The sequence below is a fragment of the Notamacropus eugenii genome, chromosome 4, assembly GCF_028372415.1.
Source record: "Notamacropus eugenii isolate mMacEug1 chromosome 4, mMacEug1.pri_v2, whole genome shotgun sequence".
Classification (NCBI taxonomy): domain Eukaryota; kingdom Metazoa; phylum Chordata; class Mammalia; order Diprotodontia; family Macropodidae; genus Notamacropus; species Notamacropus eugenii.
In genome coordinates this window covers 277,244,542-277,388,720 of record NC_092875.1, presented here as the reverse complement: position 1 = coordinate 277,388,720, position 144,179 = coordinate 277,244,542, and the positions used below count along the sequence as shown (strand labels likewise).

Genomic DNA, 144,179 nt, shown 5'->3' with positions numbered 1-144,179 from the left:
TAGTATCCCAAGTTTTCCACATTCCCTCCAATAGTTATCATTTTCTTTTTCTGTTATATCAACCAACCTAGTAGGTGTGAAGTAATATCTCAGAGTTCTTTCAATTTGCCTTTCTCTAATCAGTATTGATTTAGAGCATTTTTGTATGACTATAGATAACCTTCTTCTGAAAACTCTTGTTCATATCTTTTGACCATTTATTAATTGAGGATTGACTTTTATTCTTATAAATTTCACTCAGTTCTCTATATATTTGAGAAAGGAGACCTTTATCAGAAGCAGTTGGTGTAAAACAATTTTTCCCCAGCTTTCTGTTTTCCTTCTATTCTTAATTGCATTGGTATTGTTTATGCAAAAACATTACCATTGTACATCTCAAAATGCTTATTTATCTCTGTTTGGTCATAAATTCTTCCCTTATCCATAGATCTGACAGGTAAACTATTCCATACTTCCCTAATTTGCCCATGGTATTTCCCTTTATGTCTAAATTATGTACCTGTTTTGTCCTTCAGAAAGTATATGGTGTGGAGATACTAGTCTATACCTAATTTCTGCCATACCATTTTCCAGTTTCTCAGAAGTTTTTGTCAAATAGTGAATTCTGATGTCCCATCAGGTCCATCATTCTATTTCTTAGCCAATACCAAATTGTTTTGATGATTACTGCTTAATAATACAGTTTGAGATCTGATGTGGCTAGGCCACAATTCCTTCACATTTTTTTCCATGAAATCCCTTGAATTCTTGGTCTTTTGTTCTTCCAGATTAATTGTGTGGGTTTTTTTTTTAAGCTCAGTCAAATAATTTCTTAGTAGTTTGACTGGTATGGCACTGAATAGGTAAATTTATTTAGGTAAAATTGTCATTTTTATTATTTTGACTCAGCCTAGTCATGAACAATTGGTATTTCTTTAGTTGTTTAGACCTGACTTTTGTGTGAAAAATGTTTTATAATTCTATTCATATAGTTTGGGGGTTTGTCATGGCAGGTAGACTCCCAAGTATTTTATATTATCTACTGTTATTTTAAGTGGAATTTCTCTTTCTAGCCCTTGCTGTTGGAATATGTTGGCAATAAATAGAAATGCTGATGATTTTTGTGGGTTTATTTTATATGCTGAAACTTTGTTAAAGTTTTTAATGCTTTACCTTAGTTTTTTAGTTGATTTAATTGATTCTAACAAATTTACCATCATATTCATCTATGAAGGTAATATTTTTGTTTCCTCATTGTCTTTTCTAATTCCTTCAATTTTCTTTTCTTCTCTTAATTATTATAGCTAGCATTTCTATATTGAGTAATAGTGGTGATAATGGGCATCTCTGCTTCACCTCTGATCTTACACCCATTATAGATAATTCTTACAGATGGTTTTGGGTGGGTACTACTTAACATTTTAAAGGAAAGCTCCATTTATTGCTATGCTCTGTAGTGTTTTTATTAGGAATGAGTGCTGTATTTTATCAAAAGCTTTTTCTGCATCTGTTGATACAATCATATGATTTGTTCGTTTTGTTATTAGTACGTTCAGTTATGCTGACAGTTTTCTTAATATTGAATTCCTGGTATCAATCCTACCTGCTTATAGTGTAAGGTACTTGTGATGTATTGCTTTACTCTCCTTGTGCTAGTATTTTATTTAACATTTTTCCATCAATATTCATTAGGGAAATTAGTCTATGGTTTCCTTTCTCCATTTTGTCTGTTCATGGTTTAACTATCAGCACCATATTTGCATTGTAAAAGGAATTTGGCAGGATTTCTTTGCCTGTTTTTCCAAGTACTTTATATAATATCTGAATTAATTATTCTTTAAATGTTTATTAGAATTCACTTGTGAATTCATATGACTCTGGAGATTTTTTCCTTAGGGAGTTCACTGATAGCTTGTTCAATTTCTTTTTCTAAGTTGGGGTTATTTAAGTATTCCATTTCTTTTGGTAATCTGGGCAATTTATATTTTTGTAAATACTCATCTATTTCACTTAGAATAACAGATTATTGGTATATAATTGTGCAAAATAGTTTCTAATAATTGCTTTAATTTCCTCTTCATTGATAGTAAATTTGCCCTTTTGATTTTTGATATTGGTAATTTGGTTTTCTTTCATTTTTTTAATCACATGAACCAATGATTAATCTATTACATTGTCTTTTTTTCTTCATAAAACAAGCTTCTAGTTTTATTTATTAGTCAATGGTTTTCCTGCTTTCAGGTTTGTTATTCCTTTGATTTTCAGAATTTCTAATTTGGTGTTTAATTGAGGATTTAAAATTTGTTCTCTTTCTGTTTTTTTAGTTGTATGCCCAATTCATTGATCTGCTCTTTCTCTATTGTAAGTGTTTAGAGATATAACTTTTCTTTTAAGTATTGCTTTGGCTGCCTCCCATTAATTTTATTACATTGTCTCATTGTTGTCATTCTCTTTAATGAAATTATTGTTTCTAATTCATTTTTTGACCCACTTATTCTTTAGAATTAGATGATTTAGTTTCCAATTTTAATTTTTAATCTGTTTCCATAGCCCTTTATTGAATGTAATTTTTATTGCATTATGATCTGAAAAGGATGCATTTAAATTTCCTGCTTTTCTGCATTTGATTGAGAGGTTTTTATACTATGTACTCCTGAGGAAAAGGTATTATCCTTTCTTTTCCCATTCAATTTTCTCTAGAGGTCTTTCATATCTAACTTTTCTAAAATTACATTAATCTCCTTAACTTTTTTCTTGTTCTTGTTTTTTGTTAGATTTATCTAGCTCTAAGAGGGGGAAAATGAGGTCCCCTACACTATAATAAAGTTTTACTGTCTATTTCCATCTTTAACTCATTTAACTTTAAAAATTTGGATGCTAGACCAAATTGCATACATGTTTAGCATTTATATTACTTCACTATCTATGGTACCTTTTAGCAAGATGTAGTTTCCTTCTTGTCTCTTTTAATTGGATCTAATTTTTGGTTTTGCTCTGTTTGACATCATGATTGCTCCTTCTACTTTTTTTACTTCAGCTGAAGCAGAATAGATTCTGCTCCAGCCCCTTATTTTTACTCTGTGTGTGTATTGGTATATCTCTGATTCAGATGTGTTTCTTCTAAACAATATATTGTAGGATTCTGGTTTCTAATCCTCTCTACTATTTGTTTTCATTTTATGGGTGAGCTTGTCCCATTCCCATCCAGTTATGATTACTAACTTCATATTTCCCGCCATCCTATTTTCCCCTATTTATCCTTCTTTTTCTCTGTTTTTTTACCCTGTCTCTCCTCATTAGGATTTTGCTTCTGACTACCACCTCCCCCAAGCTACCTTCCCTTCTATTAGCACCTCCCCTTACCTAATCGCCTTCCCCTCCTGCTTCCATAAAGGATAAGATAAATTTTTTTACTAAGTGTGTTTGTTATTCTGTCTGAGCCAATTTGATGAGAGTAAGGTTCAAACACTGTTTTCTTCATCTCTTTTTGGTGTGTGTGTTTGCCTGTGTGCTTTCTTTATCAAGCCTTTTGTTTGTTTTTGTTAACTTTTCCAGGCCATTTCATGACTTTTAACTTTACATTAGAGTTGGGCTTTGCTCCTGAAGAGGAGAGGGCACTCTCCCAAGTTTCTTGTACCAGGGGCAGAAATATGGGCCTTGCTGTTAACCTTTGCCATTGGTGCAGAGCCTTACTCTTAGACTGTTCTGGGGGTGGGGAGCCTCACTGATGGCCTGTTCTTTGGATTGGGACCTTGCTGCTGACTTTCTGGGACACAGCCTGCCACACACTTACCAAGATGTCACCTATGCTAGACAGTGCTCCCCCTTTACTCCAGTGAGATAGGCATTTCCTGCTGACATTTTAAGTTGTCCTGGGCTGGAAAATTGCTTTGCCACTTCCTTTTGCTGGTCCTGCTACTCCAGAAATCATTTTAAGGCACTATTTTTTATTGTTATTGGAGATCAGTTTGAGACAGTTCAGGTTAATTCTTGCCTTATTTACTATCTTGCCTCCACACTCCTCTTCATGCTTTATGTTTTTGCCTTTCTGTGAGCATTCATCCAGCGAGCTGGCTATGATAGCATAAGGAGATACTAATTCTTTCAAATGTTTTGTAAAAACTATAATGACGGAACACTGACTGGTTAAATCACCCTAAGGGAGCAGATGCAAAATTCATAAATGTTCATGATAGGATAGGTTTTCCTAACAATCAATTTAGGTATTTAGACATGACAAAAAGTTGAGGGTGACCAGAAACCACACTATCACTTTTAACACTGAAGTATGGGAAATAATTCACCCTGTCATTTCAAAATAAATAACTTTTACAATCCAAGTCCTTGATAAATAATAAAAAGTGATATTCCAGTTCTTATGATGTATCAGATGTATCAGTATTTTCATCTCAAGCAGAATCGATAGGTTGAGTATTCACAACTCCAAAACACATTGAGAAAAGTCACAAAGTCAGTCAATGCTTAGCTTAACTGAATATTCCCATATTTGGAATTTTGGGGGGTTTTATGCCAATATTTGGACAGAGGACTGCATTTTTTTCACTTTCCTTCTCCACTTCCATTTCACATATTACTGGAACTATAAATCTTGTTTCAGTCCTGAATTTAGTAGCAAGTAAAAGCCATCAGGGACAATTTAATTATATTGTTAGTTGTTCGTTTCTCCATTTCTATTTGCAGAAATCACATACCCTTTTAAGCAGAAAACAAATTTTAACAGTAACGATACTGAGGTAAAAGTCAAGGAGTTTTCTTAAAGGACCATAATTAATATAAATCCTCATTTTCTTCTAAAGTATTCCTTAGAAACAAGTGAATTTTCTTTGCAATGCAAATAATTAGATTAGTTAAGTTAATATACCTTATTTTTTCCAATTCATAGTGAAGTGAAAATATACCACAGATAGACTAATCATTCTGACTGGGTTCAAAACTTGGATACATTTCAATGATCCACATCAAGTATTTCTAGCATATATAAACTGGTCCACAAAGCTTACCTGGTTGCTTAAGAGAATTCTTTTATAGCTGTTATATTGAAAGCCTTTGTTGTATTTTTACATTTTAAGTTGCATGTGTTACATATTGCTATATACCTCCCTAATCATGCAGTATATTGGTGCAATGGACAGAGTCTTGGGCCTGGAGTCAAGAAGACTCATCTTCCTGAGTTCAAATCTGGCCTCAGCCACTTACTAGCTGTGTGACTTTGGGTAAGTCATTTAACCCTGTTTGCTTTAGTTTCCTCATCTGTAAAATGAACTGGAGAAGGAAATGGCAAGCCATTCTGGTATCTTAGCCAAGAAAACCCCCAGTAGGGTAATGAAGAGTTAGACATGACTGAACAACAACAAATCACTCCCAATACTGCTTGATTATTTTTGACTTATTCTGTAGAATTTTGTCATTCCTACCTGAAATTTCAAGACATTTTACTCAAAACTTATTCTTTCTTTCCTTTAGAGTTATTTCCTACCTTTAGAAGTAGAAAAGTCCCATTTCAATCACGTTTGAAATAACTCATTTTAGACAAGTGTGTGTTGCTTTGCTTACAAAACATATGAGTGGAATATGCAATTACCCCAAGTCAGTTTCCTGCCACAGAAACATTTCAGCATTATAGCATTACAGAAATAGAATGACATGCATAATGAAAGATTTCAAGATTCACCCAAGGCAATTATTCTTTCACCTTAATGTTCTCAGCAGTAGCAGAGTATCCATTAAAAGGTAATATGAATTATGGTTGCCTAGCAACTGGAAGGTACTTGTAACAACACCAAAGAATGAAATGGCTGGTTGATAAAATGAATTTTCTCTGAGCATTAGCCTGTTGAAACTACCTTTTCTTGTGGAACATAAAGTGCATTTATTTGTCTCATGAATTTTTTATTAGAAAATTATTTGAGTTCTAGGGGCTTGAATTGTTTTCCTACAGGAGATATTTGATTTTAATGTGTTGTACTAAAATAAGTAATAAATGATAATTTCTTCAAAGTAAAATCACCAAACAATCCTATGTGGATAGGGAAGTTATATTCAATAAGTTGTATTACTAAGCTACTGGTTTCTAATTAAGTGTAGCATTAGATAAAGCTGAATCTCAGATGCTGGACCTAAAAATTTAAGGATAGAATAATGGACTCTTCCTAAACATGTGAAAAATAGAAACATTCAGTTGTAAGTGAAAAGCAAGCAAAAAGTAAGTGAAAAGTAAGAATTTTTTTCCTCCTATACAAATAGCATTGAAAAATTAGTTTCATTGGTTGTCAGAGTCCCAATACATTAATCTCTACCAATCATATTCTCCCTCTTCCCCTCCCCCTCTTCAATATTGGCTTATAACCAAGTTGAGGAAATATGCATATTTCACTGTCATGTCTAAACATTTAGCTGCAGCTGTTAGATTATAGTCTGTATATTAATGATTTTCAGGTTTCTTTGCCCTAAGAACTAGATTCAAATGACATGAATAAATGCTGTGATCTGCTACTAAATGTTCATACATTATTTTAAATTGTTATGTTTTATGAAGATTTTTGAAATTTAAAATAAATCAGATCTACTCTTTAGGCAGACAAAAAGAATAAACAAAAAATAATTTAAGAAAACCCTGTGTAAAATATGCCACAAGCAAAAAAAAAGCTATTAAAAGGGAAATTCACATACTTGGTTTTCCTTTTGATATTAGCTTGCTTCATGTTCTTATTCCATCAGAGAATTTTAAGTAAATTACTCTCCTGCATTGGCAAATGGATCAACTCCTAAAATACTAAATATACCATATTTATTATACTTTATGCAATGTATTATCTTAAGTATTTATAATCTCAGGTTTTGGTAGTAGTTATACCACTTAAATGGCAGGGATTATATATTAATAGCTATTTTGTGTAAGAGATTGCTTTTGATCACTTGCTACATGATTTATTTTTATGATAAAATAATATGCTATTGCATGAGTAGGTCTCATGGCCCACTACCCATTTTGTTAGGTGAGCTGTGGAGGTTTCTTTGTCTATAAATAACTATTCAATTCAAGGTAAGAAAAGAGCTGTTAGCCAGTGGGGAGAAAATAAATGAGAGGAGCTTCCTGGAATAATTGTTTTTGTCCCTTTCTTTACAGCAAAGTAGACTAATATATGAACAGATATCTAATTGAACTGTATCTATATAGGGGCAGGAAGTTCTTGAGCCTTCAGGTCAAACTTCTATTCCCCCCCTCCAAGAATAGCCATTTATTTGTGGCCAGAATTACCCAAATAACAGCCTCAGGACCCTATTTTACTTGACCGTGCTTTGGTTCTCTAGTAATGCTTCTACACATTAATGTGCAAGATATTTATGTTTTTTGCCCAGTCCCAACATATTTGACTAACTTTCTTGTAATTTTATCAAGGTGGTCAAATTGAGAAACATAACTTATGATGTCTAAGGTTCAAGCTGCTATGGGCTTTACCTAAGACACTTCCCAAACCCTTAGCACTTAACCGAAAGAGATAGGATTTCTGCCCCTTGAAAAGCTGGTTCCAAAGTGGAAATTCTAGCCCCGCATTGACAATTGAGGACATACTGCCATATCACTTCATGCTGTCTTTGCAAAAGTGTGAACCTCAACAAGGTTTTGCTCTCCCAAGTACAGAAGCAGTAGCTTCAACACATCAAATTGATTGGTAGGAAGTAAAGGAAGTATAAAGTAAAAGAATTAAAACTAAGGTTCTAACTCCCAAAAGGAAGCAGATACAGGAAATGATTAATCTACCTAGTTTTAAACCACAATTGATTATGGTCACCACCATTTTTATGAGTCTAAACTTACCTCTCTTGTCTCAAGGTCACTTCTTCCTAGGCATGGTGTGATAGAACAAGGGCTATATGTAGAGTCCATAGGACTTGGGTTCAAATCCAGAGACTGTCGCTTACTATCAGATAATTAATCAACAAGTAGTTATTAAGTATCTATCGTGTGCCAAGTATTATGCTGGATACTAAAGATACATTAAATAAAATAGTTTAAGATTGTAGACAAGTCACTTCACCTTTCAATGCTCCAGTTCCTTCACTGGCAAAATGAGGGGTTTGGAGAAGATGACTTCTAAAGTCCTTTCAGGTTCTGAGTCTATGATGCTTGTATCCTGCTCCAAATCTATCATGCCTTCATGTTTTGGGGGTTTTTGGGGGGGGGGGTTGGGGAACGGGTGCCTTGGCACTGATCACAAATGCCTCACCATCAGAGAGAGCTTCAATTTGCTTTCCAGGGAAGAGAGGATTTCTGACATTTTCACACAACCCTAATGCATTAGCAATAACATTACCATAGTTAATTATAATTTAATAGGACTAAAATGTATAGTCTTTCTTCCTAAGTAAAGATGAAAGAAAACAACCACTTAGAAGTGAGATCCATCTTCTTTAAAGATATATATTAATAATCAAACTTTAAAATGGTGAAATGTTGCTAATCTTTTATAAAGGTGCAAATTGAAATTCAAGACAAAGTGTGAATGATCTGTTTAACAATGAGTTTAATGCAGCAGAATCCCAGTTGAATATAAAACTATTATATTCATAATAATTCTGTGTAGTTGTTGGGGGACTCATATAAAAGTCTTTCTGATATTTGCTTAAAACTCTTAAACCACATAGAAATAGAAGTTATAGGTAGTATGTATTTGCTATGTTATTTTTGTCTAAAAGTTTTTTAGTGCCAAAGGTTAAGCCCAAGAATGTTATAATTTTTTGACTCATTATTCCTAGACATTTTCATTTAGGACTCAGCCATTAACTTCTCTTACCATCTTGACAGAGTTGAATTAAGTTCAAAGAGAATGTTTTATTTTAACTGATCATCTTTAATGAAAGAATGTATCTTCCATTTTCCAGGACCAAAAGCTAGCCAGGTTGACAAACTTCCAAGTTACTTGTTTGTAGGTGTGAGAAAAGACAAGTCATTTCTAGAAGTTAGTTTTCCACAAAATGTTGCAGTTTCAAGATTGTGTAAGATAGCAAGCACTACTGACCAATCAGCTCTCAGGGGAAGAAGCCAGCCTAGCCAAAAAGTTTTTCATAAAGGGGGCCCAAATTGAAACTAGACTAAACCTGCTAGGGTCAGTGACCTGCGGGGGGAAGGGGGGGTGGAGAGGAAAACTTTTCTTTATTGTGCATACTTAATAAACCTCATGCATATAAGCAGACACACCCTGCATAAAATTAGAACCTTATTATGTGAACATGGATCCAGTGACGAGGGAGGGGTACAGGCCTACACGTGCTTAGGGAAAAACATACAGTGGGTGTGTCCACAAGATTGTGACCCAAAAGAGAATGGACAATTCCGTCCTCTGATGGGAGGATTTTGTTCTGAACTAATGTATAATTAGTTCAGTATCATATATAATGCTTTTCTTGCTTCGGTATTCAGTGCTTCCTCATCCTGAAGAAGAGCGGGGCCTACTTCTGGTCAGAAATGTAAGCTCATATCCTTTGGACTCTAATAAACTCACCTTAATGTTTAAATCGTTGTGTCCAGTGTGTTTCTAACATAGGTATGTGTGTGCAGTGAGAGTTTGGGGGGGCTCAGAGAGAGAGCAAGAAGAATAATTCTCTGTAGGGAATATTTAGCCTAAGAGGGCAAATAGCTCTCAATAGTCATGAAAAATTGTATTCACAGTACAAACACAATTGTTACAAACTCACAGATGTAAGTTGTGTTTTTTAAAAAAGAGCTATTTAAAATCCCAGCTCTCTATCCATCTATGAAAAAGTAGAAGACGAACATTTTACAGTCTTGGAACGACTGTTGCCTCATGAATATTCCATCACTGACAGTTGCCAAATAAGCAACAACAAAAGGTCAAAAAAGAAACAAAACATATTACTGAGCTCGGGGTGATTTTTGTTAGGTAAATTTCATAAAATGATGAGTCATCGTACCTACAGCTCACATGCACTTAGAATGTATAGCTCATACACACTTGTTTGGGTCATAGAGTCACTCCCCAACCCAGGTATTCTTTTCTTCATATTCTTTCAGTAGTGACTTTGAGGCTCTGCTTGCAAATTCAGAATCCTGTTGTCCAGATATGAAAGGCTATCCGAGTTAAATATTGGACCAAAAATATTTGTACCAGAAAAATCAAAGTTGAATGACCAAAAAGCAAAAAACAACAGAATTTGTACTATAAATTGTTTGATAATAGTAACGGTGGGAGTAACGGTGTCTCTTTAGACAAAGCGGTATAATTTCATGTTTTTTTCCTTCCTCTTATGAATGTGAAAAGCTCATTAAACTTTGCAACCCAGAGATAAAAGCCTGTGCCGTTTCAGAATTAGTAGTGATAATGATTATTTTAGGTCATTAGTCTGTAATAGTTAAAATTCAGATTTACTGAGGCACAAAATTCTGAGCAAGATCAGTTTACTGGTAAAGTGTGAATTTACTAATAAATAGGATCTCAGCTTCCTCAGCAAAGCGAAGACTCCGAATGATAGGAGCAATTCTCTTTTATAGATTTGGAGAGTACAGAAATTAGTAAGGCTTATCATCATAGATGAGAGAAAATATGATTGAATGGAAATTAGAGAATGATAGCTAGCAACAACTTCTTCCTTCCCTCCTGTGACTAAGAAATGTTCCCTATTTGAATCCAGCTGCATCTCTAAGAACAGAGATAGCAAACCAGACTTCTTTGGATAATAAACAAGACAACCTTGAAGGATAGCTTTGTGGTGTAATGATACTAAACCAGACTCCCTAGTATCCACCTACTTCCTTCAGAGGTAACAGATTTACTTGAAACAAGAATAGAACAGTGATTAACAAGAGAACTGTATTTCTAAACTTAACTCATTACGTGTAAGCTGAATTTTGAACTAAGTTCAGCAACAAAAACAAAACAAAACAAAACATGACTTAGGTAGTTATAGGACTCTAAATAGAGTCAGTTAAAAAAGACACAGAATCAGATTATTTCAGTTCTAAGAGAGATAGAAATCCAGAAATGTAGTATAGAATCATAGAGAAACCTCAGAAACAGCCTAATAAATGGTACAAATTAATGAAAACAATTTCTCCTGAATTCTATTCCCACATTTCCACCTCTTGACTTGACATTATTTCCCAAATATTCCAAATGCGTGTCAGTTAAATTCAACATATTCAAAGTGAACTCATACAGTTATTCTTTACTTCTCTTCCTCCCATAAGCTTCTTTTGCTTGACCTTACTGTTTCTGCTAATCACACTGCCATTTTTACAACCATCTGAGCTTGAAACTGTACCACCATCTTTGACTTTCTTGTTCCTCATTTATCTGATCAGTTGACAAGAAATACTTCTTTTCCATTCCCAGTGCTCCTACCTCTTACCTAGGCTACTATCTCTAAATGAGCTCTTCATTTTTGTTCTGGAACCTGCACACTACCAGAAACATCATCCTAAAACCCAGTAGATCATGTCACTTCCCTAAAAAATCCTGGCAATATCCATTCAGAGAAGATTTCACACCTAATGAAGTCCAGCTGGTGATCTCTACAGGTATCTTAAAACTCACTTGTCCAAAATTGGAAGAGAAGGATGAAGGAGGGGAAGGAGAAGAGGAGGAAGATTTTCACTTTTGCAAAGCATCTCACTATATTCTCTGGCATCTGCAGATTTTATTTCCCTAGATTTCTTACTAGTTTTATTTTAACATTTTTACAACTCAATATTTTCACACCACATATTCAGTTAATGTCCAATCATCCAAGTGTGAGTTAAGTGACATTACGTAAATCAGATCTCTTGAGTGATGAGTTTTGAATTTGTTGAATTGTTTCTGTAGCGTTAAACTAAGAGGGTACTTTAGTCATACTGTGGTTTCCAATTTTATGTAGGTTGCATATTTTTCTTATAACTCAGAGTTGAGGTGTGATAGTACAGATTTAGCAATGCTTATTCAAGTGAAATCAAGACTTTTGGCTTTGAAGTGTTGATCTGACAATGCTTATGGGTACCAAAATTTCCTTCTTGAAAGTCTCAGTTCTGGGAACTCGTAATACTTACAGTTTTCTCTTCTGTGAAGGAAAATGCTATATTTCCCTAACACTTCTGAGAGATCCATTTATTCTCAACAGAGATTTTTATAATATAATTGACTTGGCTCCTTAATTCTTCGCATTTGTTTGTTTGAAGAACATGTTTTCACAATCCTCTGTCAGCTGTCTAAGCACTAATAACTGATTATTACAACTGCCAATCATCTGTCTTTTATCTAATCTTTTGACAGTGCCTTTGTACCATGTGCAACCTATCATTGGTCTTACCTTCTCCATTTACAGGCAAGAGGAAATTCACTTCAGGCATATTTACATGTACATGTGTGCATGACTGTCTGTCACCAAGTGGTGCCTCCAGCTAACCCCAATTTTACCTCCCAACAGTCATTCTGCTGCTGTAATTTAAAATAGATAAGGGCAGGCTTATGAAGTGGAATTAATGAAATAGTTTCAATTAATAGTTTTTTAAACTAATCCTCATGTTAGTCTTTTCCATTTTGTCCTTTCTTATTAACTGATGTTTTGCTTTTGACATGACTTGTAAGGTTCTCAGCAATATAAATATATTTGTCAGGTCTGGTTCCCAGAATTCTTTCTGATAGAGTGTCTACAGTCTTTAGAGTTGTGAAGATTCTACCATATTCGAGAAATTCTAACATTGGAATCCTCATGTGAAGCCAAGTCATATCCTTCTGATCCTCTGTATGGATGGGCACAGGGAGTGTGTAGGATTAATTTTTTTATAGTAATTAGGGAGAAAATGTGACTGCTGTGAATGTACAACAGAACCTTAATATATTACCATCCTTAAAGCCTATGTCATGGATTGGAGATGAGATTCTATTATAATGTACATAGAATCAGTTCCTCTCATAAGTTCTCATATCCATTTGTTTGGATATTGGATATTTCCCAAGTCCTGATGATTCTAGTACAGATTCTAATGAGAGCTAATAAGATATTAACACTTTAGGATTTGCAAAGGGCTTTACAAATATTATCTCATAATATATTCTCTTGTTATCCTCATTTCTCGGTTGAGGAAACAGAGGCAGACAGAAGTTAACTGACTTGACTTGCCCAGGATCATATAGCTAGTAAGCGTCTGAGGAAAAATTACATTCAGGTCTTCTTGAGTCTAGTCAGAGCACTTCCTGACATCCAGTGCTCTATCTCTTGCACCACCTTACTATCTTTGATTTAGGCTCAGAATTTCTGGGCTTGAATTCTAGCTCTGATACCACCTATGTGATCTTAGGTAAGTTACTTTATCTCTTTGAGCCCCTGGCCTCATCAGTAAAATGAAGATATTAGGCGAGAGGATTTAGGTCCCTTCCTCCTCTAATTCAGTGATCCTATGATTCTTAGAATTTTTACGGTCCAAGGAGGATATCCAGACAGATATCAGGACATAGTGTCATAGACACAAAACATAACAATTATTTGTGAATCTGTATTGGAAAATACAGAATGTCATAGATCAGCCTTTCATATCAGCTAACATTCATATACGAAAATACAAGAAAAAATATCCCTTCATATGTTACCATAGAGAAACATTTTAATATTGAAGTAATTGCAAATAGACACCTTAAAACATGACAAGGTAAATTGGGTCTTAGGAATGTTAGAGGATCATCCCTTTAGATCTGGAAGGGACCTTAGAGGTAGCTGCAGATGGTAGAAATTTTAATCAATGAATCTCAGAGATGCAAGAGCCTTGAAGACTCACTCCCTACAGACACTAATTGCTCAAAGAATTGGACCCAAAATTTCCAGGAAAGATAGCAACCCTATTTTTAAGCACTTCAAAAGAAAATCAAATATTTATCCTCATGAACCATTCCAAGGTTGGGGTCTTCAGTCATGTATGTAATCAGAAGTCTGTTCTTTAAGCTGAACTTTTTCTAGCATATCACGATTTCAGGCTATAACCTCCTTGTTCCCCAGAAATCAAGTAACGTTTTAAAAACCCATCAAACTGCTTCAGCTGCTCTGTAGGAATATAAAATTATTACAGTGTGTTCTGAAGTCAACATGTTCAATTTAGAATTACTTTATTATAGATAGGATAGTGTTATGTACAGTATTATATTTAGAATACAGTGTAAAATACTTCAAAGGATATTTACTGTGTATATTATTATCTATTCAGACAGTCTTGAGGGAGGCAACAGGAACTGGAAGCCATCATATATTAAAGCTGTATTAAAATTAAATTATCAGGGGCCACAGTGGAGCATCAAAGGATAAGGAAGGGGTGAAAAACATTTAAAAAAAAAAGATGGGGGTGAAGCCAAGATGGCAGAGTGAGAGCAACTACTCACCTAAGCTCTTAGACAAACTCCATTGGATACATCTAATAAGAGAATCTGACCAAATTTTGGAAGTGCAGAATCCAATAAGAGACAGGCTGTGGCAGTTTCATAGCCCAGGACAGACTGGAAGATGGACGGGAAGAATCTGTTCCAGAGGGTGGAGGAGCATACAGTGCACAGCACAGTGCATCCCAGCCAAGGCAGGGCCAAGCAGTAAAGCCCCAGGGCGGTCTGAGGAAACAGTAGCATGATGGAATAGCAGCTTAGGGTGAGAGTCCAGTGGAGCTGAGCAAGTGAGAGCCACGGAAGGAGGCCCAGGTATCTGCAGCAGCTGTGCCAGAGACTTTCAGCCCATAGATTACATGTCTGTAAGTCACCTACTCAAAATTCTGGGAGCCAAAATGGCAGAGTGATTGGTAAATTCTCTTTCCTCCTCCCCTTGTTGACCTTGAAAGAACCATAAAATATTTCCCCAGAAAAATCCTGGATTAGTATGATCAGCAGAAGGGGCAAACAGTCTCGTAGCATCTGAAGCTAGGAAAATCACCAAAGAATATTCCTCTTGCTGTGACAGAGGAACAAGGTGTGCCTCAGTGCTCCAGGGGAAACAGGAAGACAATAGGGCAGCCAGGATCACTAAGTGCTGAGCTTGCCTTTGCTCTAGCTCAGCTGAGGAGATCTCCTGTGACCAGATCACCCCTCCCCCACACTTAACAAGCTAGTTTCAGAGTTAATCCGGGAAATACAAACAGAATTTACCTGCCTTTGCTTTCTCAGCACCACATAACATCAGCCAGCTCAGCACCAGGTTCTTCAGCATCTAGCTGAAAGAATCAGAGGCCACAACACGCAAAGCCTCACCATCATGAGCAAGAAGAAAAGGAGGAAGGAAAAGACCATAGACTCTTTCTATGGGGACAAGGACCAAAACATGAATACCAAAGAGGTCAGTATTGGGACTGTACTCCCATCTGAAACTTCAGAAGGGACTATGAACTGCTTGCATGCATAAAGAGCCCTCATGGAAGAGATGAAGAAAGAAATAGAAGAAAAAATGGCCAATGATTTTATTTTATTTTTTTGAATGTGATTCTGTCCTATTCATTTATTTATTTATTTTTTAAGGTACTATGATCACTACCATAAAACTTAGATTTTTCCCCTCTACTTACCCGCTACCACCCCCTCCCTCCCCAAGACGACATACAATTCTATATAGGATGTACACATACATTCCTTTTGAATACATTTTCACTACAGTCATGCTGTGTAGAAGAACTAAAATAAATAGGAGAAATCATATAACAAACCAAAACATAATACACACACACACACATGCACACACACAAATTATCTGCTACATTCTGCGATTGAATTCCATCGTTCTTTCTCTGAATGTGGAAGGCATTTTGCCGTAGAAGATCATTGGGAATTTTTTTTTTATATCCTTACATTGCTATGAAGATCCAAGTCTACCAGAAAAGACTCTTGCATACTGTGGTCTTTGCTGTGCACAAAGTTATCCTGGTTCTGCTCCTTTTGCTCAGAAATGATTTCAAAAGTAGGAAAAAAGAATTCACTTTAAAAAGGAAAATTGAACAAATGGAAAAGGAAGCACAAAACCTAACTGGGAAAATTGGACAAATGGGAAAGGAAGCACAAAAACTCACAGAAGAACATAATTCCTTAAAAGGAATAATTGGACAGATGGAAAAGGAGATGCAAAGTTAACTGAAGAAAACAATTTGATGAAAATTAGAATTGGACAAGAAGAAGCTAATGACTCTATGAGACACCAAGAATCAGTCAAACAAAATCTAAAGAATGAAAAGATAGAAAAAAATGTAAAATATCTAATTGGAAAAACAAATGACCTGGAAAATAGAACCAGGACAGAAAGCCATGATGAAAAAAAAAGACTCTGGAAAATATCTTCCAAGAAATCATTAAGGAAAACTGCCCAGAAGTGCTAGATCCAGAGGGCAAAATTGTCGTTGAAAAAATCCACTATTCACCTCCTGAAAGGGATCTCAAACTAAAAACACCAAGAAATATTATTGCCAAATTTCAAGACTATCAAGTGAAGGAGAAAATACTACAGGCAACTAGAAAGAAACCATTCAAATATTGAGGAGCTACAGTTAGATCACAAAGGATCTTGCAGCTTCTACATTAAAAGATCAAAGGAATTGGAATATGATATTTCACAAGGCAAAGGAGCTGGGACTACAACCAAGGATCAATTACCCAGCAAAGTTCAGCATAACATTTCAGGCAAGGAGATGGACATTCAATGAAATAAGGGATTTCCAGACCTTCCTGATAAAAAGGCTAGAACTCAATAGAAAAGTTGATCTTCAAATGCAGGTCTCAAAAGAGGCATAAAAAGGTAAACAGGGGAAAAGAAAACTTGTTACTCAATTTGGGCAAACTGTTTACCTCCCTATAAGGGAAGATGATACTCGTTAATCTTGAGAATTGTATATCTATTATGAAATATAAAAGGGATATACAGAGATAGAGGGAACAGGTATAAAGTAAATTATGTGATGATAAAAATGTGATTTAAGCATGCGAAGGGACTGTGACAGGAGATATGAAAAGGAGGAAGTAGAAAATGGTAAATTATATCACAGGAAGAAGTACAAAATTATATTACAGTAGAGGGAAAGAAGGGAGGGAGATGAGCATTGTTTGAAAAGTCATTTGAAAAATCATTTGATTCAGTTCAAGGAGGGAACAACAAAATTAAGTATATAAATCTAACTAGCTCTATAGGCAGTAGGAGGGGAAGGGGAAAAGAAAGAGGAGGGGAGGCTAAAAAGGAGGGAAGAAGTAGTAAGGGTAAAGGGCAGTAAAAAGGAGGGGGGCTGAAAGAAGGAAGGGAAGACTGTGGGAGGTGGTGGTCAAAATTTAAAACTATTGTGGAGGGGAAGGAAGAAGGGAGAACTAGAAGCGCAATCAGTGGAAGAGAGGATGGTTGGAAAGACACAGAGAGTAATCATAACTGTGAATGTGAATGGGATGAATTCTCCCATAAAACAAAGATGAATAGCAGAATGGATTAAAAGTCATAATCCAACAGTATGATGTTTACAAGAAACACATTTGAAATGGGGGGATACACACAGGGTAAAGTTAAAAGGTTGGAGCAGAATATATTGTGCTTCATCTAATGTAAGAAAAGCAGGGATAGCAATCCTAATCTCAGACAAAGCAAAAGCTGAAATAGATCTAATCAAAAGAGATAAGGAAGGACACTGTATCCTTATAAAAAGCAACATAGAAAATGAAGCAATATCATTACTAAACAAATATGTTCCAAGTGGTATAGTATCCAGATTCTTAGAGGAGTTTTGCACAATCAAATTCAATGTAACCAAGATTAGGAGGAAGCAGAAAACTGGGAAAGAATTTTTGCAACTAGTATCTGTGATAAAGACCTCATTTCTGAAATATATGGAGAAATGAGTCAAATGTACAAGAATATAAGTCATTCCCCAATTGATAAATGGTCAAAGGATAAGAACAGACAGTTTTCAGAGAAAGAAATTAAAGACATCTCTAGTCATATGAAAAAATGCTCTAAATCACTATTGATTAGAGAGATGCAAATCAAAACATCTCTGAGATACCACATCACACCTATCAGATTGGCTAACATGACAGAATAGGGAGATGATAAATGTTAGAGAAGATGTGGGAGAGTTGGAACACTAATTCATTGTTGGTGGAGCTGTGAGCTGATCCAACCATTCTGGAGAGCAAATTGGAACTGTGCCCAAAGGGCTAGAAAATGTGCATATCCTTTGACCCAGCAATACCACTTCTAGGACTGTATCCCCAAGAGATCATAAAAATGGGAAAGGGTCCCATATGTACAAAAATATTTATAGCAGCACTCTTTGTGTTGGCCAAAAACTAGAAATTAAGGGAATACTCATCAATTGGGGAATGGCTGAATAAATTATGGTATATGAATGTAATGGAATACTATTGTGCTATAGGAAATGATGAACAGGAAGACTTCAGAGAGGCCTCAAAAGACTTACATGATCTGATGCTGAGCTAAAGGAGCAGAACCAGGAGAACTTTGCACACCACAACAGCCACAGTGTGTGAGGACTTTTTCTGGTAGACTTAGAACTTCATCGCAATGCAAGGACTTAAAAAATTCCCAATGGTCTTTTAAGGTAAAATGCCTTCCACATCCAAAGAAAGAACTATGGAATTCAATCACAGATTGTAACAGATCATTTTCTTTTTTATTATGTTTTGTTTTGTTATATGACTTCTCCCATTCATTTTAATTCTCTATCCAACCTGACTATGGTGAAAATGTATTTAATAGGAATATATGTGTAGAACCTATATAAAATTGTATGCTGTCTCAAGGAGGGAGGGAGGAGATTGGGGGGAAGGAGGGAAAGTAAAAATGTAGGTTGTATGGTAGTGATTGTGGAACACTGACAAGAAATAAATTTTAAAAAAATAAGAGAGAGAGGTGTGTTGAAAATAGGTTAGGAGTTTTGAAATATTCCCAAAAAGCTATAAAGCTGCATACCCTGTGATTCAACAACATCACTACTAGGTCTGTACCCCAGAGAAGTTTTTAAAAAAGGGGAAAAGACCTACTTGTACAAGGTTATTTATAGCAGCTCCTTTTGTGGTGGCTAAGAATTGGAAATTGAAGGGATGCCCATCAATTAGGGATTAGCTGAACAAGCTATGGCATACCAAGAAATGGTGAGCAGGAAGATTTTAGGGAAAACCTGGAAAGTCTTACATGAACTAATGAAGAGTGAAGTGAGCAGAACATTATACACAATAAATGCAATATTGTACAATGAACAAGTGTGAATGACTTAGTTATTCTCAGCAGTACAGTGATCCCAGACAAACACAAGAGATTCATGAAAAATGCTATCTGCCTCCAGAGGAAGATCTGATGGAGTCTGAATACAGAGTAAACCTTCCTTCCTTCCTTCTGTTAATATTTAATATAAATTTTGGACTTTAATAAGGGCCAGAGCTTGAATTAAGAAGAATCTGGACCTAATAGTCCCTTTTGTTCCCTGAAGTAAACTTGGAGAATGTCTTTTGCTATGTCAACAAAGCAGATAGGGCTGACTTAGCATTCCTTATGAGACCTTCAACCCAAGACACTTTCTTGAATAATGGGATGTTTTCCATATCTTTATATTTTTTGGACATATACTATGTTATGGCATGTTAATAGTAAAGAAAACACAGACATCTTGGGTTGTAATTTTAATTGAGACTTTGTCAAATTCTGTTATCTTATTGTATTTACAATCTATGCAATTAAGAAATTCCTTTCTCATGGTCTAGTTAATCACTCATGGAGACCATAAATCTAAAGGACACAGACCACTTTGGATTTTCCTAGAACAGATTTAAGCCTGATTATTCCTGTATGGAGCAGCCATATCTAATCATGGTTCCGTGGATCTTCGTATAGTTAACTTTAAATGGAATAAGAACAAAAATGTATGCATTTAGCCTGTTGCCTGTTCTTTAACCAAACTTTCAGGTTAACCCTTCCTTCCTTCCTTCCTTTAGTTTTCTTCCACAAAATGACTCATATGGAAATGTGTTTCACATGATTGCACATGTGTAACCTATATTAGATTGCTTACAGTCTCAGGGAATAGAGGGAGGGAGGAAGGGAGTTTAGAACTCAAAGTAAAAAAATTAAAAAGTTAAATTTTTTTTTTACATATAACTGTAGAAAAAGTTGAAATATTCAAAAAGAAAAAGAAAAAAAAAATGCTAGGGCCCTTAACTACTCTTGGTACTATTTGTTTTGCCATCTCAATTTGGGGAAATGGAACCAAGGAGATTATTCTTAGTCTCCTGAAATTGTTTGACCGTCTTTTGCAAAGCATTTCAACCAATTTATAAATCATTTTGTAGAGACTAAGGATTTGTTATTGCTGTAACAAATTCCACCTGGGATCCACTTTGAAAAAAAGTGTCAAATCCTATTGGAATGGCGATCAGTTAACTTTCGTTATTTAATTAGCTCTTTGGACTTATGAATATCCTTTTTAGTCTTAATCCTAGTGGTCTTCTGGGAGGAAGGAACTGAATCAATCTATATGTAAAGTAAAAGTATTTGGTATTCTTTTTCCAGATTGTTTATCAATGCCAGAGTCTGTGGTTAGCTTCTGAAGCTGCAAATTTTTTTTTTAATTTCACTTCATTCAGAGCTATTTAAAATGCTCTGTGAATGCATCTTCAAAGGATATTGTAATTCCTTTTTGTTACTAAATTTTGATGTTTTCTTTTTTTCCTGTTTGAAACCACAGCTGGCCCTTGGTGGCCTGATTAAAATAGTAATTACCATGTGAAGGTGTTGGGGTGGGGGAGTTGGTTGTTTTTTTCCTAATGTTCAGGGATGTCAGACATTTGACCTATGAGGCTTTTAAAACCCATCTTTTTGCTTCTTTCTACCTATTAAACACAACCTTTGCCCTCTTGCTGTAAAAGATAAATGAAGACTCACACAATCTTTGTTTAAGAGAAGATCTATTGTTTATATTAATATAGAGTAAGTGGAAAGATACCAGTTATTTATCATGCCAATCAAATGTCTTCCGACAGGTTTAATTTTGTGGCCTAGTTATCATAATTACAATTTCTAAATAATCATTGACATTTAATAAGGAACAAAACAAAACATACAATTAGACATTTTTCAAAGCAGTCTTTCCAGTCTACACTCTTTAAAATGAGATAAATAAATTCCAAAATTTAATGATGTAAAAATAGCTTATTAATTTTCTAAGACGTATTTTTTCTACAGACAAGTGAGAGATTGTTCTGCTACAAACTGTTCTTTTTGACCTAAATATAACATTTTGATGGGGCCCAGAGGCTAATATTGAACCAAAATAACTTATTTTAGTGTTAAATTTTGGAAGACTGATGCTCAGTTGTGTGCCTGCATGTGTATGTTAAAAGTGGGCAAAGTTTTCAGATAAAGAAGATTTATTTTAAAAGTTATATGAATTGGGATTGGAGAATCATGCAATGTTATATAGCAGGAATGAACCAACTACTTTCTCTTCAAGTTAAAAGTAGATTCCTAAAATACAAGATGGTTAAATGACGTGTCCAGTATCACACAGTTAGTTGATGACATAGAATGTGGAATAAACATATTAAGGTATTGGACAGACAGGATTTTGAGAAGATAGAAAATGTCTGGGAAAGAATATCTAGGAAAGAATAACTAGGACATATAAATTACAGGAATGACTACAGTGAAAAGGAGAAAGAAATAGGCACCTAGTTTATGATTCTGATTCTAGAGCAGTTATATTTGGAATGTTTGATGAAGACATATCCTTAGACAAAACCCACAGCCCATCCTCATAAAAGGGATATTGAAGGGTATTTTAAAGCCTGCTCATACTAGCTTTTGAGAGAGAGTTGTTAAGGTTCAGTATGGGCATTTATACCTTGGAAACACAAATACTGCAAATCTTTTTTTACTGTTTTGTTGATTGTCTGAACTTAAGAAAGTGATACAGAAAATGTTAATAGAAAGTTCACAAATCTTAAATAGTTGTGTTCTTAATTTTTCTTACATTTATAAAACCCCAAAACACCCGTTTCTCTTCCTTGCCAACTTGAACATACCTTCAAATTAGAAGATAGACAGTATTCTATTCATTATTTTTACAATTTGTGTAATATCTGTTGCTTTATTAGCTTTGCTAAGTATTTTCTCTAGCCAAACACTAACCACATTAACCTCTTTTCACACTTCTTTTCAGTGGCTTAATAGAGCTTTCTCATTTTTATACATAAACCTTCACCATGCCCTTCATATTCATGACCACTGTGAGCCTCCCCATATCTCTATGCTGTTTAGCTCCCAACATTCAAGTCCTATAATTTCTTTTGTTTACCAAATTTTACCATCATGTAATGACTATTATTAAGAAGCAGTCATGTGAATCTTAGGATGTTGGACAAAATATTATTAAAATCCCTGTTTATCTCTTTTAATTAAATCTCTTTTAGTCTTAACTTTCTGTAAGATTGTTTGCTACTCCTGCTTTTTTTTCACCTCATCTGAAGTATACTAAATTCTACTCCAGCCCTTCATTTTAACTCTGTGTGTATCTCTCTATCTCTCATTTTTAAATGTGTTTCTTGTAAAGAATATATTGTCAGATTCTGATTTTTAAACCATTCTGCTATTTGTTTCCATTTTATGAGTGAGTTCATCCCATTTACATTCAAAATTATAATTACTAGTTGTATATTTCCCTCCATCCCATTTTTCCTATTATTCTTGTGTTACCCTTTTTACTCTATCCCTCCTCACAAGTCTAATCCCTAAACTTTATCCTTTTTAAGAATCCCTCCCCTTAACCTCAAATCTCTTAAATTCCCCACTTTTCTAAGAATCCCTCCTTTATTCTGTCTTCCCACCTTCCTATTTCTTGATCTATACACCCTTCTAAAAGTCTCTTATCATGTCTCCTTACCCTCCTATTTCTTTATAAATTTAGAAGACTTTCATACCCCTCTAGATGTATTTGTTATTCCCTCTTTAACACAGTTCCAGTGAGAATAAGGCTCCAGGACTACCAGCCCTCCATCCTCACCTGTATCACTGTAATAATTCTCTCATTCACTCCTCATTTATATGAGATAATTGCTCCATTTTACTTCTCTCTACCCAATTTGAATTTTTAGAATCATTTTATCCTACTCAACTTCAAGCCTTCTATCTGTATGTGTTCTTTCAAATTACCAAAATAATGATAACATTCTTAAGAGTACAGATAATATTTTTCCATATAAAATATAAACAGACCTTATTGAGTCCCTTATAATTGGTCTTTAGTGTTTACCTTATGTTTCTCTTTCATCTTATATGAAAGTCAATTTATTAAATGTCCATTTTTTCCATTCAGAATTACACCCAGCTCCTTTAGTCTTAGAAATACAATATTCCTTATCCTTTGGTCTTTTAATGTAAAAGCTGCTAGATCTTGTGCTGACTGTAGCTCCAGAGTATTTAATATTTTTTCTTGTTGCTTCTAGTATTTTCACCTTAACCTGGGATGGTTAAAACTTGGTTATAATCTTCCTTAGAGTTTTTGTCTTGGGATCTCTTTTGGGTGGTAATTGGGGGATTTTTTTAATTTATATTTTATTCTTGTTCCAGAACTTCAGGATAATCTTCCTTAATAATTTCTTATAATATCATTGCTAGACTTTTTTAAAAAAATCATAACTTTCAGTATTTCCAACAATTTTTATATTGTCTCTCCTTGATCTGTTCTGTTGACCAACTTGTTTTTCTAATGAGATATTTCATATTTTCTTCTATCTTTTCATTCTCTTCATTTTGTTTTATTATTTATTGGTTTCTTACAATGGCATTAACTTCCCTTTGCCCAGTTAGACCTTTACAGAGTTACTTTCTTCCTTAAGTTTTTGGATCTCTTTTTCCAATTCGTTGACTTTCTTTTCATATTTTCTTGCTTTTTGGATTGCTCTTTTTTTCTTCTGATTTTTCTTCACCTTATTTCATTTTTAAAGTCTTTTTAAATCCCTTTTCTGGCTTGTGACCATTTGACATTTTTGTTTGAATTAGGATTAGCTGTTTTAAACTTGACTGTCATCTTCTGAGTATGAACCCAGATCTTTTCTATCCCCATTGTAACTAGTTCTTTCTCCTTTGCTTACTTATTATTATTATTATAACTATTTTGTGACTTATAACTGTAGTCAGGTTTCAGTCTTGAATTGTGGGGGATGGTGCTTTAGGTTTCAGACTTTTCTTACTGTTGCTTTCTGAGCTCTCTCTGAGGTCGCACTTTTGGACACTCCTCTCTACACTGAGTCACAGCTAGGGCCCCAAGTCACGCTGTTAACACAGTGGCTCTTGCACCCTGTGATCCTTCCTACAGCCACAGACTTCATCTGCCCTGGAACCAAAAACAGAGACTCTGCTCTCCTGCAAGTGTCTACAGCCAGTTGATTCCCTAACCCTCTGATACTACACTCACTCACTCACTCCTCCTTGCCCACTGCCACAACCTAGAACCAAGTTAGGTCAGCACAACTGAGCCTGGCTTCCCATGACAGCACAGCGTTTTTCAGTCCTCCCCTACTCAGCCATCAGACCCCACACTGTCTATGAGGTGAAAGTTCCATAAACTGAGTCTGCTACCCCTGCTGCCACTGACCAAGCTGCCACCAGGGCTCTTTGTTGATTTAGTATAGTCTTCCTGGAGGTGCTTGTATTTCAGTGAGGCCAGACCTCTACCACTGGAGGCTGGATCTTTCCTAAGCTCTTCTCAATCTTCCAGTAGTGTAATTCATGAAAAAGAAAACATGCAGATTGTCATTTCTTGTTGATATATTTTCCTACTCAGAGAGCATAGTTTGCTTCTCTCACACCAATTATTAATATAGAGCTTACCAACCCGTTTTTTATGAATCCCAAATGCTTATATGTACAAATCCTACTAAAGCTAAGAATACAGAAGACATCATTTATTAATTGTTTTCAGGCCATAAGCTCTGGATCCATTTAGTTAAGATAGAAAAAAATGAAATAGCCCTAGTCCTGTGGCTGAGCCACAAAACAATAGCAAATATGTGACAATAGCTCATGCTTGTGTTATTCTAGTGTAAAGGCACAGACGTTAAAAATTGTTACTTTTCCACACCCCTACATATAAAGAAGGTATACTTGCCTCTTAGTTGTTTTACCACTATAAGATGAAAACACTCTTCCAGAGCCATCCAGCATATGCCAGATGGTGTACCCAAGTTTTTGGCCTGGAAAAGCCCTTGAGATCAATGCAACTTATAGGAAATGGATAACAGAAAATATTAGGGATGAAAAAGAAAAGTAGCTTATGTGTTTCTCCATAAATGAGAAATTTGTAAAAAGAGAGGTTCAAAAATGAGAAATTTATAAAAAGGGAGGTTCAAACTCAAAGTCCTTCATAATTCTCTATTACCTTGCCAATCTACCTTTAACTTACACTGTTCTTTTTCATTTCTTCTATGATCCTGCCAAGCTAGACTACTTAGTATGTCCTGTATGTATCCCAGCAGTAGCTACATGCTCATGAGTTATATCTTTATCTTTCCCTTGAAAATGCCTTTTTTCCCTTTTTTCAATCTGATACTCATGCTTGGAATGACCTGCCTATCCTAGCCACCCTTCCTTGTCCCATAGCTACCACCTGTATGGCCAGCTCCCTGTCTTCTGATTATGAAAATTCTGTCCTGTCAAAATTCAGATCAGTTACAACTCCCTACTTCCTTGATCTTCCTGCCAAATAATTACATTTTACCCACCACCCCCACCCCAAAAATCTCATGGAGCAATTTAATCCATCCACCAAGATCTCTTTTACATTATGTTTATTTACAGTTATTTGTGTTGCATGGTAGTAGATTAAAAACTCCATGAAGGGCAGAGCCATGGGCAGAATAAAAGAAGTAGCTTTCCTGAGCTCTCCTCAAAGCCCTCCAAATATCTGCAAAAAATGACTCTAAACAAATTGTAGAGCTATAGAACCCACAAAATGACAGAACGAAAAAAATCCCTAGTTCAAGGCAACTTGGAAAGTCGACAGGAAGGGTCTTTTGCAGCAGGCAGGGAGTGCTGTACAGTCTGGCGTGGACTGCATTGTCACAAACTGGCTGGAAAAGGTCTCAGGGGACTGAATCATTGGAACTCCCCTGCCAACCAACATTCTCTAGCTGTGGGGCCTCCACATGCTTCAGCATAACTCTGGGCAAACAGATATATGCCTACCCTATGGGTGCCTAAGCAAACAGTCAGCAGCCAGCCAGCACTGGCCTTGCCATGCTTCAGCATAGCCTGGGGCAAACAGGCAACCTCCAGTGGCCAAACCACCAAGTGCTTCAGTGTAGTCATGGGGAAATACAGAAACATCCTATTGGGCCTCAGCACACACTAGAAACCACCACTAGGAGCCCAGCTCAGCACCATCTAAACTGCCAGACCCCATGGCCTCCAGCACCAGTCAACCTCTACTCCACATCCTCATCACAGCACCAGACATGAGAGTCCCCAGTGGGCTTCAGGGCAGCATTAGTACTGCACCTGGTAAACAGCCAAGGCCTATAGCCACTAGCACAAGAAGCCAGAGACAGTACTTCTGCCACCATGGAAGCAGAGCTCAGATTTAAAAGAAAGGAAAAAGTATCCCCTCCCCCCCCAAAAAAAGACTATACAGAAAATAACAAAAAAATCTGACCATAGAAAGTTATTGTGGTGACAGGGAAGACCAAGACACAAATTCAGGAGAGGACAACAATGTCAAAACACCTATAAACAAAACCCCTAAGAAAAGTGAGAAGCGGTCTTAAGCCCAGAAAGATCTCATGGAAGAGTTCAAAACGGAGCTTAAAAGTCATATAAGAGAGACAGAAGAAAAAAATGGAAAAGGAAATGATAATGGTATAAGACAATTATGAAAAAAAGGTAACAGCTTGGAAAACTGGTTAAAAAGTAAAATTGACCAAAAGAAAAAAGAGATACAAAAAAAGGGTAATACAAAGATACAAAAAAAAATGAAGAAAACAACACCTATTAAAGTATATGATTGGCTAAATGGAAATGAAAGTATATAAGCTAATTGAGAAAAAAAATACCTTAGAAGTTAGGGTTGATCAATGGAAGCTGATGACTCTGTGAGAAATCATGAATCAATCAAATTCAAAAGAATGAAAAAAATGGAAGAAAATATAAAATACCTCATGGGAAAAAAAAACAAAACAACAGACCTGGAAAATAGATCCAGGAGAGATAATATAAGAATAATTGGACTACCTGAAATCCATAATCAAACAGAAGACCTGAACAGAATCTTTCAAAAAATTATCAAGGAAAACTGAACCCCATTAATCGCTTCAGGAAAGAGCTCTAAAAGTAAAAACCCTAAGGAACATTATAGTTAAATTTCAGAACTCTCAGGTCAAGGCAAAAATACAAGTGGTCTGAAAGAAACAATTCAAATAGCTGGGAGTCCTAATTAGGATCACAAAGGACCTGGCAGATGCAACATTCAAGAACTGGAGATAATGGAACATAATATTCCAGAGGGCAAAGGACTAGCCAAGAATCACTCAACCAGCAGAATTAAGCATAATACTCTAAGGGAAAAAAATGGTCATTCAATGAAATAAAAGGATTTCCAGCCTTCATAAGGAGAAGACCAGAACTAAACCAAAAATTTACCTCCGATATCAAGACCCAAAAGAAGAATAAACAGGTGAAAAGGGGGAAAGAAAACATAAGGGATTCAATAGAGACAAACTGTTGATACTTGTAACTCTTAAAAATTTAATCATTAACAGTACAGATAGAGGGAATATACATAGACCGACAATATGGATATAAGGTAAATTTGAGGGAATGACATAAAAAGAGGGATGAGAAAGAGGAGTAAAAAGGATACAGAAGGAAGGGAGAGATAGAATGGAACAAATTCTCTCATGAAGAGGTGAGAAAGACCTATTACAGTGGAGGGAAGGATGGGAGAGTGGATGATGGGCATCACTTGAACCTAAAGTCTCACCAGTATTGGCTCAGAGAGGGAATCATATACACAATCAGTTAAATATAGAAATTTATCTTACCTGACAGGAGAGTAGGAAAGGAGGAGATAAGTAAAGGGGGGATAGGGGTGGGGACTGACATAAGGGAGGGCAGATCAGGGAAAGTGGTCGACAGAAGCAGAAAGGAAAAGGGTGAAAGGAGAGACAGTACAAACAGGAGGAAGAATAAGATGGAGGCAAATATACAGTTAGTAATCATAACTGTAAATGTGAATGGCATGAACTCTCCTATAAATCAGAAGAGGGTACCAGAGTAGATAAAAAAAACAGACTCCTGCAATATGTTGTTCACAAGAAACACATATGAAGCAGAGAGACATACACAGAGTAAATTAGGTAAGGGACTGGTGGAGAATCTATCATGCTTCAGTTGAAATGAAAAAAAAGCAGGGGTAGCAATCCTGATCTTAGTCAAAGTAACAGCAAAAGTAGACCTAATTAAAAGAGATAAAGAGGGAAACTACATCTTGCTAAAAAAAAAAAAAAAAAAAAGTTCTGTAGACAATGAAGCAATCAAATTAGAAGAAGAAGGAATAGCCTACCTGTCAGATCTATGGGGAGGGGAAGAATTCATCACCAAACAAGAGATAGAGAGCATTATGAAATGAAGAATAGATCATTTTGATCATATTAAATTGAAAAGATTTTATACAAACAAAACCAATGCAACCAAAATTAGAAGAAAAGCAGAAAGCCAGGAAAAAATCTATTGTGTCTCACATAAAGGCCTCATTTCTCAAATATATATAGAAAACTGAGTCAAATTTATGAGAATACAAGCCATTCTCCAAATGGCAACTGGTCAAAGGATATGAATACATAGTTTTCAGATGCAGAAATCAAAGATATCTATAGGCATGTGAAGAAGTGCTCTAAATCACTTTTGATTAGGGAAATGCAAATTGAAACAACTCTGAACTACCACTTTATACCAATGAGATTGGCTAATATGACAAAAAAAGGAAAATGAAAAATGTTGAAGAGGATGTGGGAAAATTGGGACACTAATGCATTGTAGGTGTTGGAATGAACTGATCTAACCACTCTGGAGAGCAGTTTGGAATTATGTCCAAAGGACAATCAAACTGTGCATACCCTTTGATCCAGAAATATCACTATTAGGTCTGTGTCCCAAAGAGATCACAAAAAAGGGAAAAAGACTTAACAGATACAGAAATATTTAAAGCAGCCCTTTCCATGGTGGCAAAATATTGAGGGAATGCCCATCAATTAAGGAAGGGCTCAACAAGCTGTGGTATGATGAGCAGGTAAATTTCAGAAAAAACTGGAGACTTATACAGACTGATGCAAAGTGACATGAGCAGATCCAGGAAAACATTGTGTACAGTATCAGCAACATTGTGTGATGACCACCTATTAATAATTCCACTCTTCTCAGCAGCACAGTGATCCAAGACAAGCTACAAAGGACTTGTGAAGGAAAATTGCTATCCATGTCCAGATAAACAACTGATGGACTCAGAATGCAGATCAAAGCATATTTTTTCACTCTCTTCTTCTCATGGTTTTATTTCCTTTTGATCTGATTCTTCCACAACTGTGATGAATATCAAGATATATTTTATTGATAGCTTATATATAAACTATATCAAACTGCCTACCATTTTCTGAAGAGGGGAGGGGAGGGAAAAAAATTTGGAACTCAAAATATTTTTTATTTATTTTTATAAATTAATTTATTTGTTTTCAGTTTTCAATGATCACTTCCATAAGTCTTAAATTTTCTCCCCCTCCCTCCCCAAGACAGCATGCATGCAATCTTATATGGGTTCTACACAAAAATTCTTATTAGACACTTTTTCACATTAGTCATGTTGCACAGAAGAATTAAAAAGAATGGGAGAAACCATGAGAGAAGCCAAAACAGAACAAAACATAACACAAGAGAAAATTGCTTCATTCTGAGTTCTGATTCCACAGTTCTTTCTCTGGATGTGGATGGCATTTTGCCTTAAGAGTCCTTTGGGAATGTTTTAGGTCCTTGCATTGCTATGAAGGGCTCAGTCTATCAGAAACGATCCTCACCCACTGTGGCTGTTACTATGTACAATGTTCTCCTGGTTCTGCTCATTTCACTCAGCATCATTTCATATAAGTCCTTCCACTCCTCCCTGAATTCCTCCTGTTCATCATTTCTTATAGCACAATAGTATTCCATTACATTCATATACCACAACTTGTGCAGCCATTCTTCAATTGATGGGCATTCCCTTGATTTCCAGTTCTTGGCCACCACAAAGAGAGCTTCTATAGATATTTTTGTACATGTGGAACCTTTTCCCATTTTTATGATCTCTTTGGGATATAACCTAGAAGTGATATTGCTGGGTCAAAGGGTATGCACATTTTTGTAGCCCTTCGGGCATAGTTCCAAATTGCTCCCCAGCATGGTTGGATCAGCTCACAGCTCCACCAACAAGGAATTAGTGTTTCAGCTCTCCCACATCTTCTCCAACATTTAGCATCTTCCTGTTTTTTCATGTTGGCTGAAGCTCAAAATCTTATAAAAATGAATGTTAAAAATTTTCATGATGTATACAATTGGGAGAAAATATTGTTTAGCATTTTAAAAAAATCTTTGCTAGCATTAGAGAAGTGACATAGGGTCAAATATTTATTTCACTGTACTAAGGTAGAGTTTTCAACGTCTCTTTCTTTCTTCATCTTACTGCCAGAATATTAGTATAGTCTTTATTCAGTAGACTGTTACATTCCTACCATACTTTTTAAAAAATAAAACTAAACCTATATATGGTCAATTGTCTCTGGTCTCTATCCTCACAGGCTCATTCTAGATCTATTACCAAAAGACGATGACAAAAGTAGCCAGTGAAAGGCATTTTGTTTTAGTCTTTGGAGTCCCAAACCAATAGTAAACATTCCTGAAAAGAAATATGAATTCGATTTAATTTAGCAAAGATTAAATAATCATCTCTCTGAAGGATTGTGCTAAATGCTGGGGATATAAAGTTCAATATGACGCAGACCCTGCCTTTAGGAGGCTTTTATTCTAATAGAGGAAAGAGATGTGCACACAAATAATTGTGATAGAAGTGAGCATGATAAGAGCAGAAGAAGTACAGAACAGGAAGGCAGTCAACAAATATTCATTAAGCCCCTACTATGTGCTGAGGAGCCCATACTCTAATGGGAGAAATAGCAAGAGAGCGACATTGTAATATTGTACCAACAAAACAACAAAAAGTATGTAAACACATATACATGTGTATATTTACGAGCATTTATATAGATCTAGATGTCTATATTTACAATCAAAGAACATATATGTTAATGTATTTATATGTGTTGCATGTTAGGTTGTGAGCTCCTTGGGGGCAAGGATAGCTTTTGCATTTCTTTGTATCTCCAGAGTTGGTAGACAGATATAGAATACAGATGATGTAAATAGATAGATATGACAAACTAAAGATAATCTCCACAGGAAGGCACTGACATTAAGTCAGATCGCAAAAGTTGTCTCATAACATTTGAGATTTTAGCTGAAATTTGATGGAAGTGACCAAAGTTTTCCTAGACAAAGACCAGGAAGGAGAGCCCAAGGGAAGGAGTTCAAGTGCAGCATGGCACTTGAACAACCAAAGTAAAGACATAAAATAGGAGAAGCCTTTGATAAGAATTAAAGATGATCAGTAGTCTAATTTGCCTCAAAAATAGACTGTAGGAGGAGAAATACTGTGAGATAAGACTGGAAAGGAAGAGTATGGCTTACGGATTGTGCTGAGTCTTCATATAATCAAGTAACTGCTTGTTGTCCTTTGATAAACTTGTCAACAGAAAATATGGTTAAATGAAGTGCATTTGAAACCAAGAATAGATTCCTCTTTTTGTTCTTGGCTCATTTTTAGTCATGGTCTGCCAGAAAGAATGGTTAGTCATATTCCCCAAGAATATCCTGCAGTCATTTTGCCAAAAATAGTTAAGCATTAGGTAATGCAGCAGTCTCAAACTTCACAGTATCATACTTTTTGTTACTTTTAAATTTTTTTCATCTCTTGAAAAGTGTTGTATAGGTCATAAATCTAAAGTAGATGATATTTTTAAAAAATGTTCTTAGTAAGGAATTTTTAAAAAACAAAAAAAACCTTTACAAATAATTTTCCTGAAACTGTGGATTCCCTGAACTAAAATTTCCTTCTTCTCCATAAGAAGAGAAATGTAAAGTAGAACTCTTTCTTTTAGTTCTAACTGTATTACCTTGGCTCCAAAATATCTCTGCTAAGACAGATCTGGATACCAGGAGTATATTGGTGAATACAAAGGTCTCATGAGCAAACCCTTCACACATTCTCTTCCCCTACTTAGTATATTTTTCTATCATATCTTGAAGTCTATTCTTCCCTATTTCTATAGGGACTCATTTTCCAAAAGCACATTTTAAATTTAGAATCAGAAGAATGCTGAGTCTAATTTGGGGGTGAGAGGATGTCATATATCGGGGACTGCCTTAACAGATCTTCAAGACTCTGAGGATGGGGTGGAATGAAACTAGAATCGAACTCAAGAAGCCATGGGTAAAGCAATCTATTCACCAGCCATATAAAATGAAAACTCTGAAGTTGGTTAGCTTTTAGAATGATTAATGATATAGCCCAGGACTCTTGTCACACTTGGCCAACAACAGGCCCTCATCCATCATGATGAGAAAAGCTTTCTGGTATTCAAGTTGGATATTCCTTTCAAAAGTACACGTTATTCAGGGGATCCCTAGACTCTGCACTTACAGAGATGATGGAGTAGAAATACTTTTCTCAGTGAACTTCTGGCAGCTAGACAACCAAGTAGAGAGTCTACCTCATGAAGGAGCACTAAGGAGAGAAAAAAAACAGTGGAACAGTTTGGAGGAAATTTTTTCTCTATCCCTTTGAGGGCTTCCTTCAAATGGCAGCACAAGGGAATCTTTACAGGAGGCAAGCAGAAGTCCAGGTGGGCAAGTTGATGTCCTCCTCTCGTTCACTGTCTCACAAACTGGAGGGGTGAGGCAAGTCTGTCTTAGGGGCACTATCTGTACAATACAATGAACAGATTTCTTTTCTGTGAAACATCCTCCTCTTTGTTCATTTTGAGTGGATGATGTAATCTAACAGATGTCTAATTAAATTGTCTAATTAAATACCAATTTTATAATTACCCAATCACTTTTCTCTCCTGGAGTATCTAGTACAGAAGTCAAAATTATGTCTTTGGTATCATTGATCCATAGAACTGAGGCTTTTCTTTTAATGTTCCTTTCATGAGGAAAACTAACCTTTAACTGCTTTTCTGTTTGATAAGAAAGAAGTCAAGGTAATTGGCCTTGATAATGGAATATGCCATTTTTAGCATTAGGTTTTTATAGCCCCAGGCATCCAGGTGGTGCAGTAGATAGAGCTGTAAACCTGGAGTCAGGAAGACTAGAGTTCAAATTTGGACTCAGACATTTACTATTTGTGTGACCTTGGATAAGCCATTTATACTTCAATATCAGCTACCTCCCAGGATTGTTGTGAGGATCAAATGAGATATCTGTGAGAATCTTTGCAAACCTTGAAATACTATATAAATTTTGGCTTTTATGATTGTCTCTGACACGTTTCTAGCTCTCTGTCTTTGGAAAAGTCATTTCATCTTTCTGGACCTTGATTTGATTACAAGTACAACGAGGAGATTAGATTAGCCCTAATATCTCTCCCAGCTCTATAATTTGGTGAATCTACAAGTCCATGAATGAGATGTCAAAAACTATCATGGACAGTTTAAATGAGGAAATTTATTGTACTTGTAAAAAACACCTCCGGGGTTTTCCAGCTTTTCTGATAACTTATTCCAATACATCTCCATTGCCATTTTCACACATTCCTCTGTCACATTTTCTCTTTCAGTCTTCATTCCTTCAGAAATCATCTTTACCATTTGCTGTCCTAACCCATAAATTTCTCCTATCAACATTCTGAAATGCTTAATGCTTTATATTGTTGTTGGCCCTGCCTTATATTTGATCACATAGCAAAATGTGTTGATGTAGACCAAACAGCCATGTGTAAGCCACAGTATGAAAAGGGCCATTAAAAGAGATAAAAATATATGGCATTTTGGAGGAAGGAAAAATTATTTCTAGATAGGGCAGGTGGGGGGAAGGTTCAAGAAAGATTTTATGAAAAGGCAGAATTTGAGCCAGATCTGAAGTTAGGTTTTAACAGGCAGAGAGCAGTAGAAGGTTTAAAGGGAAGAGGGAATGGGGGACATGGCATGTCATCCAAGCATAAAGATCAAGAAGAACAAAGGTAGAAGAGTGTGAGCCATGTTAAAACCCCTTCTCTCATTGGTACGTTCCTTTCCGTGCCTCCCTCTGGGAAGTGATCCAGGACAACTTCATTTCTCTCCTGGCTGTGCTTCTGACTCTAAATACTTAGCCATCACACCTCCACCAGGGTATCCCTTATACCCAGCTCTACCTCTCTTTTACGTATTGTCTCCCCCAGTTAGAATGTAAACTTCAGGGACTGTCTTTCCCTTTACTTCTATCTGTATCTTAGCACAGTGCCTGGCATATATTGAGTACTTAATAAATGCTTGTGACCTACCTATTGTGCAAGAGAGGAAAGATTTCCAAGAAAGAGGAAGTGGCCGTCATTTTCACATTCTGTAAAGAAGTCAGGAATAATTAAGACCACAAAAAAGTTATTGGATTTAGGTTGGTAGATGCGGAAGCCAAATTGTTTGAGGTGAAAGAGTGGTAAGGAATGCAGAAGCAATGAGTGCCCACAACTCTTTGTAGGAATTTAGCAGTAAATAAAACAACCCATTTATTAAACCCATGTCACGTGCCAGACACTGTGACAGTTGTTGACAATACAAAGAAAAAGCAAAAATTGTTCTTTCCCTTCCAATAGCTTATGTTACTAATAGAAAAATGGTATGTACACAAAAAATACCTACAAGTGCATATGGAAGGTAGCCTCAGAGAGGAAAATACCAACAGTTGGGAAGACCAAGAAAGGCCTCTTACATAAAGTAGAATTTAAGCTGAATTTTTCAAAGAAGCTTAGGAAAATCACTTACTATGTGGAGGATGGAATGGAGGGGCAGAGGAAGAGCTGAGACAGGGAGTCTAAGGAGAAGGCTACTTTCAGGTGAGAGGTAGGTGATGAGGGCATGAACTAGGTTGAAGGCTGTGTGAAGAAAGGAAAGGATAAAGGTATGGGAGGTGTTGTGATGGTAGAAATTCGTATTTTAAGACTGGTTGTATTAGTAAGAATGAGGGGTTAAGGGTTACACTGAAATTGTGAATCTGGGTGACTGGAAAGATAACCGTGCAGTAACTGGGAAATTGGGAAGAGTGAATTTGGAGGAAAACAGTGCTTTCTGTTTTGGTCAGTGTTTCAGATGGCAAAAGAACATCAGTTTTATATATCTAAGATGCAGTTTGTGATAGAGCACTGCAGCTCAGGAAGGAGACTAGGGCTAGATATATAAATCTGGGAATCATCTCCATAGAAATGATCATGGAATCCATGGAATTTGAGGAGATCACCAAGTGGGAGAATATAGAGAAAATTGACATGGATAAATATCAGTCAGAACAGAGTGAGATGGAATAATCATACAGGTAGGGGCTGAACCAAGAGAGCAAAGTAGAGAGAGATGAGATGATAGACAGGTTTAAGTCACGTGGCCATAGGAAAGATTTCTTGGAGGAGACTGAATCATATTTGTAGGCAAAGGAATCCTTAAACAGAACTGTTAGCTTTGCTCTAGTCCAAAATCACAGATTGTATTCCTAATCCTGACTGATTCTGTTGGCCAGAGGTCAGGTTTTTTTTGTCCTTAAACAAACCTGCATTTTTAAAAATGTATTCTTATGCCACCTTAAATTTTCTTTTTAAAAAAAAAAATAAACTTATTTATTTATTTTTAGTTTTTAACATTCACCCTCACAAGATTTTGAGAACCTCCATCTGACTAGGAGAAAATGGTGTTTTTCTTCAGATTTTGTCTTCTGTCCTTTCCAAGAATATTATTCTCTAAGAAATCAATTGTTACTAGAAAAGTCCCATTAGCATGTAGAAATGTAGATGAAGAAAAATGATCAGGTGGTCTCAAATTTTAAACTTCTGAGTAGCCATTCTTTACTATTCCTTCATAATAGGTACAAAACTTTAATGCTGAGAGTTTCTCTCTTTTCTTTGTAATCCATCAAAGTAATTGAGCTTTTTCCCATTTAAAAAATACATTTTTGGAGTTGTCATCTTATGGTCATAGAATTGTGATAGAAAGATACAAAATTGTAAATGTAGTATAGAGGAACTGTGAACTTATTGCAATATCATTAAATTACATTTTTCCCCAAGAGAAAAGTATAGGGGTTTTTTTTGGTAACTTAGAAGAAATATCTTGCCTTGCAGTAAAACACATAGTTAACATTTTTTAAAAACCACAATATTTAACTATGCTATTGAGTTTCTAGTTTTGGGTTCACTGTGCTGTGAATGTAGTGAAATATAGTTGTTAATATCAGTAAACATTAAATTAATTAATAATAAACTCATACAAAAAATGAATCCATTCTGACAGTTTGTTGTTTTGAGGGCATGGTGTGGTATTTTTACATAAAAAGAAAATGTTATCCCAGACTGAGAGCATTTCATGACTCTGCTCAGGAAAAAGAAGAATATAAGTAATAAAAGTGTGACTCTCAGAAAAGGTCTGTTCATTTGTCCGTTTATTTATTTATTAAGCATTTATTAAACTACTGCTGTGTACCATTGCAATGAATTTAACACTTGGGAAGTACTGGGTTAAATCAGACCTGGTTACTGCCTCAAGGAATTTGTAATACAATAGAAGTGATCAGATGTACTCCAGCAATAGTATATAATTGGTGCTTGATCTACCCTTCATAAGAGTGTCATTTGAGTTGGACTTTCAACAAATATCTACCAAGTATTTCAAAGCATTGAAGGATAGGTGTAGTGTAAGCAGGCAGAGATGGGGCCATTAGACCAGAAGAGCATATGTCCAGTATAGTAAAGAAGTACGTTGGGCCAAAATACATTTGGGAAAGGATGAATTTGGCTACAGTTTAGTAGAGTTAGGAGAGAGGAAGCTTACAAAGTACATCACAGATAGATTGGGTAGGACCTTAAAAGTCAAATATTGATAACATATTTATGCCAGTTGTGGTATTAATTCATTCATGGCAGTTTACTTCCCATTAATTTTTAAATAACAAGTAAGAAATATTCATAGAATAAGCTTGTGAATGTGTGTTCAATTTTCCTTGCCATTGAAGTCAAAGTAATGATGCAAAACTAAAAATAATTTAACTTCAAAAAATACAGAACTATTGTCCTCAAATCATGTAAAAACTGGCATTTAGTTTAGAAGCAAGACATTTGGTAAATATGTCAATGTAGCAATTAATATAGTGGTTGTATAACTAAAAGTAAAATTGTTTCACATTAACAAACTTGAAATTTATCTCTAAGTTAGTGCATTTTTTTACTAGGGTAATTGTTTTGTAAGTAAAATGGATATAACAATTTAATGTGACTGTTATAGTTATTAATTGTTTTCAGGTGTGAGGACATATTAAAGCCAAAATGAATATTCTAACAGAAAAAAAAAACAGCTTTTAACAGAAGCCAAGGAACAAAAACTTTTTGTCCACTGGAATTTTGAAAATTACTAGGCTTTTTTAAAGAAGAGCATCTAATATCAAGAAAACTGAGTTTAGGGACTAAGGATTTTCTTTTTTTAAAGAAATTTATTAGGCATAAATTGAGGTCAGCACCAATTAAATCTAGGTTTAGGAGAAAAGCAATATGGTGTAGTATTAAGGATAATAAATTTGGAGTGTGGGTATCTTAGTTCAAAACCAAGCTTTAGTCTTCAATACATTCTTGTCTCTGGGAAAATTATGTACTTTCTCCAAGTGTCTGTTTTGTAATCTACAAATGAGAGAACTGGACTATATAACCTCTGTAATCTATCATTTATAACTAAATCTCATTGTCCTCTGATTTTCTATGGTGATTATACTAGGAATGGTACTTGAGATTCAAAATGATGCTCTGGAAGGCAGTGAAAAATCCTTACCTACTAAACATTAAGTTTTAAATTATGTTCATTTTGAGATATTTACTGAAGCATTTAAGTGGACTTTTGCATTCCTAAAAGACTCTCAGCAGTGAGAATTGAAAGAAAAAGGAAAATTAGCAGATCTAGAAGTGGAAGGAATGCTTGTGATGATTCATCTAATTCTGGGATTCTTAACTTTAGGGTCTGCAAGCTTTTTAAAAAATATTTTGAAAACTGTACTTCAGTATGATCAGTTTCCTTTGTCATCCTATGAATTTTATTTTATGCATTTGACAATGTTATTCTGAGGAATTCATAAATTTTCATCATACTGACACAGAAGTCTAAGACACAAAAACACTTAAAAACCCTTGTACTAGATCTCTTTCAATTCTCAATCATTTTTGATACATAATCAACCCATTTTTTTCTGTTCTCCTTTTCTCTGATGACATTCTTTATGCTGCTTCTCCTGTGAAATCCCTCATTTATAATATATTACCTACTGTGCTTGCTATGAACCTCTCTGTTGCTCATTGGATGATCCTTAACTTAAATGGTCTTCTGTGAATCGTATTCATATAACACCACCAGAAAAAGCATTTTTTAAAACAGTAGGCCACCAGTCACATAATTTCATTATATAATTCAGATCACACATCATATGTGGCAATCACATTCTCACCTTTCTTGGTCATTGTCCTCCTAAGTGTCCAAAACCTTGTTTTCTCTTTTCAAAATATGTCAGCATCATTCTTATTTATTTAACATTTAAAGATATGTGATTTTTATAGATGTGGATATTTCTCCCACCAAGAGAAAAATCTTCTATGGCTTCCCATTGCCCAGAAGACAAAATGAAAAATGTTGGCTTTTTAAGTGCTTCACAGTCTAATTCTCACTTGCCCCTTTGGTCTCACTTCATATGTATAAATTTCATGCCCATACAGAAAATCTAAATTTTAGCCAAACTGGGCCAGGAGCTGTTAGACACCAAACTTAGACACCCTTTTTTTTGTGCATGCATTTGTACTAGAGATCCTCCTTGCCTGGAATGAATTCCTTCCTCATCTCCAAATCTCAAGATTCACCACCTCCTCTGATAAACTTTTTCTGATCTCTGCCCTACCTCCCAGTTATTTCTGTCATAAGTTTTCCTCTAACCATTCTTATTGTGCATATGTTATTTATTTTAGTAAAATGTAAACTCTTTAAATCCAAAAACTGTTTTATTTTTGCTTTTATATCTCAGAGAAGTAGCTGGTACCACAGTAAATAGAGCTCTTGCCTAGAGGCAGGAAGACTTGAACTGAAATCTACCCTCAGACTCTCAGTAATTACTGAGAGTATGACCCTGGGTAAGTCACTTAACCTTTGAAGCTTCAGTTTTCTCAACTGTAAAATGAAGATAATAAAACACCTCAAATTGTTGTGAGGGTAAAATGAAATAATGTTTATAAAACATTTCTCACAGTGTCTGGCACAGGGTAGGCACTTATGGAAATGAAATGAAAAGAGGCTATCCATGCCGTAGTTCTAATAGAGCTTTACTCTCTTGGGATTTGGCTTAAGGAGGGAATAACATACACTCAGTTGGATATGGAAATCTATTTTACCCTGCAGGAAGGCAAGGGGAAAGGGGAAGATAATAGAAGGGACAGCAAATTGGGGAAAGGGGTAATCAGAAGCAAACACTATTGTGGGAGGACAGGTCAAGGGAGAGAATGAATAAACGGAGGGCTTCATGGCTTTTTACAGCCCCCTAAAAATCATTAACTACCTAATTATTTGTGTTACCTTAGTCAACTTCACACATCCTAAAATGACAGACATGGCATCCTGTGGCCTGTTCTACACTCCATCCTCTTCCAGTTTTGAAGGATCTTTCAAAATGTATACTCTTCTGCTACGACCATATCTACCTTGAAGGAGAACTTTATTGAAGGTTCATTTTCATTATCTTCGTTAAATAAATGCATTTGTTCATCAAAAAAGGTAGGAATTCGGTACTATCCTATGCACAAACTCATTAATGTACTTTGAAAAATATTTAAGAATCTTGAAATTTTGCTTGGAAATTGATTTTTTTCCTCCTCTATGTTTTTAAGACCAATATCTCAACAATTGCCTCAATTGTCTATTTCTTCAGAAGTGAAAACAGATGAAAAAACCCTCTTTGTACAATAAACAGAAAATAGCTTCATCTGGTGTTATAGAAAAACACTTTAGAGAAAAGAAGTAACAGAAATGTAGCTTTAGATCTATGTTAAGAAGTACAAAATTGAACTTTTAAAACATTTTTATATATAATTTATTTATTTTTAGTTTTCAACATTCACTTCCATAAGATTTTGAGTTTTAAATTTTCTCCCCCTCCCCAAGATGGTGTGCATTCTGATATAGGCTCTACTTACACATTCATATTAAACATATTTTCACCTTAGTCATGATGTAAAGAAGAACCAAAACTAATGGGAGGAACCACAAGAAAGAAGAATGAAACAAAACAACAAAAGGAGAGCAAATAGTATGGTTCCATCTGCATTCAGACTACAAAGTTCTTTCTCTGGAAGTGGATAGTATTTTCCATCATGAGTCTTTTGGAGTTGGCTCTTAGGTCCTTGCATTGCTGACAAAAGTTAAGTCTATCAAAGTCAGTCATCACATAATGTGGCTGTTATTGTGTACAATATTCTTCTGGTTCTGCTCATTTCACTCAGCATCAGTTCATATAAGTCTTTCCACATTTTTCTGAAGTCTGCCTGCTCATCATTTCTTATAGCATAATAGTATTCCATTACACTCATATACCACCACTTGTTCAGCCCTTCCCCAGTTGATGGACATCCCCCTAGTATATCAATTGGGGAATGACTTGTATTCTTATACATTTGACTCAGTTCTCTATATATTTTAGAAATGAGACCTTATGAGAGATACTGGCTGTAAAAATTGTTTCCCAGATTTCTGCCTCCCTTTTTTCTAATCTTGGTTGCACTGGTTTTGTTTGTGCAAAAACTTGTCAATTTAACATGATCAAATTCATCCATTTTGCATTTCATAATGTTTTCTAATTCATGTTTGGTCATAAATTCTACCCTTCTCCATAGATCTGGCAGGTAAACTATTCCTTCCTCTACTAGTTTGCTTATAGTATCAGCCTTTATATCTGAATCATGTACCCAAAATTGAACCTTTTTGAAAGCTTGCATCTACAATGATAGCCTAATAATATTTTCAATGGGGACAGGGACACTCAAAAGAATACCTTGTAGAGTTAGTTTTAAGTAGTCTTCAGCAGTAAGATATACAAAAAAATTCATTTCAGCTTTGGCAAACCATGCCAACTCTGAAATTTTTTAGACAAGAATCTCGTTAATTTTCTATTTAATCCTATGGCACGTACTCCTGAGTTTTGCTGCCAGATTGTCTTGCAGATAGAACTTCCTCAGAGGTTGAGCAGCGATCATGGAAATATCACTCAGGTCTTTTGGACAAGAATTTATGGCTTTGTAAATGCAACTCTTAATTCAGCACTAAGCCCAAAGTATTTTCACATAAGCACTCTTATGATGGTCTACAACTTGCTAAAGGGCCAGAAAAATCCAGCCACAAGAATATTTTACTATTTTGGTGCTGCCTTGTAGCCATATACTGAAATGAAGATATAAATGTTGACCAAAATGTGGCTCCATGCAAACCCAAGTCAAAATCATCCACATTCTTGTCTAAAGCAAGACAATAGCTATTGTTAAGTTATTAGCAAAGGTATTTTAGGACTCAGTGAAGAATGTTTTTCAGTATTAGATCCATATTTGTTTTATTTTTATCTTTTATTATCTGGACTTTGACAGATATGAATAGTTCCATTTCCAAAGAGCAAAAAAAGAGAATTGCTTGACAAACCTAATTCTCTTGAGTACACCTTGTGTTTTTCTTTAATTTTTTTTGAAATAGAATTCATTTTCTTTCACATTTCTCTCTTCACTCCATCACCACTGGGGGAATTTTTTTTTAAACAAATCCTTATAACAAATATGCATAGTTAAGCAATAACAAAATCCCACCCTTGCTATACTCACAAATGTGTGTCTCTTTCTGCGCATTTAGTCCCTCATTTCTCTCTCTGGCTGGTCATTGTGTTAATTAAAAGAGTCCATAAGTCTTTAAAACTTATTCAGTTTGATAATGTTGTTATGGTATAAATTTCTCTCCTGATTCTCTTCCCTCTACTCGGCCACATTTCAGAGTCCCAAGTTTCTCTTAAAACACCTGTAATGGTAATTTAAATGGGGAGATCTATCCTATTCATTAATAGGCCCATGTGGCCTGCCTGGGTCACATGGAAGCCTGAGTCAAATGGAGCTTGTGGTGGGAGGAGTTTGCTGAATGGGTGGAACAGGAAGAGGCAGAGCTAGAGCAGAGTTGGGAGGAAGTTAGTGAAAGAGCAGTCAGAACTGAAGGATTCAGACAAGTCTGCAACTGGCTGTGAGTGCAAGAAGGGCATTTTGTTTAAGGGAAGCCTGTTTGTGATTTGTTTAATGGAGCTGTTCTGTGGGAAGCCCAGCAGGGGGAAGGCTTGAGGATGATGTTGTTCTCTGCATTGTTATTATGTATAGATTTTTGTTACTATGATAGATTTGGCTTTGTGGGGTCTGAATAAATGTTTTGGTTCTGTGTTCCATGTAGAGAGTCTGTTGTATTTCATGATTCAGAACTGCACCGGGATATTCGTGGCCTCTGTGGGCACCGTAAATATCACATTGGTGCAACACCATCACCTCCATCATTTTTACGGTACATTAATATTCCATTACATTGAGTCATTGAAAGAGAGTCATTGAAATATTTTAAACATACACAAAAGCAAAAAGCTTGATTTTATCAAAAAATAAGGTTTATAAGAAATTCAGTAGTTCATTTCAAAACTGTCCTATTAGTCTGTCTCTCCCTCAACGTTCCTTCTATTTCTGTGAATTTTCTAAAAAATTTTAATGACCTTCTTTTAAAAACATCACCATCTCTAGGCCCCTCCCATAAATAGATGGAGAGATAGGTAGATAGATAGACAGACAGACAGACAGATAGATGATAGATGATAGATAGATAGATAGATAGATAGATAGATAGATAGATAGATAGATAGATAGATGAATAAAAACCCTACTAGGCTGTAAGCACAAGAAAGCAAGATAGCTGCAAACAGATCCAAAAATTCATGTCTCTTTTTGTATGTCTAATCTATTTTCTCTCTGTCAGGAAGGAATAAGCATGCTTCATCAATCCTCTGAAGTCATGTTCCTTGTTACATTGATCAGTTTTGAAGGCTAGACATATGTTTGTAGGTATTAGGATATTCTGTAATACAATATTAAATCTTGGATCATTTTATCCAAGTGATCATTGTATCGCTAGAATAATAATTTCAAGAAGTTCAAAATCACCTTTTAATTTATTTTAATAAATAGATTAATTTAGATTCAGTTTATCAAATGCCTACTATGTGTAAAACACTATGATAAGTACTAGGAATATGAGAATAGAAAATATATAGTCCTTGCTTACAATCTCCTGGGTGAGGGCCCATATGAAACGTACCTAATGTTCATAACAGAAGATATGCAGTGGTGGAGAGTAGCAAATTGCTTCAGTTTGGAAGATATTCTCTCAAATGGTATGGTATCCAAATGATGGGGATTTTCAGTTCCACTATTTAAAAACAACAGAACTATAGGTATATTTTACATATACTGTATAGCTCAAGGCATAAGATGTTTGTTTTATAAATTGTCAGCTCCCAAACCTGAAGTATTTTGATGGTTTTTCATCTGCATTCTTTGTGTGTGTTTGAGCATGTTATATATGTAGGTATGTATGTATGCATGTCATAGACCAATTGTATGGTACATTTATTTTTATTTATGGTTAAACTGATTTTATAAATACTTGAAAACATGAATAATTATTCCATTTTATCTGTTTATTGATTTAAGTACAATCCCAGCAATTCTGAGGTAGAAGGGACCCTCAGAGACAATCCCATCCAAATCATACCTTCAGAAGAATCCCTTCTGTGGCATTCTTTGCAAGGGATCATCCAGTCTTTGCTTGATGGGCTTTTATTGTTAGCAATTTTTCCTTACATATGAGCAAAATCTCCTTCTCCAAAGCTTTCCCCAGTTGCTTTTAGTTCTGTCCTTTGCGTCATGAAAACCCAGTCTAAAAACAGTCACATCCTTCCTACATCTAATCCTTCTTCTGCTTAACTCCCCTGCAAATACTTGAACACAGCCATGGTACCCCATCCCCTATCCAGTTTTCTTTTCTTCTGGTTAAACATCACCAAGTCTTCCAACCAATGTATGTATGACAGGATCTTGAGGCCTTTTACCAACCTGATTGTCATTTTTCAGACTCTTTCCAGTGTTTCAACATGTTTCCTAAAACATGACACTTCAATCTAGATGTGGGCTGGTCAGGGAAAAAGTGCATTGGAAAGATCACTTAAATGGTTTTCGACACTCAGTGTAGGGCCTGATGTTGTTTTCTTGGCTTCCATACCATCCTACGAAAAATACGTCTGTTCTTTCTAGCCTTAGAAAAAACTCACTTAATACCCCAAGTCTTTTCCACAGGAGCTGTTGTCTAGCCTTGCCTCCCTCATACTGTACTTGTGGGGGGGGGGGGGGGCGGGGAGCGGCATTAAGTCAAAATGTAAAATGTCACATTAATTCCTATTTTAATTTACCTTTCTCAATTCAGATTGTTGAGATCTCTTTGAACTGTCTGTCATTCAACATATTAGTTATTCCCCTCAACTTCATCTCATTTGCAGTTGTGACAGCCATGGTTCCTATGACTTCCTAGTCACTGGTCCTGGTCTACATTGTACCATTCCTCATCATTTTTAAGAGAATATAAAGCGTATATGTAATTATGTTACTACCCTATCCAGTGAGATCGGTGGCTTCCTATTAAATCTTGAAGAAAATGTAAGTTGTTCTCTACTTAAAACTTTTCTCCACCAAATCCCAACCTAATTTTCCTATATGTCTCTCTTCATGCACTCTACAATTCAATCAAATTATCCAATTTTAATGTTCTTCCTATATGGCATTATGTTTCCCATCTCTCTATCTTTGCCCTGGCTGTCCTTATTGCCTGGAGTGCACTCCTTCCTTACCTTTGCCTTAAAGTTACCTTCCAAGTTTCTTTCAAGACTCAGCACATGCTCTGCTTTCTACAAGAAATATTTCCTGATAACTGCCAACTGCTAGTGCTCCCCCTCATTATCTCACATCAAGCCTATTCTCATATTCTCTGGCTCATTATACCCCACCCCACAGTACAAGTCTAGAGAAAAATCTTTAAAACAAAGCTCAACAATTGCTTATTGCTGGAGTCTTCCCAAGGAATTAAGAAGCTAGAGAATATATACAGTATACAAAATGGGAGATAGTATAATACAACTATTTACTGCGTTTCTTTTTCCACAAATGAAGTTCTTAAAATACAAAAGATTGGTTAAGTGCATATTGAGAAATATTCAAAATATGAAACAATAATGTATCAAATGGATTCCCAGGAATCTAGAAACAGATTAAAAAAACACACTTGAGGCACTCAAAGAAGCCCATCACCTTTTGGCAGTGCTAACCAGATTTCGTTTTCACACTTCAGTCTAGCCTGCCCCCTCAGCAGTTCCCTCAGGGTCTGTGTCTTCTGGTTAGGCAGCCATTCATGGCTCAGCCTCCTGGCTATGGCAGTCTCCTCAAATGAGATTTTAGTTGAGCCTCTTAATGGCTCCACACCTTTACCTCACGATATAGGAGTTGATGAGAGCATCATCCATCCTAGGTTCACTACTTAAATACACTATTCTTAGAGGGAAAGAAACATAAAGAAAAAGGTAGCTGGGACTTGTTGTTGAGGAAAGGGAGAGAAGCCAGCTCTAAGCGTAAGAACAGTAGAGAACTTCAGAGTCTGAGGCCACACATTCAAAATGGGAAGAAACAATGAGAATAAAAGCCGTTTCTCCTTTTAACCAGATAAAATTGACAGTTCTTTCTTAGTCATCAATCATCTTGAACTCTGCCCCAGTGATAAGGTCTGTGGAGAAGCTACTGGGACCCTCTGGTTATATGTGTACTTTGCAAGGGCCCAAAGTAGAAGCTGATGGTCACACAGACACACACAATCACTAGGATGGCGCCTGACTATCCAAAAACACCAGATAAAATGTGTCTCCTTATGGAAACTCTATTGATAATCCCTCATCTGCTTTGTAAGTATTTGTTTACATGTTGTATTCCCCCATTAGATTGCTATCTCCTTAAGAGATTTTTGTTTGTGGTTTATGATTTTTTTGTTTTTATATTCTCAGTCCTTACTTAAGATGACTCCTAGCAAATAGTAGGTGCTTAATAAATGATTGCTGACTTCAATCAGACTGTGCCCCTAACTCTACCCCATAAAGTGTATGTCTACAGATGTTGACGCCCTCTAGAAGGGACTCTTTCACAGTATCCCAGATGTCTTCCACATAGTAGGTGCTTAATAAGTGCTTATTGCTTGTCCTGAGAGTTACATTAAGCCACTGTTTCCATTTTTCAAACATCATACTTTCTAACAATGTTACCCACTTTGGTTTTATTAACCTGTTTCATTCAAATGACCTGGTAGTGGTATCATTTTATTGGAATCTGTTCATTCTAGATGACTGATATTCTAAGCTCCAGGTATTTCCACAAACTTGTTGCTTGCTTAATACCCAAAAGCAGGAGGGAAGACTTTTAGGTTAGAAAGGAGTAAGAGTTCAGTATTCAGAATTGGAGAAAGTCAAAAGAAAATGAAGTGATTGGTCATAGCCTATTTTAATAAGTTGCCAGATAGACAAGTGTTCCAATCAGTAGTCTAAATTAGATTAGTAATAGAGAATGATATATGTATTCCATTCTTTATTGTAATATTAAATAAAATGCTTATGAAAATATAATAAATGTATAATATTGTCCCAGATCCACTCATACTGAATTACATAATCTTTAATACTCTCCCTTGTTTGCCTTCAACCTATATCTGTCATTGCTCCTGTAGGTCAATGGTACCTAAAGACAGATCATTCAAATTATTAGCAATTAGCACATTAATAGGAATTTACTATTCAAAGCCTAATTATTTGCTGAGAGTGTCCATAATAGTGGACTTTGCCAGATCAAAGAAAAATTGAAGGTATTTGTCTAAATGAAAATTAGAACATAAAGCTCAAATGTATTTAATGGACATGGATGTTACTGTAATAATGATTTTTATTATCTTTAAATAGCAGGACAAAATTCTAATTATGACCCCTTTATATCAGCAGAAACCATGTATTTGGGATTAAAATCCTATTGCTTTAACTAGTTTAGTTAAAGACTATGTTATGATACTTTGCGTGCTGCAGATTTCCTAAAAACCAGAAAACACTTCTAATAACATTTTTCTAATTTCATGGTTCAATACACAGTCAGTAAAGATTTAAATAATTCAGAAAGAAAGCCTATTCTTTTTCTTTATTAGAAGTTTTAGTCAGGAAAATTCTTTGACATTTAATAGATTTTTAACTCTTTTAATAACTTCTTATTTTGAAATTTATTGCAAGTTGTTTTAAAGGAATATTATCTTAACATGGATCACAGTCAGTAATTTTTGATGATTAGTTTTATGATTAGACTGTGACCCTACATGACTCAAGGGGCATAAAAGCACAAAGAAAGAAGAATATTAATAGCAACTATATTAAGTATACACCTGGAAATATGGAAACTATATGATTGTATTCTTATTATCTGAACATACTATAAAATATTGCACACAAATATTTAAGTGTTCAGTTGCATTAAAAGATAAGGTCAGTTACAGACAGACATTTTAAAGGGACAAAAAGGTGGTCTTTTTTTCTAGATTGACTTTTCCCATGTTATTATTAATGAGCTTAATAGAAGAAGATTCTTTGCTTTTTTCCATCTTGATTTTATTTTACTCTAGTGTTTCATATTATATGGGACTATTGCATGATTTCCATAATGAAATACAGACATAGAATTAAACTTTTCTTAAGTCTCTGATAAAGTGGCAGAAAGTAATGTTATGTCCAGAGAAGCTACTAAATATATATTCTGTCAACCTCCAGAGTTTGGTCTAAAAAAAGACAAATGAAATTAGGTCAGCCTTCAGAGCTTGGTCTAAAAGAGAGAAATGGAAATAGGCCAACTTTCAGAGTTGGTCTTACAAGAGACAAACAAAATTAGGTCATATATGTGCAGATCATTGTCCATGAGCTAGTAAAATATGCATTTCATAGGAGTCAGATTAACTGGCTCAAAGAAAGGCCAGTTGAAGGAGACTTTATACCCATAGAGCAAGGAAATGTTCACTTTCCCCCTTTCCTCCCTGACTCAGAATTCTTGTGTCAGTCAAAATTATAGTTTCCCATAGTACAAGAGGATGCCCCCCAGAATGCCCAGGTTTTGTCAGCCATAAACATGGCAATGTCATAAAACACAAGTGTCATAACAGGATAGTGTCTATAATACATCAAGATAATAGAAGTGCTGTTAATCAAGATAGTGTCTGGTTCAAGGCTCCTGGTCCTTATCAGTTGTAAACAGGGGAGTGCTCCCAGTCACCTTAATTTTGGGTTTCACTTAGCATGCAAAGCATTGTGGTATGTTAACTCAAAGTGGGCCAAAATGTCTTTTTACTGATTGGTCAGTCCAGGTTTTGGACCTTTTTCAGGCGAGTGGGTGACTCAACCTGATTTACAATTCCACATGTCAGGCAGGGACCTACTAGTTCTCTTAAGATTTAGCATAGATGAACAAGAGTTTATTTTTTATGACCAAAGAACTCAGTTTTCCATTTTTTCATGCTGACATGAAACCAGATGACAATCCTTTTACTTGACCTTTCTGTCTTCATCAAGAGAAAGAAAAAAGAAGCACAATCAATTCTAAAGTATAAAACAAAAGGCACCTTTTTGAGCTGAATTGCTCAAAATATAAATGCAAGAACCTAGGGAAATTTCTAGAAGTCACATTATGGCCACTACAAAACATGTATAATGGATAGGCCAATTGGTATATTACCAGCCAAGTCATTTTATTTGTTTCAAATTTATTTTATTTCTTTCGAAAGTGCTTTGAAAATAGTCACACATTATGCAAGCACTTCTCTGGGCATTAAAGCGAAGCCTTGTCAAGTGATATTAGCATATCTGAATACACTTTTTAAGAGAGACTTAGGAGAATTAAGGGAGAACAGTTGAGAACAATGTACTATCCTGGGCATTTTGTAATGTAGATGCAAAAAGTGAGATCTGTATAACTGAAGTCTTTTCCTGCTTATCACTCATAATTAAACCCAAAGCAGCTCCATATGCACTTTTTACCAAACAATGAAGGGCTTTTGAGGAACAAGCCATTCAAGATGTCCTGCTCACCAGAACTTGGACTAGATTTTATCGTTGTCTCAGCCTGGGGATGTTCTGATTGGATAAAGCATCAACACAGAAGTCCTGACAGTTATCACATTAGAATAATGGTTAGATTTTCTGAAGCTTTTAACAGAAAAATGTTGCTTGCTGTTCATATGCTTATTTCTTGTTCATGAGCCCAGCAGAGGGACCATTTTCAAGGACAGCCAGAAACACTTGCAAATTTGGTAATATGGAACTTGGTAGTTTAAAAATAGCAATAGGAGACAAATAGTGTTGGAATGAAGTAAGAAGAAATGGTACAGCTTGTCTTTCCAGCTATGAGGTTAAAAAGCATCACGATACACCATCATAGGTCTGGCCAGTCATAATCCAAAAGTCATATTACATTATGGGAACAGAGCATATTGAGGAAGTACATTTTTACTTGCAAAAAGCTATCTATTATCTATTATATCCCTCTTGTTCAAGGAAGGTTAAGCACTAGGCTCATAAAGCTATTTATCATTTCTGTGTTCTGGGCTAGTTTGCTTCACCAGGTGAAGAAGTTCATTTCTGTTGCATCTCTATCCCAGATCTTCATTTCTGCAAACGTGCTTTTGGACTTGCTCACAGAAGTGATTTTTTCTATCATCACATAGCATCAGTAATTGAATCCAGGTCTCCTGACCCCAGGACCAATACTTTTTGCAAAACGTATCAATTAGTTACAATTATTACAGAAAACCTTTAAGTCATAGGAAGGATTTTTTATTCTGTACATACAGTTTCTAAACAATAACCGAGAATCTTTGAGAATATAAAGAATTAACCTTGGAAATGGATGCAGACATGTAACATTGGGGCACCTACCTGAGTTGACTATTCCTAGAAGTCTTAATTGTGGTGAAAAAATAGGAGTAGTGGTCCCACAGAAGTAGTGTCCAGGACCAAGGTAACTGAATCATGAATAATAAATGTACTCTTTCTGATTCTTCCATTTGCCATAACTTGGGATAAAGTATGAGAGATACAAGAAATTGTTGGGAAAATTTTACCTCACACTGTGAGATTTTTGTTCATGAATTTTGCTTGCCAGTGTAATTCTTCCTCTTATTCCCTGAACTCCCCAGGAACTATTCTGTATGTTTTCATAGGAAGGTAGTATGATAGCAAAGAAAATCAATTGTAAAAAATATCTAAGGTCAGGTTGTATGGAAGCTCAGATGGCCATGAGTGTTTCTTTTCTTTTCTTTTGGATTTTACCTCATTTATTTTTAGTTTTCAACATTCACTTCCATAAGATTTTGAGTTTTCTCCCCTTTCTTCTCTTTCCCTTTCCCCAAGACAGCATGCAATCGGATATAGGCTCTACTTAGAGTGTATGCTTTCTTCAGAAACCTTTACTCTTTTCTAGGAGTAAGCAGTTTCAGAAAGTGATATTTCCATTGTGTAAATGTACTCCAAAGACAATTTTGTTCCCTGCTTTGTTATGCCAATTACTTTTACTTAACTATTTACACTATTTAAAATATAAATATCCCATTAGCACACAGAGATGAAATGTGAATAATAACTCATTTATAGAGCACTTTAAGTTTTGCAAAGAGCTATTCCTGTAGAATGCAATCACGATGATAGTTAGAAGGGATTTCTAAGGCCATCTAGCTCAACCCCTCCACATGTATGAATTATGTCCATAACTTCCACCAGCTGGGGGTTAGCCAGTTTCCAAAGACCTTCAAGTGACAATGAGGAAGTCCCTGCCTCTCAAGTCCATTCAACCCATGAATAGTTTGGTTCCAATTTACCTTTCCAGGCTTATTCCATATTCTTCCCCTTTGTCCATTCTGCTGTGCAGTCAAACTGGCCTATTTTCTGCTGTCCAGTCTCAGAATTCTGTCTCTTACTTTCTTGGGCTTTTGCTTAGTTTCTCTTCCATACTAGAAATCCTTTTCAAATTTTATAACTTAGTTTGGCTTTTCTTTAGGTTCATGTGTCATCTACCCCTTGTCTGGTTCCCCATTTGTTAGCACTGCCTTCCTGTTATAAAGAATGACCCCAGACTCAATTCTGTAGACTACTGCCTCAAAGTTTCTTTATTAGAAAGGTTGAAGTGCATTTCCCTTTTATTCTTGAGAAGTAGTAAAGGGTTGAAAAGGGAGAATGTGTCAATACAAAAGCCAAAACAAGCTTTACAGGGTTAATAATCCTAACTCTTCCCTTCTGCATCAGGATTGGTCCTAATCCTTCTGGGTTACATTCTTCCTCACATACCTCTTACATGTTTCCCATTCACATGTATTCCCTCCTTGGTCATGTGTTGCATGATGTTCTAATGGGGCTCTAATTTTATACAGGGAATTTCCCATTATGTGCAAGAGGTTAATTATGCATGCGCTGTAGTAAGACAACAGCTGACAGCTCATGACCCCAAACTGACTTGGTCCAGTTTGCCTAGGATCCCCAAGTTTATGGCTTTTGAGCCTCCTCATTTTGCTGGTGATTACTTGTATCTTATCTGAACAACTTCTGTTTCCCCCAAGACTGATGTATTTAGCAGTGTGAAAACTTAACTATTTCATATCTCTCACACTCCCTCTTCCTCATATTATCTTGTATATATTTAACTATTTATATGTTGTATATATTTAGCTGTTTATATGTGGTATCCTAGCCATACCTTCCCCCAACTCAACTATCCCTACCCTCTCCATCCTCAAACAAACAATGTAAGTTTCTTGATGTTGTGGATTTGGGGGTTTTTTTTGTGTCAACATAGTATCATGCCTTACACAAAGTAGGCTTTTTTAAAAATACTGCTCAAATTGCATCCCCACCCACATATTCTTTAATCCAGTGACTGCTCTCCTTGCTCTTTCTCTAATAAGACACTCCATCTCTAGACTAGTCATTTTTACTGGTTGTCCTTATTCCTGGAGTGCTATGTCTTCTCCTCTCTGACTCCTGGCTTCCCTGGCTTCCTTCAAGTCCCGGCTAAAATGCAGCATTTCACGATATCCCTCCTAATTTTGGTGCCTTCCTTTTGATGATTATGTCTTTTTAAAAACTTTAATTTATTTATTTATTTTTAGTTTTCAACATTCACTTTTATAGATGTTGAGTTCTAAATTTTCTCCCCTTTCCTTCCTCTCTCCCCTCCCCAAGATGGCATATATATATATATATATATATATATATATATATATATATATATATATACACACACACATATATATATATATAAACATATATATATATTTACATGTAGATACAGACTATGCACATACAATCATATTCTGGCAGATAGAGCACCAGTGCAGGAGTCAGGAGGACCTGAGTTCAAATCTCACCTCAGACACTTGACACTTACTAGCTGTGTGACCTTGGGCAAGTCACTTAACCCCAATTGCCTCATCCTGGGTCGTCTGTAGTCATCCTGATGAATAACTGGTCACTGGATTCAGATGGCTCTGGGGAGAAGTGAGGCTGATGACCTGCACAGCCCTCACTTACTCAAACTAAAGTCAAGTGCAAGTCATGTCATTATTTCTCTGATGACATGGTCTTCTTTAGGCAACAAAGGACAAATACATACACAATCATATTCAACATATTTCCTCTTTAGTCATGTTGTAAAGAAGAAGCAGAACCAAAGGGAAAAAAATCACGAGAAAGAAAAAACAACAAAAAAGAGAAATTAGTATGCTTTAATCTGCATTCAGACTCCATAGTTCTTTCTCTGAATGTGGATAGCATTTTCCATCATGAGCCTTTTGAAATTGTGTTAGGTCATTGCATTGCTGAGAAGAGCTAAGTCCGTCAAAGCTGGTCATCACATAATGTTGCTGTTACTGTGTACAATGTTCTCCTGGTTATACTGACTGCACTCAGCATCAGTTCATGTAAGTCTTTCCAAGCTTTTCTGAAATCTGCCTGCTCATCATTTCTCATCCATCCTGTAAATAATTTGTTTGTACATGATTGTTTGTATATGGTCTCTGCCATTAAATAGTGAATTCCTTGAAGGTAGGGACTCTTTTCCTTCTTTGTATTCTTAACACTTAGCCCAGTCCTACCTGGCCCATGGTAAGTACTTAGTAAATTCTTGTTGTGTTCTGTTCTCTTCCCTTACCTTTCTCTCCAACCCTCATACCATTGACCTTAGCACTGTCCTGTCCTCTTTCTCTGCCCTCAAGCCTGTGACTACAATTATTGCCTCTTCCCCCAGGTACAAAAATATCTATTGGTGATTTTGTAGGTAGGAAAGGAGGAGAGAAAATCTTTATTTCTATTGAATTTGACTTTTAACTTCTGCATCTCAGAAAATATGAATAGAATTTATTTTTAAATTTGAGGTTATTACTAGTCATACTAGCCAGTAATCAGTGAACCTGGTAGAATAACAATTAAAGTATTCTCTTTGTTATTTCAAGCTTTTCATGACTTGGCCTCATCTTTCCTTTCCAACTTTAACACTTGACTAGATCCCTTCCACACAATCTAAAATCCAACTACACTGGTCTACTTATGATTCCTCAGACATAACATTGCACCATCTCCAATGCACTGTCTGTTCCCTATTACTGGAGTGATCTCCATCTTCACTTCTTCCAGATACTTTCCCTGCACTCTTTCAAAACTCATATCAAATTCCACCTTCCTGGTTTCTTTTAGCCCCAACTCTCAGCCTTCTTTGAGATTACTTTCCATATTCTGTATGTATCATATATACTGAGTTATTTCTACATTTTCTCGTTCATTGGCTTGCAAACTCCTTTAGGGTGGTCTTTCTTTGTACCCTTATGTATGGGATAGAGATCACCACCTCAGAAATAAACAGAGTCTGAATGGGAGATCAGAAAAGATCTTTATTTCTCATGAGAAAGGACATGGCCCTTGTCACTCAATCAGCTGTAGCTAGAGAGTACACTAGCTGGTCTTGGGAAGCAGATTTTTATAGCCCTAATGCAAGTTCCCCACCCCCCTCCTTATCCATTTCCCCATTGGCTGGGTACTCAGGACCTATAATCTCATTGTGACAGCTACTTTTCAACAGAAACAATTATGCCCATATTTAGCAGCGAAAAGCATATATGTACCAGGAAGCAAGAAGCAAAATCCACCATGTAGATTTTGGGGAATGGTAATTTACCAGGGGCTATTCAGACTTAGGATGGCTGTGCAGAACCTTAAGAAAATGGAGAGTCTTTCTAGTCTTCAACTGAAGAAACTACACTATGGGTCATATCCCACACTTAGAGCCTAATTTTCAGAGTACCTGGAACATAGTAGGCTCTTATTAAATGTTTATTGACTGTCCAAAAAAAAATGTAGTAATGCATCAACTTTTTGTAGCTGCCTTTTGTTTTTGAGTCTGACCACAGAACTGAATTAAAGAGTAACATAAGGCATTTAGAGAACCTTAAAGCTAGGGAGATCTCAGAGCTCATCTAGTCCTGCCTGAGCAGGAGTCTTCTATAACATCTAAAAGTAGGAATTCTCCTTGAAGATCTCCAATGCCAAGATACCAAGTATTTATAAAGGTAGCCCTTTCTACGTCTGTAGAGCTGTGACAGCTCTAGTTTTTAAGTTTTTCTGTATAGAGAGACAAGATCAATGTCTTTACAACTTCCCCCCATTCAATTCAACTTTATTCAGATCAGCATTCACCAAGTACTGATCATATGCAAAGTACTGTTCCTCCAAATTCTGTTAAGCCAACCAAATCTAATCCATTTCCACTAGGTATCTCTTCAGATATTTGAAGCTAGTTACTGTGGCCCCTTAAGTCTCATCTCCTTCATTCTCAGTTCCCTCAACCTCTCCCCACTGAGCATTTTTCCTAGTATGATCACCATTTTAATCTCTCCTCTAAATGCATTCCATTTCTTCAATGCCCCCAAAATGGGGCAGAAGTTGTAGTCTGACTAGGGCAGGAACAAAAATAATAATAATACAGCTAACACTTATCAACCTCTTTGAAGTTTGCAAGCACTTCACATAGATTAAGTCATTTATCATACACTTATGTGGCCTAAGTTAAGCACCTACTATGTTCTAGGAACTGTACTAAGTCCAGGTGATACAGAAAAAGGCAAAGATCAGTCTCTGCTCTCAAGGAGTTTATAGTCTAATGGAGGAGGTAACATGCAAACAACTCCGCACAAGATATAAGCAGGATAAACTAAACATAAACAATAGAGGGGAGGCACTAGCACTCAGTGCCAAGAAAGGCTTCTTGCAGAAGGTAGAACTTTAAGTGGAACTCAAACAAAGATGGAAAAGTAGGAGGAAGAGATGAAAAAAAAAGAGTTCCACATGAAGATTTAGAGGATCTGCATTCTACTATCCAATGTGTTCATTATCCTTAACTTTGTGTCACCTACATATATGTTAAATTTTGTTGTCTTTGATGAAAAATATCTTCATGAAATGATTTTCACACCTTTGGTGTGAAGGTTACTTAGCCCTTTTCAGGGCTGCTTATCCACATTTGGTCTCTATCTTTTACCTGACTCTTACCTGTGGTTCCAAAAAGCTGTAGCATATTTGGTCGCTACAGTCTAGTAAAACTGTCTCAGCTGACCCCTACACTAGATCAAGGGTAATTGACAGGCCTCAAACACATTGGTAAATAAAGGGGATGTCTGCTCCAAGCATCTAAAGGCTTCCTCTGACTGGAATGTGTGGATGAGAACAGTTTTATCCAACAGCCATGAAAGCGTCTGAAGCAGACATTGTGGGGTGCTCACAGCTTGTGAGACATAAAAGACTCCAGTGTTATCCACTAACAACTTGACTTTTGTCCTGCCACTGGACTTCAATGGCTCTGTGATGGAGAGTGAAGCTGATGCTTTTTTGCAACTGTTCTTCATTTTACACACAAGTCAAGGCATCACCTCATGATGTTATTAGTTCTTTTTTTGAAAACAAAGAATGAGCAACAACAAATATGACAAATCCCTGTGGAACATCCTTACAGAAGCTGTGAAGTTTCCCTATAGGTGGGTCTAGATATTAAACTCATTCATAATCCAAAGTTAATTGCCCTAGGCAGGCAACATGGTATAGTTGGAAGAGTGGCTTTAGATCCTGCTTTCATATCTTAACAGCCATTTATTCTCTATGTGAAGTTGGGTAAATTCTTTAAATCTTATCAGTTTCAGTTTTCTCATTTGTAAAATAAGAAGGTTGAATGTATTTCATCTCCACATCTACACAGTTCATGAAATTTACTAATGATGAGTTGTGCGTATATAAAAATGATGGCTATTTTTACAAAATGTTGATAATGAAGAAGGAATTTTCTTAATTGGTTTGGAAGAATATAACAGTTTTCTTTTTGAGAATAGATTTTTAAAAATAATAAATAGAATTTGGTTACTCCATCCCTGGATATAATATATATTTACAAAGTGAATCACTTATAAAAATATGTAATCAATTTGGGTACTAAAAAAAAAAATCAACATTTTCTTCTTAACCCTTTTCCAACCTAATTTATCATAGGAACCTAAAAGGACTACTGGTAGAAGGAATCAGAAGCCCCTTTGGATAATAAAAGAAAGACACATTCAAAAATTTTTTCAGAAGGGGCTGGGATAAGCTCTCTTCACCATTTAACTCTAACAGAGTCTTACACCAGCCCTGGGAATAGCACTCAACAATGTTCAGGTCAAAGGATGACAGACAAAAGTAAATGGAAGGGTTTCAGACATTCCTTAGTTTCTCTTGTTTTTGCTGCAACTGGCATACTTCCAGGCCTTGCCTACTAACACCACATAAAGCAACAGCTGGTAGGTAACATTAGCAAATAAGGCCTCAGGGCTACCCATGTTCCAGCTCTCCATTCACCAACTGCTATGCAGTGAAACAGCTGGATCAGAAGAGATAGAACCAAGAAGTAGTTAGAATTTTATGTGTACAACTGTTCTGATATAGATTATCTGCTAGTGGCAGGGATAATGTTAGCTTTGAAGGCTTATTTGTTGGATTGAGAGGGATACTGATATTTGAAAGAAGGAAGCACAAAATCATGGAAGATTTTGAAAAAAACATGCAGTTAAAAAAAAAAAAACAAAACCAAAACTTAGCTCTTTACTCACCCTGGTCCTTTCCATGTGCCCAAAATCAGTTTATTCAGCACAGTGTAATTATAGAACTTAATGTAACTATTTTTATTCTACCAATTTTCCCCCCAGTTAACCTAAGATAGACAATGCTTACTCCCTGATAAAAGCTGTTTTATTTTTTGAAATAACTAAGTCAGCTTAGCAACATTTGTCTCCCACCAACTATTGAAATGTTGAAAATTCAGTGAAAACTGGAAGAAAATACTCAATAAAATGTATACAGAAATCATTTCTCTATTTTTCCCAGTGTTTAACATCTCTCAATGTGGAATTCCTCTTAACAGAAGGACTATTTGAGTTTTTGAGAGAAGATATATGTAGAGAAATCCAGGAAATGCATATTTGTTAGACTATGAGAAGTGTTATGTGTCTCTGAACTAGGCTCTGTATCCCTCACTTTTATAAACGAGTTTCATCATAAACTTATTGTTTTCTGCCAGTTTGGAACACTTTACAATACTAAATCATCATCATCATTACTTTCTTCTCTACTGGAGTCAGTGTTGCATACTGAATCCTGACCTGGGTTCAAATCTTGAATCTTGGTAACTGGTTCTGAGCCAGTCATTTAACTTTTGGTCACCTTGGGCAGCTGCCTAGGATCTTTCTACTAAGTCATGGATGAATCATAATTTGCTATGTAAAAGGGAGTTCACAAATTCGAAGTACCTTATGCATGAGAAGTCACAGATCCTTCTCATTTTCAGATATTCCTACAAAGCACTGTAATCATTCATTATTAGAGTTTGCAGAAGGGCGTGCCTGTCACTTTGAGGATGCATGAACAACTTATGTTATGTAAATGTAAATAATGCTATGTAATTAATATACTATATATATTAATATACTATATATAAAGAAATACTATTGTATGTAAATATAATAAAAGTAAATACAATTCCGCATTCCATTAGGAATGCAGAAAGGGATGGGTTCAGAGCATGCTGGGTCGACTCAAATGAACTAATGCAGAGTATATCATAACAATAGTGATATAAAGACAAACAAGACTGAAAGACTTCGGAACTCTACTCTGTAACCAACCATGATTCCAAGGGATTGATGGCAATCTATTCAAGATTATAGATTACTTCTCCTTACACAGGAGGTGATAGATTCAGGATGCAGAATGAGACATTTCAGGATATGGAAACTGTGATTTTTTGTTTGACTATGCATATTTATTAAGTAGATTGTGTGTCTATTTTTTTCTTCAAAATTGGAAGAACAGAAAACATACATGTTAAGTGAGAAACAAAGGAAAATGGAACAAAAGAAAACAAAAAAACAAAAAAGGATTTGTAAAAAACACAGCTTGGAGTTTCAAGACATATGAAGATATGTAGCCTGCAAACAGCTCCCATGACTCTTCTTCAAGTGGATTGAAAGACTGAACCATTCCATCCAAGTGAAATATGAAAATGTGGGGGCGAAGCCAAGACGGCGGAGTAGAAAGACACACATACGCTACCTCCGAACCCACTGCCCATAAAATACCTGTAGAGAAAAGAACCACCGGCGAATTCTGGAGCAGCGGAGGCCACAGAATGGAGTCGACGAGATTTCTGCTCCAGAGAGCCTGAAAACCTCTCACAAAAGGTCCCTCGTGCCCCGGACCCGGAGCAGAGCCCAGCCCTGCCTCAGCGGCGCAGTGCTGAAGGGAGCGGATCCGAGCAGGCTTCAGGGACGGGATCTCCAGCAGCCGCGTGGGTCCCTCCACCCACATCAGCCCTGCCCCCGCCAAAAGTCCTAAGGCTGGGAAGCAGCATTTGAATCTCTGACCCCAAGCGCTGGCTGGGAGGATCTGGAGGCGAAGTGGGTGTGAGGAGAATATTCAGAGATCAAGTCACTGGCTGGGAAAATGCCCAGAAAAGGGAAAAGAAATAAGACTATAGAAGGTTACTTTCTTGGTGAACAGGCATTTCCTCCCTTCCTTTCTGATGAGGAAGAACAATGCTTACCATCAGGCAAAGACACAGAAGTCAAGGCTTCTATATCCCAGCCCACTCAATGGGCTCAGGCCATGGAAGAGCTCAAAAAGGATTTTGAAAATCAAGTTAGAGAGGTGGAGGAAAAGCTGGGAAGAGAAATGAGAGACATGCTGTCAAAGTTTTGGGGTGGGGGGAGGGGACAAAAGGGGAGAAAATTTGGAACCCAAAATTTTGTGAAAATGAATATTAAAAGTTAAATAAATAAATAAATAGGAAAAAATTAAAAAAAAAGAAAATGTGGTGAAGGCTCTTAGCCAAAAGAATGTGAAATTACCTGAATTTGTGAAAAATAAACAAAATAATCTGGATGGTGCTTTGAGAGATAATAGTTGTTGTACTTCATATTGAGGAGGACCAAAATGATACCATGATGTCAGGGATAAAGTACAGTGTGTCTTACTGTGGCTGATCAGACCAGCATGATCTCAGAATGCTCTGCCACTGGTCAGACACAAATAGTTCATTTGAATATTTGGGATAAAGATGTCTCTAAATTTGAGCATACATTTTTATTTTTTTTCATTGATTTTTGTTACTCCATTTCTCCCTTGCTCATAGAACTCAGCACATTCTTTGATGTGGGCATGCCATGCCGGATGGTCCTGTACCACTGTCTCCCATGTCTCGCAATTGATACTACTGTTTTTCAAAGAGAACTTGAGTGTGTCCTTTCGTATCATTTCTTCTGATCACCATGTGAGCACCTGCCTTGTGTGCATTCTCTATAAAATAGTCTTTTAGGCAAACTACATTTAACATTAGAACAATGGCCAGCCCAACATAGTTGCACTCTCTGCAGTAGAGTCTGAATGCTTGGCAATTCACTTTGCAAAAGGACATAAGTGTTCTGTACTTTATCTTGCTAGGTGATCTTCAGAATCTTCCTAAGATAATTCAAATGAAAAGAGTTCAGTTTTCTGGACACTTGGTAGACTGTCTTGGTTTCACAGGCATACAACATTGAAGTTAGCACAGTGTCTCTGTAGACCTTCAGTTTGGTAAGCAGTGTAATATTCTTCCTCCCACACTTTCTTTCAAAGCCTCCAAATGCTGAGCTAGCTCTTTCAATGTATTCATCAGCTTCATCATCTATGTGTACATTTCTAAAGAGTATACTTCCAAGGTAATTGAACTTATCCTCAGCATTCAAAATTTATTCCTTTGCTATAATTGATGGTTCCATGCATAGATGGTATGGTCCCAGCTAGTGGAGAACTTCTGTTTTCTTGGGGTTAATTTTCAGGCCAAAATTAGCACCAGTGTGAGAATAAATCCATACTCTGTTGCATCTCACCCTCAGAGGCTTCATTGAGTACATAATCATCTGTGAACAAAAAGTCACACACCAACTCTCCCTTCACTTGAGTCTTGGCTTGTAACCAACAGTGTGGTAGCTGACCTTGATGCCATTGTTGTCCTTGTTGAAGGTATCCAACAACATCACTGAAAACGTCATGCAAAAAATATGGGAGCAAGTACACATCCTGCTTTATTCCACTGGCAACTGGGAAAATGTAAAGCATTGTCCATTTTCCAGCACCCATGCAAACATGCCATTATGAAAATGGCATACTGTAGAGGGCTCAGGGGAATGCAAGTCGCGTGATCAAGGCTACAGCAGAGACAAAGCCTGTTCCCGTGGGACTTGTGCTTACTCACACCCTGGCAGAAGCTCTCCATGACCCTGGAACCTGATGTTCCTGCAGATACTGATGTTCCATCAAGAAAAGTTGCAATAGGGCCTGGGAACCCAGGAACTAGCTTCAGGAACAAGATAAGCTTCATTACTTACTTCAGGTGTAAGGACGTGGGATAGTCATGAGATGGTGAAGTAATGGGATGAGCTCAGCCTGCATGTGATTGTGGTTACAGCCTTTATAAATCCTGACTCTCAGCTGAATAACTGGAGTTGCTTACCATCTTGTCTCCCTCCTCATTCATTGCTCACAGTTCACTCAACCAAGACTGACAGGCACTGCTGGTCAGAGACCTGTTGGTCTGGGGGACCCGGGGGGCTCAGGCCCTGATCCCGAGCAGCATACAATGCCAGTGAACAGTGAGCAACCAAATTTCACATAATCTTCCACAAACCATCATGACTGGCAGTAACAAAGGCCTTGGTAAGATCAATGAACATTGTGCACATACCTCTCTTCTGCTTCTGGCATGTCTCATGGAGTTGTTGGGCAGCAAACACCATGTTTACCGTTCCTTAACCCTTTCAAAAACCACATGATTTCTCTGGCAGATGATCATCTTCCACCCAATTCAGGAGGAGTCTGATAAGAATCTTGCTTGCAGTGACTAAGGTAGAGACCCTCCCTATGATTGTCTCAGGACAACCTGTTTCCTTTTCCTTTATAGAGATGGACGATGGAGGCATCCTTGTTTTCCTGGGGCATAGCTTTCTCCTTGACATGTAACCTGGAAGATTTCAATCACCTTTTGTATGAGCAATAGACCACTTATCTTGTTAGTTCATTGATTTGTTGGTTTTGTTTGAAGACAACCAAAATGATACCACTATATTGAGGTCAAGATGCATTGTGTCCTCCTGTAACTGGTCAGACCAGTACAAGCTTGGAAGATCTACCACAGGTCATATGAACATTTGGAGTGGAGATTTCTCTAAACTCTGTGTTGTAATAGAATCAATGCTAGGTGTTTTGCCATATGAGAGGAGCCTAATGTCTTTCAAAACCTTCTTCAGCAGGAAGTTTGACTAGAGAAGGATTGACTTCAATCTGAGGCATACTGGCACCAATTTCAGCATTGGTTGATGATAATCTGTTAAGAACATTATGGAAGTGTTCTCCAGGATCATGTTCTTATCACTAATCAATGTGGCTCCATCAACACAGAGCAGTTGAGATGCACCAAAGGCCCATAAAGAGCCTTCCAGGCATCGTAGAAGAGCTTTGGATTATTACTATCAGTATAAAACTGAATCTCATCTACCTTATTCCTGAGCCAAGAATCACTTGCACTTTACTTTTGATGGAGTTAAATTCTGAGTTACTAAAGATAAATTGTCCTGCTGGTAAATCCTATAGAGTTCTCATTTTTCATTTAGCAGCTTCTGAATTTCCCTCATCATTTTCATCTAATCAATCCTGATGTTTGCAAGTGTTCTGATCCACATGAGGAAATGTGGTGTTGTGTACCAGATGTCTAAAGTTGTCTGCTCCTTTTCCATTGTTGCCAACTGTGTGTTGGTTCAACTTTCCTTCCAAGTTAGCAATAAATTGTTGACACAAGGAGAAGCACTCTGATTTGTTGTTTTAGAGTCTTCTGATAGTCTTCTTGCTTTGAGATTGATAGTCTTCTTGCTTTTGTTGAATACAAATGTTTGACTTGGAGAGGATGTCGATGTAATTTATCCAGTGTTGTGTGCTACATATCACCTTTGTCGCTCTCACATCTTGTCTGTTTTTTCTGTTTACAGTTACATAGTCTATTAAGTTCCATTAACTGATGTAAGGGTACATCCATGACATTTATTGAATTTAGGCAAATGGAAGACAGTGTTCGTAATAAGGTCATAAGATGCACAAATCTTCAGTAGTAAGTGATCATTACTGTTACTGTTTCCAATTCTATTCCTTCCAGAGTCCCTGCCACATCTGATAATGCTCTGGAATTAAAGTTATCCCAACTGGTCCTCTTTGGGCACTTTGATGATGAGAGTCTCCAGGGCTTCATAAAATTTTTTTTTGACATCAGAGTTCATCATGGTGTGAACATACACACTTATGACGGTGGCATGGTGCTTTCCTGCAAATGGCAATCATATTGTCATGAGCCTGTCGCTCACTTATTTTGACAGGAATACTAGCTGATTGACTAGATTAAATTTGATTACAATCCATACTCCAGCTTCATGGAGCTTCTCATCATTTCAGACACTCCAGAAAATGTGTAAGCAGCTCTCACTTCAGTAAGCTGGTCTTCATTTGACAGCTTTGTTTCACTCCAACCTGTTATTTGGATACAATACCTGCTGAGTTCCCTTCAATAAGAACCATTCGTCTTTTAGATCTGTTGGATTTCATGTTGTCCATAAGCTTGCACACATTCCATGTATCGATGGTAAGTGAAATCATCTTTACAACATCATTTTTTGTTTGACCATGAGGTGGTCAAACTTTGCTTCATATAGTATATAGGTCAGAGTTAAATAAAACAGACAATTTTTAGGGCACCTCTTCTAGACCTTTCCTTATGCTTGGAGGTGAGCAGTGCAGTGCTTAAAAAGGCTGCTCAGACATTCAGGGGTTGCTGAATCCCACTATTGCTTCAGTCTAGTGAGAAGATGAGCTTATGACCTGGGCTGCCTGTGTGCAGGATTATGCCTGCAGCTCGCAGTGTATCTATACTGCTGTTTCATCAAGAGATTGTTGCCACAGGAATTCAAGGTAGCTAGAGGAGTAAAAATGAAACACAGTAAAATACCTGAATAGCAAAACAATAAAATAATGAAATAGCAAAATAGTAATTGGTGATATCTTTTGACTTGCGCATAAACTGGATTTAAATGAGGCAGAGTTCCATGAAGTCTTCAGCCTCATTCTCTCTTTCAGAATCACCAAATTTCAGTGGCAAGACAAAAGTCAGAATGACTGACAATGGCCCAGGAAGCAGTGGATGATCTTGGCATCTTCAGTATCTGACCAACTTCTAAGCTGTCTACAATGCTGCCTTCTGCTGCCTTTATGGCCTGTTGGAACAAATTTTTCACATCCATCTATTCCACTGGGAAAGTCTTCACATGCTTTAGCTAGATACCTCCCTAACTCACTGATGAGTTTGAGGCCTGTTGGTGACCCTCAACCTAGTTTAGCCCATTTGCCAAGATGGTTCAACAGAGTGTAGCCACTGCATATGCTACAGCTTCTTAGAGTCACAGGGGAGAGTTGGGTGGCTTGTGGACACCAGCCCTCACCCCAGAGGTAAAAGTTCTTCCTGAACACCACATATACCCCACGAGAGATGTAGGGCACCAAGAATGTGCTTCAGTGAATTTTACATACAAAAGAAAAACACGCATTTGGGTATCTGCACATGTAAAATCAGAGGAAATAATCTTAATGTCATAGGTGGTTTATTCTGTCTGCAAGATAAACCATATCCCTAAAGTCTGTCTGTTAAGCTGTTTATCTTATAGCTAAAGATCAAACTAGACAAGTTCACAGCAAAGGTGAAAAATCAGGTCTTGGAATAATTAGGATAAATTATAGTCATCTAGGAGAGCTACATCCAGCAGCACTTATAGCATAGATGAGGACGCAGTGAGGCTCCCACCTCTAGCAAGTATGGAGCCCAAGAATATTTTTTCAGTAGTCTTCAGAGATTCTATCATTTTTGCATCTCAGCCCCAGTCAAGTTACTATTATCTGTGTTGAAAGCCCAGGCTGATCTCACTTTCTTCTTAAAAAGAGGATAAAATGGACTTGAGAGATGTCTCTTTATTACACAGAATAACAAAGTCATTGATGTTCTTTTAAGAAAACAAAACAAAAAAAACCAGTAGAAGAACTTCAGTATTAAAACAGAGAATGAAAGGGTTCTGAAGAGGCGAAGGGGAATTCTGACCTATCTCAGGAGGTAGGCAAATGGGATACTGTGACACAGAGGAGAAAGAAAAGGACCATACAACTTTCGGAGTTAAATAAGAGATATGAGGCTTTTTTTCTGATGAGGAGGGAGCCAGACATAGGAGGAAGAGAAAATGATGATGTGGATCCACAATGTTGGACCACAAGAGGACCACAAGAAGAGACAAATAAGTAGTGGTGGTTAGTGACTCCCTCCTCAAGGGTACTGAAATAGCTATTTGCTGATATGATAACAGCAACAGCGTAGGTCTCCTGCTTTCCTGGATCATGTAAGTTAATCAGGAAACGTTTATTAAGTATCTACATTGTGACAGACAATGTGTTAACGAGAACCTCCAAAGACCTGTCAAACCAGTTGACTGCTACCTGTGTGACATGATTCATCAGGATATCAATGATACTGCCAAAAGGAACTGCTAAATATTATGAGGACTTAGGTAAGAAAAGAATCACCTTTGGGACACAAGTATTATTTTTATCAATGTTCCCAATCAAAAACAAGGATTTCAGAATAAAAAGATAGATTCCTGTAGTGATCAGCTGATCAAGATGTTATCTAGTTTCAGTTTGGGGAATTGGTTTTCTGAAGCTTAAAATAGAAAAATTGTGAGTTCCTGGCCAGAGATTAAGTGCCTGGGTAAGAATATACTTGCTAAGAATCTTGAAAATCTAACAAAAAGAAATCTAAACTGAAAAGGAAGAGGAACGAGTAAAACTGCCAACATACTTCTCCCAAGCTAAATACCAGAGAGAGTAGTTGTAGTTAGGAGTGTAGAAATAATAATTCAGTAGATATGCCCAAAATTTTAAAGGAGAAAAAAAATTAGGAAAAAGGAAACTATACATAAAATTCATACTCCTATGTATTTCTTCATAAATGTACAAAATATGTGTCATAAGCAAGTGATTTAAATGTTTTTCACAAAGAAAAACAGTTATGATAAAGTGGAAAAAGAAGAATTATCTAAAAAGAAAATTCACTGAGAACTCATTGACCAATTTCAGTTTTAAAAGACATAAGGAATATGGAAACAAATGTGGATAATGAATGGTAGATGCAAAAGTGTGGCATGGTTCTGAAATTATATGGTCGGGTACATTAAAACTTACAATAAATTTGTATGATCTGTGATCTTTGAAAGATCATGGTAACTGGAAGAGGTACTACAGGACTATGGATGGGAAATGATGGGAGAATATTCAGATTTGCAAGAAGAGATTTAAATCTCCTAAAATAGGCCAGCAAATGTAACTTTGAGTGCTATTTTTAAAAACACATAAAATATTGGGTGGTTGGCTAATCTAGAAAAAGAAGCCATGATCACAAGAAGTGAGTATTACTTTACCAAGAAAATGCCATGCCAAACTAAGCATGTTTTCTTACTTTAAGCAAACTGACTGAGTAGATCTAAAAATCCTGTAGGTAATGAAACACTTGACAGTTTCTTATTTTATTCTTTTAGACGAGATGAAGAGATATGAACTAGATTGGTGTATAATGAATTGCATATGTGTGTGTATGTGCGTCCTTTGTTGCTGAAGAAGACCATGCCATCAGAGAAATAATGACATGACTTGCACTTGACTTTGTTTTGAGTGAGGAAGGGCTGTGCCTGAGGTTACCAGTCTTACTTATCCTCCAGAGCCATCTGAATCCAGTGACCAGATATTCATCAGGATGACTGGAGATGACCCAGGATGAGGCAGTTGGGGTTAAGTGACTTGCCCAAGGTCACACAGCTAGTGAGTGTCAAGTGTCTGAGGTAAGATTTGAACTCAGGTCCTCCTGACTCCTGCACTGGTGCTCTATCCACTGCACCACCTAGCTGCCCCAATGAGTTGTATATGTAACTGGTTGAATGACTAGAACCCAAAAATAATCATTAATATTTCCACTAGGAAGGAGTTCTCTGATAGAGAACCTCAGTGACCCAGGCTTGATCAGGTTCTTTTACATTTTTATCCATGATTTTCATGAAGACATAGAGGGAATGCTTTTTTGAAAAATCACTTTCTACTTAGAAGATGAGAGATATTTGGATAGAAATAGTTCATCAAATAGTACTATGGATTTCAGTAAACTGCAAGATTAATATGGGTAAACAGTGTGACATATGATGGCTAAAAACATTAATGCAATCTGAAGTTGCATTAAATTCTTATGCCCAAGATTAGAAAAAAAGTATAGCCACAATAGTTTGTTCTTATCAGATCAAATCTGGAAGGTTTTTTGTTTGCTTGTTTAATTATAGAAATAACATTTTAAGAAGAATATTGATTACCTTGTGAATTTCTAGGGAATGACTTCAAGTTATGTAATAGGAAGATTGAAGGGATTGGAGAGGGATGGTTTAGAGAAGCTGCAGGGAGAACATGATAGCTATCTTTAAGTACTTATTTCAATCATCTATCAGCAGGTATTGAGCTAGCTGCTGGGGACTTGCAAGGAGCTGAAATTCTAATGGGCTGTCATGTGGACTCATCTGTTGACTCTTCTTGAAGTGTTGGTACTAGAGTCAGGAAGGCCTGAATTCAAATTTGAATTCAGACACTAGATTTTGTGACACGGGACGAGTAACCTGTTTGACTCAGTTTCCTCATGCATAAAATGGAGGTAGTCACAGAACCTACCTTGAAGGTTTGTTGTAAGGATCAAATGAAGTAATGTTTGTACTGTGCCTGGCACAGAGTAGGCAATATAAATGTTTATTATCATTATTATTGTATTACTATCTAGAAGTAATAGACAAAACTCATGGAGAGGCAGATTTAAGCTTGATGATGGTGAAAAATCCTACGATTTAGACTATCTGAAAGTGTAATCAGCTGCCAACAGAAATAATGGATTGCCTCTCACCACAGACTTTCAAGCAAAAGCTGAATCACTTTTCAGGTGTCTTAAGAAGGAATTCTTAATCAAGTGTTAGTTAGACTATATGGCCACTGATGTTCCTTCCCACTATGACATTCTATTATTCTGTGAATTATACTTCTGTTATCACTTAATGCTTAAGTAGCACAGTGTCTGCCAAATAATGGGGGCTTAATGATTGATAATGGACTGATAGTAAATCCATAGACAGGTTATTTATTAAGCACATACTAGTTGGTAGGCACTTGATTGGCACTGGAGATATAAGTGCAAAGAATATAATGATCTCTACGTGGAAGGAGTTTACCTTCTAAAGGGGGAGACAAGTACAAATGTAAATTAATACAAGCATAAATATAAACACAAGAGAGTTTAGGAGGGAGGGCAGTAACTGGGCCTTATTTTAAAGGTAATCATTTGTATATTTTAAATTAGATGTTATACAGCCATTAAATAAGTGGTGACTGTCAGTAAAAATAACCTGTTTCTTTTCATACTGTTTGGATTTCATAGGAAGTACCCAGGCTTAGTCAGCATCTCATGATTAATGACATTAATTGTCAAGGTTCAGTTTTGCTATCCAAGGTAACAAACAATGCTTTTAGAATAGAGGTGGAAAAATTCTCCAAGATGGTGGAGTAGAAAGACATACGTATGCCAGCTCTCCCCACACAGCTCATAAAATACTGGTAGAGAAGGACTCTCAACAAATTTTGGAGCAGTAGAAGTGGAGAACAACAGAGTGGAGGAGATTTCCAGTCCAGGGTGAGCTGAAAGGCCCACAGGAAACGTCTGTTGCACTGGACGTGGAGCAGGGCCCAGCCCAGGCTTGGCCACAGTGTGGGGCTCCCAAACAGCCCTCAATGGTAGAATCTCCAGTTGCAGTAGCAGCGTTTTCCAGATCCCTCAACCCACAGGTGCCAAAGGTCAGTGACAGGGTTTTTTTCAGCTGGTCAAGAAGGGACAAGGGCCTTCTCATAGCTCCGGCCTTAGGCAGTGGCCACAGAGGCCATATCAGGAAGGTGGCAGCAGTTCCCACAGCAGCCCCTACAGCAGCCCACATCCATTGTTGGATTGTAAAAACTCTGGGGGCACTGAGCAGCCCATTCTTACCTCAGCCCTGTGTAGAGGCCCTGAGGGAGCTGATCTTTATCTCACACTGAATGGCAGCCCTGTCCATGCAGCTTATCTGAATCTCAGCCCCCATTGCTGGCTTGGCAGAACTGGAGGCCAGGTGGCTGTGGAGAGGAAACTCTGTTAAGATCCTGGGCACAAAAATCTCTCCCTTCTCCCAGACCAGTGTACACGCTTGATTGTGCCACCTTGGAGGAACTGAGATCTTACAGATTCCCAGAGTATACCCTACTCTTGACAAAGGACCCAAAAGTCAAGTAACTGGTTGGGAAAATGCCCCAAAAAAGGGGAAAAAAATAAGACTATAGAAGGTTACTTTCTTGGTGAACAGATATCTTCTCCCATCCTTTCTGATGAGAAAGAACAATGCTTACCATCAGGGAAAGACATAGAATTCAAGGCTTCTGTATCCCAAACATCCAAAATAAATATTCAGTGGGCTCAGGCCATGGAAGAGCTCAAAAAGGATTTTGAGCAAGTTAGAGAGGTGGAGGAAAAACTGGGAAGAGAAATGAGAGAGATGCAAGAAAAGCATGAAAAGCAGGTCAACACCTTGCTAAAGGAGACCACCAAAAAATGTTGAAGAAAATAACACCTTGAAAAATAGGCTAACTCAATTGGCAAAAGAGGTTCAAAAAGCCAATGAGGAGAAGAATGCTTTCAAAAGTAGAATTAACTAAATGGAAAAGGAGGTTGAAAAGCTCACTGAAGAAAATAGTTCTTTAAAAATTAGAATGGAACAGATGGAGGCTAATGACTTTATAAGAAACCAAGAAATCACAAAACAAAACCAAAAGAATGAAAAAAATGGAAGAGAATGTGAAATATCTCATTGGAATAACAACTGACCTGGAAAATAGATCCAGGAGAGACAATTTAAAAATTATGGGACTACCTGAAAGCCATGATCAAAAAAAGAGCCTAAACATCATCTTTCACGAAATTATCAAGGAAAACTGCCCTCATATTCTAGGGGGCAAAATAAATATTGAAAGAATCCACTGATCACCACCTGAAAGAGATCCAAAAAGAGAAACTCCTAGGAACATTGTGGCCAAATTCCAGAGTTCCCAGGTCAAGGAGAAAATATTGCAAAGCAGCTAGAAAAAAACAATTCAAGTATTGTGGAGATACAATCAGGATAACACAAGATCTAGCAGCTTCTACATTAAGGGATTGAAGGGCATGGAATAGGATATTCCAGAAGTCAAAGGAATTAGAACTGAAACCAAGAATCACCTACCCAGCAAAACTGAGTATAATACTTCAGGGGAAAAAAATGGCCTTCCAATGAAATCGAGGACTTTCAAGCATTCTTGATGAAAAGACCAGAGCTGAAAAGAAAATTTGACTTTCAAACACAAGAATCAAGAGAAGCATGAAAAGGTAAACAGTAAAGAGAAATCATAAGGGACTTACTAAAGTTGAACTGTTTACATTCCCACATGGAAAGACAATATTTGTAACTCTTGAAACTTTTCTCAGTATCTGGGTAGTTGATGGGATTACAGACATGCACACACACACACACACACACACACACACACACACACACACCCTTATCTATGTGCCTGCATAAATAAAAATATCACTTCTGAAGGAAAGGCACTGTGTAACTCTATATAAAACTTCATAAGTTGAAAAGTCTACTAATAATGGCAATCACCTACCATCAGCACAACTGAAAACATGGATACATGTTCTAATGTACACTTCTTACACTGTACACCTATTAAAAATACTCCTTAATTTGTTGCTATAATTTGCTGCTGTTTGCAGAGCTGGGCACATTAGACTTAAAATCAGGCTTTTTAAAAAAAGCACAGCACTTGGTTACTGACTCTTGGTTACTGACTCTTCCATAACATTCTAGCAGCTTTTTCTCTTTCTAGCCATTTAGAATTCTTTGTTGGGTTTTTTTTCAGTAGGGTGAAAGAATGCAAGCTTCTGCAAATACGAAATGAATATAAAATGCCTGAACAATTTGACTCAATTCAACAAATCAACAAGTGTTTTAAAAAAAATTTTACTGTTTTTATTTATTTATTTTCCTGTCACTCTCATAGCCAAATATATCCTTCCTTCCACTGGGTGAGCCATCCTCTATGAGAAAAACAAATATAAAAGAATGAATAATAAATACAGCAAAACTGACCAGCATATTAAATAAGTCTATCAATTTATACAGCTTGAAACACCACCACCCCTACAAGAGAGATATGTTTTCTCATGCCTTCTCCAAGTTTGGTTTTTAGAATTCAGATTTCTTTTTTATCCCTTTCATGTAATTCTTTCCATTTATGTTATCATAGTTACATGTATTGTTTTCTGGGGTCTGCTACTTAACTTTTAATCAGTTCATAAATCCCCTCATACTTATCTGAATTCTTCTTATTAATCTTTTCATATGGTAAAGTAAAGTTCTATTGCATTCAGATATATGATTTGTTTAGCCATTGCCAGTCAACAGGATTTTACTTTCACAAATATTTATTAAGTGCTAATCCTGTGCCAAGAACAGTTCTAGATGATTTCAGTCCTCAAGAAGGAATCAAGAATGTGCCGTGAAGGTCAGTTAAGTCCCCACGTAGGAAGTGCTTGAGCTGAGTATTGAAAGGAGACTTCCAAGAGCAGAGGAGAGAAGGGAGAGCATCCCAGGTGTGATGGACAGCCTATATGTTGATGGAGGTTGATTGGTATGTGCAGGACACATGAAGTAGGCCAATCTTCCTAGAACGTGGAATATGTGAGATGAAGTAATATATCATCAGCCTGGAAAAGCAGAGAAAAGTCATGCTATGAAGATTTTTAAATACCCAACAAAGGAGTTGTGTTTTAATCCAAAGATAGTAGTCCATCATAGGAAGCTTCATTAGTAGAGGATCTCTTGGTAAGATTTATGCTTTAGGCTAGCAGAAGAAACGAAACAAAACAGAAAGCAAAAAGGGAAATGTAGAATCTGTTGAATTCTTTCATGTAAGACATGTCATTTTTCCCCACTTGAGAGTTCAGGAGACCTGGGCTCATTTCCTTTTTCTGTCACTTACTAGCTGTGACTTCTTGCTATCCCAAATTGCTCTCTAAGACCAAATAGCAGAATAGTTGCTCCTCTGTGTTGTAGAAATCATTGTCATTTTCCTTAAAAAGATTTCTCTTTATCAATGACTCAAATGACCAGTCCCTCCCTCCCCACTCCCAAAAGAATATATTTGTATAAGTAGATATGTCTGTATATGTGTTTATGTATATGAGTAAGGACACATTTTTGGTGGGTTTTTTAATCATGACCATGACTTTCTTGGAATAGGGATCTCCCAGTATGGAAACGTGTGTATTCATGTGCATGCATGTGTTTTTGTATATGAACATAGATAACTGTTTGAACCTGTGATTTCATCAGTGATGCTACTCTCGATTTGGATACTTCCTCCAGCAATGCAGATCAAAAGTTCTTCTATTACTCACAGACTTAAAAGTATTTGCTGGGCAGATTGCTTAACTGAGTTCCCCAGTGGTTAGTACCTTAGAAAACTAGACAACTCTCCAAGTGCAAGGCTAGGTTCAGGAGCAGGCACAGCTCAGTGTTGAAATCAGAAGTCTAGCGGACATATGTATATATTTGTATATAGACACACAGAATACACACACACACACAAATACATACTGAAGTGATAGTGTGACGAATAGAGAACTGGCCTCAAAGCTGTGAAGACCAGGATTCAAGTCTTGCTTCTGACACATACTGGCTATGTGACCCTAGTGAGTCAGTCAGTAAACATTTACTAAGCCCTTACTGTGTGCCAAGTGTTGTATTAAGCACAATGATACAAAGCACAACGATATATCCCCTCAAGGCATATATAGTTTAATAGGTAAGACAAGATATAAGTAAGTACATACACAACATACAGTGTGGACGGAAGGTAACCTCAGAGCAGAAGGGTGTAGAACCAGGGGGACTTGGAAAGGTCTCTTGCAGAAAATGAGCTGTCTTGAGGAAGGTCAGAAAAAATGAAGGGTCTGGGACAGGAGGGCAGGGCATTCCAGGCATGGGCGACAGCTCAGGTAAAGGTGTGAAATGCAAAGTCTTTTCAAGGAATAGCAAGTAGCCAGCGTAGCTGGAATATAGAATTCATGGAAATGGAAAGGCCAGAAGGGACCAGATTATAAAGGTTTTAATGCCACAGCATACTTTACATTTGTTCCTGAAAATATTGAGGAATAACTGGAGTTTTAGTAGGAAGGTCATATGGTCAGAATTAAACTTTTAAAAATCCCTTTTCCTGCTGAGTAGCGGGTAGATTTGAGTGGGCAAGACTTGAGGAACTGGCGGGGGGGTGGAGGGGTTCAGACAGCTATAAGGCTATTGAAATAGTCAAAGTAAGAGGTGACAGGGGCCTATAGTAGGGCAATAGCTGTTTAAGTAAAGAGAAGTGGGGATATATAAGAGATGTGGAAGTATGTGAGTGACTTAAGCAACTTTTCTAAATCTGAAAAATGCAGAGAAAGTGCTGACCTGCATTGGTGGAGGAATTTTCCTCAACTAAGAGTTTACTGTATCAATGAAAATATAGGCACAACACAGAAGAACACATATATGACATCTATACTACAGGCCCAATCTATATACAAATATAGCATATCTGTGTTAGACATTCAGGCCCACACACATATGAAATAGGTACAACACATGCACATATGTAACATGTATTTTGCAGGGCCAGTATACACATACACAATCCTGTAAATCCAATCCATATACATACACACATGTAGATTTTGTGTTTTCGTGTGTGTGCATCTATATATGGATGTATGTAATGGATCCATTTTCTGCTAAGCAAAGATACCTGAAGTATTAAACAAGCTCATTTGTAACAAGAAAATAGTTATCAGCTGAGTAGATTTTTTTAATTACAGTTTAAAGTATGGAAAAAGGATGCTTGGAGTATGGGAGAAAGTTGATTCATGATCAGAAAACAGTTGCTGTAGAACATAAAAAGGGGTTGAAAAGGATAGCAATAGAGGAGGACAAGTAGAAATACACAGTAAAGAACAAAAGTTTAATTTCATTTGAGCTAGATAGGCAGCTAGGATGATAAGTTAGATTGGAGAAGTCAACTTGACAGAAACGTTATGGAGTTTAAAACTGATAGCACTAGACAGTCACTTTAGGTCCTAAGTAAGTTTCTACATTTAGGTTAAAATGGGTCTACTCAATATAACAAAATGGCCTAAATAGTACTGAGAAAAAAAAGTTAATTGATTCTATTATGTAATTGATCCTAGTCTCTATCACTGCTGATATTGATATAACTGCCTGTCATATTTGTCTTTGAATTAAGTTCATAAGTTTAGTCTTTCTGCATTAAAAGTTCAGTTTCCCTATAAATTAAAAGAAATTTGTCATTTTTATAGCACTAGCTGCCCTTGTACAATTAGAAGAAATCTGTTACCTATATATCATTAGGTAGAGATAAAGTCAATCAGAATTTCCTAGGAACAAGATGGAAAGAAAGGTTGTTGCTAGCCTCTCCTTCCTGAATTCCAGCCAGTCATATTGTTCATCATGTCTATCACACTTTTGATCTTGTAAGAAATGGTAATTTCATCCCTATCTATGATTCTGCTTCTACTTTTTGGATGTTTCCCCTTTTATTTGTAAAAATGACATTTCAGCACTCATTTGAGGGTCTTAGCTTGCTCAGGAGGCTGCAACCTTGTTTGTTGGTAAATCCATACTTCACTAATAAATTGATTGTGATCAGGAACTTGGGTCTCAGTTCATCTTAATTTCCATAGGAACCATATGGATTAAAAGGTTATAGTTAAAAGGTGTGCTGTTACATATAATTATTCTTCACCATGTTTATATGATACAGCAATATTTATAGACTGATAACGATCCATTTCATTTTCCATTTGACAAAAATCACTTTAACCTTAAAACTTTTTCCTATCCATCTTTGTACTTTCTCCTTTTTTTTCTTCCCTGTGCTTTTATCCTTCTGTTTCACAAATAACGCACAGGAGGTACTGGAGTTTTTGGACTCAAGCCTGTAACAGGTTCACTCTTGATCTGGTCAGACAAAAAGGACAGGAAGGCATCTTCAAAGGGGTTAATAGTCTTACTTTATTCTAGTCTAGTCTTCTCAAAAGGGTTGCTGATAATGGGAGTTCTAACTCCTACACTATTCCCTACTCACCCTTCCCTCAGGAGCCAACAATAAGTGCGGGGGGGGGGGGGGGGAGCAATTACCCTTGTGTCTTGATGGGGTCAGTCGAGACAGGCACAGCATTCCAGCTTGTGCACTCCCCTAATTCCCCTCACACCTCAATGGGGGCTGGTTGAGGCAGGTACATACATTCCTCTATGTGTTACCCATATCCCAAATGGGCTCCCTGCTCACTGACCAGTGCCCACTTGCTTCATAGGGCAGCAGACAAAGGAGGCATCTTGCCAACATTAAGCTCACAGGTTAACTTTATCAATATCATCATTCTGTTCAAGCATAGTAAATATCACATTATGTCACCCCTTATCTTACTGCCTGCTCTCAGTACAACTGTCTATCACTATGATTCTAGGAATTATTATCTAGGGTCCTTGAGGCTATTCTGGCAGATAATATCTAATGTCTGGAAACTAGATATTGCCATGGCCATGGATCCTGAGAAACTCAGCTCTGAAAGGATAACATAATCTTCCTTATTTATACCTTCCTTCCCCTATACATGCTTTTAAGACCATACTACCCCTGTCAGCACCTTAAAATATTCTCCATTATGGGAAGTTTGAGAATATTGGAGGAACAGCAAGTAAAATCCTCCTTCCTTCTGCCATAATTTACATCTGAACTCTGGTTGAGTTAAGAGCTTCATCTTCTGATACTTTTAGTTCTAATCCTTGCAAGGTCTGAATTCATGCTTCACTAAAAAGAGTGGATTTCATTAATGCTAAAAAAAACAGTGACCCAGACAGCACAATGCACTAATGTGGTGACCTCATGACTTACAAGCTTTACTTTCAAATCTGACTGTTCACTCCAGTCACTTCAATAATCAGTCAGGTCAACATGGCAAAGAAAAAGCAGAGATATTTCTGTGTACTCTCCCCTAAATCAATCCAAACACCTTTAAATAATGCCCCAAAACAAATTCTGAGCTTCAAAACACAGGAATGGATGAGGTGGAAACTTTTCCAGACAACTTAGAAGGTCAGCAGGTAAGGTCTGTTGCACCAGGGTGGCAGTAGAGCACAGACCATTGCAGGCTGTGCAAACAGTGGTGGTTTCCAGACCTCTCAGACCACAGCAATTTATTGGAAAGAGATTAGAGGTGTCCCTTTGGGGGCACCAGTGGCAGGACTGTGTTACAATTCCCATACTCAGCTCTGGGTCACAGTCCTAAGTCTCAGTCCCAGGATGAGGAAGAGCACTAACACATCAGAGCTTTTGGCCACAGTGGAATGGGAATCCTCATCACATTTCCAGAGTGTTAGAGCCTAGACATTATCTTCCATGAAATTATCAAGGAAAACTGCCCTGATATTATAGAATCAGAGGGCAAAATGGATAGTGAAAGAATTCATCAATCACCCCCTGAAAGAAACCTGAACAGAGAAACTCCTAGGAATATTGTGGCCAAATTTCAGAGTTCCCAGATCAAGGAGAAAATACTGCAAGCAGCTAGAAAGAAACAATTTGAATACTGTGGAAATACAATCAGGATAACACAGGATCTGGCAGCTTCAACATTAAATGAGTGAAGGGCTTGGAATGGGATATTTCAGAAGTCAAAGGAACTGAGATTGAAGCCAAGAATCACCTACCCAGCATATCTGAATATAATACTTCAAGGGAAAAAATAGACATTCAGTGATAGAGACAAGTTTGAAGACTTCATGTTGAGGAAAAGACCAGATCTGTATTTAAAACTTTGACTTCCCAAGACAAGAATCAAGAGAAGCATGAAAAGGTAAACAAGGGGAAAAAAAAGAAAAATCATAAAAGACTCTCTAAAGCTGAACTGTTTACATTACTACATGGAAAGGAAATATTTTTAACTCTTGAATCTTTTCTCAGTATTTGGGTAGTTGGAGAGATTGTACACACACACTCACACACATACACATAGATAGATAGAGAGTACAGGGTGTGTTATATCAGAGGAGATGATATCCACATACACACATGCAAAAAATAAATAAATAAAATAAAATAAAATAAAAATTAAGGGGTGAAGGAGGAAAATACCGGGAAGAGAAAGGGAGTAATGAAATGGGGCAGGCTATAAGAGATAAGAAAAATCTTATTCAATAGAGGAGATAAGGGAGAAGGGGAGGGGGGAAATAAAGCTACTCTCCCCACGTGTGGCTGAAATCACTAAATTTGATATGAAAATTTATATCACACCATAGGAAAGTAGGAGAGGAGGCAACAAGTGGAGTGAAGGGAATGTTAGAAAGGAGGGCAAATGGGAGAAGGGAGTCACTACACTTTTGAGAAGGGACAAGGTCAATTGTAGGGGGGAAAAATAAGGGGGATAGGGTAGGTCAGAGGGCAATATAATTAGTATTACACAACAAGATTACTATGGAAGTCTTTTGCAAAACAACACATATTTAGTCTGTATTGAATTGTTTCCCTTCTTAGTGGGGCTGGGGAGTGAGAGGGGGAGGGAGAGAAGTTGGAATTCAAAGTAGTAGAAACGAATGTTGAGAATTTTTACTGCATATAATCGGGAAATAAGAATTACAGGGATAGGGGTATGGAAATTTATCTTGCCCTGCAAGAAAAGAGAGAAGATAGGGATAGGACAGGGGTGGGGTGTGATGGAGGGGAGGGTACATTGAGGGAAGGAGCAACCAGAATGCAAGGTATTAGGAAGTGGGGGGAGGGGGGTGATGGGGGGAAAATTGGTCATGTTACAAAGTGAGGTAAAAGCAATTAGTATTAAAACAATAGACTGAATTAATTACTGAGAATAAATCAATGTCATCTTTAGTTTAGAGAAAAGAATTTCAGTCTAACTTTCCAAGAGAAGGGTAACCTCTGATAAAATTTGGCATTGATGGAAAAGTCAAGGTTTTAATGGTCAATTTGATTTTATGATTGCCTTTTAATTAGGAACTAGAACATGTATAGAAAGGCATGTAAGCCACTTAAGACTTGCCTAAAAGATGTTCCTTAGCCAAAGTGAGACTATAATCATATTTTAAACCTGTTTACAGGAAGTTACCATTTTTAGATGCTATGGAACTACTAAGTGACTGTTCTTCTGAGTCTAACTCCAGGTATGGGAAGCAAGAAAGGCAATCCGAGCCTCCCTTACATGATGCCAGTATGCTCATGAGATGCTGGTATGAACTGCATAGGTGATCTCAAGGGAAGAGTGGGAGAGCAGCTGTTCAGCATGGGCTGAAGTGGGATTCTCCAGACTCAATTTCCCCACTGACACCTGGCAGACTTTAAGCCTGACTGAATGCAAGTGGACAATCTACTCCTACCTGGAATAGACATGAAGTTGGGTAGATATTGTTTCCCTGCCATGTCCCTACTCTTGGTGGCAATTTCCTATAGTCAAAAGATTTGCAAGCTTAATACCAGATCTATTCAATTATAGATTATGGGTAGAGGAACATCCGAGGCTATCTAAAATTAAGCTATGAGGCATAGGACTTTAGACCAACAACATTAAGTTAGGGTCTTTTAATTCTTAGTAATACTGTGGACACAATTAGATCAAGAGATTGTGAAGTTAGCAACATAAATATTATCTGTGTCTCAGTTGGCCTGTGTTTAAAAAAAAAAAATTCTTTTGTGGTCCATATTGTAAATGCTTTAAAAAGATGTATCACCTGACCAAAAGTTTGAATTGTTTCATCTGTTATAAACTGTGTTAAAAATAAATTAAAAAAAAAGAAAAGAAAAAAATTTTTACAGCATATTTCTCTGATAAAGACCTCATGTTTTAATAGATAGAAAACTGAGTCAAATTTGTAGAAATACGAACTTTTCCTCAAATGATTAATGGTCAGAGGATATGAACAGAGTTTTCAGATGAAGTAATCAAAGCTATCTATAGTGATATGAAAAAATGCTCTAAATTACTATTGATTAGAAAAATGCAAATTAAAACAACCCTGAGCTACCATAACATACAAATCATATTGACTTATGTGACAGAAAGAGGAAAAAAAATATTGTAGGGGATGTGGAAAAATTGGAAGGCTAATACACTGTTGCTGAAGCTGTATGCTGATTTAACCACTCTGGAGAGCTATTTAGAACTATGCCCAAAAAACTACATACTATAAAACTATAAAAAAGCTATAAAACTCTTTGACCTAGCAATACCACTGCTAGGTCTGTATCTCAAAGAGATAGAAAAATGTGTAAAAAATATTTATAGCAGCTCTTTTAGTGGTGGCAAAGAATTGGAAATTGAGGGGATGTCCATCAATTGTGATGGAATACTATTGTGCTATAAGAAATGACAAGCAGGATGCCCTCAGAAAAACCTGGAAAGACTTACATGAACTGATGCAAAGTGAAATGAGCAGAACCAGAAGAACATTTTACACAGTAACAGTAATATTGTATGGTGATCTATTGTGAATAACTTAGCTATTCTCAGCAATAAAATGATCCAACATGGTTCTGAAGGACTTATGATGAAAGGTGCTATCTATCTCCAGAGAAAGAACTGGTGGAGCCTGAATGCAGATTAAAAACACTTTTTCTATACTTTCTTTACTTTGGCAGGTGTTTGTCTTTGTTTTCTTTCACAGCATGATTTACATGGAAATGTGTTTTGCTTACTACATATGTATAACCTATGTCAAATTGCTTGCCTTCTCAATGGCAGGGAGAGGGGGAGAAGGGGAGAGAAGATGAGAGAATTTGGAACTTAATTTGAAAAGTAAGAATGGTAAAATTGTTTTCACATGTATTTGGGTAAAAACATTAAATATTAAATTAAAAACTTGAAAAAATATTAATTAATCAATCAACCTGAAGCTCTCAGTGCTATGAATCTGGAAGTTATATAATATGATCTAGTTCTATCCTATATAATATTCAACCAAGGACCACACTATATTCAGTAGTCCTCTAAATCCTTTCGGAAATAAGCTAGGAATGAGAAACCGGGTTTAATGAATTGATACATCCGGTGTAATCACTAATAATTGTTTAATTTTCTCAAGTGATCTCATAATAATCAATATTTTGAAACATACACCATGCAAAACTCTTAGCAATTTGTGTTTACATTTAATTAACACGGAAAGAATATATAATCTCATTAATCAGATGATGAGAAGCTAAATGCAAATGTTCACTTATGAAATGCCTTTTTTTGGTTGTTATTTAACAAAACCTTTTTGCTGACTTAAACTCTCAGGATTGTTTCAAACTTGGAATAATGTTTAGATCAACAAGGCATGTTTCAGTCTAAAGAAAACAAATTACTTTTTGCTAGCAACATGTTTGTGGAAAATTATTCCTTTCCAATTTTCTTTTTGTAGATGCACAATGTAAAGAGTATAGAAGAAATTCAATATAGTTCTCACCCTCAGATGGCAGCCATGAGACCAAGGCAGGTAGTAGGCAACCAGCAGTGATACAGCATGGTCACCTGACTACATTAACCAATCACAGCTCAGCGCACAGCTTGGTGTGAATGTGATAAGAAACCATGTTTCCCATGACCTACAGTCACCACCTGGAAGCAAGTCCCCAATTCCATTGCCATCCAGCTCAGTCCATGAAGATGAACTTAGATGAACACTAAGGTATGTTAAGACTTTCTTAGAAGCTACTGAATAAGTTAGTCATTTACAAGTTTAATTTTAGTGTTTTCCTGCCCCAGTTATAATAGTCAAAAGTCGTGAGTGTAAGGGGGAGCCACAGCAAGTGGCATGAGAGAGCACATACTGAAATGACTAAACAATTTGCTTCTCCATAACTACTTTGCAGTCACTAGTTAATCTTGTAAAGAACAAAGAATGAGTTTTAACTTTAAAATAAATTCCAAAGATAAAGAGTCTTAAGATTTGCGGAAAGAATAATGGAAAGACCTTTCTAAGAACCAACTTGTTTTTTTAAATATTGCTTTTTAAAAAAATATAAGAATGCTTACAAAATGACTATAAAATTTTGTAGCAGGAATCACAAAATATCAAATTCAAAAGAGACTTCAGAGATCATCAAATCCAACCCGTAGCTGAATAAGAAATTCCATCCAAGCTATACCTAACAAAGGACCATCCAGAGTCTATCTTAGGAAGCAGCTATTTCCACCTTTAGATATAGCTCTCCTTGTTCAGAAGCTTTTCTTGACAAAGTCCAAAATACCTCCTGCAGTTTCTACTTACTGCTTCGGAGCCAAGCAGAATAATCCCTTCTCCACATGATAACCCTTTAAATACTTGAAGATCAGAGGAATTGAAGAATTCAGTTATATTCCTATCAATTAAACAAGTATTTATTAATCCAGCATAGCAATGGGGGACAGAAACATAATAAGGAAATAGTCCTTGTGCTCAACAAATTTGCATTTCATTGAAGGAAACAATAAATAAGCAAATAAATAAACAACATTTGAACAAAGTAAATCCAAAATAATTGCAGAGGGACAAGAAGAGCACTAATGACTGGAGGGATCAAGGAAGACCTCCTTCAGAAAGGGTCACTGGAGCTGAACTTGGGATTCCAAGTGGCATAAGTGAGTGAAGGGGGATGTTTTCATCCCAAGATCTCACTTCTTAAGGCTCAACACTATCCGTTCCTTCAGACAATTCTCATGGAGCATGATCTTGTGGCCCTTTGCCATCCTCTTTTGGAAATTCCAGATTATCAAGTCCCTTTCTAAAATAGGATTCCCAGAATTTGACAGAATATTCAAGCTATAGTATGACTGCAGCAGAATATAGCAGGATTCTCACCTCCTATGCTTCTCTTAATGCAATCAAAATCACATTAGTTTTTTGGATTGCCATATTGACTCATCTGTTGAGTCATCTTTTGCTTGTATTCCTCTAAAAGCTCCAGATCTTTTTCAGTTTTGAAGTTGTTGTGTTTTTTTTTTTTTAATTATAAGACTAAATTTCTTTTTGTTATTTTTGGTCGTGTTCTACCTGTTGCAAATGTTTTTGGGAGAGGTGGGTTCCCAACTTCATCTTTCAGTGTGTTCACTATACCTTATAGCTATAGTGAAGGTATAGGGAAGTCATAGGTAGCTTTGTTAAGCATGCCATTTTAACTTTTAGTCAAAAATAAAACTGGTTAAAAAAAAAACATGGTAACAAAAACAGATTCAAAGGACATTCAAGTAGGACCTTCTTGCAAATTAACAGTCTTTATTCAGGCAATCTGGATACACTGTCATCTCCAATGCATTTTAAAATATGGAGTTACAACCCACAGTGTAAAAAGCACTACAGGGGTTGCAAGTGAAAAGAGTTTAAGAAGCCGTGATCCATCCCATACCTTTCCAACAAGAACCACATGAAGGACTTTCTCAAATGCTTGGCAAAAATCTTCTTTTGTTATATCTTAAGCTCTTTACATTTTCCCTCCAACCTATCTTTGTATACTGATTTCGCATCATTTTTCCTCATGCATTTTATGTTGCAGACAAAGAGGTCTACTTGCTCTTCCCCATGGACCATACTCCATTTTCTTGCTCTGTGGCTTTGTCCCCTCTGTCAGAAATGTTCTCCTACCTCACTCACCTCTGCTTCTGGAATCGCAAGTTCAGTTCCACTGACCCTTTCTGTAGGAGGCCTTCCTTGATGCCTCCAGTTATTAGTGCTTTTTCTGTCCCTCTGCAGTTATTTTTAATTTACTTTGTGCATATGCTGTTTATGTATTTGCATGTTTATTGTTTCCTTCAGTAAAATGCAAATTTGTTGAGCACAAGGACTATTTCCTTGTTATATTTCTGTCCCCCATTCCTATGTTGGATTGATAAATACTTGCTTAATTGATAGGAATATAACTGAATTCTTTAAATCCTCTGATCTACTCTTGTTGTAACCCTGTCTATAAAGAAAATAGGGATGCCCAGAATGACTGTTTTTGATAAAGTCATGCTAGCACCTTCTGTTCACAGCTTCTTTTCCTAAATATTCATGATCTCTTTTTGGTTATTTCTTGATGTTCTAGAATTTTCCAGAAACTGAAGTCAAGAAAATGAAAAATAATGTAGTAGCATAGTCAGTATTATGCCATGCTGCTTTACTTCATACTGCAGAAAATACCCTATAAAATCTGCTTCAGCCAGTCTCATTTGTCAATACCTTCACCAATACTCTATTAACAACACCTATCGCAAAGTTTCCAAATCCTGTTAGAATATCATTCTACTTGATATTGTGTTTTTGTGAATCCATTTAATGACATTCAGTGATAGGAGGCTTACATGTTTATAGAAATTTCTAGTTTTTCTAGTGGAGTGCACTTAATAAATGCTTTTTTGAACAGGATTTTGATATCCATGATGTATTGTCTTTGATAGTCAGTTTTCCAATTGTTTTCTGTTGAAGAAGAGATAAAATTAAGCAGAGTATGAGTATAAACTTTAGGATATAATCTTTATTTTACAATATAAAGGAGAAAACTGTATCCTTTTATATTTCCTTATTTTTTCCCTGTTGTCACTAAGATAGTATATAGGTCAGAATGGAAGAGTGCAGGTCATCATGTATAATCTATAAACCAGATAATCTGATATTTGGGGATATTGACTATCCAAAGCCTTAAATTATGGATTTAGTATCTTAAATAGGATTATTCAATAATGTGGAAAATCCTGATGACATCTCTCCAACAAATGTGTATTTGAACCAAAATGAAACTCAAAAGTATCCTTCCCCCACCCGTCCATGATGTCAAAGAGCTGATTTCCCATGGATAATTCACACCCCTTTCCAAAACAGCTTCATTGAAAAAAGCTTCACCTTTGCAGACATGATTGTGATTTTCTTTGTTTATCTGTGCATAATTAGCTTAAGGAACAGTTCTGTTGGGTGCCCAGGAATGAAAAGAAAATAGAAAACTGTTAAATTGGAAGTGAAAGTTAGGGGAAAACCCCCCCACAAAAAGCATAAATAAAACATTCCCAAAGAAAAAAACAAGTATCATATTGTGATATGTTACTTCCTTAAATCCTCAATTTATGCATTTCTATTAGACTTTTAATCTTTACACTTAACTTTATAGAAATTATGCACATTTAGATAACTCAAAATCAGAAAAGCATTATTCTTTTTTAGTTTATTTATCCATTCTCCTCTGCTAGTATAAGCATGCCTTTGAATATTCTTTTTCTCTAAGGCATGACCTTTAGTCTGATCAAGTTTATGTAGTTTTCTATCTCATTTCTCTTCTCAGTTACATTCATGCTTCTATCCTAGTTGTAGATCAGATTTTTCAGTTCCTTTCCCTGTTTAGAATTTACCAGCCCAAGTCTCTGAGGAAAACACTTAGGTATTCTGCTGACCAAACCAGAGTTCTTCCCTTAATTGGTGACTGGGATTGATAAATGTTACTGTATTATAGCCATGTTAGTTCTAGATGTAATTTAAATCACCAGATAGAATTTGGCGTTAGAAGAAATACATTAAAGAAAGACCCCCCCACCTATGCTGCAAATCATGCCTTTCCCCATGATACTTTTTCTTCTTGAGAAGTTATATGGTTTAAGTAAATGATTTCATTTGAAAGGACCACTGACCTCAATCGACCTAGATGGATAATTATGTACAATAAGTCTGTCTTTAAGGAGAAAAGACAATGTTGTGGCCAAATGGACACAGAGTAAGTAAAATAAAGATCACCTTCAAAAATAGTACCTAGCATACCTTTCTGATTATTATGAAACATCTCTGTACCATTAGGTAATAGGCATCATTACAGAAAAGCATATAGATTGAACAAAAGTAAGTCTGTGCACTAAATGCTTATTTTTTAAATCATATATTTCAGTGTTCATAACATAGTTAATGCTTTAGGAAACTGAAAGCAGCTGGCATTGGAATTCTGTTAATTTGGCAATGCCTTGCCTTTTATCAATTGCCAAGCTAAGGATCTTTAAAATCCATGTATCTTTGTTCTTTAATAGAGCCTTACCACTTATACAAAGGAACTTGTTCAAGGGACATGCAGAAGACAGAAAACTCTATTTTCTAAACTATGTGTATATAGCAAGGCAACATAGAATAGTGGAGAGAGCTAGTCTCAGAAACAGGAAGATAATCTTCCAAGACCTGACTCTCACACATACTAGATATTTAGCTATTTAATCTCTCAGTGTCTTAGCTAGCTATTTCTCAAATGATACAGTATTGGACAGTTGCCAGTCTGGAGTAGTTGAGGCAGTTTCCTCACCAAGAATTCTCCGTATATAAATGAAATCACAGATACAAACCAAAAACAAAGAAATTGACAGACTTCTCACTCTTAGCATAACCTTCAAAGCTGCAGAGTTCTGTTTACATCTTGATGAAGAATTAGGAGACATGGCAATGGAAGGACAAACCTTTAATATATGAGAATACTTTCTGAAGATTTAGAAATTGTTAAAGACTGTTCAGAAAGCTTCTACTTTAGGATTTTATCTAGATAATTTTATTGATTTTTTTTTTGCTTGCTTTATCAATACTACAAAGTTTAAGTCAAATACCCATTCAATTTTATATTTTTAGATGACTTTGTTATTGCAATGACCCTATTATTGATTCTCATGTATTTTTTCACTAGAATATACACATCTAGAATGTTAGAGATTAACAGGATCTGAGAGAGTATCTATATTTCAGAAAAGCTAGGATAAGCTCCTTGACTAAAGAAGAAAGTAAGTTCATTTAATTGAAACAGTACATGTGAGAGTCTTTGTATATCAGTGCCATTAAAATATATTTGACTCAATCCCTAAGCAACTTTCACTATGACTATAAAACACATAAAAAGAGAAAAGAAGGATAGTGAAGTCAATATAGTAACATAATAATTCTATAAAGATAATCAAAAATTATTTTTAAAGACTTGTTATGTAAGTTGTGAGGAACACAGTTATAATTTACATGAGATATCAAGATTTTATGATCGCAGAGCTGCAAATAAAAATGCTACTTAGGATTGTGCATGCGTGTCTATTAGTCTAAATGAGAAAAAGCAATTTGGTTTGGCCCATGCTGTAGTGGGCCCCTCTGTAATTCTCCTGTGATCCTCTTCCAGATAAATGGAGGAGAGAAACAGCCTGCTTCTGATATGGGAAACAAACCAAAAACTCACGAAAAGAAGGACCCAAACAAGCCTCAGAAGCCTGTATCATCCTATTCATTTAGGGTTAGAGTTAGGGTTAGAATTGGATTTCTTCCAAGATACCTAGGGAGCCATCAAAGACCAAAATCCAAGTGCTACTTTTGGTGAAGTCTCTAAAATTGTGGCCTCAGTGTGGGATGGTTTAGGAGAGCAGCAGCAACAGGTAAGAAATGTTACAAAAGGGAGTGGGTATTAACTTGATTGTAGAAATTGGGTAAGCTGCAAAGAAATAGCTTCTAAATGCTTTGAATGGCTTCTTCAGTGACTGGAATGAATGAGAGAAAATGGGCTACATCAGGTCTGCACTTTAGGAGACTTTCATACAATTTTATGACGTTATGGCTCTACTATATGTTAATTTCTTTGTTTCAAGGTATATATGATACAATTACTTTTGAAAGGGACTTTACATGCCTTGGCCAGGATTACATCACTCCCTAGAGTTTCAGGTGTGATCATAAAGACTAAAATTTTCGGGGTGTTTTGAAAACTGTCCTCACCTCTCTTCAGCACTTAGTGTTTGCTTGTTTGTCATCACAACTCAGTTTTGCTATTTGTTGATTAACCTTACTCTAAAGCTCTCCTACCATCATCACTTTCTGAAAACCACCCTGGCAAGTTATTCAAACCCTTCTAGAACATAGTCCACATTGGGTTAAGTGGGAATATATGTGCAGTTTGTTTCTTCATTTAATGCACCCCCATGATATCACTGAATATTATATTGATTAAGACCAAATGGGAGAGTGCTTCTCAGCCATGTCCCGAGGTGTTTCAGGAGTCCTTAGTAGATAGTGAGGAATGAGTTAGTGAGGTGGTCCTCAAACTTACTCCCATCCCTTGACTGTGACCCAGTTTTGCCCATTTTTCTAAACCTTGAACACGTTTACCATGGTCTTTCAATGACCAGACAAATTGGCATTCATATTTAAACAAAGAAGCAGCTAACAGGAGATTTATTTACAAAGAGGGGGAACAAAATGGCTATTGAAATGCTTAAAAATATACAGCTTGATAATTTTGGAAATATGAACATCTCCTTAATGGAGATGCCCTTTTATATTTGATATTTGATGCCTTTCCTCTTGGTTGATTTATATAAACCACTAAATCTTTTTTCATCAGTTTTCTGGAATCATGTCAGGAGAAATAGAGAATCTGGGCCTGCCACCTCCTCTTAGAGTCTAAAAATTCCTGTGTTTTGTGAAAATTAACTCAGTTGGGAGTTTCCCTAAAGTAGAAACAGTTGCTGAGGTCGCACAGAGAATCTCTCCTACCAGTCCTCTTTTGTGTTTTAGAGATGTAGGAACAGCAAATGTTGATTTAGCCACCCTGAGAGATATTCAGCCCAAAGGGGATCCTTTTCATGGATCCCTTTGTTGGCAAAGGAAGAGAGCTGTGCCACTAAGTCATAAGCTACTATAAAGTTCTATTAAAGAAGAGGAAAATACCCCATAAGACAAACCCCCCAAGCACATTACTTAAGCCAAGTTCAGAGGCAATGCAGACGTTGTTTAAAAAAGAAATAATTAATTGAGCAAGCTAAATACATGTGTCTCCCTACAGTCTCCAAAATATTGCTTTGGTTTCTGACTAAATTTCTAACTTACTGGGCAATATTAAAAAATCAGGATGGTTATAGACGAGTAATGTACAGTGCCTTCAAAGTGCTTCCTTAAGTTGTTCTCCTGCAGTATTGATAATATAATAAAAATAATGATGTAGAAAATAGGATGCTGGACTTTGAGACAAGGAGTCTTCATTTCAAATCCCATCTGACACTATCATCATGGGCAAGATATTTAGCCCCTCTAAGCCTCAGTTTCCTCTGCCATAAAATTAAGAGGTTGGACTTGAGATAGCTTCTAAGGTTTCTTCCAATCCTAAATGTGTGATCTTATGTTTCTGTCAGTTTGCAATTTAAAACACAAACTAAAAAAACTCGAACTCTAGCTAGCTTTCCTCTTTTTAATAGGAGTACCATTTTCAATTTTGGCAGGGCTTTTTTTTTTTACTTTTTTTTGGAGTGGAAAGGGGAGGAAAAGGGATGCCAGGTGGCTTGCAGGAGGTCATTTTTTCCCTAAGAGTTTCATAAACCAAAAAGTTTTCCATTATCATGTTCTAGCTCTTTTATATTCAGAATAAACCACAGTAACACTGAATTTCAGAGGGAAGTTAAGCTTTGTCCATTGAATAAAGACATAGAACACTGTTAAAAGACTTTTTACAAAATCATCCCAGGATCTTAGACAGAGAGCTGGAAAGTCTCTGTATTGTTTTCATACGTGTATGATTACATAGCTTGCTCCACGTTCTTTCTTGCATTGACTTTCTGATTCATTTATAAGTTACATATAATTAGACTGCCTTTTGTCTTTATCTTATTAGAGCTTGCTTTGGAGCACCCAGCTCAGAAATAAAAATTGAACTGTTGTATTACTTAGATGGCACAACACATTAGGTATTGTGAAGCAAAAGCCTTTGCCAGAATCCAGTTGGTAACTGGGTGTTGAGTGTTGCATAGGGGAAGGAAACAGATGAGAAATGGGATTGCTTATGCTTTTAGAAAGCATCCTAAGACATGAATACTAAGATAAGGTATTAGCAGAAACTCCAATCCCTATCTCCAAATAGGAGACTGTTTTTATGTTACTGCCTGCTTCCAGCACTGTTAGGGGAGGAAAGTGCTTTAAACATTAAAGCACCAGAGAAACAAAAACTCGAATGAGAAGCACCCTCACACTGTTTTTATTTAACTTCATTAAAATGGCTGAATGCTCCCTTTTCCTCCTAGAGGGACTTGCTTGAGCAAGGATGGTGAGATTTGCCTAAGGAGAAATTGAAATGGACAATAACTCTCTTTTCCACAATGATAGAAAACACTTCAAATAGGCCCAGCCCATCTCAGGAGCAGAATGAGGTCAGGGAAATGAAACCAATTCGTAATTCCTAGAAGCAGTATCCTGCATGTGGAGGACCAGGGCTCTCTTCACAAGAGAGCCCTCCCGGAGCTTGAAAGAAGTCCCAACAGAGTAAAGGTATTTGCCTAGTTTTTACATTTCAGCATCATGAGAATTTCAACAAAATATCCATAAGTGTTTTCACCTGTTCATTCCCTTTACGTTGACTCACTGTGCCAGCATAATGTACTATCTGTGTTTCAAACTAAATTAATTCTACTTCGCCCTCATTTAATATTTAAATTGGAGAGCATATATACTGTTTTTTATTTTTAAAGGAATTTCACTGGAGATTTTAGAGGCAAATTTAAGACAAATGTGCATATTAGAAAACAGCAAGTGGCTGGTTCAAATGGGAGGCTAGGATTCCATGGAGCGCAGTTGTGCGCAACTCCTGTTGTCCTAATAGCCCACAATTATGAAGAGTTACAAATATTAACACAAACTGGGGAAAATGGACAAATTTATTGATGATTTATTGGGGACTTAGAAAATTACAGTATTTAAGAAAAACTAGCTGTTACGGAAATTACAGTTGAATGTTTTCTAGACTATATATGAAAGCATAACTAATAGAGTTACCATCTGTTTATATCATCACATGTCCCCTCATTGGGGAATGTGGGAGGAAAAAGAAACCATGAAGAATGGCAGGACTTTTTTTTTCAGGATCCATGTTGAGTAAAGGTGACTCTGTCTCTCTGTGTATGTATGTGTGTATATATGTACATGTGTGTATGCATATATACATGTATTATTTACACAGATATATAGGTATATATGTATTATATATATATATCTACACATATCCATATATATTGACTTGGGTTGCTGTCACTGGGAAGTTCTATACAAAGAAGGAATTCAAAGGAAAGCAGAAATAAGAGATCAAATCTTCCAAGGGACACAAAACTTACACATACTCATGCACACATGCACATATACAATTCTTCCCAAACCCACTTGAAAAAATGCACCTATCAGAAATATCTTCATTTTAATACTTTAGAAAATGGTGCTAACTCTGGAGTGGGAACAGAATCATGTTGGGGAGTCCAGCTAGAGGTTTTAAATGCTAATGAATTGTAATTCAATAGCTCATATCACTAAGCTAGCATATTGTCTTTTTTTTAAAGAAGGCACTAGATGGAGAAAGTAAAATAAAACAAGTTATCAGTGTGATGCTGTTCTTTACTACTTATTTTTCACTGACTCGAAACTATAGAGGGAAAAAGAGAAACTTAACTATGTCCCATCTTTTGTATTAGTCTCATTGGATTTTCTAGCAATACTTAGCACCCTTTTTTAAAAAAATAAAATTCCAGCTAAATCTTCTAAGTATTCTTGAATCTTTTTCTACTGTTCATCTCAATATAAGTCTCATGTGCACTGGCTACTGTGAAGTTCAAATTAAGCCTATTAAATAAGAGTCTCTCTGGCTTTAAAGAAAACAGGAATGGTTCAAATAGCTATAAAAGGCACTTGTCATTTTCAGCCAAGTCAAAGCAGCTCTTAAATGGAAAAGGAAAGTCACTTTAAATCAGAAACAGATGTAAATGTACTAAATGAACCTTAAATTCCTAATTGGAGACACAGTAAGGCTGTAATGCATTTAAGCAAATTACTAAAAAAAAAAATGTTCTTGTTTACATTATATTAAATGGCTTTATAGTTTCAGCCAAAAAGCTAAATAAACTTGTTATTGTGCTAAAAATGGAATGGAATGCCTATTCAGAGTTTGTTATATTCAAAAGGGACAGCAATCTCTGTGTGTGTGTGTGTGTGTGTGTGTGTGTGTGTGTGTGTGTGTGTGAGAGAGAGAGAGAGAGAGAGAGAGAGAGAGAGAGAGATTTCCTTGTGGTGGAAAAGAAAGATAGAATAACCTTGGGCTGTTGCACTCCAAGCACATGAAAGCCAAGTTTCTGAGTACTGTAACATATGCCTTCTTTCATGCTGCATAATTCATATCCAGCAATGTTAGCCATAGAGGTTCAGCTCACTAGCAACACCTCATTATTTTCTCTCAGTATTTATTTTTATGTTTGACACCTCATGAAATTCCTGTTAATTTGTTTATATAAGAGCCAATCTAAAGCAAATGTGAAGAATTACATTTCTAACCCATTCTTTCCTGTTGATGTGTCTTCTTCCTATGATAGAAGTGGCAGGTGTAAATAGTTAATTTGCTGCAGTTATGAGCCTGTTCTGTTAAATTAGAAGTAGAACAGATATGAAGAAACAGAATTATACTTATTAGGCAGCTGATATCCTCTGAGCTGACAAAATCTAATCATTTACTTCTGTGGCAAATAAAATTAATAAAGGTAAACTGAGATATATGACTTCAAGCAAAATCAGTTTGTTAATAATTATGTATATAACTGTTCACACAGCAGGTCAAACTGGCAACCTCAGTTAAGCCACTGAATCCCAGTGAGAAGGGATCCTCTATTGACATACTACAAAGAAAGGGTCTGGAGATATAGTAGATGTGGAGCAAAAAAAATCCTACTTTGTAGGATTAGGGCAGGAACGTTACAATTGACTATACTAAAAGAGATGGGCTGGCATTTAGATGAGGCTGATCATCACTTTTCTTGGACAATTAAGTAATGTTAATTGTTTTATGGGACCCATTTGCATCTTACAATCTTTGCCAGGGGATCAAAACTACCAGACTTACTAGACTTCCTGTCTACATGGAAAAAATAAAAACTCCCCTAAGTTTACAAGGACAGGAAAGGATTGTGATATATCCTTTGGGGATGGTACCAAGTTAACTCATGGTGCATAAACATAGCAAACAGATGTCCTGAAAGTATTCCAGAGCCTCCTGATATGAGAGATAACAACTTTTCTTTTAATTATAAGAAGGTAAGCCTAATTCCTAAGGTCAACTCAAAAACAAAGAAAGGGGACTTAAGCAGACATAAAATCAATTACAATATGAAATGGAAACAATATGGAATCAAATACGTAGCAAAAATAATTTGAATTTTTCAATCCCTTGTTTGATCCTTGGGAGGCCACACCTCCTATAAATCATTTAGTCTGATTAAAGTTATCCAAATTAAAAGATAGTGATATTTAATAAAGGAATGATTTTTAAAGCAGAAATGTGTGGATCAGTATCTCTGTTGAAATTCTACCTACTTGTTCTAATGCTGTAATGCTAATTTTTGGGAATAGGGCTAAAGAAATTTTATCCCCAACATTCTCCCTTAATGGGATTAATTTGAGAGGGAATGTCCACCAAACCAACACTTAATCTTGTAACAATTTACCCTTTGGTTTTTGAGGCCACTTATGACTTGACACATTTGCAGACTACATTGGGGACAGTTCTCCTTTGTAACGAGGCCTTGGAGAGACAGTGGCTTGTGGTTGAAGCAACTAGAGGGAAGGGTGAACATTCAGTTTCTTTCCTAGTAACCCATTCCTAACATCCATTTTATTAGCATATCATAATAGGGCTCAGGTATCTTATGCAGCCATTTGGTTTCTGAAAACATCTTCTGGAATAAGTCTGTGGTCATAGTAGCTCTGAAGGGTGGGACTTGTAGAAGATTGGTTACTCTGGTTCAGGTTCCCTACAGAGATTATTAGATGTTTCTGTTAACGTTGCCCAGTAACTTGACTCAATACAATTTAGTACAGCTTTTTAAATTTTACTTTTCCAAAGCCTAGTTCATGTCATGAAAACCAGCTCAAGCCTTATGATTCCAATCCTATTAGGAAGCTATAGTTAGTTGATTTGAAATTTTTAGAGAATTTAAGTTTTTACTTGCTATTTCTATCTTTATCTAAACTCTGTACCTGACATAGATGTTGCCAACAACAGGCTAAAGGCAGAATCTTAGAAAGAATATACAAGGACCTCACTTATAAAATGAGCCTTTCTTGTCAAAGATTTAATGTCTACCAAAGTAAACTAAGGTTAAATTAGCTTTTCTAAATTGTCATTAACTTTATTCTCATTTAACTTTTTAAGACTAGAGTTCATTTGTTTTATTTTTTAATTCAGATTAAAACCTCAGAAATGAAAACATCAGTTTTATTACTTGTAAATGTTCTGTTATATGTTAGCAAATTGGTGTGTTGATGTATTTAAGAAATTCAAAGAACTGAGAAATCAAAGGCTGAACATTTTAAAATATGACAGCATAAGTTAGAACTTTGAAAAACTTTCAAATTTAGTGGGGGATTTTTAAACCAACAAAACAAACAAAAACTGAAAATATCTGTTTTGTTTAGAGGGTGAACAATACATACATATATACCTTTATGCATATGTATATACATACTTATACATACACACATATTTGTATATATCTATATATAGAGATACATATATATACGTATATATATATACACCCAGTTTTTAGCACTCATTATTAGAACATGCTCAAAACTTTTATATTCCATTGAACTCATTTACATTTGACATATATAATCATTTGCTCTTATTTCTTTTTCAAAATTTTCCACTCCAGCTAACCAGCTAATTCCCCTCGCAGGAGAATGAGAAACACTAGGAATCTAATCCTAAACATGAATATATAGCTGTCAGTACTCTTTGTAAGTACTGACTTACTTATTTAACTTTACTTGTAAAAGACAACAAAATACTTGGGATGAACTGTGTAAATATACTAAGTGCTTAATCTCAGATTGTATACAGAGAACTGTGTACATCTCAAACTAACAGGCTGCATGTAAATTGCTTGCACTTCAGGACATGCTCCACATATTAATCCCAAACTAAATAATAAACCTAAGTAAAATTGGATTTCCCTTTCTGGTAACACAAGATAGTCTTTAAGTTACTCTGAAAGATAACTAATTGCACTAAAATTATTTTCCTTATTACCAAATACATGTTTCTGACTTTGACTTTACTAATTAATAGGTTTATATCTTTTACCCACATCCTTCATCTTTTTCTAATTATCCCATATCATTTTGAGATATTTCAAGGACCTTATCTTATAAATGAATAGAATACACATGTTCTTCATGCTCAAAGAGAACTAAAAAGGCATCATGATGTTGACATCAACCTACAGTGTGTCTGACTGTGGCTGATCATACTGATATGAACTTGAAAGCCACAAATAGTCCGTATGACCATTTTGGGGGAGATGTCATTCAGTTTGCACATCTCATGTTAGTTTTGAGCTACTACAATTCTGCTGTACTAGCACAGTACCTTCTTTGATGTAAGATTGTCACGTTGGACGATCCTGTACCATTATCTTCCATGTCTCACAACTGGTTCCACAGTTCTTCAGAGAGACCCTGAAGGGGTCTGAAGGTATCTTTTTATCACTTCTTCTGACTTCCATGTGAGTGATGCCTTGTGTGAGTTGTCCATAAAAATATTCTTTTAGGCAAACATACATTTGGATTTCAAAAACTATGACGTGTTCATCATAGTTGGGCTCTCTCAAGTAGAGTCTGAATGCTTGTCACTTCACCTCAAGAAAGGATTTCAGTGTCCCGTAACTTATCCTGTCAAGTGGTCTTTAGAATCTCACTAAGACAATTCAAATGGAAGTGGTTTAATTTTCTGGCATGGCCTTGGTAGATTTTCTAGGCTTCATAGGCACACAACAATGAGATCAGCACAATAGCTATATAGACCTTCAGTTTGGTAGGCAGTCTTTTCTTTCACACACTTCTTTTTAGAGCCTCTAAATATGGAGGTAGCTCTGGCATTGTGTGCATCATCCTTATCAGTTATATTTACATCAAGAAAGTACAATGCCAAGATAAGTGAACTTATCCAAAGCATTCAGTATTTCTCTACTTGCTGTAACCAATTGTTCTATGTATGGATGGTGCAGTGCCGGCTGGTACAGAACCTGTATTTTCTTGATGCTAATTGTCAGGCCATTATTAGTACAAGTAACCAAGAACTGGTCTATTCTCTGTCCATCTCAGCCTCAGAGACAATCATTCATGAACAAAAAGTTATACATCAATTCTCCCTCCACTTTAGTTCTGGCTTGTATCCTTTTCAAGTTGAATAATTTACTGTCAGTACAGTAGCTTACTTTGATGCTGTTTTTGTCCTTGTTGAAGGTGTCTGACAACATTGCCAAAAAAACCAAATTGTTGAAATATTCACATTCACCTATTCTACCAGAGAAGTTTACATTTGCTTGGGGTAGACATCCCTAACTCACTGACAGGTTTGAGTCCTGTCAGTTACCCTCAAACTGGTTTAGCCCATTTGCTGAGATGGTTTTATTGGGGTATTACTGTTGTGCATGCTACAGCTTCTTGGAGCCATAGATGAGATCTCTGTGGCAGGTGGACAGCACAGGTGGATTGGCAGCCCTGAAAATGGCTTGGCAACCCTCATATCAGAGTTATGGGCCATCCTTGGATACCTCATATAATAATATAATACAATATAACAAAATATAATTAATAACAGGTAGATTACAGGCACAAAAACTAATTTACTTATTTTTATAAGATATGAAATGTTACTACAAATTTAGTGTAAAAACAGTGGGATCTTTCATAATTGCATCCTATTATATTAATTCAGAGGGGTATTGGTACAAGAAGACTCATTATATTAAAAAAAAAAAATACAGCTTCACCTGAGCTAGCTAAAGAGATTTGTTGTGAAAGAAATAAGCAAAGATGTGATTCTAACTTCATCAAAACTAGTCCCCCAGGCATAAGCCTAAGAGCATAGGTATAATAGTTATCCTATTACACATCCTTAGTTTTGTTTGATTTCAGGTAAGAGTTGGCTTTTACTCTTTGAAACAGCCAATCTTACAGCAAAGTTTCACCTCATCACAGGGAATCATAGATAATTTTAAGATTAATCAGGTGAGAAATATTCCTGTTCAATCATAAATAACACAATGGGAAAAACCAAGTCAAGAATCTTGTAACTACCTTGGTCTTCTCAACCTTTCCCAGGCACAGACATCTACCTGTAGTTGTTCTCAGACTGTACTCCCTTTGAACAGCTAGTGGCATTTCCTTTGTTTGGTAGATTACTGACTTAATGATTATGCAGAATTTATATTTGAATTCAAAACTCAGAACAAATCAGATCACAGTCCCATGAGCTTTTACCTCAAATAGCAAAATTTCACTAATCATACCTTAGATACATACTCTTATGTTTTTGCAATAAATTAGTTAGCGATTAACATTACCAGACTTTACAACCACCTAAAACATTTCACTCAGCATCCTTTTCTTCTCCTTTTTCTTATTCCCTATTTTAAACTCATTCTGGTATCAAAATTAATTATTAGAAATGAAAGTCATTACCTTCTGGAATTACCTTACATAGACAGTGAATATATGATCATTCATTGAGGAAAAGAAAGCAAAACACTGGCTAACTACCGTAAATCTCTGATAGCTATTTCTTAAGGTATTGCAAGTAACCCCTTAAGCAAAATCAAATATCTAAGATTGATGTCTGCAAGACCAAGTTAGTTTCAAGATGCAACTTCAGCATAAACTATTCCAGATCTAACTTCATAATTTTTATAATCACAAGTCATTACATCAATCACTGCTATACTATAAACAACCTTATAAATCCTCTCCTTTTTCAAGAAGTGTTTTTAATGCAAGAAGGGAATCCCATTTTCTCAGTAAACTGATTCACAAGTTCTTTAATAGGGCAGATAAAGTCTTGTGACCTTGCTCAAGCATATGGTGTCAAGAAACCTGGCAAGTTTACAAATAAGGAATATTTTATAAGGTCTCTTTCCTCTCTCTTTTCCTTTTCCACAAAGTCAGTAATTATCATTCTTTTTTAAAAATATACCCAATTAAATGCTTCATAGGTTTTAACATCATGACAATATTCTCTAAGTTAATTAATAATTTCGTAGTATCCACATCAAAAGGATTTTAGTTCTCCAATAATAAAATGCTATTATCCTCTTAGTAGCATTTCTTATACACTAGTTTTCCAGAATTTACAGCACAAGAAAATATAAAAACACAATAATAACATTCACATTATCATGAATTTAAAGCGTGAAACACAATTTATTACTAGTCAATTGTATCAAATCATTCTAATGCATTTCCCAATTATCTTACGTAGGAAACCATTCATCTTATCACCTTTGGTATTTTATACTAATCACAATTAAAAACCCAGTGAAGCATTCAGTTAAAGAAATAACAATGATTTATATTCATATAGCACTTAAAATGTCAGGTCTTATGTTAAGCACTTTACAATCATGTACATCTTGTAATAAACCTCGGAGATGGGTGCTATTTTTATCCCCTTTACAGATTACCTAACTGACATAAATAAAGGTAAGGTAATTTACCTAAGGACACATGGCTAATAAATTTCTTAAAGTCAAATAGCAATTGTAGTTTGTAATAAGTTCTGATGTACCACAATTATTCTATTTAGTTTCAGAACAAGAATTTTACCCAAATTAAATCTGGATTTTTAATCACTAGTAGCAACATTTGAAATGTAAAAAAAAAAATCCCCCAAGGGTCATTACTTGTTAGTACCTCAAAATTTAGAGCTCACTCCTTTTGATTAGCTCATGTTCAAAATTTCACAGGGTAATTACTCCTATTTTATGTGAATTATAGTACCTCACGTAATGCTCAATACAAAGTTTCCTCATATGATTGTTTCCAACCCTCAGCTAGCTTACTTACAGTTACTTTAAATAAGCATCTGTTTCTAACCTTCACATTGTTACAGTTCAGCAAAGTATAAAATATACTACAGCATTAAAGCAAAAATTTCACCAAATTATATGATACCTGGTTAAATATCAAATTTTTATCCAAAGTAATATAAGTTTTAGTCCTAAGTGAATTTATCTTAGAAAATCAGGAGTCAAGCAAACTGTAAAACCTCTTATTGGAAAAACTAAAATAAACAATTTGATTTGTGATTTTTGCTGACATTTATATAGCAATCTGAAAAACAACAGTAGCAGTTTTCATTAATATAAAATCTATAAGGTTTTCAAAATGTTTTATATAATCATTCCTTAGAACCATTATCTCATCTCTTTTACAGATTAGAATACAGATATAGGGCAAATACATCTTCCTATAGTTCAGATTACATAATTTATAAATTCTATCAAATTATTAAAATGTCAAAGAAAGACCCATACTACTTTAATTTTTATCTACCTTTCAGATACCTGAAGTTAAATAATATAACATAATAATAAATAAATAATGATAAAATAGTAATAAAAATTAAAGATACTGAATTTTTCTTAACTACTTTAATATTATTTTCATACACTGCTCATATTACAAATTCCTATAAAATAATAACTGTGTTTCAGTGTAAGTTATTCTACATGTACTAAAGTAGTATTTATAGCTAATATGTATAACTTCTCAAAAGAAATCTTATTCTAAAATGTATCAGGTACCTCTTTTAAATTCAGACTACTGTTAAAGATAGAACTCTTTGAATCAAGTTTTGGTATATACTCCCAATTGGCAATATTTTAAATGCCAGGGGTTTTACATATACAGTAAATACTTGATGGGTGACTCAAAACTACAAAAAAATGCTCGCTATGGCAAATTTTTAATTTGTATCGTTTACTCACTATAATTTGTTAACAACTCTTTAGTAATTTTTAGAAGGGGTGATCAAAAAAATGCTGATAACAATTAAATCTTTAACAAAAATACCTTTTCTGCCCAGTTACCCCTCAATACAGCCAAGTCAGAGCCATTATACCTGGCTTGTTAATTAACAATGAGATTTTTCCTGACTGAACTGAAGTAATTATCTATTTAAAAATATATCCAATTGAGTATCTGATAGCCTTATAGCATTCTGAATAACAGATAATTTTACAATATTTGATTTAGAATCAACATTAATATAGTGGCATCACCCTCTTATACCCTATTAAATTGTCAACAGGGCTTAAACAGACTTGTCACAGTCTTTAACTCCTCAGTTCATAATCTATTAGCTTCCCAGATACAGTACCCTTTTAATGTAAGAAAACTGAAATATAACTTATTACCAGTCAGCTATTAAATTGTTAAATCATTTCAATCATTAATTTTTGATACTCTTTTGTGATCACATATTAGACCAGTATAATGCATTCTTGATTCAATTATATCTTGTGTAGAAGTCTAATGATATAATTCCTAAAATTTCTAAAATATACTTTCCTGATGTCAAATATTGGGTGACAACATGAAAAGCATTTCTCATGCTACCCTAGGCAGTGCTTGTAAAAATACTTCTTAGCACTGTTGTAAAGTCTGGCATAAAATAAATGAGGAGACTCATCGTCTTCCTTGATGGTTACGGTCCCTTTATGTCCTTCTTGTGCCAGTTAGGGCAGAAGAAATACAAATACCATTCGATATCTGGCAGAGATTGACTTACAAAAGTAAAACTGATAATTTCTCCTCATGGTTTGAGTGAATATAACCCTAAATCCTGCCCAGTACTTCTATATCTTATTTAATTTGAGTGGGGGAAGGGAAGCACCTAGAGCAAGACATCTACTGCTTATCTCAAATCTATTTATCTACTCCTACTTCATATGTTTCCTTAAAACAAATTTCTTCACAATGTTACCCTGAAACTCGCTTAGATATTTCATCATTTCTAAAAGTATTCAAACCAAAATTTGATCATTCAAAGAAGAGAGATTACATTTGAGTCTCTGATTAGTTTCTAATTGGCTTATGATGTCATAAATTCCTTATTTCTTATGCGTGTTTCTTATCTGTCTTCTAACTTGTCCAAAGTCAGGAGGCAGGGAGACCATCACTCTGAAGATTTAGAAAACCTCTTGGTTTTGATCTGAGTCAAAGAAAAATTTCACTCCTTGTCTCTGTCTCTCTGTCTCTGTCTGTCTGTCTGTCTGTCTGTCTGTCTCTCTCTCTCTCTCACACACACACACACACACACACACACACACACACACACACACACACACACACGGTACTGATGGACTTTTGTGAAGCATCCCCCACAAATCCCAACTAAGACAATATATATGAGGATTCCTCACTGGTATAAGGAATTTACTAAGGCTTCAGTAGAAATCTCTGCTTCTCTCTTATGGGTTGAATTTTACTTTCCCTTGTCAGGAAAGGTGACTTTTCAGTCTGGAGAAGTTAAAAAGATCTTTAACCAGACAAATTTTCAATTAAGATATTTGGGTGTCTAATAGAGAAATGGTTTCTGAGAGTCCCTTTCTAGGGTTTTTATCATTTTTCGGGAATTCACCCCAAGGGGCCACATGTTTTAGCCAAATAGCCTAGTCACAGGCCTGGTATTTTGTTCATAGATCTTAATAAGGGTTCAGAAATTCCTAGCAGGAGTCCCTCCCTCTGATGTTCAGTGTCCAAACTGGTAACCAGATTTAGTGCCAGAATGGGTAGTCAGATAATGGCTAAGGAAACGACTAAGTGATACTTTTTGTCATAAATGTATCCCTCCTGGGAGGACTCAGATTTCCTCTACTAACCATTGCATTCTACGTCTGGATTCACGGTACCATATTTCCCTGACTTAAATGGCTGTCAATATGTACAATCCTTTTGACAAGTGACTCAGTTTATGAACTAATGAAGGACAGTATTAGGGCCAAACCTGGAAACTGTGTCTCTTCATAAAACATCAAAAGACAAATGTAATGCTATTCCCAGTATCACCACAAGATGTCTCCAGAGACCATATTATCATGTTTCTTTACCTCTCACAAGAACAACATTCCCTACTTGGTCCTGTGAAGAAAACAGCGTTATTTACACAAATAAACTAACACCATGATATTAAACACTAGTAGTAGAACACTGAAGAGAATCAGTGTGCACACATTAAAAATCACTTCTTTAGGCCAATATTAGGATTTAAGCTAATTTTTTATGTTTCAGTTATCCTCCTCTCTGACTAGGAAGATAAGGCTTCCCCAGATTTTCATAGATGCTGAAGACCGTTAGTTGGTATACACTCTCTCTGATCAACCCCTTATCTCAATCAAGGGTCATCCTTGAGGAAAAAAATTACTTCAGGGGGTGTCCTTAAGGGATTTTTCAGGCTTTATATTGGAAATTGTTGTTTGAGAGAGAGAGACAGAGAGAGAGGAGAGAAAGAGACAGAGAGAGAGGAGAGAAAGAGAGAGAGAGAAAGAGAGAGAGAGAGAGAGAGAGAGAGAGAGAGAGAGAGAGAGAGAAGGGAACTATATCTTGCTGTATCATGGTATCATAGACATTGAAATCATATCAATATACAAAAAATGTTACAGAATCTACATTTTTTAAGAAGTTGAATGTGTTACAGGAGGAAATAGATAATGAAACTATATTACTGAGGGACCTCAACTTTCCCCTCTCAGAACTAGATAAATCTAACCAAAAAATAAACAAGAAAAAAGTTAAGGAGGTGAATAAAATTCTGGAAAAGTTAGATATGATAGATCTCTGGAGAAAATTGAATGGGAATAGAAGGCATATACCTTTATCTCGATAGTACATGGCACTTATACAAAAATTGACTGTGTATTAGGACATAAAAACCTCACAACCAAATGCAGAAAAGCAGAAATAGTAAATGCATACTTTTCAGATCATAATGCAACAAAAATTACATTCAATGATGGGAAAAGAAACAAGAATAAAATTAATTGGAAATTAAATAATCTAATCTTAAAAATTAAGTGGGTTAAAGAGCAAATAATAGCAACAACAGATAATTTTATTAAAGAAAATGACAACAATGAACCAACATACTAAAATTTATGAGATGTCACCAAAATGGTATTTAGGGGGAAATTTATATCTCTAATTCCTTATATCAATAAAAGAGAGAAAAAGCAGAAAAAGTGCAAATTAAAAATCCCCAATTAAACACCAAATTGGATATCCTAAAAATCAAAGGAGAGAATATTAAAATTGAAAGTAAGAAAATCATTGAACTAATAAATAAAACTATCAGCTGATTTTATGAGAAAAATCAATAAAAGAGAAAAACTGTTGGTTAATTTGATTTAAAAAGGAAAGAAATAAACCAAATTACTAGTATCAAAAATGAAAGGGGTGAATTCACTACCAATGAAGAGGAAATTAAGACAACTGTTAGGTGCTATTTTTCACAATTACATGCCAATAAATTTGACAATCTAAATGAAATGTATGAATATCAATAAAAATATAAATTACCCAAATTTACAGAAGAAATAAAATAAGCCTAATCTTAGAAAAAAGAAATTGAACAAGCCATCAATGCATTTCCTAAGAAAAAGTCCTCAGGACCAGATAGATTCACAAGCAAATTCTACCAAACGTTTAAAGAATAATTAATCCCAATACTATATAGACTATATGGAAAAATAGGCAAAGGAGTCTTACCAAATTTCTTTTACACCACAAATATGGTGCTGATACCTAAGTCAAGAAGAGCCATAAACGAGGGAAAATTATAGATCAGTTTCCCTAAACAATCTTGATGTTAAAGAAAATGCTAACAAAGAGATTATAAAATATCACAAGAATCATATGCTATGAGCAGGTGAGATTTATACCAGGAATGAAGGACTGGTTCAGTATTAGGAAAACTGTCAGCATAATTGACTATATCAGGAACAAAACCAACAGTAACCATATAATTTTCTCAATAGATGCAGGAAAAGCCTTTGACAAAATACAGCATCCATTTCTATTAAAAACACTAGAGAACCTAGGGATAAATGGAGCTTACCTTAAAATGATAAGTAATATTTATCCAAAACCATCTCCAAGCATTATCTGTAATTGATGATAAGCTAGAAGCCTTCCCAACACAATCAGAGGTGAAGCAAGGATGCCCATTTTGACCTCTATTATTTAATATTGTACTAGAAATGTTAGCTATTGCAATAAGAAAAGAAAAAGGAATTAAAGGAATTAGAATAGGCAATAAGGAAACAAAACTATCACTCTTTGCAGATGATATGATGTAATACTTAGAAAACCCTAGAGAATCAACTAAAAAAACTACTGGAAATTATTTACAATTTCAGTAAATTTGCAGGATACAAAATAAACCCACATAAATCATTGGCATTTCTATATATTACCAACAAAGTCCAGCAGCAAGAGATAGAACGAGAAATTCCATTCAAAATAACTGTAGACAGTATAAAACACTTGGAAGTCTGCTTGCCAAGACAGACTCAGGAATTGCATGAAAACAACTATAAAACACTTTTCACAAATAAAGTCAGATGTAAACAATTGGAAAAATTTTAACTGCTCATGGGTAGGCCAAGCCAATATAATAAAAATCACAATCCTACATAAATTAATCTATTTATTCAGTACCATATCATTCAGGCTATCAAAAAATTATTTTTTAGAGCTAGAAAAAATACTAACAAAATTCATCTGGAAGAACAAAATGTCAAGTATACTAAGGGAATTAATGGAAAAAGATGTGAAAGAGGTAGTCTAGCCATAACAGGTCTCAAATTGTATAGTAAAGTAGTAATTATCAAAACAATTTGGTACTGGCTAAGAAAGAGAGTGGTGGATTAGGTACAAATTGCATTATAGGAAATGACCATATTACTCTAGTATATGCCAAACCCAAAGATCCAAGCCTTTGGAACAACTCATTATTTAACAAATCTGCTTGGAAAAGTGAATAATAGTGTGGCAGAAATCAGGTATAGACCAACATCTCACATTGTAAAGCAAGGACAAAATAGGTATATGATTTACACATAAAGGGTGATACCATAGGTAAGAAAACCTGGGATAGCTTATCTGCCAGATTTATGGATGAGAGAAGAATTTAGGACCAAAAAAGATATCTGGAGAGTTTTACAAAATGTAAAATAGATCATTTTGATTATAAAAATTAAAACATTTTTGCACAAATAAAACAAAACTAAATTATAAGGAAAGCAGAAACCAGGAGAAAAATTTGCAACATTTCTCTGATAAAGGCCTCATTTCTCAAATATGTAGAGAAATGAGTCAAATTTATAAAAATACAAGTCATTCCCCCATTGATAAATGAACCATGGATATTAACTGGTAGTTTTCAGGCTTTGATTTCTATCAAAGCTCTATCTATAGTCATATAAAAAAAATATTCTAAATCACTGTTGATTAAAGAAATGCAAATTAAAAAACAAATTAAAACAATTAAAACATCACACTTATCTGATTGGCTAATGTGACAAAAATAAAAGGGAAATGTTGGATGTTGGAGGGGATGTGGGAAAATTGGGACACTAATGCACTGTTGGTGGAGTTGTGAACTGATCCAACCATTCTGGAGAGCAATTTGGAATTATGCCCCAAATAAACCTGCATGCCCTTTAACCCAGCAATACCTCTGCTAGGTCAGTATTCCAAAGACATCCAAAAAAGGGGGAAAGGACCTAGTTATACAAAAATATAGCAGCTCTTTTTGTAGTAGCTAAGAATTGGAAATCAAAGGGATGCCCATCAACTGGAGAATGCCTAAACAAGCTGTGGTATATTATTATAATGGAATATTAATGTGCTATAAGAAATGACAAGCAGGATAATTTCAGAAAAATCTGGAAAGACTTGCATGAACTCATACATAGTGAAGAAAACAGAAGCAGAACAGTAATAGCAATATTGTTCAATGAAGAATTGTGAATGACTTAGCTATTCTCAGCAATACAGTATACAGTGCCAATCACAAAGGACTAATGATGAAGCACACTATTCATCCCCAGAGAAAGAACTTATATTGTTTGAATACAGACTGAAGCATGCTATTTTTCACTTTCTTTCATTTTTTTCTTTTGAGTCTTTTTGTACACCTTGACTAATATGGAAATGTTTTACATAACTGCACATGTGTAACCTATATCTGATTGCTTATTTTCTCGGGTGTGGAGGATGGGGAAGGGAATTTGAAACTCAAAACTTTAAAAATATTCAGAAAAAAATGTATAGTACATGGTTAATTCTTCATTTGCAGGGCACTTTTATTGACTCCATGTAGTTTAAATGTCTTATCAGCCACACAGGCAATGTCTTTACTTCAGGTATTTAGCAAAAATCTCTTCCTAGAAGAGTTAAATAGGAATATATTTAAAGGTAGCAAAGATAATGTGTAGCATCTCTCATTTCCACTTAAAGGTAAAGTTACTTCTATAGCTTAATTGTAGTTGCCATACTGTGACTAATTGATAACTAAGAGGGTCTAACAGGCCTTGTTGCTGAGAAGACCATTTGTAGTGTTAGATGAACCAGCAGGCATCTTCTATAGCTCAGCAGGATGGCAGACAGGAGTGGACCTCCCACTAAGTGTGCTCAAAGTGAGAAATCAGACACTCATATTACATAACTACTGCACTTTATCAAACTTGGAAATGGGAATTTTCATGAAGTATACTGGAAATGAGATATACGCAGTCATTATGTTGTTAATAATACATTGACTCCAGAGTGATCTTCTTTTCAAAATATCCTACTTAGTTCTAAATGCAAGCAAAGATCTAGACTAAGCATGGTTTTAAAGGCACACATTTATTTTTTTCGTTGACATTTTTCATTCATCCATGCAGCTTTCAACAATCATATCTCATATGTGTAGTGCATTAAGGCAAGCTTGGGGGAAATTCAATGATAAGATGGCAGTTTGCAGTTGAGCCAGAGTGATTAGACATGCATAGCTAAATAAAAATTAGAATATGATAAGTACATGTGAGAAGGTATCCAGCTGTGGAGAACAGAGAAGATTTACTGGAAGCAGTAGCATGTGAACTTGGCCTTAAAAGACAAGTAGATGTCAATAAGCAGAAATGGGAGAAAAGAAAGAGAGTTTTCCATGTATAGGGAACAAAATGAGCAAAGTTCTGGAGGGAGAAAGTCAAATACAATAGAGGGACACTGTCTAGCACTTTTTATCCTGTGAAAAGACATGATTTTTAGCAGACTTTTAAAATATTTTATGCGTTCTGTTAGATAGATGATGATAATAATTGGTAAATAATAATTCCTTTCATCTTGATTGATCAGTTCTGCGATTTCCAGTGTGATTGTTGCTTTTGACATGACCATGCCATTGTAAAAGTAGCAAATAGTCATCTGTACCCAAAGGACCAGTTTTCTTTTCTTTTGGTGGAGAGAGCATTTTCACTTTTAAGGATGTTTTTAGTAATAATTAATGGACACACTTATAGATGACACAAAATCTAGTAGACCTGAAAGATGAACAGCTCTTGTTGCAAGAGATCTCAGCAGGTATCACATCCAAATAGCGACCCTCAGTGAAACATGACTGGCAAATGAAAGCCACCTTACTGAAGTCAGAGCTGGATACATGTTTTTCTGGAGTGGTTGGCATGATAAGGAGCTCCATGAAGCTGATTTAGGTTTTACAATCAAAACTAATATAGTCAACAAAACTATATGCCTATCGAAAACAGTGAATAACAAACTCATGACAATGCAATTGTCACTTATGGGAAAATTTCATGCTATCGTCATCATCAGTGCCTATGTTCCCACCATGATGAACCATCATGAGGTCAAAAAGAATTTTATCAGACATGGAAGGGAATCCTTGGGAGGAACGGAGTTGGAAACAACAACAGCAGTGGTCCCTTACTACTGAAGACATGTGCATCTCATGACCTTCTCATCACCAATGCTGTCTTCCATTTACCTAAACGCAATAAAACTTCATGGATGTACCCTCACAGCAAATATTGACATTTAACAGACTTTGGGATTGTAAGGAGAAGAGATAGATAATATGTCAGAGTAATGAAGGCAATGTGTGGTGCAGTGCTAGACTGATCATAGACTTATTCTCTCCAAATTAAATATTTGGATTCAACAAATGCAGTAACTCTAAGTCAAAATAATTGCCAGAAGAATTAATGCCAACAGATTAGAGTGCTTCTCTGAGCAGGAATAGTTGGTTGCTAACTTGGAGGAAAAATTGAACCAGTTGGCAACAGTGGAGCAGAAAAGGAATGGGAAGCTTTCAGAGGGTCAGAACACTCGCAAACATCAAGACTGGTTTGACAAAAATTATGGGGAAATTCAGAAACTGCTAAATGAAAAATAAGAACTCCACATGGTTTACCTGTAATTCATCCATGTCTAAGAAGGCTGCATTCAATTTCATCAGATGTAAAGTACAAGCAAAGCTTAGAGAGACATAGGATTCTTGGCTTAGTAAGAAGGCAGCTGAAATTCAGTTTTATGCTGATAGTAACAATCCAAAGCACTTTTATGATGCCCTGGAGGCTATTTATGGTCCAAAAATCTATGGTGTATCTCAACTACTCAGTGTTGATGGAACCACATTGAATAGTGATAAGGACATGATCCTAGAGAGATGGGTTGAACACTTCTCAACAGACCATCATCAATCAATGCTAAAACCACTGACTGTTTACCTCAGGTTGAAGTCAGTCCTTCCCTAGCTAAAGTTCCAGCTGAAGAAGAATTTTTGAATGCCATTAGGTTCCTTTTGTGTGGCAAAGCACCTGGTGCTGATTCTATTCCAGCTGAGGTTTACAAGGTGGGGAGTCCATTGCTCATAGAAAAGCTGACTGAAATTTTCTGGTTTATAGCCATGATGAGGTCATCCCCAAGGCATTCAAGGATGCCTCCATTGTCCATCTCTATAAAGGTAAAGGAAATAAATTGTCCTATGACAATCACAGGGAGGTCTCTCTCTTAGTCACTGCTCACAAGATTCTTGTCAGAGTCCTCCATAATGGGCTAATCATTCACATGGAGGATGGTCATCTACCTGAGAGCCAGTGTGACTTTAGGAAGTACTGAGGAATGATTGATACAGTGTTTACTGCCCGACAACTCCAGGAGAAATGCCCAGAACAGAACAGAGGTGTGTATGCAGTGTTTTTAGATCTGAACAAGGCCTTTCATAGTCACAAGGGCTTATGGAAAATTATGTCAAAATTTGATTGCCCAGAGAAGTCGATTAGTATTGTTTGTCAATTTCATGATGGCATGCTTGCTCAGATTCTGAATAATGGATAATGCTCTCAAAGCCTTCTCAGTCACCAATAGAGTGAAATAAAGCTATGTGCTTGCTCCCATGCTTTATAGCACGATGTTTTCATCCATGTTGTTAAACACCTTCAATGAGGATGAACACAGCATCAAGGTCAGCTAGTGCATTGATGGTAAATTCTTCAATTTGAAAAGGCTACAAGCCAAGACCAAAGCGAAGGGAGTATTGGAGCATGATTTTGTTTGCAGATGATTGTTCATTCAATGCAGCCTCTGAAGCTGAGATGAAGCAAAGTATGAATCAATTCTCTGCTGCTTATGCTAATTTTGGCCTAAAATTTAGCACCTAGAAAACACAGGTGCTCCATCAGCCAACACCAACTCACCCATATGTGGAACCATTGGTTACAACAAAGGGAGAAGTTTTGAATGCTATGGATAAGTTCACTTACCTTGGCAGTATACTTTCTAGGGATGTTCACATTAATAATGAGGTTGATGCACACATTGCCAGAGCTACCTCATTGTTTGGGAGGCTCCAAAGGAAAAGTGTGAGAGAGTGGGGGTATCAGACTGATTACCAAACTGAAGGTCTACAGATCTGTCCTGTTGATCTCATTGTATGCCTGTGAAACCTACAGTGTACCAGTGCCATGTCAGGAAACTGAATCACTTTCATTTAAATGAAAGGAAGATTCTGAAGATCACCTAACAAGATAGAATACAAAACACTGAGGTCTTTTCTTGAACTAAACTGGCAAGCATTAAAACTCTACTACAGAGAGTACAGGTCTGATGGACTGGCCATGTTGTTCAAATGTCAAACATCTGCTTGCCTAAAAGACTATTTTATGGAGAACTCACACGAGGCAAGCATTCACATGTGGTCAGATACTCCCAAGTTCTCTCTCAAGAACTTTGGAATTGGGGTAGGGGGAGGGGAAAGATGGGGACTGGGGAGAGGGGAGAGATGGGGAGAAATTTTGTAACTCAAAATCTTGTGGAAGTGAGTATGGAAAACTAAAAATAATCAAAATAGAAAATAACTTTGAAATTGATTGTGTGACATGGGAGACACTGGCATAGGACTGCCCAGCATGGCATGCCCTCATCAGAGAAGGTGCTATATACTCTATGAGCAAAACAGAATTGAAGTAGCTTAAAAGAAACTGGAGATGCACAAATCTAGAGAATCCACCCCAAATGTTCACATGAACTATTTGTACCTGACCTGTGGTAGAGCATTTTGAACTCTGCTTATTGGTCTGCTCAGCCACAGCTGGATGCATGGTAACTTAGCTCTAACATAGTGATGTCATTTTGGTCCTCTTTGAGAATGAAGGACAACAACCAATCAACCAAAGGACAAGTACATGTTAATAGACAGAGCTGTGAGAAAAGAGTTTTCTACGTATAGGGAATAAAATGAACCAAGTATCAGTGGGAGAAAGTTGAATATGATAGAGGGACACAGACTAGCACTTTTCTGAAGTATTATCCTGCAAAAATACACACATGATTTTCAGCAGACTTGTTAAGTACCTTTTTTATACACTGGGATGATGATGATAATTGATAAGTAATAATTCATTTCTAATTAATTTATCCACTCTGTAATTTCCACCTATGAGTGTGATTGTTGCTTTTGATATGACTATGCCATGGTAAAAGTGGTAAATAATCATATACGTCCAAAGAACCAATTTTCTTTCTTTCTCAAGCATTTTCATTTTTTAAAGATGTTTTTATTTTTCTCAATTATATATAAAAACAGTTTTTAATATTTGGGAGTTTTTTGTAATTTTTGAGTTCCAAATTCCCTCTTTCTCTTCCTTCCCCCTTATTTGAAAAGACAAACCCTTTCATATAGGACATACATATGCAGTCATGCAAAACATATTTCTATATGAGCCATGTTGCAAAAGAGAACAGACTCCCATTTCCCCCCAAAAAACCTTAGAAAAATAAAGTTTCAAAAGTATACTTCGATCTACATTCAGACTTCATCAGTTCTAGTAAATATCATCTTTCATCTTAAGTCCTTCAGAACTGTCTTGGATCACTGTATTGCTGAGAATAGTTGTCATTCACATTTGATCCTCTCATAATATTATTGGTACTTTGAATCAATTCATATAATGGTACCCGGGTTTTTCTGAAAACATCCTGCTCTTCATTTTTTATAGCACAATAGTATTCCATCACAATCATATATCACAACTTGTTCAGCAGTGATAATGTTTAATATAAAATTTTGGAATAATCTCTTTGTTCTCTCTGAAGTAAACTCAGAGAGTGCCTCTTCCTATGTCAGCAAAAGCCAGCCAAGGCCGACTCTACACTCCTTAAGGAGACCTTTAATCTAAGACACTATATCTTGAATAATGAGACTTTCCTTTGTATCTTATTATCTGTAGACATATACTATGTTATGGCATATTAATGGTAAAGAAAAATAGACATCTTAGGTCGTAATTTCTATTGAACTTTGTTTAGCCTTTTCCTATGTCAGTTATCTGTTTAGGGCAGGAAGCCTGCCACTCACTAGTGGTGGGATTTCCTTTCTCGTCACCGAGACATATGTTTACCCAGCTGGAATTGCAAGGCCTGACCAACATTACTTTGTTAATTGTCTTGTCTTACTAAATTTATGATTTGTTCAACTAGGAGAGTTCCTTTCTCACAGCAAAATGTATATAAGCCAGAAGATTTCTGCACTGGGTAGCCAGAACATTTCTGGCTCCATAATGCATTATGTTACCATTGTCTCTAATAGGGAATTGATCAATTAATTAATTAAATCATAAAATGTATGCATTTAGCCTGTTGCCTTTTCTTTCAAAGTTTTCAGGTCAACAGCAATTTCCCAATTGATGTCCATCTGTTCAATATCCAAATTTTTGTCAGCACAAAAAAGATGCTATAAATATTTTTGTACATACAGGACCTTTTCCTTTTTCTTTGATCTCTTTGGGGTACAGACCCACTAGTGGATCAAAGGGAATGCACAGTATGTTCTTTAGACATAATTCCAAATTGCTTTCCAGTTGCTTGGATCAGTTCAGAACTCCACCAATAACGCATTAAATGTCCCAATTTTTCTACATCTCCCCCAACATTGTCATTTTCTAATTCTGTCAATTAGCCAATCAGATAGGTGTGAGGTGGTACCTCAGAGTTATTTTAATTTGTATTTCTGTAATCAATAATGATATAGAGCATTTTTTCATATAAGTAGAGATGGTTTTCATTTCTTCTTCTAAAAATTACCTGTTTAATATATCCTTTGAACTTTTATCATTTGGGAAATAATCAAAGAATCAATTTTCAAAGAAAATATGTAAATCTTTTACAAAGTGTTCTCACAGAAATGACATAGTTGATATTGGAGGCAAGAAGGCAACAACTGCTGCTATCAGCTCAGAAAGAACATTAGTCTGTTCCATTCTGAGGCTGCTGGTACAAAATGTGTAAAAGTAGGAGAACTAAAGCCCTTCCAAATTGTCCCTAAATGTGACTGTAGAGTTGAGTGTGTACATAAGAAGGAAAGTAGATGATCCAGGGGTGAATTCTAGAGAAGAGAAGTATAGTTTTGGAAAGTCTGGTTACCTGGGTTACTTTCCTAGATCTTGCAAGGTTAATGTAAGGTTAATGGTTGGTGAGGGGAAGAGTTAAAGATCTTCCCCACCTATTAATAGTCCTCAGACACCTTTTGTTAATTTCTAATGAGGCACTGGTTCATGCCCTTCAGCCCTGAAAAGAGTATATACACTCTGGGGTAAGGTTTTGCTTTAGGGCTTCTTTTTTGGAAGAAGGTTGTGTGCCAGATGAGACTAGGCAGCGCTTTTAAGAAGCTAAACCAGGTTAGCTCTCCTTCATTTGAGTGTTTTAATATTTAAAATCCAAGAGCTATAAGATGTGAAGTGTCATAAATTTTAGCTAGTTTTTAAGTCTGTCCCAAATAACTGGGTAGAATCCACATTAGATTTCCATTCTGATCTGTCCTGTTGCCCCCTGAACACTACTGCAGAAATACGATTCATAATCATTCATTTAAATCCTTCCTCTAAACATTTATAGCTAACAAGAAAGAGTGGGTTCATCAATCCATGCAGTGTTTCATGATGAGTTTCCTTCTTTCTAAAGTGGTACTTAACCACTTATATGAATGGTCCCACACAGTCAATCTTCAATAGTCAATGGGTAGCCATTTTTTGAAAATATGGGAATAATGGATGCTAGTCAGGTATCTCATAAAAACATTGATCCCCAAACAAAACTCAGAGGCAGATATTCAGCATGAAATACACGGAGAAAGCCTTCCCCCATATCCTGCTTTTTCCATTAATGGTAATGGACAAAAGAAACTAATATTTTCCTATAATTTTAGCAGCATGAAGTTCAAAAAAGGAATTGTAGTATGTCCTTTGTTAGATTTACTGTCAATTAATGTAAACAAAGGGTCCAGTGATGGCATGACTGTATTAGTAGATAATGAATGATAAAGGAGAGTAAAAACTGTAATCAGGCAAACCTGCATGTGAATGGAAGACTTTGTCTTGGTCTGATTCTTTAATGATTATCCTTTTGAGGAATAGTACAGAAAAAGTTGTGGCATGGACAGAACAATCTTTGGAAGCTAAATGGACCCTAGTTACCTGAACAAGGGTCACTGTGAGTATCCTGTTAATGAAAATAAAATGGAAATGTTTAGGTTATATAAATATGTGTTACTTTTAAAGATGTCTTTACTGAAATATTTGCTTTGAAACTAAATAGAAACCCTCTTCATGGGAAATAACCTCTCAGAAGATTTCTGTGGTATTCAGAATAAATGTAAACCCTACCACTTTAACGCCATTAAATTACAATTTATGTCTTGAATAGGGGCTTTAAAGAAACAACATATGAAATCTGTCTCTCCTAAGGAAAAGAAAGTCTGTAAATAATTGTAAAACCATGTGTTTCTCAATGGCTGAATAACCAAATTGGTTGTATAAATAGCACATCCTATTTAATGAAATACATACAGTGTTAGTGTTTTGCTGGTTTCATTTCTTTTTCAGTTTGCAAACATTTATCTTTAAAAATAAATACTATTTTATACCCAAATGATTAGATGTATACAACTAGAGTACAGAAATAAAGAATTTAAAGATATATTTCTAGGTAGAATTTTGTTTTTTCTCTTAGTTTCCCTCCTCCAAACTTCTCCATTTTACTGAAGACACAACCATTCTTCCAGGATTACAATCTGCGAGTCATCCTTGACTTATCCCTCTCTCTTACACTTTGTATGCAATCAGTTACCAAGTCTTGTCGATTCTGCCACAAACTCAATTATCCAACCCCTTCTCTCCATCCCTGTGACAACCACCACAAGCCCTCATTACTTCTCATGCAGCTTCTATACTCATCTCCTAATTGGTCTCCCTGCTTTTAGTCTCTCCTATCTCTAATGTATCCTTCCTATAGCTGCCAGATTAGTATTCCTATAGCCCATAACATTTCTCTGCTCAAAAATTTTTGCGGCTCCCTACTGCTTCTAGTAAAATAGAAAGACTCAGCTTGGCATCATTTCAAGTCCTGCACAGTCTGGCCCCAGCCTATGGTACTGGCTGAATTTCACATTGCTATTCGTCATGCTGTCTATATTCTAGCTGGACTGACCTGCCTGCTGTTTGCAAGGTTTGGTATTGTCTTGTCTGCTTTGGTGCCTTTGGCTGTAGCAACCTACATTTAGAACTGGAAGGGACTTCAGAGTCTAACCTAGGCCAAACTCTCATTTTACAAATGAGAAAACTGCTGATGCAGCTCTTTGTCTGTTTTGTCCCATAAGTTCAAGAGGCCTGTCCAGTGTTCTGGGGCCCTTCTTTAAGCAAGGAAGAAGGAAATAACTAAGCATTTATTAGCACTTAATATGTGCCTAACACTGTACTAAGCACTGAAGGGTACAAAATAGAAGTAAAAAACAAATACAGTCCCTTCCCTCAAGGAGCTTACATTCAAACTGGAGAAAACAACACACAAAAGGGGAGCTGAAGAGGAGAGTGGAAGGTCCATGGCATGAATGCATAATTATAAAGTCCAGAGAAAGTCAAGAATAGGGTCAGGAGGGGACTGAAGACAGTCCAGCCTGGGCCCCTTCACAGAGTGGAGGCTCCAGGAGAAACTTATCAGCGGGAGAAGAGAGGATTGCCTTGTGGAATGATACTCCAGAGTGCATACTCTTGGTCTTGTCCTAGATGTTCCAGAGAGTGGAAGCCCTAGGATAAGACTGCAGTAGAGGCATGATTTTAGTCTACAGAAAGTGAGGAACAGGGCCAAGAAAGGAATAAATAGTTGGTAATTGTATTAATTAGGGTCCTATTTCTAATTCTTTTGTCAAGACTGTTCATTTGTTTACCATAAGATAGTCCATCTTAATTAAAACCACTAATACTCAGAAATAAATAATATTTCTCACATATTCAATGTCACAATTGTCTGCCCTGGAAATAATGAAATGGTGTTTCAGTGTTGCAGACCTATGTTCAGGGTTTACTCATAAATGTTTTGACATGCTGGCCAAAGTCAAAGATAACATGTCCAAATTGCTATTTTTTTACTTATGAATTGGAAAAAGGTGGAAAACTCTGGCTTCCTGATGTGAACTTCAATATGTGAAAACATCAGACTTAGTCATGCTAAACCTAAAACTTTACCTTGCGTACGGAGCTAGTATTTGGAAGGTTTGGGGAGTTCTAAGTTCTGGCAACAGCAGATGGGCAAAACACATCATCTAAAATAGTGAAAGTATTGACTGAATCTACACCTATTTTCATGTCACCAATCTTTTCTTTCACTCTGAAATTATTTGTCTTTGTTCAGCTTAGCAGTGTGATCTTTGCCTTATACCTAGTAAAATCTTATTCATTTCAGACCATGTTTATTTTTTAAAAAAATAAAATAAGGGGAAATAGGTCCTTAACAATCAGTGTTCTTCAAAAATTCAGTAAGGAATAACCATTTATATAGTGTTTACTCCATACCAGGAACTATGCTAAGAACTTTTACAAATATCATCTCATTTGATCCCCATAACAACCTAAAGTAGTGTTGTTCTTATGATCCCAATTTATAGCTAAGGAACTTGAGACAGAAAGAGGTTAAATGACTTTCCCAGGGTCACACATGTAATAAATGTGTAACATAAAATTTGAACTCAGGTCTTCCCAACCTCAGGCCCAGTGCTCTGTCCACTGTACCACCCATCTGCCTCTAGTATTAGCAGAGGATCAAAGTAGAGTGGTCCATTTACAATCCTCACAGTCATTTGCTGTTCTATTTCTGAATTCCCAAATTTTCATCATCCTCTATAAGATTATCATGGAAAGGAAAATGAGATTGAAAATATTCTTAAAATCAATCTAAAAGAAAAAGATTAAAATTCAACTTCTGTGAGCCTGACTATAGACTTGCAGGGGAGAAAGGGGAACCAACAGAAAAAAGCAATAAAGTTAGTGAACCTGGAAAAGTTATTAAGACTTTTGGAAACTATTTCTTATAGGCTGCTAAAATGCATATGTTGTGTTTTACTGTTCTGTTCAAATAATCTCACAGCTGTGTAAATGGAAAATACTTTGTTTGTGTGCATGTTTCCTTGCCAATGTTCACAGTGATATCTTTCCCTTACCAGTAGCTCAGAGCTCACTGTAACTTAAATAAATCCTTTGGTATGACTTAAGGGAAATTTTACTATCTATAGTCTGTTCCCTGTAATAATCCATAGTCGTACTCTTCAAAAAAAATCTTTCAATAAAATAGGTGTTTCTAAGTGAACTATTAGGAAAAGAATATTTTTGACAGTATGAAAGAGGTTATAAATATATATTATGCTTTTCTGAAAAGAAGAGGTGGTGAATTCTCTAATGTAGGACTGTCTTTCACTCTTACAGGTCTACAAAAGATAAAACGAAGTAGCAAAGACAGAATACCTGAAGCAGCTAGTTGCATATAAAGCAAGCCTCATATCCAAGGTACTATATGATTTTCTGGTATTGTGACAGATCGTAGCCATCTAGGTAGAGACTCTGATAGCGATTTAAAAAACATAAAAGGATACTTTGGTATTTGCTACAACCATTTGCCTCAGCTGAAAACTAAATCCTGAACTAAACCCTACTTTTTTCCAAATAGATATTCATGTTTCACAGACCTAAGCAGAGTAGAATGAAGAATTTGTCCAAATGAAGAATTATCTGTTTAGGGGTTGTCAGTTCTGTGGGGTTCCCCATAGTCAATTTTTTGTACCAGATAAATCGCTCTCAATTTATGACATACTCCTAGCCTTCTTTTTTCCACGATCTTGTTGGTAAATGTTCAGGATAATAATGAACATTACTAATATAGCAATAACATACAGGTAGCAAATACAGACACAGTCTTGGTGGCTGGAAACTGGGCTTGGAGTGATGGCAATCCAGACACAAGTTCTAGGATGCCACCTCATCTTACTAGTTGTGTAACCCTGAGTAAGTGACTTAACCTCTCTGTGCTTTAGGGTAAGGATATCAAACTCACATAGAAACTTATCAGTGTCAACTGCATGTTGACTTAGAAAACCACAAATTAACATTATCTTTGTTATATTGTATTTTGTTGTTGTTGTTGTTAAACATTTCTGAATTACTTTTTTAAGCTGGTTCCAGTCTTGGAGTTTGCTGGTCCCTGGAGTTTGACACCTCTGCCCTTAGGAAACTCTTTAGAATCAGAGACCCTTCACTGGGAAAGAAGGAAAAAAATCTATATCTATATATAGATATAGCTTAATTTCCAAAGCACAGTAGAATATTTTAAATTGAAGTTCTAGGTCAGCCATTCAATCCATCAGTAAACATTAATTAAGTGCTTACTATGTGCCAGGCACTGTGCTAAATAGTGGGGATACAAAGAGAGGCAAAAGGCAGTCCTCCTCAAGGAGCTTACAGTCTAATGGGGGGAAAAACACATAAATAAGTATATACCGAGCAAGCTATATACGGGATAAACGGAAAGTCATTAATAGGAGGAAGGCACTAGAATTAAGAGGGTTTGGGAAAGGTATCTTGTAAGATAGGATCCAGGAATCATTGAATATAGTGGAATACTAAAAGTGAATGATGGCTTGGTAGTCACATGGCTTGCTCATGAGCTCTGGCTCTGTGACTGACTGACCACCTATATGACTTGGGGCCAACGCAACTTTTGACTCCAAAGCTTCTCTCCCTGCAGTTTATTGTTGTCTCCAATTCTCAAGTGTTGCCTCTGTGGTCTGAAATTATTGCAGAAAAACAGGTCACTTTGGTACAGTACTTTACATTGTACCAGATAACACCTCACAGCATCATTCAAATGTATTCATCTCTGTTTTACTGATAAAAACTATCTTCTCAGGATTGTGACACGGATGTGGCTTGTGTCAGGGCCAAAACTTGAACCTAGATCTTATGACTTCAAGCTGAATGCTCTTCTCAGTATGCCATGTTGCATTACAAAAAGCAGGGACTACACCTTTGTTATGTGTGTTCGTCTTTCATTGCTGAAGAAGACCATGTCATCAGAGAAATGATGACATGACTTGCACTTGACTTTGTTTAGAGTGAGGGAGGGCTGTGCAGGTCACCAGCCTCACTTCTCCTCCAGAGCCATCTGAATCCAGTGACCAGATATTCATCAGGATGACTGGAGATGACCCAGGATGAGTCAATTGGGGTTAAGTAACTTGCCCAAGGTCACACAGCTAGAGAGTGTCAAGTGTCTGAGGTGACATCTCACCTCAGACACCTTTATAGTTCCCTTTGCTGATTCCAGATTCTGAACTCCATGTACTGTGCCACCTAACTTCCTCAAGGGATGAAATACGATTCTTTAAATAGAAATTTAATTTATATTTGCCATTTGGGGGGAACAAAAAATTGTGTGGAATTAAGTGCATCCTCTAAACCAAAAAAAAAAAGAAAAAGAAAAAAAAGATCAGATTCATAAAGTAATGCATTTGGGCTCTCCTCAATTAGTTGTTGCTATTATAAATGTATCATAAGTTGTCCTTTAAGCCACATTTATTTACATAAATCTACTTATGACAACTATGTTGAAGTAATATCCATTAGACACCAAATTCCAATTCCTGGGACAATTACATGAGTACATCTGAATAATAAGGTTTATGTATATGAGATTACACACAGACACATACATATGTGCTGAGTTAAAAATCTGTCTTCAGACACTTCCTAGCTATATGATCCTGGGCAGGTAACTTAATCTCTGCTTGCCTCAGCTTCCTCACTTGCAAAAGTGTGATATTAGTAGCACTTATATTACAGAGTTGTTGTGAGAATCAAATGAGATCATATTTGTAAAGAGCGCTTAGCACAGAGCCTGTCACATAGAAGGCACAATATAAATGCTTATTTCACTTACATAGGTATACATATACATAAGTATTTTATATTTTGTTATTTGGTCAAAGACCCCTCTATAATGAGGTGATTTATGCTGCAGAGAAGTATAATGGAAACATTTTTCATTACATTTACCCCATTTATATTGACCATAGAAAAGGTATAAATGTCCTTTCCTATTCAGAGTAAAAAGCAATTGGAAAGGATTATATAAATTAAATTTTTTAGTAGAAAAATACAATCTGCTTCTAAGTTATCATTAACATAATAATCTTCTCTTCCATACATGAAATAGAGTTCAGTGGTTAGTCAGGAAATATTTATGAGTGGTGCAGTGGATAGCATGCCAGGCCTATAGACAGAAAGACCTGAGTTCAAATTTAGACTCAGACATTTAATAGCCATGTCACCCTGGGCAAGTCACTTAACCTTTGTCTCCTTGGTTTTCTTATTTATAAAACAGGAATGATAATAATAGCACTTATTTTCCATGGTTCTTATAAGAATAAAATAATATTTATTAAGCATTTTGTAAACCTTAAAGCATATATACACACACACAGACACATGCATGTTAGTGGTAAATTTTATTCATTATTATTACTATATAAATCCTAGTTAATATTAGAAATAACTACAGGGAGGTGTAGCCTGAGTACTCCCCAAAACCTCTCTGAAAACCTTTAAATAATACTGTAAAGCAAATTCTGGAGCAGCAGAACCCACAAAAGAATGTGGTGAAATAATTTTCCAGCCAAATGCAATTTAGAAGATCAGCAAGAAAGGTCTGTTGCAATGGGGTGGGAGTAGAGCCCAGAACAGTGTAGGCTATGCCAGTGCAGACCAGGGCCCAGCAAACCAGGAACAGACAACAGCAGGTGCTTCTGGAGTTCTCAGCCCACAGATGGTAAAGGATTGAACGAATGGTCACAAAGAGATTATAAGGGTCTCTTTGCTGGAACTGGGGGCAGGCTTCTGTTGTTTTGCCCATACTCAGATCTGGGTCACAGTCCTAGGTGGCAATCCCACGATAAAGAGGAGCACTAGCACACCGGAGCTTGTGGCCACAGTAGAGCAAGCAGAAACTTGTCACAGTTTCATGGCAGAAGAGAATGCCTTGTGGTTGCTCACAGACCAGATCACAGGACAGGAGAGTAGTAAACACACCTCTCCTTACTACTACCTTGGAAGAACTGAAAATTTACAGGTCCCTAGAACTATCTCTAAAAACAATTGTACAAGACTCCTGAAGGTTGGGACACGGTACCCTCAACCCTGGAAGCAGATCTCTGCTTTAGCAAAGAGTTAAATGTCAAGCAATAGGCTGGAAAAATGAGCAAACAGAAAAAAATTCTGACCATAGAAAGTTACTACGATGACATGAAAGATAAAATCGCGCACTCAGATGAAGACAACAAAGTCAAAACTCCTCCATCCAAAGCCTCTGAGAAAAATATGAATGGGTCTCAGACCATGGAAGAGCTCAAAAAGAATTTTGAAACCCAAGTCACAGAGGTAGAGGAAGAATTGAGAAGAGAAATGAGAGCTATGCAAAAAAAAAAAATCATGAAAAAAGAGTCAACAGCTTGGTAAAGAAGTCAACAAAAATACTGAAGAAAATATCTTTTAAAAACCCAGAATAGGCCAAATGGTAAAAGAGGTACAAAAATCTAATAATAAGAAGAAAATCAGAATTTGCCAGATGGAAAAAGATATACAGAAGTTTGCTGAAGAGAACTCCTTAAAAAAGCAGAATTGAACAAATGGAAAAAAGAGATGCAAAAATTCACTAAAGGAAAAAACTCCTTAAAAAAGTAGAATTAGCCAAATGCAAAAGGAGGTACAAAATTTAATGAAGAAAATAATTCCTTAAAATTAGAAATAAGCAAGTAGAAGCTGATGACTTCTTGAGAAATTAAGAAACAATAAAATAAAACCAAAAGAATGGGAAAAAATAGAATAAAATGTATACTATCATTGGAAAAATAACTGACCTGGAAAATAGACTCAGGAGAGCTAATTTAAAAATTATTGGAGTACCTATAAACCATGATAAAAAATAAAAAGGAGTCTTGACATTATCTTTCAAGAAATTATCAAGAAAAAATACCCTGATATTCTGGAACCAGAGGGTAAAATAGAAATCAAGAGATTCCACTAATCATCTTCTCAAAAAGAACTCAAAAGAAAAACTCCCAGGAATATTATACACAAATTCGAGAGTTTCCAGGTCAAGGAGAAAATATTGCATGCAGCCAAAAAAACCAATTCAAATATCATGGAGCCACAGTCAGGATAACACAAGATTTAGGAGCTTCTACATTAAAGGATTAGAGGACTTGGAATATTATTTTCTGAAGGGCAAAAAGCTAGGATTACAACCAAGAATCACTCCCAGCAAAACTGAGGATAATCCTTCAGGGGGAAAAATGGATAGTAATCAAATAGAGGACTTTCAAGTATTCTTGATGAAAAAAACCAGAGCTGAATAGAAAATTTGACTTTCAAATACAGGACTCGGGAAGCATAAAAAAGTAAACAGGAAAAGGAAATCACAAGGGGCTTAATAGAGTTAAAGTGTTTACAGCATTCCTACATGAAAAGATTATAATCGTAATTCATAAGATCTTTCTCCTTATCAGGGCTGTTGGTAGAAGTATACATAGAAGGCACAGGTATGAGTTAAATATGAAGGGATGATATCTAAAATAATAAAATTAAGGGGTGAGAAAGAGGAATGAACTAGGAGAAAGGAAAAGGGAGAAGTAGAATGGGGTATATTCTCTTACATAAAAAAGGCAAGAAAAAGTTTTTATGGTAAAGGAGAAGATGAGGAGATGACAAAAATGCTTGAACCTTATGCTCATAGGAAATAGCTCAAAGAGGGAATAACAGAAACATACAATTGCACATAGAAATCAGTTTTACCCTCCTGGAAAGTAGGGGGGAAGGGAACAAAGAAGGGGGGTGGTGATGACAGAAGAGAGGACAGTTTGGGGGAAGTGGTAGAAGCAAAACACAGGGTGAAAGGAGATAGAGCATACATAGAATAAACTGGGAGGGGTGGGGGATAGAATGGAGGAAAATACAGTTAGCAGACATGACTGTGAAAATATTTTTGAAGCAAATTTCTCTGATAAAGTCATTTCTCAAATATATAGAGAACTAAGCCAAATTTACAAAAGTAAGAGCCATTCTCCAACTGATAAATGATCAAAAAATACGAATAGTTTTCAAATGAAGTAATCAAAACTATCTATAGCCACGTGAAAAAATGTTTAAATCACTATTGACTGGAGAAATGCAAGTTAAGCAATTCTGAGGTACTACCTCACAGTCATTAGAATGACCAATAGGACAGAAAAGGAAAATGACAAATGTTGGAGGAGATGTTGGAAAATTGAGACATCAATGCACTGTTGATGGTGCATTCTGTGTGCTGTCTTCTATAGAACAATTTGAAACTATGCCCAAAGGGCTATAAAACCATGCATACTCTTTGACCTAGTAATACCACTACTAGGTCTATATCCCAAGAGATTAAAAAAAACAAAAAGGAAAGGTGCCTATGTATACAAAAATATGTATAACAGCTCTTTTCTGGTGACAGAGAATTGGAAATTGAGTGGATACCCATCAATTGGGGAATGACTGAACAAGTCATAGTAAATGATCATGATGGAATACAATTGTATTATAAGAATAATGAACAGGATGCTCTCAGAAAAACTTTGAAGCCATTATGTGAACTGATGCAAAATGAAATGAGAAAAACCAGGAGAACGTTGTTCACAGTAAAAGCAATATTATAAGGCCATCATCTGAGAATGACTTAGCTATTCTCAGCAATAGAGTGATCTAAGACAACACTGAAGGACTTAAAGAGCTGATGGTGTCTGAATACATCTTTTTCTTGAGTCTTTTTGTCTATGTTTTCTTTTATAATATGACTAATATGGAAAAATGTTTTGTATGACTACACATGTATAACCTATATGAAGTTGCATACATTCTCAACAAAGGGGGTAGGGAGGAAGGAAGGGAGAGAATTTGAAACTTAAAATTTTTTAAATGAATGTAAAAATTATTTTTACATGTAAGTGGGGGAAAATAAAATTTAACTTTTTTAAAGAGTACAAACTTAAGTAGAAATTTGTGAGGCACATAACGTAAAAATAAAAATGACTAATACCCATGAAGTAGATGTAGTTTTAACTTTTCTACTAATAATAAAAATAGGTAGGAAAAAAATTTAAAGCATTTAGAAAAAGACCTTATTAAAATTATATTTCATAAAATGACTGATCTCAAGGTCTTTGTGTGATTAAAAAAATAAACAAATATAGCTTTCATTTTGATAATTCAGCTGGTTTTTAAAAATTATTTGTCCTCATTTAGAGAGGCTGTTTTAGCATTGATAAGACACATAGAAACATGTCACAGTTAGAATATTCATCCAAGACATGAAATTTTGTGGTATAACTTAGCAAAAAATATGTCTAATTTTTTTAAACGGTTCTCAGATATAGTCTTTCATATCTCAAGTTGAAAGGAAGGGAATAAGCATTTATGGAGAACCTTCCATGTGCTTGGCACTGTGCTAACTAAGTATTTTACAAATGTTATGTCTTTTGATCCTCACAACAACTCTGAATGGTAGGTCCTATTATTGTCTCCATTTTCTCTAGTTTTGGAAACTGAGGCCAGCAAAGGTTAATGGTTTGTCTAGGGTCACATAGCTGGTAAGTGTTCATGATCGAATTTGAACTCAGATCTTCCTGATTCCAGGCTCAGCACTCTTCTATTCCACCAGCTGCCAATGCTTTAGCATATAATTTGCAGTTTTCTCCAAGAATTAGCATTTCTATGCAGCTTCATTCTCAGTATAATTTTCATTTAATTTTCTCACTTTATTGGCCTAAACAGGTATTTTAAAAATTGCTACTAGGGTTGCAGCTTGACTTATGAAAATGAAGTTATCATTTTTTTTGTAGTGCTATATCATCTTGCATAATAAAGTAATTTTTGTAATGTGAGTATAGTTTGGTTTTTGGTAACAGTGCACAGATCAGGAAGAATGCAAACCTGACCCTTCCAGACTCAGCTCATCTTGCACTGCTGAAAGTAACAAGAAACTTATTTTGAGTTGTAAACTGAATAAATGAGACTTGGAGGTCACAACATGAGAGCACATTTGCATCTTCAAGGCCTCATTTTGACAAAGTGACTTATTTCTGTAGGGGGCCATTTTGGCATTTTTCTTCAGCTGGTTTCACCATTCACCAGTTATTTTGTTAATTTCTCCTCACCTTACATAATTAGTAGATAGGGTCATGATTGTGGGAATTCTTGTTTGTTTTTCTTCCCTAATTATGAGATACAAACTCCACCCACACACACTTTTGTCCACAATTCAAATGAGGAACACATCCATAATTTATTATATTACAGAGTTATTTGGGGCATTTTGAGGTTAAATGACTTGCCTATAACCATATAGCTACGTGGAAGATTTGAACCCAGGTCTTCCTGATTTCAGGGCCTGACTTTCATCCACTGTACTAAAGATAAACACCTATGAATGTAATGGCCAGTAAAATAGAATCTTTTGTTTTTGTTTTAGTATAATCAAGAAGTATAATGACTCTATTTGAATGTGATTAAGGACAGTCTTTCCCACCCATTGTCAGCCTGGGATGATTTGTAGGAAGGTCCATGCCTTTTGTTAATGAAGCACTGGTTCTCAAGAGATGTGATGCCCTCTGGCTCTAAAAAAGTGTAGAAAGATTCTGAGGTTTGGGTTTTATCTGGGGGCTTGCTGACTGGAAGTCTTTTGTTTGGCCAGAGGAGGACTCTGGGAAGCTGCTAAGGAACCTCCCCACCCAGGCTTAGAGAACCCAGATGTCCTACTTGCTTCTCTGGTAACCATGGTCAGACCGTTGGATTATGTCTGTTGAATTCTGGTCAGGCAGAGGAAGCATATCTGTTGACTTTTTTATTTCTCTGTATTTTCTTTGAAGTTCAGGGTGCTGACTCCCCTGAACTAGGTGAATGATATATGTGCTTGATTGAAGTGATTGTTAAACCCTCAAAAGCTATCTTTCATATGAATGCAGATCTAAGAACCTATGGTAGCAGGCCCCCCTGTGTATTTTGGAGAGCTTATTGTTACAATGAGTCAATTCCAAACAGTTTTCCGATTTTCAGTAGAATGTATTTAGTTTGTAAGTCAGTTAAAAGATCATTAGGAAATTAGTATATGAGTGTGGAAAATTTTTAAGGCAAAATTACAGTAATTTATGATGGAGTCTCAAAATTAGGAAAGAGGTTATTTTTATCCAAATCATTATGGAGAACAATTCATCACTATCTACTTAAAGAAGTCAAAGTGAGCTCTGCATTGAGTTACTTTAAAGATATATTAATATGGTTCTCTGTAATTTAAATAATTTATTTCAACAGTCTATTCCTCAGAACACATTTCCAGCAGTTCCTATTCTCTCATTACAGATGTTGTGGTCAATTTCTTTATCCCATTGGGAAGAAAAATATATTCCAAAAACATCCTTAAGAAAAGCCCAAATATGAACCTTCTTAAAGTACACTGCAGCTCTGATTCAGAGTGGAACAATAGTGGTACTCTCTTATTTTCAAATAATCTGAAAAGTCAAATAATCTGAAAACTTTTATATTAGAATTTAGAGACAAAAAAATCTAGACTGGATTATTTTAGAGGTAATATGACAGCTGGAATAAGAAAGTCAAACTGGAAAAATGACAGAAGGATGGGCCTGTGTAAGCAGACATGAGTTTAAGAGATAGCTCTGATTGGTCTGGCCACATAACCTCAGACAAATTCCCTCACCTTTCTCAGTTTCTTCATCTGGAAGATGTTTGTGCTACCTAACTCACAGTGTTAACACAAGATTGTAAAGTACTGTATAAAATAAAACAAGATCAAGTATACAGAGAGTGTTATTTGAGTAATGACTTGTTGGTAAGGTGACATAAAGTAATTCTCTTATTTAGGTCAGGGAGCCAAAAATGTAGTTCAATCCAATAAGTGTAATTAAGGGTCTACAGTGTACAAGGATGCTAAATAGTGTGGATGTTCTGAATATAAGAACAGGTGCTCTTGAATATAGAAATTAGCCTGTGTGCTTGTTGATCTTAAATACCATTTTTGTCTGTTTTCTCCACAGAGTTACAGTGAACCTGTTGATGTTAAAACATCCCATCCTCCTCAGCAGATTAAATGTAAAAGCTCATTCAGCCCTCTTCCCAAGTTCCCACTCTCACCAACAGCCAAGAATGAAGCCTCAAGTAACTGTTGTATACCCTATTCTTCCCAGGAACATAGCACCAAAACCTGTTAACCAAATGCCAGTAACTGTCTCTATAGCCAACGTGGCACTATCTCCTCCTCAGATTGTGGAAATGAAAATTGATATCCCACTTTATACTGTTAATTTATTATGTATTAATAATTAGTCCACTTTGTATTTGGCCCCCTCATTATATGAGTTTGAGCTCCCATAAGCCTGTAACTTCAGTTCCCTTCTCTACATTTGTAGCTTGCCACTCACATCCTGCAAGCTCCCTGGCAACTGAAACAATAACTTCAGATGCCTCTTTTACAATCATCTTTTTATAGGGCTTATTAGGAACCAAAAGATTCATAATCTATTGAAATCAGTAGCATATAAACCACAAGCCTCCTATCCCCCTTAGAAATTGGCCTACTATACTGGAGAGCATAGGAATAAATGGAACTTTCCATAAATTAATAAGCAGCATCTACCTAAAACCTTCAGCAAGCATTACATGCAATGGAGAGAAGCTAGATGCATTTCCAATAAGATCAGAGATGAAACAAGGATGTCCATTATCCCCACTATTATTCAGTTTGGTACTAGAAATGTTAGTTGTAGCAATAAGAGAAGAAAAAGAAATTGAAGGAATTAGAATAGGCAAAGAAGAAACTAAGTTATCACTCTTTGCAGATGACATGATGATATACTTAAGAGAATACCAGAGATTCAAGTAAAATATTATTTGAAATAATAAACAACTTTGGCAAAGTTGCGGGTTACAAAATAAACCCACACAAATCCTGCATTTCTATATATTAGTAACAAAGCCCAACAGCAAGAGATAGAAAGAGAAATCCCTTTAAAACTAGGGTAGACGCTAGAAAATATTTGGGACTCTACCTGCCAAAAGAAATCCAGGTACTATATGAACACAATTACAAGATATTTTTCGCACAAATAAAGTTAGATCTAAGTAAGTGGAAAAACATCAGTTCCTCTTGGGTATGCTAAGTCAATATAATAAAAATGACAAGTCTACCTAAATTAATTTACTTATTTAGTGCTATCCCAATCAAACTATCTGATAATTATTTTCTAGAGCTGGAAAAAACAATATCAAAATTCATCAGGAAGAACAAAAGGTCCAGAATAGCAAGGGAACTAATGAAAAGAAATGCAAGGGAAAGTGGCCTAACTCTACCAGATCTCAAATTGTATTATAAAGCAGCAATTAGCAAAACCATTTGGTAGTGGCTAAGAAATAGAAGGGTAGACCACTGGAATATGCTAAGTACTCAAGACACTGTAGTCAATGAATTTAGCAATCTACTGTTTGATAAACCCAAGGCCTCCAGCTTTTGGGATAAGAACTCACTGTTAACAAAAGTTGTTGGAAAAACTGGATAACAGTATGGTGGAAACTAGGCATAGACCAATGGCTGACACCATACACAAGAATAAAGTCCATATGAGTAAATGATCTAGGTATAAAGATTGATATTATAAACAAATTAGTGGATCAAAGAATAGTACATTTATCAGATTTATGGAGAAGAATTTTTGACTAATGAAGAGATAGAAAGCATTATGAAGTGCAAGATGGATAATTTTGATTGCTTTAAACTGAAAAGTTTTTGCACAATCAAACCCAATGCAACCAAGATTAGGAGGGATGTAGAAAACTGGGAAAGAATTTTTGCAACTAGTGTCTGTGATAAAGGCCTCATTTCTGAAATATATATAGAACTGAGTCAAATGTACAAGAATACAAGTCATTCCCCAATTGATAAATGGTCAAAAGTTATGAACAGGCATTTTTCTGAAGAAGAAATTAAAGATATTTATGGTCATATAAAAAAATGCTCTACATCATTATTGATTAGAGAGATGTAAATCAAAACAACTCTGAGATACCACATCACACTTATCAGATTGGTTAACATGACAAACAGGAAGATGATAAATGTTGGAGAAGATGTGAGAGAGTTGGAACACTAATTCATTGTTGGTGGAGCTGTGAGCTGATCCAACCATTCTGGGGAACAATTTGGAACTTTGCACAAAGGGTTACAAAAATGTGCATATCCTTTGACCCAGCAATATTGCTTCTAGGACTCTATCCCCAAGAGATCATAAAAAGCACTCTTTGTGTTGGCCAAAAACTGGAAATTAAGGGGATGCCCATCAATTGGGGAATGGCTAAATAAATTGTGGTATATGAATGTAATGGAATACTATTATGCTGTAAGAAATGATGAACAGGAAGACTTCAGAGAGTCCTGGAAAGACTTACATGATCTGATGCTTAGTGAAAGGAGCAGTGCCAGGCCTAGAGGCCTGAGGGCTACCCAAGTCTTACCTTACCTGTCCCAGGTCTTCGGTTGGCCAAATCGGATAAACGTATGAGAGAAGAGACTTTCCGGAGTCGAACAAGGGTTAGGCTTTATTCAGGGTCCTGGTTACATGTGCAGGGGGAGCTCTTCCTTAGGAGGGAGAGAGAAATCTCCCAAGGAGGCAAAGATCTTACGGTAAGAGATTGGAAGTAGAAGTGTAAGTGGGGAGAGAGGGGGAGGGGAGAGCGCTCCGCGCTAAGAGCGCCTTCAGGCTTTCCTGACCCTAATTAAGGTCTCCGGCTGTGTAGTTTGCACCTGAATACCGTGCCTGTTAGATAACAATGGTGTGCCCAGATCCGGGACAGTCTCGAGGGCGGGGATGCTCCTCCCATCACGTTTCTCACGGGAAGAGGCGGAAATACACGAGATAGCTCGGTCTCACTCCTTGATTCCCTGGTGTTTCATGGGGGGCCTCATGAGAACTCTAAGATTTAGAAGTTCCCACCTTTACCCGCCCAAGACAGTCCACATGGAATTGAGCTTCCATCCCCAACAGAGCAGAACCAGAACTTTGTACACAGCAACAACCGCAGTGTGTGAAGATTTTTTCTGGTATACTTAGAACTCTATTGCAATGCAAAGACCTAAAAAATTCCCAGTGGTCTTTTAAGTCAAAATGTCTTCCAGATTCAGAGAAAGAATTATGGAATTCAATCACAGAATGTAGCAGACCATCTTTTGTATTATGTTTTGGTTTGTTTTATGATTTCTCCCATTCACTTTAATTCTTCTATGCAACATGACTATGGTGAAAATGTGTATTTAATAGGAATGTATGTGTAGAACCTATATAAAATTGTATGCTGTCTTGGGAAGGGAGCAGGGAGGGAGGAAGAAGGGAGGGGGGAGGAAGGAGAAAAAAATCTAAGTTATGTGGTAGTGATTGTAGAACACTGAAAATAAAAATATATATATAATAAAAAAAATAAAATAAAATAAAAAATAGAAATTGGCAAACTACTGGACTCTCCAGGGGATGTATCAATCTGGTGATAGGATGCTTGCCCACTGCAAGATTTTCCAGAGGGTGTGAGTCATAAGATATTGGTCTAGCTGGTAAGGAAACTGACTTAAGAATAACCAGGTAATCATAGCACAATGCTTGACTCTTGACCCTAGCCAGTCAAAACTCATTCTCCGTCTCTGAAGTCCCATGTTATTTGTCCACTATTTATTTTGTTTGGATTTTTATATACTCCCCCTAATTATAAAAAGAATTGCTCTGTCAGTTAGTTCCTTTGTTACTGAGGAACTTTGGATCCTGTTTATTGGCAATAGCTAGCTTTGCTAATAAATTGATTATGCTTGGATCTCTGTGCCTCAGTTTGTCTTTATTGCAGATTTTTGTCTTGACAAAAGCCCACCTCTTCACCTGCATCTCAAAGTACAGCAATAGCAGCCAGTCACAATATAGCAATCAAGTGGAAATCAACTACCAATGTAGGTCCAGCATGCCTTACATTCACCCACAATGCAAACAAGTAGGTATTTGCTAACTCTTGACTCTAAGTCATAAGCACAGAGCAAGATTGTTTATTATAATAAATGGGAAAGCAACTTTTATATTTTTTTCTGTTCTGCAGAATAGAATTATTGTACTTTTGCAGCATTTCAGTGTAACAGATGAGTTGTGAAAGGTGAGATCTCAAACAATCGAGGAAGCAAAGGTTTGAGCTTCTGAGCATATCAGTTTATTAAGCCATACATGGCAACTGGATAACAAATTGGGAATAGGTCTCTTCAACTTGGTATTGGACCTTGAATACAGGAAGACACAAATTTTTATGCATTAAAAACAAACAATTAACAGGCTATAAACCACAGTACAACATTAGGTAATTTGATTTCTAACTGGAGGAAAGATTAGGGACTTTCCAAGGTACAAGACAGAAATGAATGAGTTTCAAGAGCTGGGGGTGTGGGAGGGTACAGGTGGGAAGGGAGTGGGGAGAGTGAACAAGTGAACTTTTCTGGATGTGAAACAAAATGTCACTCAATTCCCAAGATTAAGAAACAGGTAGAGTTTACAGGAAAATGAAATTTAGGCCTTAAAATGGAGTCAGTTTTTTCATAGAAATCCCACAATTCTTTGTGCTTTAAAAAGTAGGAAAGAAGTAAAAGGAAGGCTGAACAGTCTAAATGCTGAACAGTCTAAATGCAGATGCTGAATGCAGAATGTTTACATTCAATAAATGTAGTTCTGCTTTTTGGAAATGTATAATTTAGAATGATGAATGTATGGTGCATCATGAAGTCACAAGAATTCCTGATGTCATTTATTTTCATCAACATGAATTCCTTCCTACAGAATCTATTTTGTTGGCCCATGTCCTTTCCAGCTCCATGTCACATGATTGCTTTGTGTTTCCAAGATTAGCAACGTTTTTTAAAACATGCTAAAGATCCTCAAGCTTCCATCTAAGTCAGGAATTCTTAAGCTTTTTGGTGTCCTGGACCCCCTTTTTAATCTGATGAAGCCAATATAATATGGTGAACCCTCTCTGAGGATAATATTTTTAAATGCATAAAATAAAATACGTAGGATTAATGAAGGAAACCAATTATACCTAAGTAGTAATCAAAAAAAAGAAAAAAGAAAGACATGTTCACACACTATCTCTGATTTAGGTAGAAAAGACTATTATCATTTAATAATACAGAGTGAGTGAGCTCAAAGCCTGGGAAGTTTTTGTGAGTCATATATACATAATAAAAGTAAGGCCCTGTTTGGCAGAGGAAGATCCCATCTTTGTCCTCTGGACTTAGTTCCATTTCATTTCTTTCCTTCCCCCTGCCTGATTCATTTGGGAAATGGCAACATGGTGGACTTCAGAGGACTGGGTAGTCTACTGGAAGAGTGGCTTTTATGTGAATAATGACTAAGTATAGTTTAGCTACTGGAAATTAGATTGGTAGTCACATAGACTTTCTGGCCATAAGCTAATGAGAGAGATTTGATGTGGTTGAAAGCCACACTGAACAGGAAATACAGTTTAATATGCAGAATTAAGGCTGAGGACACTAATTAACTGGTAATCTGCTGTCTTGAAAAGAGCTTGATGCCTGAGGCAAAGAATCTCCTATTGAGTAAAGCCTATAAAGGCCTGGGTCCTGAAAGAAATAGACAGATAGAGTTGGACTATGATTCAGGAGTATGTTAGAGTTTCTGCCCTTTATTCTAAAGCAAAAATTCTTAACCTTTTTTGTGTGAGTCATGGACTCCTTTTCAGAATGCTCTTTAAATACATGAAATAAATTACATAAAATTACAAAGAAAACTAATTTCATTGAAATAAATATTCAATTTTATCCCCATCTAAGTTTAAGGACCTCATGACTTCCTGAAAGTCATCCATAGACCCCTTGGTGGTCTGTGGACTATAGTTTAATTACTCCTCCTACGCTAAAAAGACCCGTACCAAGGAAGGCTTTACAGCTTTAATTCAAAATAGTCAGGAGAAATCCCACTCATCCCATTGTGAGGAAGTAAGAGCACCTCATCTGATGATTTCAAATGAAGCCAGGATCTAGAAGAAAAGTGTCACAACCACATGCCCCAGTATTGTTGCCCCTGGCAGTGTCTAGAATGAACCAGTGGAACCCCGGGAAGCCAACATGCCAGACTAACTATCTACTGCTCTCTGGTTTTGGGGAAGATGTCTTTAATTGATATACTTGTTGAACCCATTTAATGTTGAATGATATACTTCTCCTTTGGTGGAGGCATTACTGGGGCAACCCTGGAAACATCAGTTATCTCACATTTGATAGTCTGTGGGAATCTGACTTTGGTAGAGACCAGAAAACTCAGGAGGTGCTAGGCATCAACCTCATATCTGGGTTTTACTGAAGCTACTTGTGTGTGTCATCTCAATTTAGATTTCTATTAAGAAAATTTTGACTTCATAAGAAATTTTTTCCTCTTTAAAAAAACTTTGGTATTTAAAGGATATAAGATAAAAATGATATTTTGCTAAGCAAGAGTTTCAAAATATTGAAAGATTGTAAAAACCATTGTCCAAACAAATTAAGCATGCACAGTCATTAAATTCAGCCTTATTTTTCAACCTAAATCATATATTGGTCATTGGAACCACAACTAAAATATTCAAATTTTAGATCCGGCAGTGCTAGAAATCTAAACCCCATGTAATTTATATTGTAGTGGTTAAGAAAAGCAATCATATTCAGTCAACGATTTGATTTTAAGACTATTTTTGTAGATGACTGCCCTACATATTGTCAATTAGACAATTTTCTGGGCAGGGAGATCTGGCTCAGTTTTGCGATCCAATTAGTTGAGTAGAAAGATCTTTTTTTCTCTCAAGTCCACTGTACTTCTTGAGCCAAGAACACTGATAATCCTCAGATGCCTTTTCTTACCCACTTCCACCAAATTATTTGCTCCATTAGAGAAGGGAACTAAGGGAAAATTCTTTTCACTCCTGTCTTTTATCTGTTTACGTGAGTTTATTCAGGATCATATTTATTCTTCCTCTCTAATAAAAAATACATCTTTGCTCTTTAATGATAAGTGAGACAGTGGTCTCACTTGAAAGACTGGTATATATAGTAAATTATCTGCTTGCAATGGTGGCGGAAATTCTATCTCATTCGATATCATGATTAATTGAGAGTTAGCATTTAGTTCATCCAGATTTTAAACTATTACAGTGCAAAAAGTCAAATCAATAAGCATCTGTTAAGCACCTGCTATGTGCTAAATACTGGGGATACAATCAATATAAAGAAAGGTAGTCCGTGCCCTCAAGGAGCTTACTGCTTTATGTGGGGAGATGACACAACAGGAGGCAAGAAAGTGGGAATGGAGGATATGCCAAGGAGTACCCAACATGGGGGCATCTTGCTCCATTGAGCTGGAATCAGGCAGAGTAGCAGAAGCAGAGGGGAGTTGACCCAAAAATTCAGTTTCTGTCCTCTACAAAGGAAGGCATTGGGAGGAGTTTGGTACTCTATCCTCCTGCCCTCCAAGCAGAAGGGAGAGGAGGCTGAGGGAGGTGGAATCAGACAATCTTGAATTAGCCCACAGTGATGAGATTGGGGCAGCTAGGTGGTGCAGTGGATAGAGCACCAGGGCAGGAGTCAGGAGGACCTGAGTGCAAATCTCACCTCAGACACTTGACACTCACTAGCTGTGTGACCTTGGGCAAATCTCTTAACCCCAATTGCCTCCTCCTGGATCATCTCCAGTCATCCTGATGAATACCTGGTCACTGGATTCAGATGACTCTGGAGGAGAAGTGAGGCTGGTGACCTGCACAGCCCTCCCTCACTCAAAACAAAGTTAAGTGCAAGTCATGTTATCATTTCTCTGATGGCATAGTCTTCTTTGGCAACGAAGGATGAACACACACACAAAGTGATGAGATTAGAGGTGATGAGCTTAACCTGAAAGGCTCATCTTGTGATGAGCATAACTCGAGAGGAGCATTCTCTTTCCTGAAATTATAATTATTTGTATTACCTTGCAGTGCTTCAGGATCACCATTATCAGCATAATTACTATATATTAAGGAGTGTGGGGATACAAGTCATTAGTGATTTCTAGGAAATTGCTTTTTTTTTGACATTGTGTCCTTATCACCTAGTACAACAGTTTATGGATACAGGGATAGAGCTAGGACTGGGCCTGATTTCATTGGTATGAGGAAATTTCTTTGTTAATGCAGGTGAGCACAGTTATATATCTATTAATTAACTTTCATATGACCAAGTACTAGTTTGTGTGTTTCAGAAGTAAGACTTGAACCCAGGCCTTCCTGACTCCAAGCCTAACTGTACTGTCAGAATATTTGGAGACATTCTGTTTCCCAGAGCTAAGGCCCAGCAAAGCAGGCTGTGCCCTGAGCATGGCATAACAACAATCCTTTGTGCTCTGGGCGATCTCACTCTCTGGCAAAGTGTATTGCTTTGACAAACATCAGGTGTTCACTGAAGGATTTATGTCTAAAGCTATCCATCACATCTCTTGACATGTTCACAATCCCTGTTTCTCATAACAGCCAAGTAAACCAAACTAGGTACTGCACTCCTGTTCCCACTACACTAACTCTAGTTTTGTACCCCACTGAATAATCACAAAGCTCACCAACCCTTAAGACTTAAGGCAATCAACTTCAGAACTGTTCCCACAGGACTCAGGAACTACTACAATGTCTAGGCATGAGCCTGCTGTGGGAACTACTAAGAATAACTATGTCCCAATCTAGCTCCCTTGTGGTTTTTTAATGTGTACAAGATCTGCTTTTGCCCTAGCATGTTAAGTTCTGCTTCTCAGGAAGGGGGTCTTCTGCATGCAAGCATTTTCCTCACTCTGAAAGTAATTAAACTTTTGTTTAATTCCTGACACATGTGCCTCTGGCCATTCCCAGGTTAGTGATGGTCCTGGTCTGATTGACAGTAATAAACTCTGCCACTCTTATACAGAGCAGGAATTGAAGTGATCTCTGATTGACTAATTCTTTAGTGATAGAAAACCTGATAGCCCAGAAGAAATCTCAAATTGGTTGGGGAGTCAGAAGAGGATAAAAGAAAAGGGAGAAAAAGGCAACATTGAAGAGACTCAATACATGATGGAATATGGAGGAAGATAGAAAGCAAACATGATTTTCTATGACTAAGTATTAGCCAAGTTTAGTATTTTCTGAGACTGCATTCCGTCCTTTAGATCCAAGATAATGACATATAAGACATGGATTTACATACTAGAGAATCCTTTACATCATGGCTCTATGAAGTGTGGCTGCTTTTTACTGTGGTTCAGCTCAGTTCAAAGGGAGAGCAACATTCTAAACCAGTCCAAATTACACCTAAAAAGAGATATAAGGGTATCCTAGCAAATACTTCTAGGCAGAGGCAGCAGAATCTTGCTTTTTTGCTTACTACAATACAGAGCCATATGGCTCTGATTACGAGGGCAGTGTTTTGGGATGCTGGTCATACACATATGTCGTTCTCTTGCTTATACAACTCTGAAAATATGAAATTGAACATTGATTTTCAATTCTATTTCATTATGACTTAATCAAGCTAGATTTAATATCCCCCCTCAGTGTTCTTGCCCCTGCATGTTTACTCAGGTAACCTCAGGTCACTTGGATCACAATTCTACTCCTGTGATTCAGGTAACCTCAGGTTACTTGGGTATTCATTCTATTCTAGTGACTTGTACTCCTACTTTTGTAACTCTACCCATCTCCCACTTTACAGATTTCCTAGGAAGGCCTAGGAAATCTGGTAGTTTGTTTCTAGTAGGGTTGATTTATTGTCTAATGGATAATAATGTTTACATTCATTTGATTAATAGTGTTCACTTACCTTGTCAGTGTACTTTCTAGGGATGTACACATTGACAATGAGGTTGATGCAAGCATTGCCAGAGCTATCTCAGTGTTTGGGAGGCTCTGAAGAAAAGTTTGGGAGAGAAGAGGTATTAGACTGACTACCAAACTGAAGGTCTACAGAGCCGTTGTGTTTACCTCATTGTTGTATGCCTGTGAAACATGGACAGTCTACCAGTGCCATGCCAGGAAACTGAATCACTTCCATTTGAACTGTCTTAGGAAGATTCTGAGGATCACCTGGCAGGATAAGATACCAGATAGTGAAGTCCTTGCTTGAGCTGACCTGCCAAGTATTCAAACTATGCTTCAGAGAGCGCAACTCTGATGGGCTGGCCACATTGTTTGAATGCAAAATGTATGCTTGCCAAAAAGACTATTTTATGCGGAACTCACATGGGGCTGGTGATCACATGGTGGTCAGAAGAAGCAATACAAGGACACTCTCAAGGTCTCTCTCAAGAACTTTGAATTTGACTGTGCAACATGGGAGATGCTAGCACAGGACTGCTCAGCATGATGCACCCACATCAGAAAGGGCACTGTGCTCTATGAGCAAAGCAGAATTGAGACAGCACAAAGTAAATGTAGGATGCACAAATTTGGAGTATTCACTCCAAATATTCACATAGACTGTCTGTGCCCAACCTGTGGTAGAGCATTCTGAGCTTGCATTGGTCTGATCAGCCACAGTTGGACACATTGAAACTTCACTTTATCATGGTGATGTCATTTTGGTCCTCTTTGAGAATGAAGGACAACAACCACGAGTTTGTCTGATAGCACTGAGAAGATTGTCTAAATGGTGTTTCTTCCATTCTAGATAACACAAGTATTAGTAAATTGATTTTGCACATGAACTTGTTTCACCCTTTTTCATATACCCCATAATTCCTATCACACTGCCCTACATGTAGTAGGCACACAATATATTTGCTGTCATCCAAAAACTATGACATATGCTGCTGCTCACTGAACACTTTTGGGTTATAGCTCTTCCTGATCCTCCTTCCTGTTCAGATATCTACTGAATACCTACTCTGCAAGATACATGAGATACAAGGCAGTCCAAGACATGGGTTCTACCCTTATAGTCACTTTGGTCCAGCTCAGGGATCAGGTTCATTTGTGGATCCATGGCATATTCAATTAGAAGTCTTTGAAAAAGTAAACCAATCATTGTTATACCTGGATTGTCAGGTATTAGAGGTATTATCCTATATCTCTAGAATTTAAAAACTACTCAAAAGTATCTGTGGTCTTATCAATTTGGCTGATCCCTCTAATGCTACAGTTTACAACCTATTCATTCCTGCCCATCTTGCATGATTCTTGTCCAAATTCTCCCACAAGTTTGTTCCAAAGGGTCAGTGAATGTGCTCGGACCTTCCTCACTTTCTGTTGATATTACAGTTGGAGATACCAGTGGAAGACACATGCTGTTTACCTTTTATCCCTTGCCATCATCATGTGATCAGTCCATCTTTTTCAATCATTCATTGCCATGATGAGATATTTTACCCCTATTCTTTGAAGTTCAATTTTTGTTAAATGTTGTCACAGCCTCCTTTCCTTCTTCATTGTCCTATCTATGATACCAATTTTCATTTCTTCAGAAATTAAGTTCAATGTCTTAAAATTCTTTTTATTGACATTTTCATTTTTATATTACCTGCATTTTAGAATATATCTACCTACTCACCCCTACTCGATGAAGTACGCTTGTAACAAGAATCAAAAAAGTGACTAGTCATGTCTTGAAGCCATAGGAGAATACTGATTGCATAATGGTATTAAAACGATTGGCATAATTTTTTAAATAAAATCTTATTAGACTACAGCAATTGACCTAGGAAATCATTCATTATATCCAATTTAGACTTATGTCAAGGACACAAGGATGGTTCAACATTGGCAAAACAATCAATATAACTGATCACATTAAAAACAAAAACATCCAAACCCACATGGCTATCTCAATAGTTGAAGAAAAAGCCTTTAACAAATTACAATACTCATTTATGCTAAAAATTCTACACAGCACAGGCACAGGAGGTCCATTTTTAATAACATAAAAATTATCTATTTAAAAATAAAAGCATTTTGTGCCATACCAATTAACCTACCAAAGGAATACTTTAGAGAGCTACAAAAAAATTTATCCAAGAAATAAAAGGTCAATAATATCAAGGAAGAAAAATGAGGAAGAAAGAATCCTTGCAGTAACTGATCTCAAACTATATTACAAAGCTTTAATTTTCTAAAAATTTTGTCTAGATAAAAATCAGAGAGGTTAATTAGTGGAATAGATTAAATAAGGTAGTGTAGTATTTGAGAAACCCAAAGATCCTAGGTATTTGGGTAAGAACTCACTATTTGACAAAAACTACTGGGAAAACCAGAAAACAGTGGGATCAAAATTAGATGCCAATAAACATCTTTCACTATATTTCAGGGCAAACTTCAACTTTGTACGTGATGTAAAAAGAAAGGGGCAACACCATAAACAAATTAGCATAGCAAGGAAGAAATTACCTGTCAGATCTGTGGATGGGAAGGACTCATGAACAAACACGGGATAGAAAAGTCCACAGAAAGTAAACAGGAAAATTCTGATTGCATAAAATTAAAAGTTTTTGTAAAAACGGTACCAAGCCACATAAAATTATAAGAACAGCAGGAAAGATGGAAAGTGGGGGCAAATTTTGTAGCAAGTTTCTCTGATAAAGATGTCATTTCTAAGAAATTTAAGGAAGTGAATCAATTTGTAAGAACAAGAGCCTTTTTTTTTTCAATTGATAATGGGTCAAAGGATATGAAGAGAGAGTTTTCAGAGGAAGACCTCCTGGACATCTGTGAGCATATTTTTAAAAATGTTTAAATCACTAATAATTAGAAAAATGTAAAATTTTTTAAAATTCTGAGGTACCACCTCTGATTGGTTAAGATGACAAAAAAGGGAAAATGAAAAATGCTGGAAGGACTGAGTGAAAATAGGTACAATAATGCATTGGTGGTACAGCTGTGAATTCAGTGAACCATTCTGGAAAACAATATGGAACTGTGCCCCAAAAGTTATTAAATTATGCATACTCTTTGACCCAGCAATACTGCTACTTGGTCTATACATCAAAAAGATCAAGAAAGAAGGAAAAGGCTCTCTACATACAGAAATATTTCTAGCAGTTCATTTTGTAGAGAAAGAACTGGAAATGGAGGAGATGTCCATCAAATAGAGAATGACTGAAGAAGTTATGAGTATGATGTAAAACTACAGAGATGTAAGAAATGATCAAGTAGTTTTAGAAAAACCTGGGAGCATTGGTATGAACTGATGGAAAATGAAGTGAAAACTGGAAGAGAAATTTATACAATAAAATCCATATATTGTAAAGATAATTAACTTTGAAAGACTTAGTAGCTTTGATTAGAGGAGCAGGGAAAGAGAAGGAGAGAATTCAGAACTGAAAAATTAAATTAAAAAAAAGCTAGTATCATATGAAATGGGAATCACTAGAACTTTTTCAAAATATATGATAGTAAAGGATACCTACTCTTTCCACTTTTATTTGGTAAAGTTCTAGAAATATTAGTAGTAGCAATTGGAAAAGAGAGAAATTAAAGGCACAAAGATAGATAAAGATGAGATGAAATTATACTTATTTGTTGATGTTGACTTACTTGAAAATCCTAGAGGATAGGCAAAGATACTAATTTAGATATTTAATACTTTCCACAAAAATACTTTCCTCAAAAATCAATTATGTTTCTATATGACAAAATCTAAGAGGCAGTAATAGAAAAGAAACTCTCATTGAAAGTAACGACTAAGTGCATAAATATATGAGGATCAATCTACAAAGTCACACAAAATATTTGTATAGATCCAATTACAAAGTGCTTCTTAAATAAAAAACAATTTAGATTACTGAAGGAATATACAGTTCTCATGGTTGAACTATGTCAATAAAGTAAAAATGACAATACTACCAAAATTAATTTACATTTTTAATACTACACAATTAATCAAAAGGATAATTCATAGAGCTTGATTAATAACAAAATTCACTTGGAAAAAATAAACGATCTAGAATATCAAGAGAAATTATGAAAAGAAGTAGATGACAAAGGGGGAATTACACTTCCAGACCTCAACATAATACAAAGGAGCAGTCATCAAAACTATCTGGGATTGGTTAAAAACCAGAGAGGTAAATCAATGGAATAGAGTAGACAATCAGAAACAATGGAAGTCAATAACCCAATAGCCAATAAACCTGAAAAATATAAATTATTTGGAAAAGAACTCTTTATTTCATGAAGACTATTGGGAAAACTGGAAAGAATTTTGGCAGAAATTAGGCTTATGCCAACACCTTATGTCATATTCCATAATACATTCTAAATGAATATGTAACTTTAATTTTAACAATCACATAAATGTTGGAGATATGGGAAAACTGGGACACTAATGCATTGTTGATGGAGTTGTGAACTGATTCAACCTTTCTGGAGAGCAATTTGGAACTATACCCAAAGGGCTATACAACTGTGCATACCCTTTGATCCAGCATCGCTACTAGGTCTGCATCCCAAAGAAATCATAAAAAAGGGAAAGGAACCCACATGTACAAAAATATTTACAGCAGCTCTTTTTGTGGTGGCAAAGAAGTGGAAATTGAGGGAATGCCCATCAATTGGGGAATGATTGAACAAACTGTGGTATATGAATGTAATGAAATACTATCATTCTACAAGAAATGATGAGCAGGTGGATTTCAGAAAAACCTGGAAAGACTTGAATGAACTGATGCTGAGTGAAGTGAGCAGAACCACAACATTGTACACAGTAACACTGCGCGATGACCAACTTTGATAGGCTTAGCTCTTCTCAGCAACACCATGATCTAAGACAATTCCAAAAGACTCACGATGGAAAACGCCGCCCACATCCAGAGAAAGAACTATGGGGTCTAAGTAGACTGAAGCACATTATTTACTCTCTTTTTTGTTTGTTTTTTCTTTCTTGTGGTTTTCCCCTTTTGTTCTGATTCTTCTTTCACAACATGATGAATGTAGAAATGTGTTTAACATGATTATACATGTATAGCCTATATCAGATTGCATGCCTGTCTTGGGGAGGGGGGAGAGGAAGGAGGGGGAGAAATTAGGAACTCAAAATCTTATAAATGTGAATGTTGAAAAGTAGAAATAAATAAAATTTTAAAATATTAATCATACTTTAGAAAAATTAGAAGAGAAGCAGATCATATATGTCTCAGTTCTATAAGTAGCATGCGTATTTTTTTATTTTCCATGTTCCACAATCACTACCACACAACTGACATTTTTTATTTCCCTCCATCCTCCTCCCTCCCCAAGATGACACACAATTTTATATAGGTTCTACACATACATTCCTATTAAATACATTTTCACCATAGTCATGTTGTATAGAAGAATTAAAATGAATGGGAGAAACCATATAACAAACCAAAATATAATACAAAATAAAATGATCTGCTACAATCTGCGATTGAATTCCATAGTTCTTTCTCTGGCTGTGGAAGGCATTTTGCCTTAAAAGACCATTGGGAATTTTTTAAATCCTTGCATTGCAATGAAGTTCTAAATCTACTAGAAAGAAATCCTCACACATGGTGGTTGTTGCTGTGTACAAAGTTCTCCTGGTTCTGCTCCTTTCACTCAGCATCAGATCATATAGGTCTTTCCAGGCCTCTCTGAAGTCTTCCTGTTCATCATTTCTTATAGCACAATAGCATTCCATTACATTCATATACCACAGTTTATTCAGCCATTCCCAACTGATGGGCATCCCCTTGATTTCCAGTTCTTGACCACCACAAAGAGAGCTGCTATAAACATTTCTGTACATGTGGGACACTTTCCCATTTTTATGATCTCTTGGGAATACAGTCCTAGAAGTAGGATTGCTGGGTCAAAGAGTACATGCACATTTTTGTAGCCCTTTGGGCATAATTCCAAATTGCTCTCCAGAATAGCTGGATCAGCTCACAGCTCCACCAACAATGAATTAGTGTTCCAACTCTCCCAAAACTTCTCCAACGTTTGTCATCTTCTTGTTCCGTCATGTTAGCCAATCTGATAGGTATGATGTGGTACCTCAGAGTTGTTCTGATTTGCATCTCTCTAATCAATAGTGATTTAGAGCATTTTTTCATATGACTATAGATATCTTTAATTTCTTCCTCTGAAAACTGCCTATTCATATCCTTTGACCATTTATCAGTTGGGGAATGACTTGTATTCTTGTACATTTGACTCAGGTCTTTATACATTTTAGAAAATGAGGCCTTTATCACAGACACTAGTTGCAAAAATTCTTTCCCAGTTTTCTGGTTCCCTCCTAATCTTGGTTGCATTGGATTTGGTTGTGCAAAAGCTTTTCAGTTTAAGGTAATCAAAATTATCCATTTTGTACTTCATAACAGCATGTGTATTTTTAAACAAAGAGGAGATAGAAGTAATTATAAAAGATAAAATACATCACTTTGATTACATGAAACCAAAGCTCTGATACAGACAAAATTAATGCATATGAGATAAGAAAGAAAATGAATAGGGGAAAAATTTTTTGTCATGTTTTTTCTGATAAGGGGTTGGTATCCAAGATATGTAAACATTTAAAAGACAGATATATATATATATATACACATATACATATATAATGTCTATGTATATAAATACACGCGTATCTATATACGTATGTAGATAGATAAGTGGTCAAAGAATACGAACACGGAGCTCCCGAAAGAATTACAGACTATTAACAACTTACATGAAAGAATTCTACAGATCACTAAGAGAAATGCAAATCAAAACAACCCTGATGTTGCATCTCAATAATTCTGCAAGTTGGCCAAGAAGAAAAACATGGAAATAGCCACTGTGTAGGGACTCTGGGAAGAGAGGCATATTAGTGCTTTGTTGGTGCAGCTGTGAAGCAGAACAACTATTTTTAAAAGGAATTTGGAATTGTGCTAACCAAGTGACTAAAATGTGCCTACCTTTTGACTTAGAGATTCCATTACTGGGTTTGTATCTAAGAGAGACCATTGATTAAAATGTATATCAAAATACTTGTAAAAGCACTTTGTGACAGCAAAGAAATGGGGGGGGGGAATAGATACCCATCGATTGGGGAATGGCTAAACAGATTGTAGTACATGAATGTAATTAAATATCACGGTGCTGTAAGAAACCGATAAATGTGATAAATAAAGAGAAGTAGGGAAAGAACGATGTGAACTAACGTCTATCACAGCTCACAGACCCAAGGAAACAATATAGACAACGAATGCAAAAAAATCTAAATGGAAAGAACCACCACACTCTAAAATTAAAAATGAATGTTGCAAAATGATGCAAAGACGGATAGGAAAAGACTTCCACCTCACCCTTGTGCAGAGGGGAGAGGTCCACACACTTGCACAGATTTCCACATTTTTTCCATTCACTCTTTGAAAAATTACTATTTTATGGGAAGGCTTTCTGGGAGAGGAAGTTACTGGGGGAAACTATGATATGAAAAAATTTTAAAAACTGATATAAAAACATTAATAAAATGCTTTTTAAAGAGTCTGTGTTTTGTTCTATAAATTAAAAATAAATAGTAAGTGTAGATCATTTGAAAGAAGAGTGGCTGGTTTCTAGGGGCAGCTTGGGGAGCTCTGCAGTTTCCCGCAGGTCTAAGGCACCCATCCTGCCGTCCAGTTCAGCTCTGAATCCAGCCTGACCACGTGTCCTCTGGGCTGCAGACGCACGTGCTCAGCGCCGCCCCCTGGAGGCGGTCCGTCCGACTGCACGCAGTGATCTCTGGTTTCATTTCCCGGGAATCCGGCGGCCGTCCTCCTTAACGGAGGTGGGCCGTTTATTTAGGTGGGACTCCTGTGTTTACAGACTGGAAGGAGCGACCTCCCGAAGGTCGTTTGGATCTTAAGGGGGCTCCAAACTTGCCCTGAGGGGCACTATCCACCTTCTAGCCTAACCTGGGGCCCCTTCACTTTTTAAAAAATTATTCTGAAAAGTTTATTTCAATATAAATCGGTTTCCT

At 36.2% G+C, this 144,179-nt stretch overlaps 1 pseudogene; it reads left to right on the top strand.

The window, feature by feature from the left end:
- Nucleotides 1-76,490: 76,490 nt before the first annotated feature.
- Nucleotides 76,491-130,311, top strand: LOC140502502 (thymocyte selection-associated high mobility group box protein TOX-like; annotated as a pseudogene).
- The last annotated feature ends 13,868 nt before the right edge of the window (nucleotides 130,312-144,179 follow it).